Here is a 134,170-nt window from a genome sequence, read left to right as displayed (position 1 = left end):
ATTGAGAGATCAACATTCTAACGTCTTCTGTCTTTTGGTTTCAAGCTTCTCCCTCCCTGACTGATTGTTCCATCTCTGCTTTGAAGCCAATTATGGGATAATCGTTGGTGCTCAAGGTGTGTGTTTGAACTCTCCTGTGACATGTGGCTGCAATTTCTGCACTGTTGTGCGTATGCGCACATGAAGGCGAGGGGCATATAGAATGTACTGGGAGTATAGTAGAGGGGAACATGAGGGTGCATTTAGTTGTTGTGGTGGTTGCATACAAGCGAGCCCGCCTTGGGAAAGTAAAGACGGTCTGATGTGCAGATGGTGCGATGACAGCCCTGCTCCGTGTCAGCCTCAATGCAACGTGGCGACCCGCCTGGAAACGTCCAGAATCCCTTGACATTTTCATTTTTGCCACCGCATTTGTCCATTCCCAAAAGCTCATTTGTTTGATGGACTTAATATGCTATTGAAGCCAGCTGACGGCATCAGAATTGGGAGCAGGACAGTGGATGAGTGATGAGCACATCTGTCTCGCTGTTCGTAGGTTTGGGGTTCGAATCTTAGCTCGGGCCTTTTTGCTTGGAGTTTACATGTTCTCACCGTGCTTGTGTGGGTTTTCTCCAGGTACTCCGGCTTGGCTGATGGGCTTGGCTGACTTTGTGACAACACAGTGACCTTTTCTTTTTTTTTTTTTTTTTTTTGGCATACAACTGTAATAAAACTACAAATCTAACTGTGACTTATGAACTCATACCCAGTATTGCATTGTTTTCAAACCGATCCAAAAACATTAAAAAGCAATTTTTCAGTCTCCGCTGTTTGTGAAACCCCCCCACCCCCCGTCCGTAAAACCTAGTGACGCCCCCGCTTGTGTAAAAAAAGATTTGTTTGAGTATAGCATTGCTTTTCCTCCTCTCTTTTCGATCCTACTCTCAAACTCATCTTTCCCTTTGCTATCAATCACAAAAGGCATCTCTAGCTCTATGAAAGAAAACTCACACTCTTGCCGTTCTCACATTAAGAACATCCGGGAAGAAATAAATGTTTATATGAGGCACACAGAGCTGGAAAGGTCTGTGAGAGTTGTGGGGCCTGAGGAGAAAACTGGCACGAGTTCACACAACGTTCCATCCAAAACGTTTACAGCACAAATCCGTTTTATTGCACACTTCTTTCTGTCATACCAACGTGCATATGAGTCAGTCATCAAAGTCTATTTCCTCGTAAAACCACCTTTTCCATAACTATCGTCATAATAAAAATCGAATTCTTGTCACGTCTACTTGCACGATTTTCTTATCAGACTACAAATGATAACACAACCTTACGACTATGTTCCCATAGAATTGTGACTTTTCCCGTTATAGGACTTGTATTGCAATATTCCAACTGGTTTTGTCAAATTATTCTATGTATTCTCATGTGCCTTACTGACCTAAAATCGATATTTCATAACCTAATCCTACAAACGAAAACACGGTGGTAAAAGAAAATAACCCCTGTGAAGGAGAAAACCCCCCAATACCAGTGTGAATCCTTGATGTTTTTAAAATTTTGGGCTTCCATCTTGAAAGGGTCCCGACGGCTTCTTTGCCTGTCATCCCGTCACCTGATCCCTAAAAGTCAGGACGGCGGCCTCTACACGTCTGAGCTCTTTTTTTTTTTTTTTTTGGCACTCAATACAGTTGTTAAGCGCCGCCACTCCTCCTATCTCTTTCTCCTTCAACCACTGCAGGTTTTAAGCCCACTTGTTGTGAATTCTCCCGCAGGGTCTTTGGTTTTGACTGGCACGTCTGTCAAGCGTCCCACTTGGGGTTTTACGCACTGTACAGTGAACCTAACAGAGAGACCGTATAATTTGAAAACTCTTAGCCTTTGACGTCACCCACTAGGTCACGCACATCCTCACGAATACTACAGTGTGTGCAGTAATTACACTTTATAAAACAAGTTCACGCCGTCTTTTATTGTTGGGGCTGGAAAGGATGGACGAATGCGGGCGACAATTTCATTGCTGCCATTATCATCAACGGAAAGCATGCCAGGTGGTTGGTATTAAGAGAGCTGCTCCAACGCTACCCTTTCAAGCGCAAGCGTCAGTGCCACTCAGCTAATGTAAGCGAGAATAGCATATTTCATTTTAAACTCAACTCGAAAGAGGCCTTCTCTGAGTGTGTCTGGATAAATGATGCCCCGTTTCCCCCCCCCCCGCACGGACCAAAAATGAGTCTGAAAATGTTTTCTTTGCAGGTTCATAAATCTGACAGGCGCTGAGACGTGGGCTATTATTGCCAGGGCACATGCAAACTGTGTAGCAGCAGGACTGTGTTTAGGGATGACTGCTGTTATCATTTCTGTTATTGATGACTCTTTTAAATGACATTTTTCTTCCCTTTCCTCGGCGCTCCAAGTCTCTAAATGAATTCGTGCTGATAAATGGGTGGAAAAACACTGGAAATTTGAATACTGCTGAGCAATGTGTACGAAGGTGGGAGAACTGTGGCGTTATCGTTTGGTTTTTGATGAAAGGTTGCGCCAATCCGCCCACCTAAAATGTCACAGCAATCGCGAAGCAAACGCCTCTGCTTGTGTGGACGTGGAAGCACTTTTTCCCTTGCCATCGGAGCACCAGCTGCATCACAAATTGTTTACCCATGCCTTAAAGTGACACGGGTCAAATATGCACATCGTAAGGGCCGATGAAAAAAAAAAAAATATATATATATATATATATATATTTATTGCAGCCCCAGCTGCGTTTTGTCAACGTGCTATAAAATCAAGTACACTTCTTTCTTTTCTTTTCTTTTTCATCTGCATTGCACTCACTTACAATTTTGCCTGTCCCTTATGCGAGGACATTCATCTTACATCAATGGGGCTAGCAATGCCGTTTTGTCGCCTCTGGTACTATTAAAGTTGTTACGGGCAATGCTTTTTTTTTTTTTTTAACCATTTCAACTTGACTTGTATAATAGAGATCATCTTTCCCCCATTGAAATGAATGGAAAAGCTATTAAATCTATTCCAGCATTTTTGCAATGTTTTTTTCTTTTTCTTTTTTCTTTCAAATAAGGAAAATGGCACTCGACAGTATTGGACTTTATGAAAGCATAGTAATAAAATAAATCAATAGAATGTTAGGAATGAAACAGTTTGTGCATCATGATTTAATGCTTCAATTCAGTGGGTTTGTGGCGCTCCTTCTGGTGTGCTCACTTTGGGCACTGGGGGCAGTATAAATGCTGCACAGAAATACAGACAAATGAAGAAGAGCCACCTTGATTCTCAGTGACTCAATAATCTTCAATATTGCGACTTGGAACTCGCGAAAAGGAACTCTGCAGACACTAAGATCCATTTGTGTTCGTTTTCGTGAAAAAGCCGATAAATCCAAAAGTCGAATCAACATCTTCAGAAAACATTTGCAATTGGCAGAAAAAGTTCGAAAAATACTGGAGAATTTGTTTTTTCTTAGAAATAATGGACAAGAATTCGTCCTTTTGATGGATAACAACTGCCAATAATTCAAACACTCACATCAGTAAAATTAATTGATTTTCAAAAGGACATTCAGTACGCCACGTCTTTACCGTTATTGATCAAATTATATGAAAATGACTCATGTGCCCGAGAGCATTGTGATAGTCTGTCAAGATGTGTTGTCCCACCGTTTGTGTTCAAATAGCCATTGCTTAAAGGATTATAACACCGCCACTACCGATGCTAATCGTTAGCACATCAAAGGTGTTTTCTATTTTATGTTAGCATTAAACTAGCTCTACACCCTCGGCGGGGTCCTCGAGGGTGCATGGGAGTTCGCCCAACCAGTCTACATGTGTTTTGTGGACTTGGAGAAGGCGTTCGACCGTGTCCATCGGGTGGTCCTGTGGGGGGTGCTTCGGGAGTATGGGGTACCGAACCCCCTGATACGGGCTGTTTGGTCCCTGTACGACCGGAGTCAGAGTTTGGTCCGCATATCCGGCAGTAAGTCGGACTCGTTCCCCGGTGAGGGTTGGACTCCGCCAAGGCTGCCCTTTGTCACCGATTCTGTTCATAACTTTTATGGACAGAATTTCTAGGCGCAGCCGAGGCGTAGAAGGGGTCCGGTTTGGTGGCCTCAGTATTGCATCTCTGCTTTTTGCAGATGATGTGGTTCTGTTGGCTTCATCAAGCCGTGACCTCCAACTCTCACTGGAGAAGTTCGCAGCCGGCTGCGATGAGAATCAGCACCTCCAAATTTGAGACCATGGTCCTCAGTCGGAAAAGGGTGGTGTGTCCTCTCCAGGTCGGGGATGAGATCCTGTCCCAAGTGGAGAAGTTCAAGTATCTTGGGGTCTTGTTCACGAGTGAGGGAAGAATGGAACGGGAGATCGACAGGCGGATCGGTGCGGCGTCTGCAGCGATGCGGACTTTGTATCGATCCGTTGTGGTAAAGACGGAGCTAAGCCGAAAGGCGAAGCTCTCGATTTACCGGTCGATCTACGTTCCTACCCTCACCCATGGTCATGAGCTGTGGGTCGTGACCGAAAGAACGAGATCCCGGATACAAGCGTTCGAAATGAGTTTCCTCCGCAGGGTGTCCGGGCTCTCCCTCAGAGATAGGGTGAGAAGCTCGGTCATCCGGGAGGATCTCAGAGTAGAGCCGTTGCTCCTTCACATCGAGAGGAGCCAGATGAGGTGGCTGGGGCATCTGATTCGGATGCCTCCCGGACGCCTCCTCGGTGAGGTGTTCCGGGCAGGTCCCACCGGGAGGAGACCCCGGGGACGACCCAGGACACGCTGGAGAGACTACGTCTCTCGGCTGGCCTGGGAACGCCTCGGGATCCCCCCCGGAAGAACTGGATGAAGTGGCTGGGGAAAGGGAAGTCTGGGCGTCCCTGCTAAAGCTACTGCCCCCGCGACCCGACCTCGGATAAGCGGTAGAAGATGGATGGATGGATGGATTAAACTAGCGGGCCATTCTCAAGGCAACGTTGTTTGGTTGTTTTAAACACACAAAGTGTACTTCAACTGAGAGTGACATGAAACAGTTTGAAGGATCTTTTTTGAAAGTGCGTTCACTATTTGCCAAATTGCTGCTTGTTGCGAAGTGAGTTGAGTTAACTGCTCGTATATGCACTTTGCGCTCAAAGTCACACGAACGATGGCTCATATCTCGGGTCATGCGTACCTTAAGGGACCGCTGTAGTCGACTGAACGCTGGGAGAACATGAAGGCGTAGTGAGCAAAAATGCACAACCCGCTGCCGGCTAGAAAACATTTGTTTTTACCACAAAAAAGAATTACAGCATACTCTCAAAACCCCACTATTGGACAAATTATCCCCAATATGAAAACAAAATCTGTAACGCACCGAATCCGCAATAGGTGTAAGGGAACACTGTACTCCGCAATCCCCCCCACCACCCTCTTATTAAAAAAAGAAGTGCGTGGGTGGGGTGTATGTACTGCAGATATGTGTTCCTCAAGGCCTGATAATCCGTTTGTCAAGTGACCGTAAACTCGGGAGTGTGTGGTCGCTGCATGTGTGATGTGTGACATTCCTACCATACCAGACCATCACGCAGACCAGGAAGGGAGGCAGGCGGAGGGGGCTGGAATTAGAGTTTTGATGAGTTAGCTTCAGATAAACCAGGGTTGTCAAACACATTTTTGTCGCGGGCCACATTGTTATTCCGGTTTCCCTCAGAGGCCCGTTATGACTTTGAAACAATCATGTTTGATAGCCTCATCGTATTATTGCATATGCAAAACAAATTGATGGATAGTTTTGAAATCAGAAGTCAGTTTGTACAGCTATTGTTGGAAGTTACTGTAAAAAAAGGGTTTGGTAACAAACAAAAAAAGCAATATCTCAATATGATTCATTATGACTATTTAAAAAATTGCCACACATTTGTGCAAGAATCATGGAAGTTGATTGTCATGATTTGCTTTTGCGGGCCACATAAAGTGATGTGGAGGACCAGATCTGGTCCCCGGGGCCTTGAGTTTGACACCTGTGAGAGATTATTATCATCAACCAAAGGAGCTATCCAATACTTTGAACATTGGCACTTATTATATATTCCTGACCTTAAAAATTATGTCTGTCGAAAAAAAATCCTTCCTCTTGTTTTCTGAAGGTTTTCAGCGGATTTGGGCCCGCCCACATTTCGGTCGGTGCCTGTGTGAGCCTGTGATGTCAGCGACCGGAAGACGAGCACATTTCCTTCTACTAGTACTTGTTGCGGGTTGTGTCACAACCAAGTCTGGAGCTTAACTGTCACCTATATTGAAAGTTGGGAATTTTTTTTTTCTTAGACAAGTGAAAATATTTAGGTTCGATGAATTTGTGTAGGCTTGTTTCGTTAAAATCGATCGCTGTGAGGCCTCCTTGCGCGACCACTACGCATTGTTTTTTAACTTACCCGCGCTGTAAAGAAACATTTCGGGTTACGAAAAAGGGCCATTCACAGGGAAACTAGTTACTTACCGATTGCTCCAAAACAGTTCAAATGCGAGACCTCGTTACCCACAATGCAACAGCCATAATATAGTCTCTTGCTCGTCTTCCATGCTCAACTTTACAGCCTTGCCATAAAAAATAAAAAAAAACGCATGGTCCTCCTCACATTGGACTGATAACTGCCTTTTAAATCAAACCTATTAAAAAGTCCGCTCTCTCGCTTTCAGAGCACGATTTAAAACATTTTTTTATTTTTTTTATTTTACTGTCCCTTCATCGTTCTATTCCAGGTTTCAATAAAAAAAATTCCATGCCAGCTGGCATTTTCATTTTGCACGCACAGTACTGAGAGAACTCCATCCTCCCCATGAGCCTTTCCACACTTCATCAGGACGCAAGCAGGAGGCCTCAGTCAAACACATCCTCGCGGAGCCTGCATAAACAACATTAGGTCATCTTTTCGGGCAGATTTTCCGGAGGCACACGACATCCTCCGACAAGTATCTGCTAATGAGCCACCCGAAACACTAAAGAAAGGAGGCTCGTTCGCAGTGCGCGCAACACCTCCGGCGTGTCAGCGGAAATCCAGTCATTCCCTTTTGATGAGTGGCTGAGGAAACTGAACCAGTGTGTCGACAATTAACAAGTTGGGCTGCAGGGAAAGGGGGGGGGAAGAAAAAATCCTCACGCTGTCGGTGACACAGCCCATTTTTTTTTTTTAGAGCTCAGCAGAGGTGTGGTTCTACCGTGTTCACAGATTAAAAAATATTTCGGGTTGTCGAGCGCGCCGATTTTGACCCTATGATGGCGGATACATGCAGCTCAAGAGGTCCACAGCCATTTTCAGATCTCCCCGGAGATATTTGATCGGATTTGAGTCTGGACTCTGGCTGGGCCACTCAAAGTACTTTCACAGAGTTGTCCTTGAAGCCACTCCTTTGATAACTGTGTGCTTGTGATTTAAACCTTCCGGATGCAGGGTATACAGTAATCCCTCGCTATATCACAGTTCACTTTTTGCAGATTCAGTGTATCGCAGATTATTATTTATTATTTTTAATAGGTCAGTGTAGTGCTGTTGCTCACCTGCGCATCTCTGATATCGTTAGCTTTATTGACGACATGATTTTAATGTCGCAGCAATGACTCACATAAGGTCAACTGGGCTCTTATTCTGAGCAGAAAAAGAAACCTTGGAGTCATCTCAACTCATACGTTTGGTAAATTATCAGATTGCTTGAGGATACAAAGAATATGACTTGAAAGCCACTGTTTATTACACAAACCACAGTGAGTTTCATGAAATTCACAAACACCAAACTTAGCCAGACGAAGAGCTAATGCGCACACACACACACACACACACCCATAATATTAAGAGGAAGGAATGCAAGTAAAGAGCAATGTTTAGCTTGATTTTCTACAACTAGAGTGCTGTAGTTATTACAAACATCACGGTAATGAATTCTGGGTTCCCATAATGCTTTTCGCTGACTACATTGCCAAGAAGGTCAGTGTGAGGAACGGTGCCAATGTTGAAGACAGGAAATCCCCTGTTGGGCTGTTGTTCACATCATTCAAGCAAAGCACACACGCCTTTAATGGGCATTTGCTTGTGTAGATTGCGTGGATGGTGATCTTACGTGGACAAATAAAATACCTGCACCTTTCTAAAGTATCACATATTGGCATAGAATTGCCTATACTGTATGAAATTTATATCATATCATCATCAATATTTGGTCGCTACTTTGCAGATTTTATTTATTATGAGGATTTTCCGGGACAAAACCCACACGATAAACGAGGGTTTACTGTACACATTCACATTGAAACTGAAACTCGAGTCTACTAAAAAAAAAAGAAAAAAAAAAAGTGGCAAGCTTTTTTTCCGCACGGCACAATCTAATTTCCCATTTGCCATCATGATGCAAAATCATTATGTGTCCAAGTGAGCTGGAACAATGACCCCCAGAATCTAATCTGTTCATCCTTTCAGTTCATGTGTAAATCAAACAAACCAGTGGCAATGACAGCTGTGGTTTAAAGTCACAGGAGAACAATGCAAAACTATTCAACCTCTTTTTTTTTTCCGCTGTGTATTCTGCGGTGCACATTCTCAGCCTGCTGCATCATGCCGAGCAACCAGATCAGCATGTACCGTTCCAAGTGTCAGTGATCGTGTCATATGGATTAATATGGAGGCACCGCAACCTTCTCATCAAATCCCATCAGTTTAGATGTACTCCCCTCGAAATCTGTTTGTCCTTAGCTTGCTCCAACACTGCTGGCATGTCGTCATCAGTTGTAAACTCTTCAAGGGACACTTTAACCTCTTCATTTGTTCCTCATTAGTAACATCTGGATGCTTTAAAAATACAGTGAACCCAATACTATATCGGGCTCCATTATTCGTGCCCTTGCTATATCGCAGATTTAGAAGCGAGCGTTTTTTTTGTTTGTTTTTTAGGGGTCTTTACAGTATACGTGCAAGTCTGAATTCAGAGTTGGGCGCCTTCTGTGTAGTACCACGCGGTGGGAGAGCACTGAGGTCTACTGAAAGATATGGAGCATGTAATTTAGAGCAAGAAGAAGAGTCAGAGAAGGTCTCCAAAAAATCTCCAGGAATAGTTGCCGTTCCCACAAAGCAGGGAGTATTGTTGTATGCTTTGTTTGCTCTGTGCATTAGAGTCGTGAAAAAGTATTTGCCCTCGTCTCAAATTCTCTTTTTTGTTGTTGTTGTTGTTGTTGCACAGTTTCCCCACTTTAATCACCAAACAAATGTAAATATTCGACAAAGATGACCGATGTAAGAATAAAATGCAGTTTTTAAATGATTATATTTATTAACTATTCAAAGCTACCTGGCCCTGTGTGAAAAAGTAATTGTCCCCGAAACCTAATAACTGCCGCCCTCAGCAGCATTGACTGAAATCAAAACGTTTTCTGGAACTGGCAATGAGTTTTTCACATCTCCATATGGAGATATTTTGGCCCACTCTTCCTTGCAGAACTGTTTTAATTCCGCAACAATGGAGGGTTTTCGAGCATGAACAGCCTTTTCAAGGTCACGCAACAGCAATCGGATTCAAGTCTGAACTTGAACTAGGCCACTCCAAAGCCTTATTCATTTATTTATTTATATTAATTCAGAGCCATTCAGAAGTGGACGTGCTGGTGTGTTTTGGATTGTTGTCCTGCTGCAGAGCCCAAGTGCGCTGCAGCTTGAGGTCACAAATTGATGGACGGACATTTTCCGACAGGATTTTGTGCTAAAGAGCGGAATTCATGGTTCCATCAATCACGGCAAGTCGTCCAGGGCCTGATGGAACACAAACAGCCCCAGACCATCACACTAGCACCACCACGTTTGACTGTTTGTATGAAGTTGTTTTTCTGAAGTGCTGAGTTTACATTTACACCAGATGTAACGGGACACAAACCTTCCAGAAAGTTCAACTTTTGTCTTGTCAGTCCATCGAATACTCTCCCAAGTCTTGGGAATTATTGAGATGCTTTTCACCTTGAAACTCTGCCAAGTATGGAATTGTTGCCCACTCTCTTCCTTATTGAACACTGACCTTCACTGAGGCAAGGAAGGCCTGCAGTTCTTTAGATGTTGCCCTGGGTTCCTTTGTAACCTCCTGGATGAGTCGTCGCTGTGCTCTTGGGGCAATTTTTGGAGGTCGGCCACTCCTGGGAAGGTTCAACACTGTTCCATGTTTTCTCCATTTGTGGATAATGGCTCTTACGGTGGGTCACTATGGTCCGAAGGCTGTAGAAATGGCTTTGTAACCATTTCCAAACTGATCGAGTATTTTTTCTTCTCGCCGGTTCTTGTATTTCTTTGGATCGTGGGATTTTGTTGCAGCTCTTTGAGATCTTTGGGCTGACTTCATATTGCGAGACAGGTTCTAATGAAGTGATTTCTTGATTGAACAGATCTGGAGGTAATCAGGCTTGGGTGTGATGAATGAAAATGAAGTCAGATTTCCCAAAAATGTCATTAGCCATTTATTTCATGATTTAACAAGGTGGGGCATTGACACAGAGCCAAGTTGCTGTGCTTTTTCCCCCTAATAAATAAAATCACCTTTCAAAAACTGCATTTTATGTTTACTTGGGTTATCGTTGTTTGATAAGGGTTCAGGGGGCACCAGTGAGGTCATGACCCACCATGTCGCGCTGTAATTGTGATTGTCATGTTGATGGTGAGGAGCGAGAGTGGAAAATTAGCAAGTAAACATACATTTTATTCGGTGCCGAGCCATTTGTGTGTCTGGGCGTTGTGTTTGTGTACGTGTTCGTTATTCTATCCCAAGGCAAATAGAAGCTATTGTCAAAGTCACAGCTCTGGTCCGTTGTCACCATTGGGATCGCCGCGGTTTCCAAGTCGTGACAACGAGTCGGTGTGACGAAAACAGAGTGAGGACGAGGAACGGAAAAGGGAAACAGGAGAGAACCAAAGTGCGAGAAGCTGCATGTGATTAAATGCCGAGACCACAGCGGAGTACCTCAACTCCAAAACGGTGCGTGCGGATTTCGTGTTTGGCGACTTTTTCACTGAGTGGCCCTCCTCGTCTTTCCTGTGATGTTGCTTGTCCGCTATTGGAATTTACAATCCAATGGGCCTGCCCGCTAATAAAACACATGTGGACTTGTAGAGGAATGGAGAGGGATGGGAGGTTTGAAGGGGGGAGGGATGGGAGGTGAAGAACAACCTCTCTCTCTATGCGAGCACTTAGAGCACAAACACACACAAACACAGAAACACATCCATTCCTGTGTACATATACGCTTACATATACACTCATGTGGACAAGCTTAGTGCTCATTCCTCCTGCTGCTTATTATTGTATCCTACTAGTATACAATACAAATTAGATTACAGTTGTTTATGCAGAACATGGGCCAAAAATTCTCTCCTTTTTGGTTGTAATTCGCCAACGTCTCCACTAGGTAGAACATGGACACTCAAATCCAGTCCTCAAAGGTTTTGGGTCCAGGGACCCCTTACAGGGGATTCATTTTTTCCAAGGACCCCCCAGAGCCCCTTAAATTTTTCACTCTTTTTTTCATATTGCAGCCATTTGCTAAAATCATTTAAGTTCATTTTTTTTCTTTTTTTCCACATTACTGTACACACAGCACCCCATATTGACAAGAAAAAAAAACTAACTGTTGACATTTTTGCAGATTTACTAAAGAAAAACTGAAATATCACACAGCCATAAGTATTCAGACCCTTTGCTAAGTATTTAGTAGAAGCCCCCCATGAGTCTTTCTGGGAATGATGAAAGTTTTTCACACCTGGATTTGGGGATCATCTGCCATTCATCCTTGCAGTTCCTCTCCAGTTCTGTCAAGTTGGGTGGTAGACGTTGCTGGGCAGCCATTTCCAGGTCTTTCCAGCGATGCTCAAATGGGTTTTAGTCAGGGCTCTGGCTGGCCGATTCAAAAACAGTCACGGAGTTGTTCTGAAGCCACTCCTTCGGTATTTTAGCTGTGTGCTTAGGGTCATTGTCTTGTTAGAAAGTGAACCTTTGGCCCAGTCTGAGGTCCTGAGCACTCTGGAGAAGGTTTTCGTCAAGGATATCCCTGTACTTGGCCGCATTCGTCTTTCCTTGGATTGCAACCAGTCGTCCTGTCCCTGCAGCTGAAAAACACTCCCACAGCATCATGCTGCCACCACCATGCTTCACTGTTGGGACTCTATTGGACACGTGATGAGCAGTGCCTGGTTTTCTCAACACATGCCGCTTAGAATTAAGGCCAACAATTTCTATCTTGGTCTCATCAGACCAGAGAATCTTATTTCTCACCATCTTGGAGTCCTTCAGGTGTTTTTTTTTTTTTTTTTTTTTGAGCAAACTCCATGCGGGCTTTCATGTCTTGCACTGAGAAGATGCTTCCGTTGAGCTACTCTGCCATAAAGCCCCGACTGGTGGAGCGCTGCAGTGACGGTTGACTTTCTCGAACCTTCTCCCATCTCCCGACTGCATCTCTGGAGCTCAGCCACGTGGTTCTTTGGGTTCTTCTTTACCTCTCTCACCAAGGCTCTTCTCCCCCAATTGCTCAGTTTGGTCGGACGGCCAGCTCTAGGAAGGGTTCTGGTCGTCCCAAACGTCTTCCATTTAAGGATTATGGAGGCCACTGTGCTCTTAGGAACCTTAAGTGCAGCAGAAATGTTTTTGTAACCTTGGCCAGATCTGTCTCTGAGCTCTTCGGGAAGTTCCTTTGACCTGATGATTCCCATTTGCTCTGACATGCACTGTGAGCTGTAAGGTCTTCTATAGACAGGTGTGTGGTTTTCCTAATCAAGTCCAATCAGTATAATCAAACACAGCTGGACTCCACTGAAGGTGTAGAACCATTTTAAGGATGATCAGAAGAAATGGACAGCACCAGAATATATGAGTGTCACAGCAAAGGGTCTGAATATTTATGGCTGTGTGATACTTTTTTTGTTTTTTAATAAATCAGCAAAAATGTCAAGTTTTTTTCCTGTCATAATGGGGTGCTGTGTACATTAATGAGGGAAAAAAAATGAACTTAAATAATTTTAACAAATGGCTGCAATATAACAAAGAGTGAAACTTTTCAGGCTGGTCTGAAAACTTTCCGTACCCACTGTACATAAATACTTTTCTTGCAATAATGATAATAATAATAAAGTTACGTCACAATTATATCAGAGATTTTAACTGGCCCAAAGCTAAGGTCAGGACGTTTAATTGGTTTTGTAGGGTTTCTGGTCCCTATATGTGGGTTTTTTTTTTTTTTTAAATATATATCCAATGTAATTTATTGCACATTATTTTGTGGACCTCAAGCTATGGTTGGCGAAACCCCAGGGGTCTGGAGACTCTAGTTTGAGAACCATTGTTCTAATCGTGGCATCATCCATTTGTACTGGAATGCACGATGAAAAATACAAAATATGCCCGCCAGGATACATCGTGGTTGTATACCACCAATGCATTTGAAACCGCACGGGTTGTCATAAAAAGGTTCCCAGGGATCTGTTGAAGCCTAATTTGTAAAACATGACGGAAAAGGCTAGAAATGGCGCACGTGTGGTTTATTTCAGGCACAGCTGAGCGTGAGAACCCATACAAGAGCTTTGCTGTATTTTGTTGTTAAACAAATACATTACAACCAAGTATTGTGGTCTTCCACTTTACTAGGTTGTTTAAAAACAAAATACATTTTTAAACTTTTTTTTTTGTCTGTCTTTCAAATTTTCAATTTCAAATCTATATGAACAATATATTATAATTTCAATCTGTATGGGCGTCGACTGCTGTCATCTGTTATCATCATCCTCTTGGCTGATGGCGGTCACATTTTGATGAACAAAAAATTGAATCCCATAATCATGTGACAGAGCAGACAACTTCTCTATTGTTCCCGAACTGTCCCACATCATACGGTCGTACAGACGGGCAAGTGGAGCTGAGGTGGGGGGCCGAGAGTGGGGTCAAATCAAGGATAAATCTCAGTCTGGAGATGATTAGGATGCAGGCAGATAATAATGGAGTGGTCATGGGGTGGGGGTGATATAGGCGTTCCTACGTGGAGTCTATAAAATACATCCAGCCTCAATTAACGGGAATGGGAAGCACAGTAATGAGCTTCACAAGGAGTCAGACATCTTTGTTTAATGACTGTGACGAGGATGAATTTATATTCAACATGGCAGCTTTATTGTTTCCATCAGTTGAGGTTTTTTTTTTTTTCTTAAATGTACATCGCAATCCTCATTCCCTTTCAATTTACTTTACTGTCCTCAGCAAAACTCTTGGGACTCACAGGAATGCTTCTCTTTGCATTGTAAAAAGGAAACAGATATTAACTAACCCCGACCACAGATGCATACAGCCCATATATGGACGTGTTTCCTCTCAAATTCTCACAATGACTACTTTATCATGAGTGCCTGCGACCCACGCCGCGGGCCTCTTCCTCCTGTGTCACACGCTGCCGCAGTGTCAATAATATGCAGCCTACATACATAATTGATCCATTTCCATGGCGACATCGAGGAGGCAGTGACCTGATGAGCCCCAGGGTTGGGGAGATAAAGGACGACATCGCGGTGGGCGTCAACCTGGGCCTCGCTTTCATTAGAAATGACACTTGGATTAGATAAGATAGTGTTGCATGCAATACTGGGGCTGTGTTGGGAAGCGTAGGGAATTTTGTTGGTTACAATCACAAGTTAGTCGGTTGAAAATGTAAAGTGTTACTATTTCAATTGCTTTCTCAAAGTCATATAACTAATTACGTTTGGTTACATTTTGATGACTTTTCTTTAATTCTGAAAGAACGCATCAACAGAACTCTTGGATGTTTACTCTGAAAAACAGATCAGATCATTATTTTGGAATGAAGCACATACTGTTTGTTCTTTACACACATAATAAACATAAAAGAACATCATGAAATGTAAATACTATACATAATTTTTTAAAAGTGCATTTGAATAGATGTGTACAGCATGTGGAAAACCACCATACCATACCATGTTGACCTAATGGCAAATGTGCACAATTCAGACATCATTGCTGCATATGACAACCCACATAAAAGAATGTTCCATAAAAAAATTATAAAGATGGAACTGAAAACTGAAAGACTGAAAAATCTGTTTTTTTATCTGTAAAAAAATAGTGTAACTATGAGTCTACAGCTTTCCAAATCACTGACAAATGAATAAATTACACCACAAGGTGGCGGCGCTATGAGGACATATTTGGAAAAATATGTCATGTTTGAGACTACAGCAGTATGGCACATGACCAGAGAGAGCCAATCACAGGTGTTCGCTTTAGAAGGTGGAAGTTATATTGGGGGGGAAATCTAAATTTTGGCAGATAAAATTGTAATCATGGAAATTTCCAAAAACAACCGTAATATGAATTATACATTTCATCCCAGTAATATAATAGATAAAAATTACACATATTTTGGAAATAAATTTCATTATCTCATTACATGTCATTAGTTAGTCCCTAACACTGTTGTTAATACAAAATATGGTCTCCCTTTTGATGCTAAAACAGTCTTCAGGGAACTTTCTCCAAGATTTTGGAGACGGTGAGCTTGTAGGTCACTGTTGTACATAATTAGTCCAACAAGCGAGATACTTTTCCGCACCTAAGCATGTGAAATGTATACAAAAACCACAACAAACAAGCCTTTTGTTGACCACTCGGGAAACAAACGCTAGTTAATCCTCCAGAATTTAGAGCACCCACAGGCGAACATACTGTAGTTGTTGGTCTTAATATTGTATTGTATATTGTATTGTTTTGTAATTTTGCTGCGCCAGTCTTTAGCTGCAAAATGCACAAAAGCTCTCAATGTGTTGGTCGACAGTCCCACTGGGGGGGGGGGGGGGGGGTGTAGACGGTGGCGAAAGGAGGGTTCCAGCACGTCGTCTTTTACCGATGTATATTTTCAAGTGATCTGTGATGATGGAACAGTTGAGTGTTTAAAAAATAATTTAAAAAAAAATAAAAATAAAAAAAACATACTGTATATACGCTGAGCTGCTGGTAGGACTTTGCAACACAAACGCACACAAGGGCAACACACATGACATGGATGTGGATACACTCACGGGTCGCCCAAGCGAATGAGGTTAATCGAGCCAGCTTGATTGAGCTGTCTTTTCAACTGGGTTGCACTTTGCACATACATTTTAATATACAGAAAATTTGAAATCTAGCTTTTGACTGGAGCACAGATTTCGTTAAAGATACATGCATAAATCAGTGTTGTTTTTATTTTAGTCTTAGTCACATTTTAGTCATTTCAATGTGATAGTTTAGTCAACAGAAATTCAAAAAGATTTCTGTCCAATTTTAGTCCCATATTTTTTCATAATTAATAATAATAATTGAAGTTTAATATGAAAATGTATAATTAATGTAATAATTTTGACTGAATACTACCATATAAAGACACTAATAGAAACGATTAGCTTCCTATAACAATACTATGATACAAGTCAAATCTATACTACATAAATATTATTACACAGTCAAATCTAACTCCGAATTAGGGGTAGGACCTGATAAATTTACTTCTTCCTACACCTATTGAACATGTACATTATCCACACCTTTTGTTTATTATTGATTTATTTTAGTTTAGTTTTTCTTTTAATCCATTTTGTCCATAGCCTATCTTGTGTTGATTTGTTTTGTATATGTTCAATAAATATGTTCAATCCAGGTCTAAAATGCAGGCACAAATCCCGTCATGAGCTAAGCTAACGTAGCGCAGCTAACGCTAATGTTAGCGCATACAGGTAGGTATCCTGAGGTCGAAAATTCTCCCAAAAAAAAACAACTTACTTTACAAGGACGTACACTCTGGGATAATATATACAGTATAACTCTTTTGTAGTCAATATAGTCACCGGTCGCGCTCTTGAATCGCTTGCGCAACCCTGAAGTTACGAGCCAGGGCGGAGCTAAGGAATAGCTGCCCGAACATTGCCTGTCTAAAAATACAAACAACATGAGTCCTTTGTACAGCGTGCATTTTGAACGTCTGCCAGTCCACCCCCTAACATTTTCGTCTCGTCTCGTCAACGAAACCTTGCACAAACCTTGCATCTTATCGCTATTTAGTCATCAAAGACCCTTGTTTTGCTCATCACCGTCTGTTGTCGTCATGAAAAAAAACGGGGCGTCGACGAAATCATTTCGTCATCGTCGACGAAAACAACACCGGCGTACATACGCCCTCTGGGCCAGGAACTGCTACTGTGTGCCTTGGCCCGCAATCAGGTTCCATTGTGAGTCAATGGGCTGTGAATAACAGGCATGGGCGTCGTGCAGAATGATCCGCGGTAAACAAAAGACGAGAGGGTGTGAGGGACAAACTGCAGCTTCACACACTCGAAGTTCGCACAACACAGCAAAGAGGTGAAAAATGATACAATTATCTTCGGTCTACCCTGAAAATGATTTTTCGGACCGCCACTGCATATCGTCGGCTATTTCGCAATATTTACTTTCATTCATGCAGGGCTGGAGGTCATGAAACTGTCCAAGTCATACTGTATGTGTTCATGTTTTCTTCCCCCTTCTGCCTAAGCCAACAGTAGTGGTGCCAGTGATTCGATGAATAGTGTCTTTATTCAACTCCGATGGCTGTAACTTGAAAAACACGTCCCCCCCCCGGTGGTCTCATTTTAACGCGAAAGTGAATGACCGAATTATTTATGCATCGGAAAAGGAGGACGCTTTTTATGAAGTTAAAAAACGAAATTTGGAGGGAGCCCATTGACAACATTAGAAGGCCCCTAATGTGATTAGCAAAGGGCTGCTCGACGTTGGAACGGGACTTTAAAAGCTGCAGATGTACGATCGTGACGCTTCTTGGTTGCAGCCGGAGACATAATCCAACATGATGCATGGTTGCGCATTGATTGGGATGTTCTCATCCATCAAACTAACAAGCTAGCTCTTTGTTTTCGTTTCAAATTGCGCTTCTAATTGAATTTGCACACAAGCCTCCCTCTGTTTTCTTTCAAGGTTTGTTTTTCTTTCCAGGGCCAGCAGTTTATCACACAATTTTGTCATTTATGCATGAAAAGCAATGTAGAAATGTCCACCACTACAGTCTTTCTTTAGGATACATTTCACATGTATGCATGTGCCCTTGTCAATGTCTGTGTCGAGTCCGATACGAAGGTCACCTGACGTCGCAGTCACGGCTGTAGGTCGCCCTCGGGGTAGATGACCTACAAGCCCCCCCGTTAATATTGGGGTCAGTGGACGTTGACCTGGGCAGTCAGAAAGGTGACCCCCAAATCCACATAAATGCCCATCAAGTTCAAAACATAGTCCATTTAAGGGTACAATGTCTTGTCAGTGTCCTTGGCTTCTACAGTTTGGAAACCTCTGGAAAACAGCCAAACAGGAGTCCAATAATTAGCCCTAAGGAGTACATTAGTTTAGACTTAACCTTGAGGGACTGAAATGGACGCCTACAATAACCCTGACAGTGTACAGAGTCTAAAAAAATAAAAAAAAAATCCAAGATTGACTTTGAAGCCTTTTCTCTGAAGTCTAGCCAAGTCTAGAAGGCTACAGTGATTTACTACTAAAGCCTTTGGTGTCAGAAGTCAGCGAGGTGAGAAGACTGAAGGTATCATTATAGTGAGTGCGACGCCCTAAAAAAGCGGTTGTATATTCATTAAAAAAATATTTTATTTGAAATGCAGGTGACTTCGTTATGCCCGGCCAAGATATGCGCATGTGTTATGCTGGCAACATACAGTGCCGTTAAAAGGTATTTGCCCCCTTCTCAAATTCTTATATTTTTTGCATCGTTTCCCCACTTTAATATTTAAGATAATTCCCCACCCCCTTGTTAAATAGTGAATTAACTCTGGCTAATCACATTTTTGGGAAAGTTCATTTTCACTAACTACACCCAAGCATGATTACCTCCAGAACTGTTCAATCAAAAAAAAAGAATTTTAAAAAATCACTTCATAGAATATTGACAAACAAAATGAAGGCAGCCAAAAGATCTTAAAAACCTGCAACAAAGTACCATAATCCAAAGAAATTCAAGAACAAATGAGAAATAAAGTAATTGATATCTCTCAGTCTGGAAAGTGTTACAAAGCCATTTCTAAAGCTTTAGGACTCCAGTGAACCACTGTAAGAGCCATTATCCATAAATGGAGAAACCATGGAACAGTGGTGAACTTCCCAGGAGGGGCCCGGCCAACTAAAATGACCCCAAGAGCACAGTGACGACCTGAAAGGCGACAACCACTGCTGTCCCAAAATAGCAAAAGCTTAAAAACAAAACAAAACAAAACAAAAAATCTGAATGATGCCTAAGATTTTCGGGAAAATATTCTATGGAATGACGAGACGAAAGTTGAACTTTTTGGGAGGCGTGTGTCTCGTTACATCTAGCGTAAATGTAACACGGCATTTTAGAAAAAAAGAACATCATACCAACAGTCAAACATGGTGGTGATAGTGTGATGGTCTGGGGCTGCTTTGCTTTTTCAGGATCTGGACGACATGCTGTGATTGAGGGAACCATGAATTCTGCTATTTACCGGAAAATCCTGAAGGAGAATGTTCGGCCATCCGTCCGTGAACTCAAGCTGAAGCGCGCTTGGGTTCTGCAGCAGGACACAATGATCCAAAACTCACTAGAAAGTCAACTTCTGGATGGCTTAAAAAACTGCATAAAATAAGAATTTGAGAATGAGGCAATACTTTTTTGTAAGTGTGTCTGTGGGCCACATCTATCAAAGAGTATGCACGTATACCTCAGGTATGTGTGTGTCTTTTGCACCTCGTTTCTGTCTTTGGCAACAAGCGACTAGATGCACCAAGCTGCCTTGCACCCGTTTAGAAATGATGGAATAAGCCCCTTGGATATGTGGGTTCTTTCCTGGCCCACCTCAAGTTTTTGCGTAATCCTGCTAATAACTAAACAAATGGTAATGAAAAACAACCTCCCTTGCCACAATTGCAGAGATTTCAGACCTCAGAATCATTGTACCCAAGGGGATGCAAAATGACGGGTTTTTAGGTTGAGATTCAACTGCCACTAATGGATGTTATGTTAGGTCTATGCACACATAAAAATGTCCTCGGGTTTGGAAAACATTGTGGCCTGAAATCAAGCCTTTGTTTTTTTTGTTGCGACAACAAAAGTTTGTCTTTGCAGTGTTTGTTGGAGCCATTCCCGACCTTAACTCTCTCTTAACTCTTTGTATAGAAAGATGGGCACGCTGCCGCATTCGCTCTTGTTCAAAATGCGGACTTGAAGCTTACTTTTGGCACAGGAAGGTGGACATTATGGGTAATTGTTGTTTACACAAACAGACAATGCAGCTCTGGCGACCGACCACACTGTTGGTTCAGCCGGACCCATAATAAAAGACTTTTACAGAAGTGACGATACTTTGTTTTGTCCTGTTTATAGCGACATCTCTGTGCCAAACGGCCAATCGACTAAAGACGACACTAGTTCATTAACATCAAGCATCACTGTCATTCTATGGAGTCTATAACCTTATGCGTTCTATTTATGTCCTACAAGCTTATCATCTGTTGATAAATTAATCATTGCTGCTATTGCTCTGGACCAATCTGGGCTATATTTAAAAAAAAAATTCAAAATGTGCCTCAAGCTGTTCTTTTAATGTAATATAAAATCTAGGGTTTTGGGGCAAAAATATATAGGTTTTGCTTATAACAGCATTATTGTTTTTTTTTGATAAGCATCAATGTTCACTGAAGGTCGAACCGCACCAAATGACTCTCAAGTAAATGAAGCAGCATTCGTGCAGAGGAGGCTTGAATTGCATTTGGGACTAAATTAAGAAAGCATCCGCAAGGGCATCTTCTGATATCTTTGTTCCCTGGGGACTGCACTGAAGTCAGAGGAAGGTTTTATCTCGATTCCGGTATCCCCTGCTGCTCCACACAGATGGTAGTGCTCTGTCAAGCAGCATGAAAGTTTCCTTTAAAAAAAAAAAAAAATACTAATAATTATGTAAAAAAAAAAAAAAAAGAAGAACTTTGTAAAAGTGGGAGAGTTGTACCTCAGCAAAAGAACACACTTTGATTTTTAGGGGGAATGTTTGCTGTAATTTGCTCTTCAACAACACACACTCACTGGCGAGTCAGCGAGAGTTGGCTGCAGTGGCGACAGTGATGCCAAGGCAGCAGCCTGGTGAGGCCGTAATGGTGAGTCACAGCTAACAGGAACATAGTGAGATCCCATTCATCACACACGCACACATACTGTAGAAAGACTGTGTGGCGCAGACTCGTCTTCAGATCACTTTATCGCCTCAGATCGCTTTATCTCCTCTCTACTGTTGTTTTAGGAAATATTTATCAGTGTACTTCCCGCTTCATCATCTTTTCCTCGCTGTGAGGCCGCAAAACCATCAGAAGTGTCTGACTTTGGCACAAACATTTGCAGGTACACAAAGCTCAGCAGAAGACGCCACGTTGTCTCCCGAGGATCACTTTGTTTACATTCTTGAGTTGGTGGTGATGCTGCACTTGGATGCAGAATTCTATGGTGGCGCACAAATATACAAACAAGCGTTTATGCCTATAGGCATCTGGATTTGCATTAGAAGCCCCCTATTAAGGTAGGCTGGTAGCTAAGCTTACGCCCAAAAAAACGCAAAGTCATTCTACCAAGTATTTAGTGTTTCTCGTGCTGCAGCGACCAGATGGTAAACAGCATATGGGATCCCGAGGGTGCCATCCTTACGCGCAGACAGTTTGTTTGGGACGTACACAGTGGCAAAACAACATCTCCGACACACCTGAGAAACATCTAGTGGTAAAGCGTGTGTGTGTGTGTAAATGTCTGTGTGTAATTCGACACCCTGCGGCAACGGCAGCCTCTGACAGGTATAGCGTTACATCACTGACAAACTATACCATTAGCCACAGATTATCAGTTCAAACCGGTCCGATTGAAGCGTTAATCATTATTGTGTACATCATCGCAACATGGGAGACCACAATGGAAAGGCAACACGGGAAGGACAACTTGGTCAATGGGCTGACTTCAGTCCAAGACATTAAAACCGAACACATTTCATCCGTTAGACACACACGCTAGTATATAATAGATCAAAAAGTATTGAGATTAGGAGCCAACTGATTCGTCGGCCGGACGATTTAATCGGCTGATATTAGCCCTTTTAGAATCGGCAGAAATTGACAGATTATTATTATATTTTTTTTTTACACATTACAAGATAAGAGAATGATAATGACATTCAAACAAAGATTTCTTTTTTTAAATCAGCAAAAATCGGGTGCTTTTTTTTTTTTTTTTTGCCCACTCTGAAACAAATACGAAAGGACGAAGTATTGTAAAACAGTGATCTGCCTGTAGTCCATCTTTATTGTTGGAAGCGTTAAGGGAGCAAAAAAATTTACTTTATTCATGTACAGGGTGTTTCAAAAGTCTGTGTTGTTTATTGAAAATGCATATTTTCCCGAATTAATCAGCCGATTAATCGGTTATCGGAATTTTATTGTACCAATAGCAGCATGGGCCTCCAAACATCCATATCGGTCAGGCCCTATGTGGGATACACCTAAAAAAAAATCAACTATGCAACTATGGGATGCAAACCAAAAGCATGGTTGGGTCACTCGCTTTTGGGGAATCACCTGTAAACCCTACTATATTTTTTATGGACACGACATTCGCTGTGTAAAATACAGAAAACGATGCAGACCCCAGATTTCAAACCGGCTGTCTTCTTGATGTAAAACCATTGTACAGCCATATTCTTTGATATCCCTTGGTCTGCTTTTTGTCTCACAACCATGCCTCAGGACACAGACAAGCGCTGAACAATTGATGTGTCAAAGCTCGGCATCACACATCATCTTTTCATAAAATTGCCATCCTAAACCAGAAACTCCAAACCCCATACATTTTGAATACTTTGATATGATACAGGCCAGACAAATTCTTGTGGCTTGAATAAAAGGAATGACCGTATTTGCTCCCCCCCTCTCTGGTTTTCTGCACAACATGGCATACACTAAGGGCTCTTGCTTCTCACAAGAAAGCACTCCATCATCAGTGTATATATCACAACCTCCATACCGCGAGGGCCAACTCGCTGATTAAGCGCTGCATATAGGCAGCGTGTGCATACATCATCTGAAACACAACACGGTTATCAGAAGAGGGTGGTTTGTTCCATTTGAGTGTGTGTGTGTGTGTGTGTGTGTGTGTAGAACATGTGTTTTTCATTGGGCTTAATTTGCCTATCGGAGCCAGGTTCCCACCTCTGAAACCTCATGGGTTTATGTGCTAAAACATAAATGAGATAAGGACGAACAACGCGATCTTCTCACGTTACAGGACATGGTCCAATGAAGAATTCAACATCTGAGCATGTTGTTTGGAGAGTATTCTTCAATGGAGGGACACGGATGTACACGTTTTGGACCAACCACTCTTGATGTAACATCATCATCATTCTCAATGATAGCTGGGGGGGGATGCGGCATTGGCTCCCTGCGGCCAGTTGTCGGTGGGGCCGGCGAACCGCCCTGGGTCCTTCGGTGTGGGACGTGTCCAGTCCGCCGGGGTGCTCTCGGGTGGAACCCCTGGGCCTGATCCCGCCCCTCAATTGATCGGGTGGGGTCCTCAGCCTCCGCGGTGCGGGCACGGCAATTACAGGGCACTTCTATCAGTCTTTGTGCATGTAAAACGATGTCAATTCACTTGCAGGTGGGACTCTTTCACTGGGTGTGGGGCCACTCACTTATTGCGACAATTTTATTACTCCTTTATCAGCCTAAAACGTACCAATGACACCCTTTCATTGTAACTGTTTGGTCCATGTGTGTTTTCGTACTCACAGAAGTGCCTCGCGTTTGCTTTTTAGCTACACAGACACACACACACTGCAGATGGGAATGTATCATGACGCTAACAGCCCCCCCCTCCCCCCCTAAGTTCACATACACACCATGCACCCACAATGACAAGAGTGAACTCGTACTAATGGTAGCGTAAACCATGTTTAAACTCAGAAATGACAGTGTGCCGGAAAAGCGGACGTGCCGTTTATTGAATAAAATTTCGCTCGTCGTGCTTAAAAGTACGGGATGGGTAACTTTGGCTTTGCAGAGGTTTAAAGATTAGACAATGCCATATAGGAGAGGTTTAGTATTAACTTAAGAGTGAGGTAATCACTTTAAGATCCATAGGTGCAAAAAAAGGGAGCAGCCAAGGAATAACAGCTATTACACACACATACTAGTTGCTAGTTTCACGTTCTGCGGTTCAGAGATGAAGCTCTGCTCCCAAATTCCGACTGCACCAGTTTGGTCAAAGTTCGCGGAAATATGAGACGAATCTTTAAGTTACGAGACGATCTCGCACACCACCATCTTGAAGTGCTCTCGTGTTTGGGATTTCACCATCTTACAGTACAACCCTGAGGGGGAAACTCCCCTCACACACACACACACACACACACACACACACACACGCACACACAGACACACACACACTGCAGATGGGAATGTAATTGCTTTGTCCTACAATTTTTCTGAGCGTTGACATCCAAGTTAAGGGGAATAGCAACTGTGTATGTGCTGCATATCTGCAATGGCGAGAAGTAACGGAGTACAAATAATTCAATACTGTACATACAAATGCCAGATTTGCGTCATATACAAAAATCGAAAAACTTTTTCCAGCCTTAATGTGACCTATAACCTGTAAAGTTCAATTGACTTTTTTTTTTTTTTTTTCTTTAAAAGCTTTTTGAGAGGGGAAGTAAAAATAACCAAATGACAGTTTTGTTTTCTTCTTCTCAAAATGAGCATTATGCAAGTTAATTACAGAGGGAACATTTTGTTTTCCGTTGTGCAAATTTATCAAAATGAGTATTGTACTGGATAAAATTGTCAGTAAAAACATTTTTACTTTTGTACTTAACACATTCACTGCCATTGACGGCTTTAGATGTCAAATATCCATGTTAACTGGGAAGGCTGGCAGTGAATGAGTTAAGTACATTTCAGTATTTCCATTTCAGTATCTGGACTTCTACTACTACTGGAGAACAGTGTGCGATTACTTTTCCCACTTCTATGTGCATATGTATGGAAGCCTATTGCTGCCACACCAAGAAAAAAAAAAAAGTTCAGCATCACGTTATAATGTGATAAATTTCACGTGTTATGTTTGATTTCGGCATTTGGCGAAACAAAACAAAGCAATTCCTTCCGATTCAAGTCACTGGCAGAGCCCTTTGAAGGTATGCGTGCCTTTCTTTTTGAATCTTAAATCTTTTTAAACACTTGGCTTTCTTTTTCCAAGTATTATAGAAGAGCGGCGTAGTTACATAGCTCGTAACTTTGACCTTCATAGGCCTCTGCCAGTGCCCTGAACCCGAAGGAATTACTTTGTTTTGGATTGCCGAATGCGAAAGTGAAACTTAGCACGTTCTAACTGGATAACAGTTAAAACGTGAAACTTAAGGTTAAAACGTAAATTTTTATCACATTATGTGAAACTCTTTATCACGTTATAACGTTTAAATTTCACATTAAAACATGACATTTATCACATTATAACATTATAACATGATACCGAACATTTTATTTTTCTGGGGTGGCAACATTATGCGCCTGTACATATGGTACTGATGTTATGTTACTAGAAATTCTGCACATGCCAGCATTGTGCATATTAACTCTTAAGTGACATGGCCTGCAAGAGGGACCAAAATGGCACAATGGCCACCTCCAAATACTCCATCCAAACAAACCCACATTATTGACACTTGGCAAAAACTAAAGCTAATGCTCAACAACCGCCGGGCCTTATGTGGTCAACACCTCAAGGACCCAGCTCAGAGGGGCTGACAAAATGCTCAGGTATGCCAGCTATGGGGCTTTAGCTGCTGGAGGTCTGAGGTAGCTCGCCGGATGTGACGTGCGTCCTCAGCCCTCATTAGGAATGTTTGGGGCTCGTCACCAGGAGTCGCGTCCACTTGGCGAGAAAACGACACATCCACTTGACGGGATTAACGTTTAACTCGCTCTGTGTCACACACCTGACTTAAAAAACCCACGTCAGGGCGTCGGGAATCTGTGTGCGCACGCGAGAGTCCCTCCTGGGGGGGTGGGACGCCGACTGTTGATTTACCTCATTCAACGATTACCTCTCCGAGGTGGTAAGAATTCCAAAAATGAGGAACGGCCCTGCTGCAAGCCATTCACCCAGCGCTTTCCCACTCATAAAAATACCAGAATTACATGATTTAGTCGGCTAAGCTTCTCTTGTGACGTGGCGCATCTGACCCTTAAAGGTCCACTTGTCACTCCGAGTTATGCATTTCTCCGTAAAGTGACTCATGTTGAGCACGAAGGTAGAATAGAGGCGCTGCCATCCATTTGCGCAAATCTTCACTTAACGTGAAACCACTGTAGTCGACGGCAATAGTACCATTTTTAGATGTACAGACAAAGGTTCAATATTAAAAAGTGAAAGACCGTGATCCCCCGTTCATCGTGGGAGTTATGTTCCAGCCCGCCCGCGAGAAGTGAAAACCTGTGCTGTATAGACCATATAAAAATATGTATAAGCCTTAAAATACCCCCTCCCACACGCTTCAAACAGTCCGGTCGTCACATTGAAACTTATAAACACATTTGTACAACACAAAAAAAAAAAAAAAAAAAAATGTTTAACAGAAAATTCCAAGATAGTGGGACCGCGACAGGATAACCGTGATACTGTACTACACAAGTCATAGAAAATATGCAAAATATCCCCAAAAATGATCACTCTGTAGTTGTAGATTCAAATCTAATCATTCAGAGATGATCAACTTGTATGCATTACTTGCACTCACTTTTTCCCATGTATTAATTCCTTATCCACTCATGTTAGCTTTGCGGCTAAGCAACTTTCACTCAAGACTTGGGCCATCCCGTCTCTGCGACGCAATGCGTGCCGCGGACGTCTGCCACTTCACGTCACCGAATCTGTCTTGACTTGAGTGAGCTGACATATCTGATGACAGCTCAGCGATAACTGGGTGCCCACACACACACACACACACACACACCCAACCCCATTCTCCACCTTCCTTTTACGACTACTCCTCTTCTCCCTGTGGCTACCGTAGTGGTGACACGGGCAGAAAGACATGGGATTGCAGGTAAGTAGACATGACGAGTGACAGCGGGTAAGCCACGGTGGATCTTTCCACTGAAAACTTAGTTTTTCCAAATACCCGATATATTACAAAGAAATGACTATTGTTAAAAGTCTATGCTTAGTCAGAGGATGATTCCAATGGAATTCCCGTTCCCTATCCGGCCCAGTTGATGTTGTGCGGACGGCCGGACCCACATGATTCCCACAGCGTGATTGACAGTTCTCCTCGGGGCCATGTCTGGAGCCACTTACCTCATTCTCACTGAGGGGGTTAGGGAGTTTGAAGCCGGGTTACTCAGGGTCACGGATAAAGAAAGGGGCATAAATCCAAGCCCTGGGGGGTCACGGTCAGAAACAGAAACTAATGTCTTCCCAACAGTGGTGGGTTGACTCACGCCGACTGATTTCGCAGCTATCTAAATGTAAGAGTATCGGCAAATAAGTGAAAGGCTTAAACTGGGTTTTGCAGCACGTGGCTTGTGGCTATTATTCCAATTTAGCCCATCAAATTGGCATATTTGAAGTATCAACTGTCATCTATGAGTCCGCATATAAGTCAGTGGTGTTCAAACTACGGCCCAGGGGGCTATTTGCGGCCCACCGTCCACTTTCAGCGGTCCGTGTCATACACTAAAAATGACATTTGACACAGCCCGCAATGCAGACATCGCTTACTGGGGATGATCGCCAGATCTTTACCATCAGAAGAGCGGTGACACCATGATGAAAATCAGCAGAAAGAGAGAATAATAATGCAGTGGCGAAAAGCTGCCATAAGAGACCCCCCCCCCCTTTTTTTTTTTTTAAACTAAAACAGTAACATTTCATAACACTGTGTTGAATAAATATAATTCACTTTTAGAAGGTTGTGTCCAGGTCTGATTTTTGAGCATATCACATGAATGATCCTGCTTTAAAAATGGGTCATCTTACTGCAGATTGCTCGTGTTGATTCTGAATGTGGATTGGATTCAGCTGCTGTCCAGTGCAGGGGCGGATCTATTTTAGCGGGACACGGGGCAGCTGGCTACCCCAAAATCTTGAAAAATCCGAAACTATAGAATTTCAAAATGGCCCTTGCATCCTTTGATTTTTCTGTCTATGTCCTTTGCACGTGCTTTTTAATGACTACGTGACCTTTCCGGCCCTGAAAACACTATGCTACATTTATCTTTGGTTACATAACATAAAAGCTTGGAACCGTTTCATATACAGACACCAATGTCAAAACAACCCCTATTAACAGAGAATGAAAACACTGTAATATGCAGTACGGCTATCCAAACCCGTCTTTTGAATCTGCTTCATCTACGTCAGTTTAAAATTGGACATACAGTATGTAAGTAATATGACTCGAATGATGGTGTTGTTTTCAAAAAAGTTCCATTTGTCTTTTTTTGGGGGCCAAATTTATGTCAGTTTACAGTTTAAAAACGACAAAGCCTAATTCTGAGTGTACATGAATCTGCAAAGCAGCCGACGATCAAAAGTTCACACGTCCCATCCATCCTGACGAATGACGACAGCACGGGCCGACTAACCAGGCCGCAGCGTGACAGATGAGCCTGGCGTGGCTAAAAGATAAGATCGCGACCGTCGTCTCCCGCTCCGAGCTGATAGAAAAGATAAGCTTACATTGCTCGTGACATCCAAGCTGCCATCACAAAGTGCGCCAGCCCACATCAACGCGGCTTCTTTTCAAAGCAGTCCTCCGCAAAGTCAATAAAAAAAAAAAAAAAGCGATAGACAACGCGCACGGCTAAAAGCCGGGCCCGGGGAAGTGTGATGTGGTGCGCCCGCCTGTAACAGGGCCTTGTTTTCACTTGCGGAATTTACTGACCCAGGGGCCCCCCATTTTGTGCTGCCCATGCCACACTGATCCTCACTTCCTCTTTGGCCGCATGCTTAGGCCTACGGGGCTTACCTTTCATATCCCTTTCCCTCTCTGTCTGCTGTAAATAGGCTTAATGTTACAGTTTTCTGTGTGGACGCACAAAAGAGGCGCTGGGGCGCTCTATTCTGCAGTGGGCCCAGTTGGGAAATAAGAGAAATGGTGACACAAAAGATGATCGAATTACTCTTTTTATAAAGGCTCGGTATCTTTGGTGTAACATGTTGAATAGTGTCGCTACAGAACAACACCACTGCAACAAACAGATGAAGTTGACACGCTCAACAATATAGTCATAAATCACACAATGACGGACTATTTTTGCAGCGATGTGGGCGGCCCTCAGCCCTTCAGTCAAACCATGGCGGCCATGCTGAGCTGAAAAAATATCACATTTGACAAGAAATGCTGCATATTACGATAATCGTCAAGCAGTTCGTATGTTAATGTTTTAATATGATCCAGAAAAAGGAAAATATTTTTTTGGGGTACAATAAATGTATAAATAAAAGTCATTACTATTACAGTATTTCAAAGAATAATTACTGTTTTTGTATAAAATTTGACACATTTTTTTCCGATATTTTTTTCTTGTGATATTTATATTCTAACCCATTTGAAATTATGTCAAATAGATGTCACGGTTTTAATCAGGTCCAGTACAGGGGTCATTCTAACATCATTTGTTTAATAACGGTAAAGACACGTAAAAAAATGTTTTTCTTATCGAGCAATTTTTTTATTTTATTTTTTTTGCTGCAATGGTTTTATATGGGTAAATGTAAGACAAATATGACTTTCATGACTTAAGTTATGCCACAGCTTTGTAGAAAGCGCCCACTGACAGAGCATGTGCATAACAGTTGCATAATTGTGTCGCCCTTCAAACTCTGCGGATACAAGTGAATAAATGATCTTATTAAACACATTACACTCTTGTCTTTATACAATCGTAGCAACGGTAAAGACACGCAATTGTTCCGACACTTTGAAAAGGCATTTACAGCAATCGGAGAAAAATCCTACACAGTGGGACCACGATTTAATGGATTAATAGGGGGGAGGAACTGTCCGTTAAATCTGATTGTCCGTTAAATTGAAGCACTCTTAATCGTGGCCTAAAACACAAAATACAGAACAAAATTATGCTTCAGTACTTTTTTCGCTGCCTAAAGACACCCAGTAAAGTACAAAATGATTGGAAATAAATATTTTTTTAAAAAGCTTTAAAATGTTTAAAAAGTTGTAAAGTTTATCCAAACTTAGCTCGCTGCTGCATGGGAGGGGTGATTTTAAGTTCCAACTGGACACTATCTTAAGTCCGTTACATCAGAAGTCGGTTAAATCGCGGTCCGTTCAATCGAGGCTCCACTGTAAATCCCAAAATGTAATTAGCATCTTCAGAAAACATGTTGCAAATCACGAAATTTCATTCTATGGGGGTATGTCTTTCCCGTTTCTGCTCAAATTATATGAAAATGACCCAAATAGAAACTTATATCAGGACATTCTCTCAACTCAGGGTGACTTTGACAGTCACTGAGAGTTCAAGACGACCTCATCACATTTTGTTGTACTGTACTTTTAACACAAGACACTGATCCCAAGATCAGTTGCTTATTGGGCGGAATACACAAATACTGCATGCTGTCCGTCCCGAAGTCCGTTAAATCAGGTTCCGTTAAATAGTGGACAGGACTATGACTATTCTTCAAAGTATCTCAAGATCGGTTGCTTATTGGGCGGAATACACAATACTGCATGCTGTCTGTCCCAAGTGAGGAAGAGAGGGTGCATGTACTGGAAGCAGAGGAGGGGAGGACGAGGAAGAGGAGGAGGGATGGGGGTATTTGTTTAAACCAATAGACATCCAGCACTGCTAATATCGTTCCTTGACTCAGTAGGTTGGTGCCAGAGCTGCGCACACAGCTCACACGCCTGGTCATTCTCTCTCTGACTCAACTCAGAGATGACCCTGCAGAAGGCTGGCAGTTAGTTTTAGTGGCTTGTGCACAGATGCCCCGCAGTGATTTCATTCTAAGGGAATATTCGACCCAGAGCCCTCCATTCAAGCTGCTTCCTCTCGGGTGAGTTTTCACCTCTTTTTCAAACCAAAATTTTTCGGTCCATCATTAAAAACGTTTTTAATCAAGTTTGTGTTCGAGTTGTGGTGATGACAGACAAATCATTGTCATTTTTCTGACGCAACCAACCGCCTGGAAGTGACTTGATCTGCTGATTAAAGAAACATCGGATCAAATTTGAGTAATTGTGGTTGAGGGAGGGGTGGGAGAGAAACTTCAGCTGAGTGTGTGGGATTTTCAGCTTGAAAAGTGTCACGACGCACTGAGCGGGGCTGAGGGGGGTGCGAGTTTAGCTTTCCAGATGTGTGGACTCAGCTGTTGCTTGTCACTCAGGTGGTCCTGCTGCCTTTCTCTTGTCTGTCCTTTTACGAGCCCACTCTCCTTGCCTCTCGGACTGGCCATAAACGTGTCTGATAACCCGCCGCTGGTATTGTGATTAAGAGTCCTGTCATAGTGGCCTATTAAAAATTGCCAGGTTGCACTTTCTGAGAGTTTTTATCAACAGAGTGCATCAATCTCATCTGGGAAAATGAGCCCACTTGAGGTGTGCTGATAAACATCACAGCAGTCAAACGTGCTGAAGCCAGTAGCGGCCTCTAGTGGTGCTTATAGGAAAGAAGCAGCCCAGCGAGAGCGTTTATTTTGAGTTGCAAACTCCATTCGATCCGTCCATCCATTTGGGATAGAGCAGATCCTGTGCAAGGTTAACGGGGGTGGGGGGCTTATCCCAGCTGATACCTCAGGCGGGGTTTTCATTGCTGATTCAGGATCAGAGCAGTCAAGGGTGAGGATCAGGTGACGAGTGAGGTGTGTATCCCCCCTCCGTGGGGGGCCCTTCTTTGCTGAGGGGAACGCTAAGCAATGCTAAGCCTTTGTTAATGAGTATGCATCTGTGTGCGTGTGAGTGTGTGTTTCCTTGTCTGTGTGTGGCACTTGTGAGTTCCATGCGAGTGTGTCTGCGTCTCTTCCTGCACATATGTGCACAGAGATGTGTGTGTGTAAAGGGTGCTCGGATCCAGTTGGGAGTTAAGCTCCTGTTAATTGGTCAGCCATTTTTGATGCACGCGGGGGTCAGTCAAGCCAAGCGCCTATGCGTGCACAGCAGGTACTTTTGAAATGCCAGCATAGCAGTAGGTGGCGCTACAACCGTTAAATGTTGTAGGCCAGTGAGTCTCAAAGTGTGATACGAGTACCACCAGTGGTACGCGGGCTCCCCCTAGTGGTACGTGAAAGAATCACTGCCTACGTAGGATCCAGTTGCATTTAATTATTACGTTCCATACTAGCCCCCGACCGATAAATTCCGATAAACAATTAATTTGAGCGATTATTAAAAAAAAAAAATCTATTATGAATAAAATAACTTAATTCTTGGCCCTTGATGATTGATTTTCGGATGATAATCCGATTAAATTGGCCGGCCGATTCAGTCAGGCCCTATTCACTACGTTTGCATTTAATCTTTTCGAACTGCTTGCTTTTAAACATTTATTTAGGTATATATATATATATATATATATATATATATAATTTTTTTTTTAACATGTTTATGTGAAATGCATTTGGATTGAATTATTATTTAAGTACATTTTCTCGCATTTAAATGCAGTGTTAATGTTCATATTATGCATACAATAAAATTAAATATACTTTTTAGCACATAACCTCAAACATTTAGGCCTATTATTACAGTATTTTAAAGTTGGTCTTGATGTTGGTACTTGAAGAGCTAAATCCTTTTTTTTTTTAAGTGGTATTTTCGGTAAAAAGTTCGAAAACCACTGTCATAGCTAATCAGAAGCCTGAAGGTGGAGGAAAGAAAAAAAAAATAATCCAGAAAAGGCTCAAACCTTAATCTATCCTTCTGTATAAGGATTTTTGTTTGTCAGAGCAAGAAGCCATTGAATTGCAGGCTCAAAGGTCCGATTACTACACTGTGCCTTTTCAGCTGCGATAGAATGTGTCCAACACAGACACTGTTGAAACTCGTCTGCATGTTTTTTGTCAGTTATATGTCCACAATAAGTGGCCCCATCCTTCAGTGTTCTTTGTTTTGTCATATGCAACCCAGATTCCCCTTCATGGGCTGTTGTTCCAGTGCCAGAAAGGAAATCCAGCCTTAGAGATTGTTTTGGTATTGTTGGACACTGTCCTGGAAAGCAAAAAAAAAAACCTTACACTCAACAACAAAAGGAGGATTAGTATGACTGTAAAATTTAGCTTAATTTGGAATGAAGAAGCACAAATGAGAATCCGCAAATGCATATTTTACAGGAATAGTGGCTTAAATGCTCGAGTTGATGTTGTTTTACAGCACAACACAGATTATTGGGAACTACTTTTCGGGTGCCTTGCAGCTGGCTGGCTCATGATTTTGGGGATGAGGTAGTCAGATGTTTCCATGCACACAGCACAGACTGGAATTAGATCAGAAAAAATGGAGCTAATCAGAAACACAAACAAGAATGTGAGCTACATATGCGTGTCTATCTATACGTGTGCGAGAGACCTCCACATCCACACACAACACTGCCCCGCCTGTGCGCGCGTCTGTCAGTCTTGTACCTCAGACCAACATGTGCGCACACTGCCGTATTTGTGCAGCCGCACGCTGGAATTAATCGAGCACCGGGGTGCGTAAATCATTGCAAACATCAGAAAACACACACTCGCCAAGCAGCGATCCCTCTGGTTGTGTGCGCGCCAATATGCAAAGAAACACAGAACAGTTAATAATGAGAAACAGAAGCAATCAGAACTAAACAAGTCTCTTTGAAAATGGGGAAAAGCTTCATTTGAAATTTGTCAAGATCCATTGCAGGACTGACCACGACAATGTGACACTGACAGTGTGTCGTCTCAGTTTTAGCATACTGGGGGGGGTTGTCAGCACTCCATCTCTGACCATTAATATGGATCTTTTTCGCTCTAGTGGTTACACACTGAACCCGGCAGGCCGCACTGGCTGCACAAGGCCCGTATTATGGTCAGCTTGCGGCGAGTGCAAGTCAGCCAGATTTGGAATAAATGCCCTTACATGAATTGTGAGACCGCAGAGCGAAGACTCCCGGCTGGGAGTGAGAGTCGCTTTGGCACCAACTTAATTACCTGTACACACAGCTCTATTTGATGATGATTAAAGCCCTCTCTCACACACACACGCATGCTCAAAAACCTTCCCAGACACCCCAGTCTCCAGCCATGCAGACATAAAAAGGTGATGATTATTAGATGATAATAATTAGAAGGCTTGTTAGTCTAATAGTATAGATAGCGTCTCATTTAAGATGTCGTTGCAACAAGCACTTAATTAATGCCAGTTATGTGACCACCCAGAAACACAGGAAAGTAAGGACAGTAACGCGAATGATGGATTTTGGGAGTTTTAGCGGTTGCTATATCAAAATACAGTATATGCCAATTTTAATGATGTTTTCACCTCAAGCTTAAGGACCGCATGCTCAGATAAAAGTGACGATAATACTCAAACCTCACAACTCGCGCATGATGTCAGACGTGCATCGCCATGGAAGCAATAACAATCTCTGTGTTGTCAGTGAAAAGATGACATTTCACAATATTTACAGTTTGTATGTTTGGCTGTGAGCTCAGGGTGGCTGATCAAAACATGATAAATGGCAAGAGAAACAGCTTATCTTGCATTGGTTCGGTTATTGTAGGATAATATAGTCTTGTCTAAATTGGCCCCATCTGCTTGATACTCTGGTCTTCGGTTTACTTCGGGCTCCATGTATTTTCTTAGTCTTGCAGCAAGATGGCTAACTAAATAATAAAATGCAAAATCAACATGACATCTTTCCCCCTGGGTGGTCACCACTGTCTGCAGACCGACTCTCTCTTTGTCGCCTCGCATCATCCCTGGGGATTTCATCCAGAGGGGAAATGGTTTCCTCCAATCTGATGCTGCTCGGAGTCGGGAAGCGAGTGGAATCTTGGAAAAGCGAGGGCGCGGAGTCCCTTTTCTGACTGTATTTGTTCAACAGCTGCATGTATTCTGTTGTTCTTGTGTTCCATCGCTTCATGTATGATGCCGATGACACGTGAGTCATTTTCATATCATGTAATCAATAAAAAAAAAAGAATAATACATTGTAGCGTTGTTTATGACACCCAAGTTATTGATGATTTCAAAATTTTAAAAAGTGTATAACAGTAAACGCAAAAAGCTTCATAAACAATTGCACAATTTATGTGTTGCCCTTCAAATTCCGCAGATACAAGTACTTAAATGATCCTAATTACTCATTCAACCCATTACTCTTTGTCTTTATACAATCATAATAACGGTCAAGACGTGCAATAGTTCCGATACTTTCACAAATTCATTCATATCTCAGCAATAATGCCATTTATTTTGCTGTCTGCTATTATTGGGCGAATGCAAAATGGCTGCCTCATCCTGGCACAGAGCCCTCTGGTGAATTGCAACTACATAATGACGCTCTCTCCAGTGGCATTAATGGTAAAGACAGCTTTACAAAGAAGGACCGTTTGTAAAAGGATACAAAAAAAAAAAAAAAAAAAAAAAATTGAACTCTGAAGACACGAAGATGCATTTGTGTTAGTTTTCATGAAAAGGCATATCAAGCAATAGAAGAAAATTATTTTATATATATATATCACAAAAATTCATTAGCATCTTCTGAAAACAATGTTGAAAACCAAGAAACCTTCACTTCAGACACCTAACAGTAAGGACATTTTGGCATTAAAAGTTTGAAAAATATTACTTTAGAATCATTGTTTTTCTTTTTGACCTTTGGTTGGATTAAAAAAAAAAAAAATGCCAAAAATCATTCAAATACTCAAATCAGTAAAATGAGTAGATTTTCAAAAGGAAATTCAGTGGGCCATGTCTTTACCGTTATTGATCAAATTCTATCAAAATGACCCACATGGTCTGCAAGCACATTTTTTTTTGAACTGCACAATATGAATACAAGACAATCAAATATGCAAAGACGGGCTCAAGTGGATGCTTGAACGTGTTTACATTCTCTGCTTATTTTGTAGCCCCCCCCCCCACAAAAACAAAAGTAAATGCCAGGTTTGAATAATACTCTCATACACGCCCCCCTGATAGTGTAAGTAAGTAGGGTCAATGCCCTTACTTTGCAATGTTTCTTCTTCAAGAGCGGAAGCATCGTCAACCCTAGTGGTTAGCGGATGAAAAGCTCGGGGCTTTCCAAGTGCCCCCGCGATACAAACAGTAATTTGACTGTTGTCTGAGCTACAGTGCCATGAGATCCATTTGGGCCTTCCTCCTCGTCTTCGTGAAAGCGAGCTTTAAATTGCCCTTTGCATTAATGAGGTACTTAAAAGTGTCTGTTGTGTTTACACTATTGACCTCAAAAACCAGACACTAAGCTGCGAGCGAAGGCGTTCATTATCCCCGACCAGCCGACCGTGAAATCCAACATGCTCGGGCTTGTTTGTGTGTACATACAGTACATGGCTTTTGATACGTCGCACAGATTTTGGTTGATTCACAACTTTTGGAGACTAGGAAGGAGTGGAAACGTCACCCGGAATGCCCTTCAGGGTGTTTTCAGACATCTGGTTGTGGATGGACAGCTTGGAAGTCCAAATATGTCCAGTGGAGCCCCTCGGTGAACTGTCGTGCACATCATTATGGCCATCCAATGATTTGCCTGAAACCCCATAATTTGGTCCCAAAGGGTACAAATACGTTGTAGAGCCTTTAAAACCACTTCCTCTCGCTGTTGCCTCTTCCATCTGTTGCAGATTAGTCTTCAATGTGTTTAGAGAGCTGAGACCACGGCCGTGCAGGACTGATAGTAAACCCGGAGGAGGGTTTTAGTCGGAGCAATCACGTTGGTCCAAATTAACCGAGAGGCCATCTAAGGATATGGCCGGCGGGGAGACGACAGCCGGGTAGGGAATGAGGAGGGAGGAACGGCGTGAGGGTAAGACAGGCTTCGAAAATTTCCCGTGAACATCAGGCCAGCTTCGCCAAAATAGAACCAAGGAGAAGAGGGAAGCAGACGTCTTAGAAAATGGCGAATCGCACCACTTTCCCTGCGGTGCTGAGTTTATTCAAAGCCATTGTCCCATAGCCTCCATATCTTTCGCCCTCGTGGCATCCAAAACTGGCAGTAAAAGCCTACGTGCTGAGCTAAGCGGATACCTCTCAGCTGTTTTCTTATCTGCCTCTATGGCACTGTTAGCTTGGTAACCCACATAACAAAAGCGTCTGCTGTGGATCCAAAGCTGATATGGTTTCACTCACACACCTGAGAACTGCGCCAGCCCGTGCGGGGCGCACAGGACTGCAGGGCCACGGCGGGCAAACTTGGTCGAACCTGTCATTGCTCGCTCTTGTTGTGTTTGAAGTAGCGCAATGTGGCAAAGAGATGTTCCCAGTTGTGTTACTACCAACCACATAAATGTGTATCTGTGACGCTTGACTGATGTACCATCCCTTCAGAGACTTGTCATTAAGCCGTTGTGTACACACCCTCAATCCCTGGCCTACATCTCTAATACTAAATTCATTGTGTGTGTGTGTGTGTGTGTTGGGGGTTGTTAAAATGTTTAATTTAGGGGTCAATTTTCACGTGAGAATTTTCAACTCAAAACTGATACAACAGTATTTCGGCACCTGCAAACAAATAAGGCCTCATACCGCAGATTTTTGGGATAACACTGTCTGTCGCTTCTGTGTAAGTCGGGGGGAGAAAAGAGAAAAGAAAAAAAAAAAATAGTAGTACTGTTGGTGGACCAAATTATCCTCCGAAGAAAACTGCACCAAGCGTATCTACATGCTGTTTTGCATTGTGTGTGGTCCAAAGAAAATCAGTCCTCACTGGGATATCATATTTTTGGTCCAGTAGAATCCAAATAAAAACAAACGCACACACGACAGTGACCTCTGGATCTTATTAACGTCGCAATCGAATCGGTGCGGGATAAGATGTACAAGACTCGCACACAAACCAGGACTCCATTGTTTCCTGATGAGTATTACAGTTTTGTGTGTTTCTCACTTGAATTGCAGTTCCTCAATGAAGTGGTAAGCACGTGTGAAAACACACTCTGCCTTCATGTTAATTTCTTCTCAGTTCAGTGTCAATGTTTTACCTGAGAGGACCTGCAATGACCCATTTAGTGTTATGATGGGCAGCAATACTTTCATCTTTGTCTTGTCAAAACTAATCTCATTAAAATTTACTTGATCACTTAAAATCACTCATGTAAAAGGTCACTTGTTTCAAGCTAATTTCAAGTAGTAATTTGCTTGAAACAAGTAAGAATTGTCTGAAAACAAGTTAATTTTTGATAGATTATAGCTCTGTTCGCAATATTTAAAGCCAAAACTAAATCTGATTACACTTAAAATACGACTCATCACATAAAAAGTAACTTGTTTTCGGACAAAAGAAAAAGTCCACTGGCATTTCGTTCAACTTATTTCAAGTAAAAAATTAGAAACGCGTGAAAACTGACTACAAACAAGTGACTTTTGAAGTGATGAGTCTTATTTTAGGTGCAATCAGATAAGTTTTCATTAGAAATAAGACAACAATCCTTGGTAAGACGTTGATTTTTTTATTTTGTACAAGACCTTTGTTATCAATATTCCACTGTGGATAGCCAACATTTACCTGAGGGGGACGCGTTGGTTTGTGAGTACCTAAGCCTACAGGAAGACCAAGGGCTGGTGTTTAAAGACTAATAGTGAGAAGCTTCTGTGCTGTCTAAAGAAGTCCTTTCGGAAGAGAGAGCCTTTTATTTATATTAAAAAAAAAAAAAAAAAACATTCATCTGATAAGGGGGGAAAAAAAACAACTCAGATGTGGAAAAGGCTCGGCATAAGAAACTAATTCGTCATGCAACTAATTAGTTCAAGTGGAACACTGAATGGTAACTAATGCCAGTACTTCACAACCGCTTCTGAAGGTCCCTTTGTCATTTACTTGACAATTTCCTGCATTTTACGGCACTTTTACGGCTGCCTCCATCGTCCTAAAGGCGTTTAAGTAACACCCTACGGTGGTTAGCAAATCTCAGCATTGGGTTTTATGACGAGGAGCCTAAATCACCCATAGTTTACGAGTGTATCAAGGAATATTAACACTGAACTGGTAAGAACCCTGAGCAAGACCTGCGCCAAGCTGTTAGCGAGGACTACCTTTGGGGCAACCCGGGAGAAACTGAGGGGATGCGAATGCGATGGGCCGCAGCTGTGCATATGGCCTGGGGTCATACAAATCTGAAATAGGTACGGCAGATATACTTAGCTATGATAATCAGCGTCATAAATCGCAGAGCGTTTCGATTTAGACATGCCCCCTTGGTGTTTTATATGTCAAGACTCGTCAACAGTCGTCAATGCGTGTAAGGTTTTATGGACGGTGGCTCTGTTCGCAACAACAACAGTTTATCTGTAAAAATGATTTGGGTTCCTGTATTTAGGACTTTCTTGTAGGTTGTGATCATTGAATGCGGTAATATTGACGTTTAAAAACCAAGACAAGTTCCTATTTGGGTAGAAACGTCAGTCAAGTCAAAAATCTTGCATTCTCCGTCTTTGTGTTGTACGCTACTTTAGCATCAGGAATGGCCGCTATCATTTGCTTTTTGTGACGCCGCAACAAGTTGAGACTCCTCATCGCTTGTCCTTGTGATTTCTGGTTCAGAGCAAGGGGAGGGTCATTGCCTGTGATATTTACATTCTAAGGGCTCAGTTCACTGCTGTCGTCCCTCTTGGGGATGAAACAGTGGCGGTTGTTGAGTGCAAGTGAGAATGACCATTACTGATGGAAATGGAGCACTTTAGTTTTACAAAGCCTCCGTCCAGGCTCAGAACAGCCCAAATTACAATTTGGGTTTTGGAGCAACGTGTAGTCAAGCAACAGTAAATGTGTGCCGTGTGTACTACTTGTGTCAAATCCAACCTTAAATATCATCCATATAGTCGAAAGGTGGAAACGAACAAATAAAAAATGAATCCAAAGGAAACAATCGCATCCCTTTTCACAAGCATCAAGTGTTTGTACTGGCAAATGCTTGGGGTCAGAGGTAACTGCATAAACCCTCCATTAGTTAAGTTTGTGCTCACGGTCGTTGGACATGTGAATTGAAGCAGAGTATAATCCATTCAGCACATGTCTAATGACTCAGCAAAGCACTGCTAAACATGATGTCGTCGCTTTGCAATAACACTCTTCTACTCCGGGAGGGACTTCCATGATTCCAATAACAATATCCTGTAAACCAATGATCTAATAATCAGCTGCACCGTGGACAAAGCATTCAAGATTTGTTCCAATTTCCTTTATAAGAGGAAAGAGAGGAGACGACAAGGTCAATGGCCCCATTTTGGGGCCCCTAAAGAACCACAAGTCCATGCCCAGCGTGAAAGACCGATATGTACCTATTGTGTGGGACGAGGCCACTCATGCTCCATTCAGCTTTACTCCCCAACTCATTGTCTCCCTTCGATTATCGTAGCGCTTCACAGAGCACACATGGAAGTACTTGGACATTTCACCTCCAGACATATTATTGGAGCAAATTATGGGACTTTTTCCACATTTTCCCCAATTGTATGCATTTTATGAAATGAAATGCATGAAGAAATAATAGGCTACTTGGAAAAATTATAATTGGCGTATGAGACAATTTATTTTACTATACATGGGTAATTTTCATATACAGTAATTGGATCCATAATGGTGAAGACGTGTTTAAAAAAAAAAAAAAAACACTTGTTTTTAATCACGGTAAAGACAAACGTGCATAACGGTAAACACAAACAGCTTCCTAAAAATCGTGTGAGCTGCACACTTTACGTGTGTTGACCTTAAAACTCTGAGGATACAAGTGAATAACTGATTCTAAAATCTCAAACCCATTAAAAATTTGGCCATTCAAAGTTTGAAAAAAGAAAAAAAAATTACTTCCGAAGTATTTTTTTCCTTAGAAACTTAGGACCTTTTGATGGATAACAACTTCAAAGGGAATTCAGTGGTCCTTACGGTTATTGATCAAATTATATGAAAATGACCCATACACGCAAGAAATCCTGTCTTCTGGCTTATAGCGAGGTGTCCATTATGAACACTCATTTAAGTCACCGCATTTGGTTCCCAACACAAACTAAAGTTTCACACTCAGATGCTAAGTCGCACTGCCAGGAAAGTAGGCTGCATTGCCAAAACGGCATCCATAAGTGAGTTAGCAAACCGAGCCATTCCTCATTCGCGGCAGCTAACTTGGCATGTGACAAACAGCCCCGTCGTCCCCTCTGTTAAGTCACTTAGCCCGGTTGTCAGGGGCAGAGGGGCCGTCTTTGTCCCGCCGGACAATTGAGTAAACTCATTTGTCATCCCGGAGCGTTTTAAACGATTCCTGCTTTTCAGACCTTGCAATGACAGATGGTTGCGACCTTGTCCAAATAATCACCTTAGAGCTCCTGCAGCATGACAAGAAGTCACAAATGTCTACTTTTGTTAGAATTTTTAAAGCAGAACGGACCAAATTTTGACGGTGTCAATTGCTTTAGAAGTCGTGTTTATCAGCAATGGAGTGAAAATGAACGTGACTAATACGCTGGGACATTTATTCAAAAGAGGAAAATGAAAGGATAACATGATTATAATCAGCGTTGTTGCAGTGAACAGTGGCAGGCTATTTGCTGGTGAGGGGAGGAATGAGGGAGGGGCCAGCGAGCCAGACCGTCCTACACACATGCACTCACTGCACACTTGGGCTCTTGAGACACTCCAGATAGAGGCATCACTTGAACACCTCAAGGATTTCTGGGCGCCTAAATGAGGTGCTCTGCGGCTGCAAAGGGAACCCCCCCCCCCCTCCTAACTTTCTGAGACATCTGAAGGAGGGAGGAGGGCACTTCCTAACCAAGTTCAATCTGGAACTGGGTAGCGCAAAGACACGTCGGCCTTGATGCTGCAGATGTGTAGCGTGCGCGCAGTGTGGCTGTGACGGTTGTGAAAGAACGATGCTTTTCCTGGAGGTAAGGACCAAACATTAAGATGTCAATCTATGTCTCGTATCACATTATTTGTCATGCTTGTGTGCGCGAGTGGCCTCGCTCCAGCTGTGTGAAGTGCCTCGTGCACCCCGTGACACCCATTTGGCCCTAAAATAACACACTTAAGCAGTGAAGAAGTGATGACCTCGGCCTTTGAACTCCACTATTTAATGCATTCCCTCAACCATTGAGGAACATTTGCTTTTCGGCGTCAGCATTTGCCTCCAACTTTGTCTTCCTCAGCTATAAATCGAGTCATATACCTTCTGCCAATTAGGTGAATAACAGCACAACTCAACTTTATAGAGAACTTAAAAAAACACAGCTGAAACAAAGGACTGTACATGTAACATAATACTAAAATAATAATAAATATTGTTAAATAAATCTCTAAAAACATAAAACCAGTTAGTGAAGTGCCTCCTGTGTGCCTTTAGACCCAACTGTGTCATAATGACGCCTCTTGTTGCAATCAAGTATTGTTTTGAGTAAATTAGGAGTTATGTTTGAAATAACTTTTTGACCTACTCACGCCAGCATCAGCGGTGAAGGAGAAACCCCTCTAAAAGTGTCAGTCAAGCGGGGGAGGAGCGCGGAGTTAACCGTTAGCCGACTACATCTGGCCCGTGTTTACACAGGCCCCGATGTTGTGACTATTTAAATACCTTTTTTTTAAAAAAAATAAAAGTGCACCCTTACTCAGCCAACCTTCCCCGTCGCCGCCTGCCTTCAGGAGAAGGACCGGGTGGCGATTTCTGTTTGTGTTTTCCCCACAAAGACAACCATTGTGTTATTGCCAAGGCGTAATGTGCGTTGACAGTGTAGGTCGGACCCAGGAATCTGCAACGTCTTGAGGATGCGAGACGACGCAGGAGGATATAGTGTTGTGGAAATTGGTTCATTAGGTGGGTTTCGTGTCCCAGTAAACAAACTGTGTTTAAAACACAGTGAGGGTTTTAGATTCAAATGATGATCTTTCTTGATTTAAAAAAAATTAATAAATTTCCCTCCATTTAACACAGTGGTCTCTTTCAGAACTCACAAATAAAGTATGATTATCTTGAGTGTAAATGGTAAACAGGCTTAATAAAAGTATTTATCCATCCATGAATATATCAAACAGTCATTGATGGAGTGCTACAAAATAAAGCTTAAGGCATTGTGCTGCAGTCTGGTCCTAACTAGGTTACGTGAGATAGTAGTGTAGAGTGGGTGGAAAAAGAATTCTCAAGAGTGATAACATTATCTATCAGACCATAAAACCTGATAGATTAGGCACAGAAGAACAAAGCGACATTCAAATACCCCTTTGTCTAAATACAGCAGCTTTGCTTTGGCCTTTAACAGCATTTTTAATGTGCAAATTTGGTGTTTTGAGGCCCTGGGCTTTCTCTGACGGAACTGTATGCTAATGGAGAAAATGCTAATACTTGTCAGTCCTTGTTTCCTTGAAAGCCTGAAAGGTGACAGACATTTGCAATGGATGGAAGCAGTGTCTGTCGTCTATTCTGTCTCAAGTGAATTACTAATCGATGTTTTCCCATTCACAGGATCTTATCTAAAAGCTACGATAGGCTCTAGCCGTGCATACTTGGCATGAGAGTTACACCCATCTAGCGCACTATTGTTTTGCCACTAGAGGCCATCAAGATCCTAATGACCCTGATAGTGCCGCCCTCATGCATGTAAAAGATCGCACCTACGTGAGTTCTGCAATGGTACTGTGAAGCGTCTGTTTGCCCCAAAACAAGTTCTGTTCTGCATGTACAGGATAGAAGACGAGAGCCCTCTTCAAGTCTTAATGTGCTTGAAAGGCTCTGTCGAACACTCGACTCGAGCTTTTCTCAGCTTCATTTTCCCTGCTCAAGTTATGCAATAGTCAATTTCTGGTCTTATGCATATTTCAAGCGGTGCTAGCCATCCAGGCCATGGTAGCCTTACATATGGTCTTGCACAACTTGGAAAGCAACAGATGTTTACTGGCTGGCAACATCTGTTGTCCAAGCACGCCGAGTGCAGAATTAAAGGACTGGACAAAGCCTGTTCATGCATGAAAATCTCTTTGGTTTCAGAAAGAGGGCACATCACTGGAATACAACTCTTTTAGACTTAACGGAAAAGCGTTGTTGGATTTTTCCATTACACATAATCGGGAGAGCCTCTTAAGTGCTATGTTTTGATTTCTCATCAAGCATGAAAGGACTCACGTCCCTAATGGGGTGCCGACCAAAAAAACATGACAGTTCTATGCTATTTAATGCCTGCAGCGACCGCGCAAGATGAACCCGGAGCGCAATGAACGAGGGGAGCGTCCTTCGCATCGAGGCCCAGACATGGAGCCTATTCCTGGGGCGAAGAAGGGCAAGGTGTCCATGAGCTTCCAGAGGAGCTCCACCTCGGACGACGACTCTGGCTGTGCACTGGAGGAATATGCATGGGTGCCGCCAGGACTTAGGCCTGAGCAGGTAGAGCCTCAACGTTTACCAGCATCTGACTAAGTGTATGTGGCTTCTCAAGAATTTTCATCCTCCCCATTAAAATGCACAAAATAAATAAACATTTTATACCTTTAGAGGGAAATGGGTTAAGCAAACTACTCTTTCACGTCTAGAGTTTTCACAGTCGGTTGCCTGTGGCAGGATTGAGATTGACATGTTAGCTCAATGAATCAGGGAGGAAAAAAAAAAAGAAAAAAAGGCGCACACACACACACAGACACAAGTAGCCGTTCTCTATTGATTCCATATATTTACTGTTTGCATCCTCATTCATACCAAACTGTGACGGATTGTACCAAATTCTCAATTATCATCACTGTTAAGTTCATGCATTGGTTTTCGCCTGCAGGTCCAGATGTATTTCTCCTGTCTGCCGGAGGACAAGGTGCCGTACGTGAACAGCTCCGGTGAGAAACACCGGATCAGACAGCTCCTCTACCAGCTGCCCCCTCACGACAATGAGGTAACGGGGCCAACAATATTTCCATGCAATTTCCGAGGGAATTGGGCAAACAGTGTTTTTTATCATTACACTTTCAATGTTTGTTCTACGCAATCACACACTAGATTAAAAGTTTTCTCCACTGAGAGATGGTAGAAAAAAATTTTTATCAACAAAATGGCATGTCAAATATTCATTTTATTCAAAGTGGACTGAAACAACAGCAAACTAGGAGTTTCAACCACAGCCAACAGTTTGTTTTTGACTGAAAGCTTCCTTCAATTTCAACCAAAATCCGTTCACGACCACGGAGAAAGTGGTGGCCTGTTGGCAATAAAAAAAAAAAAAAAAACAACAGCTGATTAAAGCCTGGACTAACACAGAGCAATAGCCACATTCCCTCATCTATAGAACAGCTTTATGGTGCGTAAACCAGCCCTCCTTTCACATCTGCGCTGATAAGAGTTTACATTAAGAGATACGGTGGGGAACTTTATCTACCCACGCGAGGGCTGCTCTGTCTGACTAAGGTGGTCTCTGTATAAACACACAACGGATACACAATAAGTCTAGTCAACACAAACGGTGTTTGTTGGGGCGGTTTTACAATGTTTGTTGGTGATTGAGGAGGAAGAATTCCTTGCGTTTCTGTGGTTAGGGAGGGAGAAAGTGCGCCGGAACGCAGCAGCGTGTTGTTAGGATAAGTCGTGGTCTTTTATCTGGGAATTCATCACCATTTCCAAACACAGGCAACGAGTTGAGCAGGAGTTTAAAATAAACCACTTTTTCAGATTGATACGCCGCCCCAAAGTTTTCTTCTTTTTGGCAGCTCCACTGAAACTATTTTGTCTCGACTAGGTTCGTTACTGCCAGTCTCTAACAGAGGAGGAGAACAGGGAGCTTCGCATGTTCAGCGCCCAGCGGAAGAGAGAGGCGCTCGGGAGGGGAACGCCCAAGATCCTGCCCCGAGCTCTGCAACACACTCGCTGCGAAAACGTAGGTAGCCGCACAGATGCCCGTGAGCAATCACACACACATGACGAGGTCGTTTAGAGCTCGTTGAGCTATCAGACACTTTCTACTTTGACGAAAACCAACTGGTGGGTCTCACGCTATTTATATCTTAAGCTGGTCTGATTGGCTGGCGTGATGGTTTGGAATTTGCTAATAAATGCGGTCCTCATTATTTGGAGGAAGCGGGGGAAATCTTACGCTCCAGCTGAGAGGTGAAGTCAGCTCCCCAAGAGGACGTCGACCAATTTCCTGCCAACAATCTACATCTCAGCAGGACAAACTGTTAGCGCAAGTGCAGGTTTCGAAATCAACTTTTTCAAAATCAGTCACGGTATGTGGATTATAATTACACATAATTTACATGTTCTTCAAACTCGAAGGCCATACAGTAGAGTGCAGGCAAGGCTGAACATTCCTAATTTGTATCAACACCATATTGTATACATTCATACATAACCCGCTCAAATGTTTTGGCTAAGATTCATGACCAATTCCCTAAAATGGAAGGAAAATGTAACCAATGTCGCAATCTTAACAAAACTTACCCCCAAAAGTTCTTGTGGGAAAAACGTCCATGTACTTATTGTGAAATCTTGCTAACAAAAAAAATAAAAATAAAAAAAAAGATAACTGAAAACCACCGCCGGATGCAACTATAGACTATAGCATGCTTTTGCAAATGAGTTGCAAATGCACCACCCTTAAAACTTTAAGATCTCAACCAACACAACAACCCCGAAAACCATTTGTTGTGAATGTGGCAATGGTTTTCATACCACTTGAAAAGGGTCCTTAATCAAGCTCACGGAAAACTTCCTTTCAACATTCACTGGAATTGAGCAAATTAAAGCCCCGACCAGTGAGGAAACCACATCCTCTGCTTGGCTATGCTAGCTATGTTCCTTTGGGTTGAGAGCTGGTCAGCGCCCAAACATAGATGCTAACAAACACATCATATGTTGCGAACTAGCAACACATGCTGACACACACACACACACTAATCCATGGAGGAAATGCCACCCTGTCATACATTCATTTGTTCATAACTCGCATTCCCATCTATACAAAGCCATGTGTCACACAACCACGGTTGTGTACACCTATACCTATGAATGCACACATGTTCACAGACAATTTACGAGTCTCCAACTTTCCGTCATTCTCAGGGGCATACATGAGCCAAGGCCCCGTCTGTCCACTCGCAATAATAGCAAACAGCTGGGCACGCTATCCTATTGCCGTCTATTGGCGTCCCCTCGCTCTTGTGGGTTAAATAAAGACTTGTGATAGGACTTTCAGGCACACTTTAACAATCTCTGTCACGTCATACGATCTCTGGCGACTCCAGACCAAGGACGGTTAGCTCTGGTGAAGCTCACCGGTCCAACCATGTGAATACATTTATGACTCTCATAAAAAAAAAAAAACAAGGCCAACTGAAAGACAATGCTTACTTAAATTAGTGAATGTCAACTACTAGAACAGCAAATCCTGAATTAAAAGGGACAGGCATTTATTCTGAAAGATGTGAAACACAAACTGTGGTTTTGTTTTAAAAGATTAAAATGCTTTGCATCAATGTGGCATTCGTTTTAGCAGTAGTTCTGGTTTCATAGATTGGCTAACATGAGAGGCTTTTTTGGTCTTAGCACCTCTGCAGATACTTTAGATTCTCTCTAAACAGGAATGAACACGTCTATTTAAAAAAATATGACTTGTAATTTAAACATACGTATCAGTAGATTGTCAGCAGAGCCACTGCATTAACAAGATGCCTAGAATATGACTTCCATGCATCATTTCATATGTTTGGCAGTGTGGCGGTGGGATCAATGGAGGGGAGATGGCGATCTTTGCCTCGAGGGCTGGACCCAACCCCTGCTGGCATCCAGCATGCTTTGTGTGTGCTACGTGTCAAGAGGTGCTTGTGGATTTGATCTATTTCTACCAAAATGGCAAGATCCTCTGTGGAAGACACCATGCAGAGCTTATGAAACCAAGATGCTCCTCTTGCGATGAGGTACGTAGCAGCAACAGTGTTGAGTATCATCTATGTTGGGGTCAATAACACTTCAAACATTCACGTGCATTTCTCCTTAAGATTATCTTCGCAGATGAGTGCACAGAGGCGGAGGGCCATCATTGGCACATGAAGCACTTTGCCTGTTTTGAGTGCGGGACAATGTTGGGGGGGCAACGCTACATCATGAAAGACGGCCGGCCCTACTGCTGCGGATGTTTCGAGTCACTGTATGCAGAGTACTGTGAGGCCTGTGGTGAAAATATTGGTAAGTCAACCATTTGGATTCAACAACTTTTGAGTACCCAAGGTCATGTTCCTCTCCTTATTCACAATGTGTCGTCCATCCGATTGTCCTAAAGGAGTGGACCACGCTCAAATGACCTACGAAGGTGGACATTGGCATGCCACAGACGAGTGCTTCTGTTGTGCTCAGTGTAAGATGTCCTTGCTGGGCTGTCCATTCCTGCCAAAACAAGGGCGCATCTACTGTTCAAAGGCCTGCGGTCAAGGAGAGGATATCCACACCTCTGATTCTTCTGACTCAGCCTTTCAGTCTGCTCGTTCTCGTGAATCCCGGCGTAGTGTCCGCATGGGTAAGAGCAGCAGGCCCGCTGAACAGTGGAGACAGTCTCAAGTCTTAAACCCCTCCACCGTAGTCTCTGCGTGCGAGTACAAGTTTGTTGAGGGGGAAGTTGATGGGGATATTGATATCATTGGGCAGAAACTTTCACATCTAGGCCTGGATGAGGAAAGGTTCTGGAGGGATCGTGAGGAACAGGATGCTGGGGCAGAGGAGGACCCAGAGGAATGGGCCCAGCATGAAGACTATATGACTCAGCTTTTGCTCAAGTTTGGTGATAAAGGAATGTTGCACCAGATTCAGCAGCCATCCCTAAAGTCTCCCAGTACCAGCAATGACAGAAACCGTCAAAGTGTTTCTGACCCTTGGCTAAAGCCAGATACCCTTGGAATCACTGCCTCTTCACCTACCCCTACCAGTCCTACCCAGAGCCAAACTTCCAATCAATCCCGATCCAATAGCCTTAGCCCTGGACTCATGAACAAGAAGCATCTTCCGGAAATGTACTGGGCCCAATCTCAGGATGGACTGGGAGACTCAGCCTACGGAAGTCATCCAGGACCTGCCAGTGCCAGAAAGATCCAAGAGCTAGAGTTTGACCAAGATCAGGACCACTCTAGTGCAGGCAAACATACCCTATGGCCAGAGAACAGACAGTGGTACCAAGATACACTGGAATGTATTGCAGATGAGCTGAGGAAGGCGGGGCAGGGTGTCGGAGACTCCATGGACTCACTGGCACTGTCAAACATCACTGGTAAGGAGGAGGGTGTTTGTTTTTAATGTTTACTGCTTCCTGCTAAAAATGTGTAAAACATGCACTTTCTGCTTCCTTAGGTGCATCAGTTGATGGAGATTGCCGGGACAGGCCTATGTTGTACTCCCTACATACAATGCAGGAATCTTTGGTGGGAGATGACTGTGAGAAAATGAGCAACATGGGGACATTTAATTCATCTCATCTTCACCGCAGTAACAACTCTCTCAACCTTAACTCGGAGAAGGGGGAACAGGAGACGGCACAAGGCGGAGAGATTGCAACGAGGGGAGGACGTCTCTCTTCGTATCCCCATTCAGAAGCATCGTCTTCTGCATTTGTCCATGCACCAGCTCTGAGGAGGACCAAGTCACAGTCCAGGCCTCCTCAGATGGTCAAGTTCACAGAAGACACTGTGGATAATGGATATAATGATGGATTTGAGGTCAATATTAGAAAGCATCCTATGAGTGAGAGGCCACAGCGGAGGGCCTATGCCCACGATCAGGTGAGCAGGGAAAGAAGCCGTCCAAGTCACCATGGGCGCAACAGACAGCATTCCCACCACAGTAGACACCACAGGAGCCGCAAAACCCATTCGGACATTGCTCTTAACATGATACCTTTGGAAAAGGCACAGAGACCATATCGACATCACCGACAGAATCTAGCCAACCCACGCCAAAGGTCTCCAAGTCAACAACTGGCGTACTCTCAAACCCGGTCAGACTATATGATTCATGGCCCATCCCATGCAGACCCTCGGGTTGAGCATTTTATGGGTCTCTACAAAGATGAGGATGAGTGGTGTTCCACTTGCTCTTCATCATCTTCAGACTCTGAAGAGGAGGGATACTTCTTGGGCCAGCCTATCCCCCAGCCTCGACCCGCTGGGCGCTTCTATGCTGAGGACTATCCGAGGGTCATTGCCCTCTCGTCCCAAAGCCATGGCTCAAAGACTGGTCGCAGAAAGAGCCACCGCTCCAAAAACTGTATTATCTCTTAAAGCTCAGTCTGCATTAACACTAAAGACCTGCATAAGGCAACAAAGTGTTTTTTTGATGTTTTTTCTTAACACAAATGTTTTGTACAGGTGTTTAAGAGCTTTTGATATACGCAGAGTTGTAAGTAGGCTACTATCTATGGAAGGAATGAGTCTTTAATTGTTGCAATGACCAAAAAAAAAAAAAAAAAGAAAACTAAATTATAGTCAGAAATGTGTACATTCATTTGATGTTGAGTTTTTATGTGAAGCACAGGCTACAGAGTAGCCTTTTGTGCAGACAAATAAAGAACGGTTTTAGTAAAAGCATTTAATGGTTAGTTTTTTTTTCTTCAAATATTGATCTGGGTTTTACAGCTACATGTACAGTCAATAGGTAAACTACACAAAGGTGGATGATACAAGTAGACGAAGAAACTAACTAGATAATTTAATGGAAAATAGTAAAATTGTACTGTAAATACTAAGTTAAGATTTGAATACTGTACCTTTACATTGGCGGTTGAAAAATAAATGCTTTTCAAGTGTGATTAAAGTGAAAAATACTAGCTGTAAATGTAAACACACACCCTATTTTATAAGGAACCAAGAAGGTGCCGTTTCATAAACTGTTCTTGAGTTAAGTGCCATAAAACATGGTCTATTGTAACATTTACCACAATATGTAATGTCTATATTGAGCCGAAATATTCACTACGTCAGTTGTCATAACCAGTTATATGCCTAAGATTGTAAAGATGCTTGTAATAAAATATTTTTGCAAAGCTGCAGAAAATGTTGCTTTTTGTTGGGTTTTGGCCATAGTTTCTACTTGCGTTGGCTAATTTTCAGCATCAACTGCCCACTTTTCACTTGTAAATAACACAAGTTATTTTTTTTTAATTTAACGGTTTATGAGTACCGGTGTAAAGCACAATAAATAATTTAAAATGCAAAAAAAAAAATAAAAAAAAAAACCCAGCAGGTATTTTTATTTGAAAAACGTTTTTTGTGATGGTCATTGAAAAGGTTAGCGACATTAGCTTTAACATGGTGACACAGCACCAGTAGATTTCAACTTTAACTTTTCACAGAGAACACTAAATAGGTAAAAATTATTATTATTATTGTTCAAAACTAACACTGATTAACGCTTACCCTCCTTGCTGGAAAAAAAAAAAAAAAAGTCTAAATCCAGAAATCCAACATGTGTCCAGTGAGCCAGAATCCAACATTATCTGCTGTGTTCAGACGTTAATCCTAAAATGTTCCATCAGGCCAATTTGTCAGAAAGTTGAGCTGTGATTGATCCCCGTCTTTGAAACTTTATGGCTGCTCGAGGTTGTAGAAGGGGCGGTCGAGTCACAAGTGGGGGGTTCTGGCTGTCGTATTGCCTCATCCAATTCACTGATGAAGTGTTTGAGGTCCTCGAGACAACGTTCACGGATCTCCCCAAGGTTCTCCCTGAGGGGGACTTGTAGCTGCTTCTCCAGATTGGGATCTTTAGCGACCAGCATCTTCACCACCATACCGAACGTTTCACAGTCCTGGCGGTACACCTGAGAGTGGACAGGGCAAAAAAAGTCAAATGCTTTGTTTTCAGTGGCATCATCCAAGTCATTTTCATGAAGGTTTACAAATTGGGCCGATGACAAATGAAATAGGACGAAGTCTTGACTTTAGAAAAGTTGCTTTCCCCCTGCTCTGTCCTTCACCGAGGTGTGAACACAATTCGTTTTTATGGTCCTGGGCTGAAAATGTCAGTGTCAACACGTAAAAACTGGGGGACGGGGGGGGACGGGGGACGGATTAACACATCTTCAAGTTCCGTAAAGGTAGTTTAAATTGCAGATGGCAGGGAACGAAGAAATAAAAACACTTGAGGCCCATAGTTATGACCGGGACAATGACTTGGGAAGGGAGACGACAATCATGTCAAAGCTGTTCTTTACTCTTCTAATGAAGAAATGTTTTCCCGTCCTGACAAACCTGCTGCTTTTAGTTGTTGAGAATCTTGCAGGGACATCCAAAGGTGGCGTAGGTGCAACAACATCAAGGGATGCCGATTGGTCCAGAAGACAAATAGTTCCAGGAAATTGTGCTGATGTAAAATGAACGCGCTCTCCTTTGGTGATTTTGAACAGTGTAGATTCCTTATGTTACGTGAATGATCATATTCGCGAATCTCAGGATTTATCCAATCAAGTACTTGAACAAAACACTTCTGAATACAGGGAAAGCTGCCTCTGAAACAATGTGCTAAGAATATACTTCCTGTATTATTAACAACTTTCCGTTATCCAAACAGGAAGGAAAAGCAGTGCTTGACTTTGGGTGGGGTGGGCAAGTTGAAATGAAGCCGTCCGTGTCTGGGCGTCCAACTTTTCCAAACTTTTTTTCTAAAAATATGTTGATAGCGGCTCGGCGTCAAATTGGAGCAGAGATACACGTGAGCGGTCAACGTGTGCCTGCCTGCCTGCCTAGTTTGGGACAGGCAGCGAGAGGAAGAAAAAACAAATAAGTGGGGGCCTCAGTCAAGCGCTGCCACCTTTGAAGCCAAAACAAAAGAGGGTCCAAAATGTCTGTACTTCTGCCCGGTTGTCAAATATATTTAGATTCCTCATCAAATGAAATGAAACACACTTTGTGTCACAGCCTGGAATGTGAGGAGTAAAACATGATCTAGTTTATTGCCTTTCATGCCTTGTTGCTCACTATAACCAGGTAGTTTGTACCTCAGCCAAAGTCAACTCTGACAATGAGAAAGGGCTCAGGTAGAATTTCAGTGGAGCAATTTTAGCAAGCTACATAAACAGAGCAGAGCACGGCCCAGCATGACGTTGGCTTGATGATGGAAAACTCAGTTTATAAGCTGCACGACTAGTTTTAAGTTCTTGCGCTTTTACAGGAGCGACTCGATTCATGCTTGTGTATGGTCGAGATGGCTAGACCAGATTGGATGCAGAAAGCCAAACCATCATGGCACACGTAAATCGAGTGCCTGCTGTGAGTGAACTACAGATCCAAATATTTCAGAAAAAGAAAAAGAAAAATAATAAATTACTACTGCTATATAATCTTTGAATGATGGGAAAGGAACGCTTGCCAATTTTGTGGCTGCTTGGCTTGTCTACTTTTGAGCCACTTTGGAACAGAGCCATCCATCACGAGGAGGAAAAAAAATAAAAAAATAACAAATAAATAAATAAATATAACAGGTTAAAATGACAGACAGTTGGGAACTATGAATTTTTTTTTAATTATGGCGCTATTTGAACCCTTTCCAAGGCTGGAATCATCAAAGTTGGGTGGTTACTTTTTCTTTTTTCCCCCCCCACCTTTTTAGGGGGCACATGTCTGGGAAGGGGTATACTTTTTAAATGTAAAAAGGGGAGGACTACACACATACTGATAATCACTTTCACAAAATGAGCATTTTCCAATAAACTAGTGGTTAGAGGGGTACACACAGATGGGCTAGAATGAAGATGGGCTATTAAACAGGCCTGAATCTGCAGCGTCAGCAACCATGTTACAAGCGCCTGTAGGCTCTGCGATGTGAACGCGCCTTGTACGCGTCAAGGCATAGCTGCTTCGGGTTTAATGGTCCCAGTAAAGCAGCGGTAGCACTCACTGTTGCAGGAAAGGCCCTCATTAGATGAGCGAGTAGAGCTGGAACCTCCAGCCCGGGGTGGTTTTAACTCTGCTGACCTCTGTATTTATTCAATGCACAAAGCTATATCCTGGTCACCCTCTTTATGTTTATGGACTTGGGCTAAGTGTTTCAAGAAACACTGTGGGGAAGACAAAGTGTAAACCAAGTGGAGTATCATGTTATTGTTTGGCGGAATGAGCATTTGTTGCCATTATTCCATCCAGGGAGCGTTATTAGTGATTTACAAGAGTCAAAAGAAAAATCCTGGGAAATTAGTTGGGGATCATTACCTATCAACTTTAAATAAGAAGGAACCATTAGGAGTGGCTCCTGAAGGAGTTTTGAGTTTTAATTGGTGTTATTCAGAAATGCTAAAGAAGATAATCATACTAAATGCATCACATTTGTCAAAGATAGAAAACTCTCCCACTTATCATCTACAGCAGTGATTCCTAACAGTATTGTGAGAGATCATTATGAGTGCCTATCCCAATTCCATTGACATACATGCAAAATATTTGCCTTGGCTCAATACAGGCGGTGGAAAAACTGATGTGCAGGACCGAGTTCTTGAGTTAATCTTGAGATAATTTTGTATCGTATTTGATTAAATTATTTTTAAGGAGCAGGTCCCAATAATAAAATTCCTAGGAATCGTTAATTTGCGTGCCAGACGATTCTGCTCATTGATTCCACTTGCGTCGCAAATGAATGCTGATGTCACACCTAAGCGCTGTATTTTGGTTCTGAACTTTTACAACATGGCGGTACCGTAAAACATAACCCCATATCGTTATTTTGATGTGTGGGGTATTGCGTTAGCTCTGTTGCTACACTAATATAGCGTCCGAAGACAGTAGCACAACAACAGTAGCTTTTCTATTACATCATCCTTGCGCCCAAGTAAACCCAGCCGTTATTAAAATGTTACACTAATGTAACACTACACTTAACACTAATGTAACAGTTGGATTAGGGCTGAGGATATCCATCACTTTTAGAATTGATTATTTTAGCGATTATCCTGTGAATTAATTTAGTAAATGGATAAAAGGTGATGCATTATTAAACAACAATACCAATAAAAAAAATGCATGGGATGCGCAGGTATTATTTTTGTCCACTTGTGGTCACCATCCTCAAGTTCTACAGTGTAGTATCTGTGACTTTAAATGCGTGCATCTTTAAAAGGCAGGGACCTAACACGGTGAGTGACGTGGGAGTCGGCGAATGAAAGTGAAGAGTTGGCTGTTACCTGGGTCAACGTTAGCCAGTCTGCGTGTTGAGTGACAGGGCGTCAGTCAAGACCGTGAAGCTAGTGTGTGAATGTGCTTATTACGTGTTCATTGTATTACCTTTTGTTCGATAAAGCAACTGAAAGTTGAGCCTATACCTTGACCACCTGTGGTGCATTACAATACGTTCCAACTAGCAGTGGTAGGCTATACTAGATTAGCAAACGATGTTTATGTTACTTTGTGTGGGCAATCATAGATGTGCTGTTATATTTTATATTATTTAGATTTTTTTTTTATTACTTTTATAGACAAAACGAGCCCCGCGATTGGCTGGCGACCGGTTAAGCGTGTACCCCGCCTCCCGCCCGAAGATAGCTGGGATAGGCGGTAATGAAGATGGACGGATGGATAGACAAAATTAGTTTTAAATTGTGTTGTCAACGTAAAAAGGATTAGAAAACGTTGCCATTAAGTTTATATAATTTAAGGTAAAATACTATAGATTTACCTATACCAGGATTTAAAATTGTGTCCTTATCACACAACATGATGCAGAATTATCATATGACGATATATTTTGTATTATCATGTCATATGATGATATATACGATAATGACGTATATATTGACATTTATTGACACTGACAATATAGACAACAATAATGACATCAGTGATATATACCATCTGATAAGGAATCGAATCAATAAGCAGTACGGCTAATGGAATCTGAATCAATTTCTATCGTAAACACAATACAGTCAGAAAAGGTAATAAAAGGAGCACCTTTTCAATCTCCCGGGCTTTAGCTGCAATTGCCAGCCCTCGCCGCTCCTTAAAGTTGTCTGTGGTTGTCTTCTGACTCTCCTCAGTAACAAGAGCTGACAATGCTTCCTCTTTTTCTGCTTCAGGCGCATTGTTCTCCTCCTAAAAGAGAGGTAGGAATGTCATTTAACCATCCATATGGCTGCATTTAAGTTTTGAGTACAAATTACTGGGTGAGCAAACATTTCCTGACAAGCAAATTCAGAGCACCATTAAAAAAAGACAATTGCATTAGTGGTCTAAAACATAGTAAAAGACATTCATCTTGAATCCACAGGGTATGCTGGGAACTCATGTATCCATATATATGAGCTGCTATTCAAGCCAAGAGAATGAGCAAATAGGAAGACACGAGGCCAACTTGGTCACTGCACAGCTAAAGACGAGGGAGCAGAGTTATCCATTCATAGCTAAAGTGAATCAAAAAAAAAAACAAGTGAATCAGGCCATATTAATTCTCTACATGACTGGGGAAAGATATTGTCGGGTGACCCTAGTGAGGATAAGCGGTTCGGAAAATTGATGGATGGCTGGATGCTACATCACAAAGGCGCGCGCGGTCTATGATAAAAGCGAGTTTCCCCCTCAAGCCATTTTCCTGCCAGGGAAAAGTCCAGTGTGCATGCTTGGGCATTTGTCATTTCATAGCCTCCTTGTCCAGAGTGGGGAAAAAAATATTCCTGTCTGAATCATTCAATTCAACTGACTGGGCACCACCCAACATGAAAGGCATAACAATTTAATGCAAAGCTTGGTCCAAACAAGAATCTTTCAAAACTGGGGCAAACTTTGATCTGAATTTTCGGGAAATGATGTGGTTTTCAATGGTTTCGGAATGCTTTGCGCCACACATCTTTTATAAGTTCTCTAAATTACTGTGATTTGCCAGGGGAGTGGACTCACTCTAACAACCAGTCCCAATTTCATATTTTATCCACAGTGGATCTCTCTTTTGCCCTCACAAGACTGAACTGCTGTCTGACTTTACACTTTTAATAATGCTCCAAATAGATTCATACAATTACATTTAAGGTCCTGTCTAGAATCCACCCGAGCACACTGCCAAGAGTCAACCTTTTTTTTTTTCTTTGGTGTGTTCGGTCTGGAGATGGCTCCAGAAATCCTGTTTTGGGTTTGTTGACTCTCCACAGCAGGCAGCGGCCGGGGGCCATTAGTGCAGCCTTTACTGGGGGCACAGAGCAGGCCTTTCATCTTGGAAGAGGTTATGGGTTTGTGCCCCCCACAAACAATGCACGGGCCCAAGATCAAACACTACAAGTAAACGGCAGTGTTTTTCAAGGGGTGGAGTACTTGATGAAACTTTCATCTCAGGAGCTGATGGGGCGCCTTGAGCCGAACGCACTTGGCATCCATGTTCCATCCTCTAAACTTTAATGTATGTGCTCCGCTTTTAATGTGCTACCGCGAAGGGGCTACCAAACAGTCAGTTGGAGCCCTCCATGAGCGAGAGGAAGCAGTTGTTCAGTTTAAATAGTGGTCCAAGTTATGTTCCATAGGGAGGCTCTCTTAGCTTTGTGGCTAAGATCCTATGATAAAATTATGACTCTGGCTAATGCGTTTAGCCTTTTCACTTCTGGGTGGCCACACATCTGACTCTATTTAACCTGCTGCTGCAACGATGGAGTTGGCCGATATCAGCAAAACTATTATTTACAAAGCGGCTTTAGTCAATATACACAGCAGTAAAGAGCAGTAGATGTTGTAATAATGAAAACAAAAATAAAGAAACACGACTTTGACTCATGATGACACTTGAGCCCCCCTATGCAGCCATCATTACAAGTCCACGTGACTGAAGTCTGCTTACATGGCAGGTAAACAAAAGCACTGGCCGCATGGCTTTCATGGTCTGCGTGAGGGCCACTTTAGAATCCATTAACATACTTCAAGAGGGAGAAACACTTATTAGGAAGACAGAATTTAGGAAGGTCCTGATGCAGTTTGCTTTCAGTCTGTTACCCCACACACACACATTTTATCCCTATGAGCTCACCTTGGTTGAGGTTGCACTGCTTGGAGAGCCTTCTCTTGACAGACCTGGGATCTTTTCTGAGGAATAATTATAAGACAGGGCAATGATTGAGAAAGCAACAAAGGACACATGGAAAAAGAAAAGGATGAGGATTCGAGAAGCGAGAGTAAATGTCTCCGAGAAGATGGATGATGACAAAAGGTAGTTTAGTTCCAGCATCCAGAGAGTGATGAAGAACAGTTAGGAAGCTGTTTGCACTCCAAACCCGACTTTCCTGGGATGTACATCAACCGTCCCACCACTTCCCTCCATTCAAGGCTTTCTCACCAACCAACAAACTGGAAGAACATCTATCTTGTGGAGGCTTTTACTTCAGGTAGAGCCATGAGACATTTAATCTCACCTCTTTACCACACACAAGCTGGTGGCATGTTTACGAGCCCGGATGACGGTGGCTGCCGGATGCATTAGAAATGCTCTCAGTCTCTCTCAAGCTACCCCTACAGGTTACGTTTAACGATGGCGACCTCGGGATTCTTCGGAAACAAATTCTCTGCGTGTAGCCTGACCTCACTTCTCAAAAAATAGTGCTTAAGCTGTCTTTTTGTAACATACAAACATCATATGACCAGATGAAATCACCATGTTATAGCAGGTCACTCAAAGTTAACTACAGAACATAAGCACTGAATTGTGCATACCATTGTATACTTACCTTTTATAGCTTGTGGAGGACACCACGATCGGTCTGGTCTTAGTCTAACCTAACTAGCTCCAATGATGCTTCCCTAGAATTTGAATGTTCTATAATCCATTTGCTATTAAATGAGCCACTTTATAAAAATGTAAGTCAAGGAGGCCGGAATGAACTACAGATTGCCATACACCTCTTTGGAGCCAGGGGCATAACGCGGTTGGAAGGTTATACTAAGATTACACCATGCAAATGAGATACATTTGCATTTTTTTTTTTTTTTTTTTTTAACAGTCCAGTGGCATTCAAATATGTACCAACCTGCATATCGGAATCTTATAAACCTGGGAACTGTAAGAGTCCCTGTTCCTCCACTTTGTTTTATTGTTTACGTTGGCTTGACAATAACTAAAAGCAAGCTCTAATTTCTCACGAACAGTTTCTTAACTTGTACAGAGAAGTGGCGGAACAAGTTCAAGTACTTCTGTATCTCCATAAACAGTGAACGAGCGATCTATTGACCACTAAGTCACCTCTAGACGCAAAAATGAAACATTTATGACACAACCTGTTCTACAAAAAAGACCTGGGTGACAGAATCAGCATCATTGTAGTATTGTTGTATATGCATTTCTTTTGTTTCAATTAAAGAAAAATCGGTATGTCTTGCAAGGCTATTTCATGACAAAATTATCAACTTCACGTTAACCACACTGTCCTTTACAAATATTTTACACTAAGTAGGAACGCATTTACTAAAAATGATGCTGAAGTGGCAACTGTCACTCAGGTCCAAGCTTGTTTTCAAGACTTATGTACAGACCTGTAGACTCATGTCCACTGTGAGGAAAGAGCGCCCCCCGGAGGTGCTCATTTGGACCTGTCTGCCCCTCTGGACCATCCCCACCTGAAAATTCAGGGAGCCAGATTATCAGATTGATGGATTAACAGTTGAAAATTAATGTGTATATTTCCCACATATCCCATCCAATTATCTGGCTAATCATGGTTTTGCACAACCTGGCTAAAGGCCAGAGCGGTGTGTTAAAAGACGGGGAAGCGTCAGGAATCTGACATACTCTTGCCTTGCTGTGAGGGAAACGTGAGGTTTTTGGCGCGATCCGGCGAGTAGCTCCTGCTGCTCACGCTCGAACCCGAGCGGCTGTGGGGGGAACGGTCTCTGAGGGGCGGGAACGGAGGCGCCTTCCTCCGGTAGTCCTGTCTGTCGTCCCTGAGACAGTAGGAATAGTCAAGAAATGTGGTTTCAAGACATCCATCCAGCTGAATACTGTTTTCAATAAGGTACAACACTGCCATCTAGCATTCTCTGCAGCATCAGCATGCTACCAGATCTATTGAGTCAAGGCTTTCATAGTTTTCGGCATGGGTCGGCAATGAATCTAAATTTACTTAATTTCTATTTTGGCTTCTCAGAATCATAAAAACATTATAATAGAAGACCAGCGATTAACGTGCCAAACGGTGCGGTGTGTGTATGCAAGTTGATGATGTCCCTCCCCTCCCCATAATCGTCCAGCCCTAGCTTCCGCATTGCGCGTTTGCAGACCGCTTTGACTTGCACGTGGACCGCAGATGTGCATGCAGTTGCACTCATACTACATTTAGGGGTTCACGTCGGTACATGTTCCACGCATGCGCAGTGGTCCACGCACCCACGTCAATTACCACGCTGTGCAAAAGGCGTGAATAATCAAAATGCCGGCCTAGCAAAAGCAAAAAGAAACAGCTCCTCTTTGTTATAATGTTTGGGGATACTTAACCCCAACAGTTTTGAGCCATCTGGCTCTCTTTACATTCCTTTAAATTTGAATTATAAAGACGGGGATACCGGGGGATTTACTCACACAGTTTGCACTGACCAACATGCAAGATATTTACGTCACATGGACCAAGGCGCAATTAATAGCCCCTTAGTTTGTACACAGAAAGACAAACTTACAAAAAAGATGTCAAACAAAGAGACAAGCCTCATAAATACAACACATTTTTTTAATCATACCCCCGGTCCAGGTTGAGGATAGCTTGCACGAGCGTGTCGGCGCCGCTTTCTGGTAGCGATCGGGGCGCTGGGTACATGCCTTGGTTTCGCGGTGGTGGTAGCTGCACGGTTACTGAGGGCATAAGTAAAAATAACAAATATTTGTACGTAAGTAGTCTCACAATATCACTTGTACTTATGTATGCCAAGTGATGTAACTGTGCACTACGTATGAGTTCATTTGTATTGGTGCATGCGGTGGGGGGGGGGGTTTACACACTCAAATACATCTGATAAAACTACTATAAAAATATATTTTAAAAAAATAAGTCTGCCCTCTATTGCGTAAACAACATTGCTGATAATATTTAATATGCTATATATTAATCTTAAGAGGAGAGACCTCATCTTGGCTGACATATGCGATACCTTATTCATTCATTTCCGGTTTCAGGAGAGTCCTGTGTGTGGGTGTGTGTTATATTTGCTCTTTAGATTTACCCACGTATTAATTTGCTGTTCAAAGTTGGTTACTCTCCACTGTAACGTACGCAGGTCCAGCAAGACTTGAAAAACAAAAAAATTGTATTGTAGCACTAAATCATTTATTCCGGTGTTTCGTGACTACATTTAACGATAGCTAAGCGCTGGTTTAGCATGGCTTAGCGGTGGTCTTCTGTTAATTACTCCTTGTCCTCCTTTCTTGATAACGGTACTTGTCAGAACTATATCTTATTTGCTGATCGAGGCGACGATTAGTGACTTAGAGAGATGTGTTAGCCATAACTAGCTAGCTAGCTGTAGTCACGGAGCTGCCCGCATCGCAATCAGACCGACTGGAAGCTATCTTTTTTTGTTGTTTTTGTTTGTTTTTTTACACGGGTGAAAATGTGTTGACATCATCAACAAACATTATGGAAATTGTGTTTCTATTCTATTTGCGTTCAATCTTTATGTACAGCACTTTTTAATTTAGTAATTGTTGTTACTAGGCATTCCCCTGCCAACCAGAAGTTAACACGCCACCTTAAACCAAACGCAGAAGTGTTGAGAGCATAGAATCCATTATAACCGAAATGTGTAGTGAGCATTTACTTATATTCCATAGGCCGTCCTGTGTGTTGCTCATCCCTGGGTCCTCTGTAAGAATAATCATCCTAAAAGAGAGACAGGAAAGTTAATTTTCTGGCTTTTCAACGTCATATTTGCATCCAACGACTCGCGTGGTATTTATGCTTTCACCCTTCTTGAATGGGGACCAGCTCTGCGTTCTGAGGGGAAATGACCGGCATCTCCGTGGTAGCCCCGCTGATCTTCTCCGTGGTAATTACGTGGCGCCCCGCCATTTGGGAAAAAGCGAGGACCTCCTTCATATTCATAACCATCAGGCCTGCCAAAGTGTCCTCGCCTCTCCCCTCCTCGAGAGTACTGACCCTGTAAAGGATGGTGGATATTCAGAGGTTATGACTTGCAACTCTTTGAGAAAATGAAGCGTGGTTATAGAAGAAGTAATGATCGGGCAGACTCTTACTCTCCCTGGCCTGTCAGACATAAAGCGCTCTTCATACACATCTCGTATACTCCTGTCCCTCCTGTAAGTCACTGCCAAAAAAAAAAAGGCGAAAAAAAAAAACACAGCTATTATGAACAATCACACTGTATTCTAACATATTGTCAATCATCAACTCACTCTCTGATCCAGGGGCTTTCTGGATTGCTTTCTGTGTGTGTGTGTGGGGGGGGAGTCTTTCAATAAAATCTGGAGAGAATTTGAAAATGAACGTTTATACTACACGTACGGGTAGCTGAACGGCCATTAACCATTCAAAGGCATCGCATGTCTAGTTGCAGTCAAACAAAACGGTCGAAAAGCGTGCGGTACTTTCAGCAGACTTAAGGGACCTAAACGTGGCTATACCAAATTCATCGGATTCCACAACAGCACAATAGCAGTAACGCTGCATCAAAAATCACGAAAATAACAAGAAATCGTTTCAAGCGCATGAAGGTGAACTCGTACTAGCATTGCTCATTAGCTAGCGTTAGCCTGCACATACGGTGCCAAATTGTGCACCTTTTATTAAAGTTGGCTCATTGCTGCCGACCAAGAAACGAAAATACAACCATAGAACGGCTTGTCCTATGTATTGGACGACATTTAGGTTATAACAAACCACCTTTGCGTTCGGTAAAGTAGACTCACGTTAGCCTTTCCCGAATGTGCTACTGTTTGGACGGCGGGATTCTTATTGGACGGGAGAACAACGTCATCAGTCAGCGACGTTGAAACTGTGTTTCTGTTTACCTCGACGTTCCCTACAGACCCGAATGCAGAGAATTCTACATTTTAGGAAAATATAGACATATTTGAGTGTTTTCTAACCGTTAACGCTCTGTTGGTAAGTGATTTTGACACGGAGAGCTGCATTTTGTGTGTTTATATGGCTCTATTATGTTCATGTGCGTGGCTAACTAACTCCACGTTTCTAAATTGTAATTTTAAATTGTGTATTTTTCTCCAAGTGTCGTATGAATTCAACATGAGCGGAGGCTTAGCACCGAGCAAAAGCACGGTATATGTGTCCAACCTGCCATTCTCTCTCACCAATAACGACCTCCATAAGGTAATGTAGCATCTGTAAGGGTTTCCACGTTAAAGCTGTTATTTAAACTGCCTTTTTTTGTGTGTGTGTGCAAAAACATACAAATAACAAATCGCTTATAATGATTTCAGCTGTTTACCAAATATGGAAAAGTGGTTAAGTGAGTATCATTGGTCTTTTTTTTTCTTCACCTTTTAGAAATCATGTCATTTTATTTAACACATAAACCCTGTGATGGTATTGTAATGGTTTTCCATTTCTCAGGGTTACAATTGTGAAAGATAAAGACACCCACAAAAGCAAAGGAGTGGCATTTGTTCTATTTCTGGACAGAGAGTCAGCTCATAACTGTGCAAGAGCAGTGAACAACAAGCAGGTGGGTGACAACTTCTCAAACGTTTATTCGTATTATTGTTATTGCATGTGAGTTAGCGATGTGCTTGCCTTCCAGTTGTTTGGCAGAACTGTGAAAGCCAGTATTGCAATCGACAATGGACGAGCAACTGAGTTTATCAGGAGGCGCAACTACACAGACAAGAGCAGGTGTTACGAATGTGGGGTTAGTACAAATGTGATTTTCTTGTTTCTTTCCCCTTCTGTTGGTTGCTGTATGCATTTGCATTATTTAACAGCTATTTAGTATTGTGTCAAAATATAACAGGATATGGGACATATGAGCTATGCATGCCCCAAAAATATGCTGGGGGAGAGAGAACCACCAAAGAAGAAGGAAAAGAAAAAGAAGAAAAAAAATCAGCAAATAGAACATGTGTGAGTAACAACACATTTCTGAAAATAGGATGCATTTTCTCTGAATGCCTGACGCCTTTTATTTCTCTCGTAGTGAAGAAGAAGAACTGGAAAGTGAAGAAGAAGGAGAGGATCCAGCCCTCGATAGTCTTAGTCGAGCCATAGCTTTTCAGGTAATGGGCAGACAGAGAGAATTACTTTTAAAGCCAAGGTAGTAAGATGAATAAATGACTTGTTTCTTCTGTATCCTTACAGCAAGCACGTATCGACGAAGAGGAGAAGCAAAGAAAAAACGTAGTTGTGTCCCAGGATGACAGCACGCATCCTTCTACATCCGCAGACTCCAGGAAGCTACGGATCAAAAAGAGCGCATACTTTAGTGATGAGGAAGAGCTGAGTGACTAACGGGTACTTTTTTTTGTTGTTGGGTTACAGTTTTTTTTTTTAAATATCTTTGTCTTTTAAACTGGAATGCATCCGGAATATTCTGCTGTATCCATCCATTTTCTATAGCGCTTGTGCTCATTAAAATCATGGGCGAGCTAAAGCCTATGAGGTGTGTGGGGGGGGTACACCTTGGACCTGGCTGCCGCTAGTCAATCTCAGTATTTGGCAACATTGTACATACTGTAAATTGAATTTGTTGTAAATAAATATGCTTTTGTGTTCTGCTCATTTCCGTTACACATCCTTAGAGCCCTGTTATACAACGTCTACATACCCGCTTTTCAATTGGTGCTGCGACTAAAGAGTTTCCCGTGACGTCCATACTATACACTAGCGGTGGGCCACATACCCATTCTTTAATCCGGCCCAGCCAACCTTTTACATTATCAACAGTCCTGTAGTATTTGCTACAAATTAGCCATTTTTAGAATTGCGCTACCATGAACAGTATGCATTTTTTTCTGGAGTAAACCAGCCCCTTATATAGCGAGTACTAAAAATAGCCCCAAAAATTGTACTTTTTTCTTTTTTTTGCAAATCACTTAAAACACATCAACAGAAATTAATATCTGTGAAGACTTTGGTGTCAGTGGGTTCTATGGATTGGATGGGGGAGCATTTTCCATTTCGGAAAAAGGCCACACGCATAGGGGCACATAGGGTAGAAAAAAATGGGGGGCATGTGCCCCAAGTGACACCCAGGTCTCCACCGCCTCTGGTTATACACTTTTATAGCCTGTTTAAAAAGGACAAATACAGTAAAAACAAAAAAAAAATCTCTCAAAGGGTGCTTGAGCATCAGGAACACTAGGCGTCCTAGATGTGAGAATTCAGGGCAAATGACGGCGCTGTGGAGCCATCATGAGGAATGTCAGCCTCCGGAAGTAACGCCGCCCATGATTGGCCGAGGCCAGTCACGTGACTGGCTCCCCAAGCGGAGTTTCCACGACAGCTGGAAGCCGAAACGGCAACGGGCGCATCGCTTCTTCTCTCAAAAGAATCGGGACGAGAGAGAGAGAGAGAGAGAGAGAGAAACAGGCTTCTGCTCGTCTCGGCAACCCCCCACCCCACCCCCCCACCCCAGAGACACCCTGGTCTGGCATGGGCGACAAGAGGAGTCCCACAAGGTAACGACGGCGGCTAGGGCGGCCTAGGCTAGTTAAATGAAGCCGTGTGGTGGGGGCAGACAGCAGCGATCGCGCGGGGGTGGGGGCAGGGGAAAAAAAACAAAAAAGCCTTTTCTCCATGGTTTCTTCTTCCCCATTTCAGCGTGCGTGTGCTCGCGTGTGTGCGCGCGCGCGCTCGCGCGCGGCTGTTCGAACCTCATTACGGCGCCCGCGCGTTCACACGATTTCCCTTCTCTAATCCGCGAGCCAGATGTGTGTGCCATCGATAGCCGCGGCTCGGCTCCCCTTGTCTTCATGCTTGTGCGTTCCCCCTCGCTTATTCGCCTGTGTTGGTTTTTCAAGGCCGAAGCGTCAACCGAAGCCCTCCTCCGACGAGGGGTTTTGGGACTGCAGCGTGTGCACGTACAAGAACACGGCGGAGGCTTTTAAGTGCATGATGTGTGATGTCAGGAAAGGGACATCAACAAGGTAAGACGTTCATTTCTATCATATTCGCTCGCTCATGCCATTTGTGATTAGCTTTCTGGTTATTATTTACGACTCTCATTTCAAATATCACCGCAGTTCTTTTTCCCAGTGGATTATCAGTCAGTGAAAAATAGCACGTCTCGTCTTGGCCGTGAGTGATATTACTTTTCATCATCCCAACAGTTATCGGAAGGAAAATATTGGGACTTTTTCCGGCAGTGATGTCATGGCCTCGCTGGAAGATGACAGCTTCCAATCAGATTGCGCTGATGTCACCCTTCAGTGTTTCCCAACCTTTAACTGAGCCATTATTTTTTTTTTTGGACAAGTCTCACACAGAAACGTCACACACAAAAAAGTAATAAAATAAAATAAATGATACACAGGTTAATTATGTACCTTGTGCCATCTAAGGGAAGAACATTTCATTGTTCTTTCTGTCACTATACGTCGCTGGCATTGATGGATAAACATGTATTATTTGTAGTCAATATCAGCTAGAGATATTTGATTCACACTTTTTTTTCCCAGACTGACACCAATACCACTAGTACTTTCATTCATAAATTTCAATAAACACAATGATGCAAACGATAATTCACTGACCTCTCAACCAGCCGCCGTGGAGCGCCAACTACTGGCGAGGAGGACTTACTCAATGTCAGATTTTTAATTTGTTTTGCCTTAAGTATTTGTAGGTAGTATTGGCAGCCTTCAAAAGTTCCCAATACATTGAAATATGGCCGGTATTGGCCCTCACCATCCCTAATATCGACCAATTAATTGAAATTTGATAATTTCCTCCAGCACACGTCAGAGTGGTTGGGGGCTCACTGCCCTATAATAAACAGCCCTCAGTTTATACTTGAATAGTATGTGCGATGATGATATGTTATAAAGTATTAACCAGTATTTGACATGACATGACATGATGTCAAAATATAAATTTTTCTTTAAAGATATGTAGTGGACCCCCATATATTCTCAGTTCGGCACCCATGGATTTGAATTTTTATTTTTCCAATTTTTTAATTTAATTTTTAAATCTTTTTTTTAATGGAGGAACAAAAGCCTGAAAATGCTTATTGCCGTATATCCCCGCATATTTAAAAAAAATTAGGGTTAAAAAAAATATATATATATTTTTTCAATGCAATAATAATGGCGGTCCCTATTCCCTGTATCCTCTGTACACTTTTTCTATCAGTTGTCTGTTGTTTAATCAGTGCTTGTTCCGTGGTGTTGACACTGACCTTAGTGAGATGAAAGCACACACACGCACACATCCATTTTGCTGTACTCGATGATAGCGATGGAGGCAAGGTGGGGGGTGGAAGCTAACACACTCTGTGCCCCCTGTGCCGTCGCTGATGTGAGTGAAGTGATCCAGGAAATGAGTGTATTCCTGCCGGACACTCTGTAACAGGATGAATACACAACAAAGGGCTGAGCGGCAGGAAACGCAACTTTAGCACAACAACAAAAATGTGTGTGTGTGTGTGTGTGTGGGAGGGCTGACTGTGAAAAGAGGTTGTCACTGCAGCTGCTAGACAGACAGCCACAGCTTATTACTATGCAACAGCTTAATCAGCCTGCTGTCATCAGACACACTCTCATGCGCAGATGCACTCAACATGCACATTTCGCACTTGGCTGCACACGCATTCCGGTTTACATGTGTGGAGGGGACTGTAGGGTCTCCTCGACATTCTCTTGTGGACAGCGGGTGGGACAATTTGAATATTTTAATTCTTTTTTTATTTTTTTTTTTATTTTTTTTTTATACCCTCCATGTTGGTGACCACGTTTCAGAGTTGCTTTGGCTCGTTCCGGGTGCATCATTGTCGGATGTGGTCATCACGAAGCCCCAGGCCTCTTTTCCTGGGAGACTTTGTCCGCTGCCTTGTCCAGCGTGAACACACACACACACATACTTGAGTTAAAAAAAAAAAATGTACTTCTCACTGAACTTGCATTGAATCGAATTTTTATTGACATTGTTTCACATTATTCAGAAAGCTTTTTTTGTTTTCCTGTTTGTATTGCAGTTGCAAACATAGAATTGAACACTTTTCCAGTCCCAGGGCTTAACAGTCTCTGGTTCGACCAGTAAACATTACACACAGTCGCGATTTGCTGGCACAGTGCAAGAGGTTGATGAAACGTGCTTTTTCACTGGCTGCAATTCTCGGTGGCTCGATAAAGTGATTTCCTCTCGTGTGGTGGTGCTGATGGTAGCGGCTCGCCTGCTGTCCCAGCTCCATCGACTCCATCGCCCAATGGACAATGACAATGGTTACTCCAACTTCGACTTCACCACTGAATGATACCGATGCGGGACTACCTCCAGCTCCATCTATTCCTTTGTCCAATGTCGCCCCAACAATGGTGGCTCCAACCTCGGCTTAAGCACTGAATGAGCAGCCGATATGGTCCCATATTCTTCATCACTGGTGTCAATAACCTTTTCTGTGGAAACAATTCAAAGTACAAACAACATATAAATTGTAAGTATTTAAACAAAATGACTTGCCATCTGGATCTATTTCGGTTTTGATCTATGTTCTAGCCTTGAAACTTGACTAATCGTTCTTGCGTCATTAAAACTTTCCTAACCTTGGCCACCTGTTGGGGAGCCGATTCACAATGGTTAGTGACATGGGAGACTATGCACCGCAAAGCTTTGCATGGGCACAGAGAGAACACAGAAGTATTGGTTGTCTTCACTCAACAAACAACTGTACCCACATTATTTTGGGTGTCAGGAGAATTGGAACGGGACGGCCACACCTCTCCTTGATGGTAATCCTTGATAAACGCTTGCACAGATTTGTCACCAATTCTGAGAGCACCCAGTCCACATCTGTGTGGGGATCATTGGTGTTTCTGGCCAATAATGCACATAAGGGCACGGCCGCAACTCCTCTCTTGCGACACTGGTTGAAGGGAATCATCTGGCTGAGACACACCAGTTTGCCAGTTCCATCAAGGCTTTGGTCGAAGGGCTCCGAGCAAGGGATTTGTTATGCTCATCGAGCATTGTGTTGAGAAACCTGTGCGTTTTCTGAACATCTTCGGTGAATAGCATTAGTTTGGGCAAATTCCACCGAGACTCTCGGATGTTCCTCAGTGCTCGACTCCTTCCACATTTCCTAGTGGTCTTCGCTTTCAACGGATTGCTTGTTTGCTTGAACCAGGGCATGCCCAGTTTTGTTAGCTAATGTTGGAATATGGGCTCGGACTCTCCCTCTAAATCCCCATTCACTATTCATCTTGATAGTAACAAATGACTTACGAATCAGAATCGAATCTATAAAATATCTATTATTCATTACCTGGTTTTATTGGTTTTATTTGTTTTACTGTTCTACTCTACTGAACTATTTTATTTAATGCCTGTTCATATTTTATTGGATGGATCTCTGTTCTTATTGTTGCCACTTTTGTATTTCAAGCATATTTCAACATTATTAACTGCGACGCTATTTTCTGCCCGCGGGTTAAGTTGTCAGAATCAGAATCAGAATCATCTTTATTTGCCAAGTATGTCCAAAACACACAAGGAATTTGTCTCCGGTAGTTGGAGTTGTTGTCTGTAGTGTTTTAATGTTTGTAGTTCTCCCCTGCATGACAGATTGTATACAAATGCTGCAAAGTTGTTCAAATCAAATTTTCTTCAGGGCCAATATGTGGGAAGTCTACAGCCATATGAATGTATACATTGGACAGTATATGGTTCTTCCCTTTCAGGGGGCTGTTTAAATGTAACCAGTTCACACTTTTCTGCCTCCATGACCCCAGAATGATGTACAAAATTCCCCCTGTGGTGAATGTGTTCGAGCCGCTTTTTGCACTCCTGTGACTGTTTGGAAAAACTGAATGCTCAGGCGCCATAACATTGGTTTGTATGCGCACATTGTAGGCGGAGAGCCACCTTTGCATAAAGTTTGGCGCAATACAAGCAGAAATGTATCTTGCTACACGTTGTTTTTGTGCTACACGGTCATTAGAATGTCAGGCGGAAGCGTCTTTCAGCTAAAACGTCAAAATAAATCTCTCGACCATACATCCAATGAAAACCGTCTTCATCAAGACTGATAATTAACCATGTGGAAGGATGGGAGTGTGTGATGATTAGATGTGGGCGGACATAGCCCACCACACTGCGTGGGCATGTCAAAAATAGATGCTGGATTAATTTAACAATAAATTCCTAATGGGGACCTGATTTTCCATCCCCGCACTGCAAAAGGTTCCCGTGAGTGACTGGGGAAACTGATCTATGTTCCCAAGACGTGATTAACACAAATTCTCGTACACACTGACACGCACGCACGCAGTTCTGACTAGCAGAGGACAAACACATGTTCTTGTGGACACCACTGGGAACTTCAAGGAGGAGGCGGGGGAACCACTAAATCATAGCCGTACGAGTTGGCCGATGAAACGTTGTCCCGCTGGCTTGCCAACACTGCGGCAGAGATGGTCACAGAGGTGGTCGCTGCTGTTAATGAGCGTACAAAATAGACAAGCGGCTTGCTCGGCGCGATGGTAAAGGGCAAACAACATGCAGCATACAAATGCAAGATGGAGACGGCTCCCTCGCTGGTGGACAGAGCTATAAATATGAAAAACAGGGTGACAAAACTATCAGAATCGCTTCTCAGTTTGATGCAGTGCAGTTGTTTGAAGCTGAAGCTCTTGTGGACTGTGGCATTGTAGTGTAAGATGTGACTACAAAAATATCAGGACAAGGACCTTGAAACGATTTATTTTGGTTTCATTTCTTTATATCACAAAAACCTGGTATTTGAACTGGGGTGTGTAGACTTTTCATATACACTGTAGCCGTGCTTCACTGTGTAAATCTGGGCTATAATCCTTTGGGGCGTACTATCCTTTGGGTACTTTTAACAAAAATCAGGGCTCGAGCGTTCTTCATTCCTTTTAAGACATTTGATATTCGGTCCAGTTAGGGAACAAAATGCAAAACAAACCGCTTATGTTTTGTGTAACTTCATTTAAAATGAAACATCAACAGCTTAAATCTTCTCTTTTCATGAAAGTGCAACATAAATTGTCTTTGTCTGAAATGAGCAATTTCAGACAATAAACAGTGAATTATTTGGCCATAAAAACAGTAACAGCAGCATTTGTTATTGCTTTGGCTCCATGCTAAAAGGCATTTTTTACGTCACTGGAAGTTTTTGTTGTTGGTCATTTTTTTGTTTTGTTTTTTAAATTTCTAGCCGTGACATTTTCTAGCCAGATGCCGAGCTGAATTCTGTTTGTGTTTGAACGCAAGGCAGTTACACTTCTTGTCCTTGACCTAATATGTTCGTTGTGGCAACCCTAATAATCGCCCCATTCATATTGCGTGATTGACTCTGCATTTGCTAATCATCATTTTTAGGATGGGTAACTAGTTTTGGATAGAAGTGAAGTACACTTTTTGGCAAATAAAGTGGCGTGAAGGGCCGGATCTCGCCGGCGGGACTTGAGTTTGATACCCGTGTTTTACATACACCTCGTAATCAAGATATTACAGTTAAGTCAGTATGAGAGGGGACATACGCAGCCCTTTAAATGTCTACAGCAAACATATTCTATTATTTTTCTCCCCCAGCCTCTCTGATTTTTCTTCTTCTTTCTCCAACACCTACCCCCCCCCCCCCCCCCCCCCCCCAATCTCCCCTTTCTGCATTTGCTCCCTCAGTGGAGTTGAACTTAACCCAGGGCGTCCTACGCTGACAGGCGGACTGATATACAGCTTTCATCACTGCTGCATAAACAAGCAGCAACCTTCTCTGTCAGCATTTGGAAGCGTTTCATCTCTGCTGCCACAGAATTGGGTTCGACGGCAGTATACAAACTGTGAATAGACCACGATTAATCATTATTGAAGCCTAACATGGGTTAATATCAGCCCAATCTCCATGCAAATGGGGCTCCCAGAGTTCACAAAGTAACACAAGGTGTGTTTGTTAGCGCCTATCTTGCGGTCAAACAGACTTTGTACAGCAGAGCCATGTTTGTTCTGACGCTTTTCCTGATGACGATCACACCCTTCAGGTTAAAGCTTCCAGTGCCCACGCTGCATACAAATAGTGAATGTACAACGAGTGGAGTGGGGGGGGGGGGCAACGAAGCGTGCCGTAGGCACGTCACCATGGCTCAAGATTACGGCTACGTGATAAGCCTGTAATTATGGCGCTGACACTGATGCATGACATTCAGCTCTGAGCGGGAGTCAGGAGGGGAGAATGTGGCGGCGTGGCTAGCGGGCTGTCTAAAAGGTGTCATAAACCACAGGACGCGACAAGCCATCTGTCCCCCCCCCCCCCCACACACACACACACACACGCACACAATCATATACGCACAATGCTAGCATGTAGAGGCGAGGAGAGACATTAATCATCAGCTTGGATGAGCTCCCAGGAGCTAGCCTCGCTACCTGCTGATCAAAAATGCACGAGCGGGTCCTGACACACGGACGCCCACACCCGAGCAGAGAATGTGCGACAGAGCATAAAATAAGCTATTTCGCAACAATCATCACAGAGCTGGGATGAATGTTGTAGTATCAGTCATGTGGGTTGTTTGTTCATCGCACAAAGCCCTTTTTAGCACACAATGAGACCATCCATAGACTCTTAAGAGCCACTATTGCCATTGCATGCATTATATCCCACCAGAGTGTGCAGATTGGTATGGTACACCGTAGTTGGGTGTAAGTTACATATATGCAACTCAAAAGTGAGCCTTAAGTCTTCTTAACTTTGGAGTTTAAGCAAGTCACCACTAAATTTCAGGCAAGTCAAGGAATACAATCTTACTCAGTCACAACATATAGCCGTACGTTACCCACTTTACATGCAGTATCTGTCCTTGCGTTGGTTAACTGTACTGCCACATTCACAATCAAAGTTTTTAATGGCTCCAAAATCAGTTTCTGTTTTGTCTACTATTTTGTCTTCGCAATTAAACGCATAACCGACATGAAGCTTTCTCCGTTTGATCAGCTATTGTTGGCAGCCTACCTCTTTTTGCGGTAGGTCATAGTTGTTGTGTTTCTTATCTTTGAGTTAGGAACCTTACATGCTGCCCTTCTCGTTTTCACGATTGTATCAAAAACACAATACTTGAATCCAAGTATAATCATCTTCGGAGCTCGCGCTATGTTACTTGCTTTCATGAAGTCGCCTCTGCACTCTGCATCATCGCCTACTGGTGGGTGGCCAAGTTTGAGCGCACGACACAAAAAACTTTTCTTTCAAAAACAAAAGGCACAACACATTGGAATGTAGCCAATCAAGAAGTGACCTGACTGAGGAACAAGGAAGTAAGGGTAAATGCAAATGAACAAGGACTACCCGAAAAACAAAGGCTAATGACTTCAGCCATAACCTTAATTTGAGAACTCACCTCTAGCTCCCGCGATAGATTATAAAGTCCGCTTTCCCAGTTGTTGCTTCTTCTTCAATTTTGTTAGATCCCGTTTGATCACGCAAGATTTCTGTCTTGGAGGACTAGATTCTAGATCGGTGGTGCAACAGAATCTTTATGTGTGTGGTGTGCTTGTGTTGCGATTATCGCAGCGCTCCTCACACAGTATGATTAAACCTGTTAAATGTCAGATTTGTAAAATATTTATGTGTGAGGTCTATAAAAGATAAAATATCTCTTTTAGATAAAAAACAAAACAAAAAAACAATTGTTACGTGTGTACCAGGCCTTAGGTACCGTGTTAGTGGAAGAATAGCTAGCGTTGTCCTCTAGCTTGGCAGCCAACAGCAGTGTGATGGACGATTCAAGTACAGGTTCGACAATCAGGCGAAGGTCCTGCGAGGTTGACGCCGCAGGAGACTGTGTTAAACCGAATTGGTGGAAGTTAATAGCTAATCAGCTGGCAACGGCTAGCTAGTGTCACAACCCATAGTATTTTCTGGCTGTCAATCTGTATTGTTTGTGTATGTTAATACGTGTGTCCTGGTGCCCGGCTGGGACGTTCCGACTGCTTCTCCCTAATGGGTGGCCCTCGAGCCCGATTCGACCCAACAATCGGTGGCAAGGACGGCGGTCCGATGGACGATTGGATCCAAGGAACCCGGGCCGTCCACCAGTTGCACTTGTTAATCAACTGCAGCTGAGTTGAATATTCAAATTGTTTGTGTTGCTCGTGTTGCCCTAGCAGTTGCCTGAGCGGGGGTCCGTGCGGATGTACCTTAATATTCCATAGCTAATTGCATGCTTTTTCCTCTTCAGGGTGCATACTAATCAAGACTACATCCGCTGGTGGTGGCCAAGTAGTCCAAGTAGTTTTGCTTCAACTTCTTCGAGACATTGTGTCGTGAATCATCAACAATCAGTTACACACAATGAACACAATTTCTCACAATCAATAAAATGATTGCATAGATTATACCCAAGCGAGCCAAAGCATATCACAGTTCAAGAGCCTTCCAGTGGGCTATCAACAATCGCAATATGGTACCTTAAGTGTGCACATACTGTTTGTTGTCAATGGCCGAAATGAGTAAAAGAGTGCTGTTATACTTTCATTAACTGGAATTGTGGAGTTCCCCCTACTTCCACCCTTTTGGGAAGACTTTGTACAAACTTTGGTGTTTGTCTGTGGTAATTTTTTTGTCCAGCCAGATGTTGGAAGTGTGCAAAGTCAGCGGGTGTGTCGGTGAGGAGGGGAGCTCGAGGAGTGTGATAGTGCTAAACACTCAGTGGCGTGCATGCGTGTGTGCATGCGAGTAGTATGTGTTTATGACATATTTGGGCAGGGGTTAACCAGAGTTTCCCTGTCAGGAAAGTGAGTGTAAGGGATCAGTTGTAACTTTGATGTCTGCAGGATGGGAGAAGTTGAAGGTGGATTTAAAGGTGTGAATGATCGTTGCTGGGGAGAATTTTACTGATTAGACTAGTTACGAACCACCGAACATGCATATACAGTCGTTTAAAATGTTCATCGTACAATTGATTTTTTTCCCACATTCATAAATCAATAGACTCATTGCACACATGATTCCAAGGCCTAAGTGCAACGATAATAACCGTTCGATATGGTGAACAGACGCGCCTCTGTTTTGACGCGCTGTGCTAATATTAGATTGGCTGTATCCTCTTTCACTTCGAGGTTATTGAACTGGCAAAATTGGCGAGATTCTGTTTCATCGTAAAACTCAATATATTTAGGCGAGTAGAAGGCACAATATATCTGGTTGTCATATTTCAGTCTGGTGAAGCATCTTTGAATTCAATCAAATAGAAGCTTTTGTTGCCTTTTCAGGAGTTCAGATATTTTGAGTTCTGCGAGCCTGCGCCGTTTAGCCCAAGGGCAAGAAAGACAACGGGTGTTTTGTGAGCACTCGTCGGTTATGGCGGGCCCACAAAACAAGCTTTGTTACTTCAGGAGGAGGATCAGGTTTGTCAAGAAGAGCGGCAAATTGCTCCAACCACAATTGCGCGAGGATTTTAGGAGGCGTGGGAGGGGTGTGGGGGGGCTTTTATTTAAAAGGTGTCAGCGGTTCCGCAGCACGGCGCTGACAAGACGGATATATTAGAAGATAGTTGCGTATCCTCTCCATCACGGTTATGTAGGCCAGAAGAGCCATTTGCATTGCACTCCAGTACTACCACACATTCTCTAATGGTAAAGACACAGCAAACAAAATGACGGGGAGAGCTTTTTAAAGCCGAGCACCAAATTGGGTCACCATTGAATCATTAAACAACATTCATGCCCACAGAACTAATAGCACTGACATGCACAAGTCACATTTCTGACATCCATTGCTTTCAGTCGGCAGTGCTTTTTAAAGAGTTCACACAAAGCTTAATGCAGTCAATTTACATCTTGGTCTTGTTGTCATATCAAGCTACCATCGAGTGAACAATATAAAAAATTAATGAGCACCGTGCTTGTCAGTGCATCCCATCATGCCCTTGTGCGTCACCCACGCGCGCCGTCTGTGCATGTGCGCAGCCATCTGCCCTAAGGTACCTCAGAGCGTCATGTATTTGGTGTTCATTTTTAAAACACGTGGACTGCAGGTATATGCAGTGTTGCTTTTTTTATGCCAGTTCATGGGTGTTTGTGTACACACAAGCGGGCACAAGATACGTGTCGGGCACTCTCAACAGATGGCCTTTTCAGAACACTTGCCTCTTGGCTTGGGCTCTTGCCAGCCTTCAAAACACACATGCACACACACTCCATGAAAGCAATACAGTTTCAGCCTTTGTACATGCACCAACAACTGCCATGGATCAGGTGATTGGAGAGGAATCTTTGACAGACAGCATTAAATTCAATTATATGTATAATTAAATATCACCCAACCCAATTAAACATAAAATTCTGTTTTTAAATGGTGATTTTATTTAAACCTAACCTGCCTGACAAAATTCAGTCAGGCAAAAGATCTCAAAAAGCTGCAACAAAATGCCACGGACCAAAGAAATTCAAGAACAGATAAGAAATAAAGTAGACATCTATCACGCTGTAAAGGATTACAAAGCCACTTCTAAAACTTTAGGTACCTTCCCAGAAGTAGCCGCCCAACAGCAATTTACCCCAGAGCACAGTGACGACTCATTCAGGAGTTCACAAAGGAGGCCAGGGCAACATCTAAAGAAGTACGAGCCCCCCCCTTGCCTCAGTTAAGGTCAGTGTTCATGACTGAACAATAAGGAAGAAACTGGGCAAAAATGGCATCCGTGGCAGAGCTCCACGGCGAAAACCACTGCTGACCTGTAAGAATATGATAACAACAACAAAAAACATCCGTAGTGACTTTTGGGAGACTATTCTATGGACTGACGAGACAAAAGTTGAACGTTTTAGAAGGTCGGTGTCTCGTTACATCTTCCGTAAATGTAACACAGCATTTCAGAAAAAGAACATCACACTAACTGTCAAACGTGGTGTTAGGGTGGTCTTGGGCTGCTTTCTACTTCAGGACCTGGACGACTTGCTGTGATTGATGGAACCATGATTTTTTTGCTCTTTACCAGAAAATCCAGCAGTAGAATGTTCGGCCATCAGTTTGTGACCTCAAGCTGAAGTGTACTTGGGTTCTGCAGCAGGACAATGATCCAAAACACACCAGCAAGTCAACTTCTGAATGGCTTAAAAAAAAAAAAAAATTAAGGTTTTAGAAAGGCCTTCTTAGGTCCGGACTTCTTAGGTCCGGAGATCTTAAAAAGGCTGTTAATGCTGAAAACCCTCCAGTGTTGCTGCTTGAAAAAAAAATAAAAATCTGCAAGAGTGGGCCAAAATATCTCCACCGAGGTGTGAAAGACTCATTGCCAGTTATAGAAAATGCTTGATTTCAGTTATTGCTGTTGAGGATGGCCCAACCAGTTATTAAGTTTAGCGGGCAATTACTTTTAACCCCCCTCCCCCCCTAGTAAATAAAATCACCATTTAAAAACTACATGTTATGTTTGTCTGGTAATTTACATTTGTATGATGATTTTCAACAAAGGGGGGGGGGGGGGGGAAACTGCAATAAAATAAAAAACAAAAACCGGGCAAATACTTTTTTACTGTGCTATAATGAACTATTGTCCATTCATCCATGCTATCGCACTGAAAAAGCCACGTCTGGTGCAACTATGCTTTCAACATATTTTTAGAGCCGGACCATTTGATACATTTCTTGCATTTGATTGTGCTTAATGTAGTGTCCAGTTAATGTATAAATGCTGTGTAAGCTCGGAGTATGTACTGCGATGGCATTGTATAATGGGTTTTGAACGGCTGAAATCTTTATTCTGCATGCACCAAGTGTCACCAAGTGACACTTTGAGGCACACTTTAGGTGCAACCCCCTAACCAACCCTGGCAGCCATTATTGGCTCTTGATTACGCCGGCGCGCTAGCACAATGTGCTCACTATGATTTTACCTCTCATTAATCTGCCACACGTCTCTTTTCCTCCCAACCCACCCCTGTCGTCCTTTCAAACCCCGACCCACCAGGAAGCCACGCCCAGTCTCCCAGCTTGTCTCGCAGCAGCAGGCCACTCAGCAGTTCGTGTTACCCTCGCAGCCCAAGAAGGAGAAGAAGGAGCGCGTCGAGCGAGAGAAGAGCGACAAAGAGCCGGCGCTCAAAAAGAACAGTCACAAGAAGATGAGGTGAGCGGGTTAGCACCAGGTGAAGGGGTGCATGGAGTTGTTGGAGTAATACTTCTTTAATTTTTATGTTATTCAGGCCCAGGTTAAAAAACATTGACCGTAGCAGCGCCCAGCACCTGGAAGTGACGGTGGGCGACCTGACAGTCATCATCACGGACTTTAAGGAGAAGGCCAGGCCCTCGTCCACCTCGGCGTCGTCCTCCAGCGCCGCGTCATCCGCCGACCACCACAGCCAGAACGGCTCCAGCTCGGAAACCACAGAGAAGGGGCTCTCGCGCTCATCCTCGCCTCGGGGAGAGGGCAGCTCAGTTAACGGGGAGTCCCACTGAGCTCGCCCCTCTCCTTCCATCCCACTCCTTCCTGGTTGATTTCCTTTCATGGAGATTTCCTTTTCAGCGGGAACTAGGACCCTTTTTCAGATCCAAGTTGAATCAGTCACCACGACTCTCATTTAGGAAGCATTACACATGACACTAGCCATGAACGGGAAGCTGCATTTTCACTTTTGACAATTTTGTGCACTTGAGAGAATCCCACGCATTATGCTAAGCTTCCTCACTGACAGCTCTGATCTTATAACAGCCTCTTTTTTTCCCAGGACTGTGATTACATGCTCAGACAAGCTTTGGACAGTGTGAAGTGCTCCGGGGATGCACCTTGTTATTTTTTGGGGGGCTTACAGTGACCATCTATTACAGCCTGCGACCTCAAACTCACTACTCCCAAACTTCTACTTCTTATCAACTTCTGGTGTCGAATCTAGGAAGATGTTTTTGGACACATCCAATAAAGACTGGGGAATATTGTTCAATAGGGTTATGCTTGTTTGTTTGCATTTTTTTATTTGTTTTATTATTAAAGCCAACATTTAGGGAAGGTTTAGTATATTGTTATGGGTAATACCAGTGTTTTTTTGTTTTGTTTTGTTATTTTTATTGTGTGCCAGTAGTGGAGACTTGAAGACAATTGGAGCAGTTGGGTTTTGTTGGACTTAAACTGCATTATTAGGAATGAATTGCAATGGTTTTCAGTTGCGTTATCTCAATGGGTTCAAACACAAGCCAGCTTGGAAGTAACTCAGGATTGACACCCACAGAATTAAATACACATTTCTGCACATCCCTAATATTCTTCATTGTAATTTTGCTATCTGGCACATGTTAAATCAGGTTTAAGATATGGTAAAACAGAATACACACTGGTTGAGAAAGTGTCAACAAGGAACATTTTGGCTTGCCTACTTAGACGTTTTTTTTTTGTTTTTTTTTCCCTTCGGAGTAAAATCACAGCCGCTGCACAAATGGCAACTCCTGCGTGACAAGCCAAGATGTCGTGGATCCTGTTCTGTGGTCCTCTTTGTAGATAAGGCGCCGTGCAACACATGTGGAGACTTCTGGACATTTATTTGCAGGGCAAGCGATGGCTCACAGTGGGACTGGGATGATTTTCAAAAACTCTTTATACTCCTATCGTTTTCATGTAGTCAATTGGGGGAGCTTTAGATGTACTAAACTCCCAGCTGAGCAATGAATAGTTATTGTAATTACACAATTACTTATACAAACCTTTAGATTCACACAGATTAATGGATATTTACAACATATTGTACTACCATGTTTTAATGTGGCTGTATTATCCATCATATCAGTGTTATTTCTATGTTTTAAAAAAAAATATTTTAAGCAAGAGATTCAGAGAACTGTCACAGCATGATGAAATATGTTATAATTATGGGACAAGCTATGTTAGTATTGTTTAGAGGTAAGGTTCACAACATTAGCTGGGACTATGTGCGTGGGCCAGTGAGAACTGCTTAGAAATGTGTTACTTGGTCGTGGCAACGACGGAATGACTTTCTTGTTTTTTTTGTTTTATTCATTGACGCATTTCCTTTTGCTTTGCTCAAGTTGTTATGAAGTGTGTGCTTATTACATGTCTATATTAGAGAGTAACAAAATGCAAACCAAAAATATTTATGCATTTTTTCCCCCCTTTTTATTTCTTCTATTGAACCGCCTTCAGTACATGTCAAACAAAGACAGCACATGGCTACAGATGATATATATTTTTTTCCACCCTTTAGCACCACCTGGTGAATCATTCAGTAACTCCTGCTTAACATATAATAATTAACTTAACCCTCCCTATAAATACGGTACTAGTAAGTAGTTATGAATGCCACCTATTGATTAGCAGCCATTTTTTAAACTTCCTAATTTCCCCTGATGTCAATAAAGAACCTAATTTGCCCAACACTTCATTACCATGCATTTGAACATGAGGGGTTCTTGGGGTAGCTGCCACCCCAGTCAAAACACACCCGTAGTCTTGAATGGTTCTTTTTAGAGGTGAAATCAATTGAAAGCGGACTGAGGGGGAGGAATCAGGTTTATTTGGGGGTCCCACCCTTCCCCCATTCCGGGTCTCGACCTTCTAAATATGTAGGGGACCTCCATAAAGCGAGGACAACGACCAGACCCGGAAACTCGCTTACCCTAAAAAATAAAAGTATAACAACTGTGTCATAAGTATTTGCATTCTATATATTTTCTAGTATAGTGTAATATTCAGAGCATACATATTGTACTGTATAAAATACTGTAGAGCGTTAATTTTCTAACTGCAGTGGAGTATTATACACTTATTCTCTTAAATGTAACCGGAAATACCTACATTGCTTCGCTTCTCAAATATTGGTGTTGTTATGTGTCATGGCTTAAGCCCCGAGTTCCGTCCCCCAAGTCCATAATGCGGGGTTACATTCGTGCACTGTTGATGTGCACGGTGTTTGCCGCGTTATCGGGATTGTACGTTTATAGTACACTATTTGAAGCGAATATGTCGGCCGGGGGAAACGGAGCGAAGAGGGTTTACGGCCCCCCGAGAGTGCTCGGACCCAGGCACGGGGACCCAGATAAAGCGGGGCCACAAAGCTCACACCGGCACAACAGGTAAGGAGAATTACACACGTTGTCTTCACTCTTTATTCGTTTGGACGGTTAACAACTTGTGGCTAAAGATGTAAGTTTGGCAAAGTGTGATGGAATGAAGGGCTCGCTAGCTTAACGTATCACGGCTTGGGTCAGAAACGGGATTCACGCGAGACCTGGGCATGGGACTTGGGAGATGATGCGTTCAGGTACGTTGCAGAAAGTTTGACAGACTATAGAGTTATGTTCTTAGGGGCATGCTTGTGGAGCAAAGCAGCCCATCTTAAAAAATGTGATCGCCCTTGTGTGTCGATCGAAAGATGAAGACCAAATTGAGCATAGATAAGCTGATTTCAGTGAGTGTGCGTTGCGTTTTGTGTTGTTGTTTTATATGTGATAATGAAATTTAGAAAATGGTGATTTTGTAGGCACAGTAAGTGTCTTTAAAAAAAGTTTTTAAAAAATACACTTTTGTTTCGATGACAATTTGTTTTGTACCCTGTAGCGATGGCAATCATCAACTCCTCCATTCACGGCAATGCTAATCAAATTTATTTATTTTTTATTTCTGTATTTAATTTTTATTGCTCGTTTCGCAAACCAGAATCAGTATCTTTACATTGTTTACCATTCAATTTTCAAACCATATAGAAAAGGAGAATTCCAAGTGTTACGTGGAATTAATACCTCAAGCGGTTTAGTCGTGAGAAAAATGAGTTCGAGGTGAACTTTCTTCGCGAATTACGTAAAAAATGGCTTTGCTCTCGTGCATTCTGTGTTCAGAGGGCTGTCACTGTCGAATATTTTTAGAATCGAATATTCGATCGAACGGTTATGGTGGCCGACGGGCAAACAAAAAAAACCTCCGAAAAACAAATGCAACAAAGGAAAAATGCTGCAATCACAGAAAGGAAGGTAAAGGAATGCTTCATGATCTTTATGATGATGGAATAATGCCACTCAGGTACATCATGCGTCAGCGAGGCCGGCTGGAGGTAGACGGCCGGCGCAGACCTCAGCCCTCCATGCACTTGGCTGTGGTGGCCTGTGGCGAGAGGCTGGAGGAGACGGTCACCATGTTAAAGTCGGCGGTGCTATTTAGCATCAAGGGCCTCCAGCTGCACATCTTTGCTGAAGACCAGCTGCACACCAGTTTCATGGAAGCAGTGAGTAATAGTCAAACAGATCAAAAACCAAGGGATTTCGATTTGATGACTCACACTTGTTTTCTTTTTTTTTTTTGCATGCTGTGATTATTGATTAACCCTTCGTTTCCTGTGTTCTAGTTGGAATCCTGGCCCGCTTTTATCCGCTCCAGGTTCAACTACACAGTCTACCCCATCCGCTTCCCCAGTGACAATGCAGCAGAGTGGAAAAAACTCTTCAAACCTTGTGCCTCCCAGAGACTCTTTCTACCTGTGAGTATCAAACACTCTGCTACTTTGAGGGAATGCTTTATGTGTTGGATATTCTTGTTTTTGTGCACAGCTTATCCTAAAGGACGTTGAATCTTTAGTCTATGTGGATTCCGACATCCTCTTCCTCCAGCCTGTAGATCGGCTGTGGGATTTTCTGTCTCTGTTCGATTCCGCGCAGCTTGCCGCCATGGCCCCCGAGCACGAAGAACCCCGCATTGCTTGGTACAGCCGCTTCGCCCGGCACCCTTTTTATGGCAGAACAGGCATCAACTCGGGGGTCATGCTCATGAACCTCACAAGGATGAGGAATATGTTCTTTAAGGTGAGGGGACAGTTTGCTCGTTGTTGTAATACAACTAATGAACACAAGATGTCCCTCATCTACTGCATTTGCTTAAACATTAAATCATGCCTCTTGTTACACCCCAAATCCTCTTTCTTGACATTACAACTACAATTTTGTGCTGACAGAATGATATGACGTCTGTGGGGCTCAGATGGGAGGAGCTGCTGATGCCACTCCTTCAAAAATATAAACTGAACATAACCTGGGGAGACCAGGATCTTCTAAATATCATTTTCCACTACAACCCTGGTGAGTTGCGAGTCCTGTTTATACATACGAGTGATAGTAGTTGCACATGGTGGTACTTTGCCCAAGTGTCCACGAAATAGCACTACAACTATATTGTGCTTTCAGCCACATGTTTAAAAAACCCAAACATTTACTGTAATTTCTCGTGTATAATGTGCACCCATGTATAATACGCACCCCCAAAGTTGACCTCAAAATTCTGGAAAACCCTTTTACCTATGTATAGTGCATTTTTCCAATGCATGATTTTGCTTATACCCATATGATCAAAACATGAAGTATTATCTGTATTTTGTTGAGGTTTTTTATCGAATTATTCTGAAGTTAAGCACTTTATTTGAACATGTAATCCTTTTTTTAAAAACTTATTTGCTCTTATTTTGAAATTCACAGCCATACTTCTATTTAGTAAATGAGAACACACACAGTTGTGCTCATGTGTTTGATCTTTTTCAAGATGGCGCCTACCAGTGTGGCCGCCTCGGTAACGCGCTCTCTAGTATTGTCTTCGTTTTTGTGTTTTTCGTCCGTCTTTGGAGACCTTACACGACTCACTTACACAAGGGGAGACCTGCTAACCATCAAGGAGGCTACTCCGGACTTTCTGTCACCAACTTTCGAAAATCCGCTCAGTTTTTTCCCCGAGTTACTCACCGGAGCGGCGTCCGCGGTTTTCGGCGCATGGATGCGGAAGCGGCGCCACAGAGGAAAACGAGCCGGAATTCAGGTGAAACTCCGCAAGAGAGGACACAGATTGGCCTTCCCGTCGATCCACCTCGCGAATGTACGCTCCCTACCCAACAAAATGGACGAGCTTCATCTTCTGTTAAAGACCAGTAAAGACTTCGGACGTTCCGCGGCCATGTGCTTCACGGAGACCTGGCTTTGCGACGCTGTACCCGATGGCGCCGTCACGCTTCCCGGCTTCAACATTCATCGAGCGGACCGCGACATGGAATCATCGGGAAAAACGAAGGGCGGCGGGATATGCCTCCATATAAACGAAAAATGGTGTACGGACGTCACGGTGCTCAGCACACACTGCAGCCCGCATTTGGAGTCGCTGTTTCTGAACTGTAAACCATTTTACGCGCCACGTGAGTTTGCATCGTTTATACTGGCTGGAGTCTATATCACACCGCAAGCTAACACGAGCGCCGCATTGCTAACGCTCGCCGAACAAGTCAACGAAATTGAAAAAAAACACCCTGACTCACCCCTCATTATTCTCGGGGACTTTAACAAAGCTAAACTCAACCACGAACTCCCTAAATACAAGCAGCACATCGACTGTCCTACCAGGGAAAATAATACTTTAGACCACTGCTACACTACGGTAAAAAACGCATACCGTGCTATACCTCGTGCAGCCCTGGGCTCGTCTGATCACTGCTTAATTCACTTAATACCGACGTACAAGCAAGAACTTAAATGTGCGAAGCCTACAGTGAAAACAGTCAAAAAGTGGACCAATGAAGCAAAGATGGAACTTCAAAGCTGTTTAGACTGCACAGACTGGAGTGTCTTTGAAAATTCAGCTGGCAGCCTGGATGAATATACGGACACTGTCACATCCTATATCAGTTTCTGTGAAGAGGTTTGTGTACCAACAAAATCATTTCGGACATTCAACAACAACAAGCCGTGGTTCACTGCTAAACTTAAGCAGCTTCGCCAAGCTAAGGAAGATGCATATCAGAGCGGGGACAGGGCCCTGTATAATCGAGCTAGAAACCAGCTTACTAAAGAAATTAACATTGCAAAGAGGATCTATGCAGCAAAGTTGGAAAAACAGTTTAGCGCGAACGACTCGAAATCAGTCTGGCGTGCATTCTTTTTGCACAATTGTTTTTTGTCAATGTCTTTATGTCCCCAAAGTGTTCTGTAAATTGACTGTTTGTTGTACTAGAGCGGCTCCAACTACCGGAGACAAATTCCTTGTGTGTTTTGGACATACTTGGCAAATAAAGATGATTCTGATTCTGATTCTGATTCTGATTACCCAGGCAAAATTTGTAAGATGGGTAGAATTCTTCAAAGAAAAGATGAAGGACTAGGCGAAACATATTAAATTTTATTTTAATGGGATTCAAATTAAACTGTCAAGCATTTCAGAAAAGCATTATCATTAAACAAAACGTAACCATAAAGAAATTAATGATGGTTGTTGTTCATTCATCAGTCATATTAAAAAGCAACAACCATATTTTACAAATTCTGGCAAGTTATGTGAATTTATGAGCATAACTGTACAGATATGCAGTCATACGTACCCCCCTGTCATATTGGAATTAAAGTGTAGGCGACACCTTTTTTTATAACCACTAGGCGGCAGTAGCACTTTGGAATGAAAGTGTCCAGCTTTTTCATAACCACCAGATGGCGGCATACATTTATAAAATGTGAAAGTTTTTTCCTTTTGCCCCTATACCTGTGTATAATGTGCACTATTGACATTTGATGATTTTTTTTTTTGGGGGGGGGCGGGAAATGCACATTATACACGAAATTACGTTACAAACTTTTGGCTGACTGTAAAGATTTTTGTGCTTGTCCAGAGTTGCTGCTGGAGTTTCCGTGCCAGTGGAATTACCGTCCGGATCACTGCATTTACGGCAGCAACTGCGCCTCCGCCGAGGACAACGGCATCTACATCCTGCACGGGAACAGAGGCGTGTACCACGACCACAAGCAGCCCGCCTTCAAATCGGTCTACGAGGCCATAAGAAAGGTGACTTTGTGTACGAGTTTTGTGCTTTCACAATTTGTTGTCCTTCAGCTAAACAATTGGGATTGGAAGCATTTATTTGTCAGATTACAGCAAATTAGGGGTGTGATCAGAAAGCTAATTTCCCTCCCGCGAGGACTTTTATGGGCTGTTTCCTATTACTGTAATAATATTGACGACGGGGCTGGCATTTACTTAATGAAGCCATCAGCGCAAATCTCATCCCATTTCTATTAACCATCGCATACATCAGGGGAATGGTGGATCCCGAGCCAATCCCCGTGCAAAAATCACCTCAGTTGTATGGTAGGCAGTCATTTGATTTCACGGTTCTTCTTGAACATATCACTACAGTGGGTTGAGCAGCTGCTAGGACAAACTGAAATGATACTAATGAGAGCATAGAGACAACACTTTGGACATTGGAACATACTGCCATCTTAACATCATCTCGCAAAAAGCCTGTGAGCAGTGATTGCACGAAACGTGTTGAGGTTTCAAAGCGTGTATGGAGAATCCAGGTAATGATTTAGGAAGCGAGAAGTCGGTCCCAACTAAGAACAGTTTATATGAGTGAGTGGTTTGTGCTCGTCTGTAGACTTGAAACATATAGAAAAAAAAATTGGTGTGAATTTTGATTAAAAAGTGATGTCGTGTTATGTCTAAATATGTATTTTAAAGACCGCTTCTAATTTAGTTTAACGTATTTCTCATTTATAACAACGTATACCATATCTACACAAGTAGCAGCTTGTTAAAACAATACATTTTAATGCTTTATATAAATGCACTGAATCAGGGGTGTCCAAACTTTTTTCTGAAACAGAATTATCGTTATTCAACATTATGAGGAGAAATGTTTACTAATATTTCAGTTGTAAATAGTTTATTTGCATCTTTGCATATCTAGAAAAGGTGTATATGAAACCAATTTCGTATTAGTAGTAGTTAGGGGTGTCACAAACCACCACTTTTTCGACATTCACAATTTTCATGCAGCCCCCCCCTCCCCGCAACTCTTTAAAAAAAAAATATATATATATATATAAAATAGTGTTGCGGACCATATGAATTGTCATTTTTATCATATGTCGCGGGCTCCTAAAAAATGAACGGTGGGCCACAAATGACCCCCGGGTCACAGTTTGGACACCCCTCCATTAAATTAACATACAGTGGCATGGCCCATAACAACCGTTTCACTTTCTCACATGGGTCCTTCCCAAAAACGAATTGCTCACCCCTGGATTAAATGAATGAACCACACAGGACCTAATTAGGGTGTTTTTATTTCCTTCATCGTATCCCATCCGGACACTGTCGCAAGACGGCAAAAAAGCCGTTACAGATAGTTCAAACGGCAATTGAGGTTTAGGCCAGCAGGAGGGGGGTTGGGGGGGGGGGGGGTGTGGCGGCGGCTTGTGTGTACATGAAGCCTCAAGAAATGAAACGTTTTGGAAGCAATCAGTATGAAAGCTTCAAGGCTTCATATAGGCATCACTGCCCTTGTGCTTCTCACAGGGGCCCTTATATACTGACACGAGCACCAGTTTTTAAATAAAAACAAACCAACCGAAAAATATGTTCTATACCATTCACCTGATTGGGGAGACACCCATTTTAGTCATTTGCCACCATTTGCCGTACAATGTGCAATCTTATTTAATCATCATGTGATGTGTGAAAGCCTTAGATCACCGTTTACGATGTTTTGTTTTTAATCATAATAAACATAATTTTTACATTTTAAAGGCGTCAAGGCACACCTAATTAGCTTTTTAACATGTCTGACCTGCCAGATTAAGGAAGTATTACTGTGATGATTCAGATTTTTAACAATTTTGTTTTCGAAATGAAATAGTCACATGATTGTTATGATTATATACACATGTAAAGCGAGGACTGCCACACAAAGAAAATGGAATACGATAACAACGGCACTCCACCCTGTCTGTCTGGGTCTCGAACTTTCATTAAACTTTACAGCAGCCAGTGCGATAATGTGGACTCGGGAGCGGGCATGCCGGCAAGCCCCCCCATCGTCGTCGCACCAAAATCAATAACAGAAACTGTAAACGGGACTTTATGACAAGCGAGCGTCTTACACACGTGTGCTCATAAAAAAACTATATATAAAAAAAGAGAGGAAAGCTGCTTCTCTTTGTGACCCCGGTGTCAGGAAGAGCGAGCAAATGAGACGGTGTTAAAAAAAAAAAAAGGGTGGTAATTCCTCTTTGATTTCCTCTGAGCATCGTAAAAGCTCCCTCATTATGTTGAACTTTCTCTAGTCGTTCCCGGTTATCGCTGGACGGCGAGCCTGAGGCATGAAAGCGAGAGAGTGGGAATCTCACCGCACAGGCCTCTCGGATTAACTTTTTAATTTATCCATTCGATAGATACCAGCCACTCCAAAGCCGCCTGAAGCTCCATTTAACATTGCTTTTTTTGTGTTGTGGGAGGGGGGAGCCGTGCGTTCCGAGGTCACTTATAGGTTTGAGTAAGTTGTTCCACAGCAAGCTCATTTAAGGAATGTGTTTATGGATCTTGATTTGTGCATGCTGCAAAAGTAAACTGTTCCCACAAACTTGGAATTGTCCGAAGAATGTCAACACAGTGTTTACTACTACAGGCCTTCTATAAGGTTTTGACTTCAGGGAACCCCTTATAGGTGTGGCATTTTTCCAAGGTCCCCCGCATAATCCTAACGGCAATTCAACAAAACTGTCGTGCACACCCCTAAATGCCATAGGATTTTTTTTTCAACAACTTTAAAGAGAAATTTAAAACAAATGGTAATTGGATAAAAAAATTTATCAGCGCCTGACTGATTAATTGGTTTATTGGATTATTCGCCCTTTTCAAATCGACCAAATTTGAAAGAATGTTTTTGGGCCGATTTTATTATTATTATTATTATTATTTTATTTTATTTTTTTTACAAATTAACACATTACAACATCAGACAACAATAATGACACCCAAACAAATGTTGAAAAAAACAAATCTGCAAAAATTAGCTGAAATATATTTTTTTAATTAAATACATAGTAACACATTACAACATAAGACAAATATAATGACCTTCACACAAACAGTTTTTGGACAATTCCAGCATTTATATATTATATACTTATTAAATTGATCTGGCAACGAATCGCTTTTCAGAATTTTATTCTGCCAAATATCGGCATTGGCCTCAAAGAAAATCTATATCGCTCGGGCCCTATGCATCGTCCCTAGCCGATGTGCACTGCAAACAGAGAGGAGCTAGTAGAGAAAAGGACAGTCACTGTTACCAGCGTAGCAATTTGCCCACTATATTAAGTGTACACCTTTTGTTTTTTATATGACACAACAATAATTTATCACGACACCAGTTTGAGAACCACTGGTCTAGGACGCTATACTGACGATCCATTTGATCGTAGTACTCGTTCGGCGCCGACCCGGTGGCGTCCCTGCTGGCCCCGCTGGAGAAGCAGCTGTTGAAGACCACTCACACCTACTGCGGGAAATCCCACGCGCTATTCACCAAGGCGCTGGGGCACGGCCTGGCCCGCATCGACAGGAAAGCGGCGCACGTGTGGTGACACGGCCGTAAGCTGCATTAGATATACCTCTGCAAAGCGCACCCTCATGAGCACATTTTATCGTTTTTTTTGTTTTTGTTTTTTTTTTAAACTCGAACTTCTCTTCTATTATTACAGTCTCCCAAGTTTTTTATTGACTAACTGCAAAAACCTGAGAAGAGAGAGCCCTTCACCTTTCCATATTGGAGAATTTATCAAACTGTATCAGAGAATGAAACGTGTATACTTTTTGTTAAAGTGTATTTTTTTATGATGCCACTCGACTCGTGTGCTTTTATATCATGTTTGTGTGTTTTTTTTTTTTTGAAACTGTGAATTTACTATAACGTTACTATTTTTTCTGGGTTTGTGCTGCAAAACTCCTCAAACCAAAGTACATTTTTATTACAATGTCATTGAACGTATAAGGGCTGAAATACTGATCTTATACAAAACAGCCATGGTGTTGTGGATTTTCTTGCGTTATTTGCGTCATTTATTGGCTCCGTTGAAGGGTAGTTAGACATTAAACAGCATTTATGGAAACAAAGAATGCTTGAAGTTGCCCCCTTGTCCAAAAATTGATAAATGATGTAATCGGGGAGAAAACATGAAAAAAAACTACAAATTTCAAGCATTGAGTGTCAAGTGAAACCCATTGTACCCAATGCACAGTATATGATTAAATCCCGTAAATGAGCAATTAAAGAAATCTGGTTTTCAATGGTGTCAGTGAGCCAGAAGTAACAAATAAACATGTTTCAATACTAGCAGCGTCTTCCTTGACAAGTCTAACCACAAACAACAGTTTGACTTTCCCGACGACCACCTAATGGAGACAGATGCCGTGCTTCTCCAACAGATCGATGCACTTGTCGATAATCTAAAAGCAGCCCACCGGAGGTGCTCCACCGTGTGTGCCTGAGCTCAGAGGTGCTCATAAAGTGTAAATGATGGACCAATAACCGAGGACTATAGCTGCGATACTGTTCAGTATTGACTAGGGGGGAATGACTTTATGTTTTCCCCATTAGGCGGCCGATACAGGCGTCTGGGTATGGCTCCCCGGGCACATTGATACATTGCATCAGAATTAGGTGTCATTCATCACTATGTATCTATATGAGAGCTTATCAATTACCTTTATTGACCCGTGCTTGGATGCAACATATAGCAGACTATAGTCACCCCGCAGGGAGACGGAGACAATGGCTTGACTTGAGCAACACATTGTAAAATTCCATATTATCCACCCTCGCTTCCTTTTTGTCAAACTGTGTTTTATATCGTAGTAAAAACCCATATTGGAATATTTATTTATTTATTTATTTATTTTAATCCAGCATATTGAGCAGCCAGAGTGGAAGATTACAAAAACAAAAAAGGAGAGAAAAACAAGCGAGACAGTGAAGTATCTCAAGGAGAGCTGGACCATTTTCCCATATTGTGACAGTAAAAAAATAAACTAAAAAAATAATACGTTGAAAAGACTTGATGGGATGAGGGCATTTCAGAAGGATGGTGACAGGCCTGATCGAGTGTGTTTGTGATTGGGGGGAGAGGGGGGGGGGAACACGGTCTGCCACAGCCAATACAGCAATTAGGGCGTCTTTTGTGCGCTTTCTTTTGGATGTTGCACTCAAATGATGGTTGCATCAAAAGAAAACAACCTGTAGATGTCCAACACTCAAGTTCAAGTTCAGTGGGTCTTTTTTACATCAGTGTATAAAGAACTAAAGACTGAATTATAATACAATAGTTGTAAACAAACAAAAAAAGTCTAGTCTAAAATGTTATATAGTAGTGGGAAGAAATGTATATGTTAAGCAAAACACCTCAGTCAGTATTTTTGCTTCATATTATTTATTGAATTTACTTTAGGACGGCATCACAAAATTTGCAAAATCCAATTCAGTTTGCATCTCGGTATTTGAGAAATAATTATTATATGTTTCATTTATTCTTGATCCACTGATTGGCTTGGACAAATGACACGTTTCTAATTACTTATATTAAGGTTAAAGGTTGGTACCTTAGGGTTCTATATAGGTGTATATATAGGTTCTGTAGGTTTCTTTCATGACACCCTTTGTCGACGCACTTTTAGATTTGATTACAAAACAGCCGTTAAGGGTAAACCTCAAACTGTGAGGAAGGCATATGCTTATTTATTTATTTATTTTTTATACCAGAAAATATAATTTACTGGGGTTTTATATGCTCTGTTTGAACGACACTGTCGGAACACAGGCGATATCGCCAGCTCTTGTGTGCTATTGTTTTGCACATTTGAGCTTGCACATGCGTGTGCTCAGCGCAGCAGGCGGGCATTTACATGTTGTAATAGAGTCTATATATCACGACTGTCTGTGTCATGTTGCAACCCCCCCCCCCCCCCCCATTCAAACGTTTGCACGTTTGATGTCCGGTGAGATTGAATGTGGCAACTTTGCTCGGCTCGGTCACATCAACACGGCACAGATTGCTTTATTTACTTCACAGCTTGTAAGCGCTGCCCGCTTCTCAGACTGAAAATACCACACGGAGCCAAGACAGAGGATTTCTGGGCACTCTTTTTTATTTTTATTTTTTTCCTCTTTCGGGGTTGTTTTTGTCAAGCAATACTACTTTCGGGAGCCAGCTCGAAGAAATCTTTATTTTTCTGCCAAATGTGGACGTCAGTGTTATATTTGCAATCAACGAGAAGGACAAACTGCTGCCTCTGCAAAAGATATGCTCATATTTGATTGACACTGAAGGGAACAATCTAGTTTTCTGCCATTCAAACATTCTTATCCTCCATTTTCCATCCAGTGTGAGTTTGTTTAGAAATGGTAGCCTTGGGGGGGGGGGGATTCAAGCTCTTCCGCTCTGGAACAGACCGATTTTAAGAGCCAAAATAAGGTTGCCGCATACAAAAGACATCCAAGGATAATGACAAGAGGCTGCAAAATAGGACAGAAGTCCCTCAGAAAGTTGTTCTAATACATTTTTCTTCCAGGCACATTTGCATTGGGAATGATGACCACGTTAAAAAAATGGCTTAAACCAAAGTCGAAGCTGTTTGAGATGTTTTTGTATGTGCGTGCTGCTGCTTTGTGTCCAAAATCTGGTCTCTTTAAACATACACACGCGCACACAAATTCCCCCTGCGAGCTTTTCAATTAGGTAATTACAATGGCAGTGAATAGAGCCTGCGTGGACACTGGCGTTCTATTGTAGAAGCACCTGTCCCCCTGTAGACAGCAATTACCTGCCTGGCTGGAGGGGAGTTACAGGCAATTGTCTCAATGTGTGTGGGGAGGCTATATTGTGTATGTTGGCCCAGTTTTTGTTTCATCTGCAGATGAACACATTCACTGCCATTGACGGCTTTAGAAGTCAAATGTCCATATTAACTGGGAAGGCTGGCAGTGAGTGAGTTAAGTGAATCTAAGTCGCTTGTTTTCAGTGGAGAAGAAACTGTTCACTGAATTAACCAGATCGTGTGCACAGCTGCTTGAGTTCACACAATCTTATCAGAAAAGCTGCATGAAACATTGTGTTTATGATGTACATGCATTTTTTTAGACAACCACAACGTAGCCCTGAATTGTCTCATGAGTTCCATTAAAAAAAGAACATCTATAATCACATCAAATATTTAAAATAATAATAATAAAAACTGTCAAAAGGCTTTTTTTTTGGGGGGGGGGGGTGTTTTTATAAAAGATAAATTTGGAGATATGCTTTTATTGAAGAGCAATCAAACGCATTTCACTTTAAGTCAAGCAAATCAATGTTCGATGGACACAGTTATTGGACTGAGTTTTCCCTCGCCCAGACGCAAGAGTTTAAACTCCCAAACAAAATGGACGAATGGATGGATAAACTAGTGTTTCCCAACCTTTATTGATGCATGCCACACATTTTACATTCGCCAAAAACTTCACGGGACATAAAACCAAACAAAAATATCACAAAATGCAATGTAGATGCAGTGAACCTCCGAGGATATAGGGACCAAACCTTAAGAAATGCGTGAATTTGCGCGTATTTGACCCCCACTCAAAAAGGTTTGTAATTGCCTATAGATGCCACTAAATAGTGGCAAATCAATTTATTTATTTATTTATTTTTTCTTCATTTATCAGGCCATTGCCTTGGCTGATCCTCCTCACTTCAAAATGGTACTTTGGCACCAAGATTCCACAAGATGGCACCAAAGCAATATTTTTATATTCGACATGACTTTGTCCTGACCACTAAAACAGCGAATATGTGAGCTTTTCAGCAAAGAACGGAGGCACGGTTACTCCCCAAAAATCTGTGACCAAGCAAATTTGTGAATGCTTAGCTGCATTTATACATGGGGCATTGGATACTGAAATAATGATGCGCAAATGACAAATCTTGGCCTGTTTAGTTCAACACAAAGCCGTTATTTAGTTGTATGAATGACAACAGGTGGAAACACAGGCTAAATGTACCTTCTGCCATCGACGGCGTTGCATTGGTTTGCCTATCACTGTGTTCTTGGCATAGATAGATGAACAAACAGACATTACTTGTAGTAATTAATTTTCTAACCAATTAAGGGAAATTGCTTGTAAATCACCGGAGTAAACATTGCACTGTTTATCCTGCATTTTAAGTAAAAGCCCCCACCCCTCTGCAAATTACCGCCTGGCTGTTTGCGGGCGTCTTATCTCGACCAGAGGCTCCCTCAGGTGTCAATTTATGCCCTGGCTCTATTTTATTGATCTGCTCGGACGTGCATGCATGTAAGGCTCCGGAAATCCGTTAAGACAAGATGAAATGCTGACTACAAATTGGCAAAAGCAAGTACGCGTGCACGTGTGTGTGTCTGTGTATTTCACACATGTACTGCAATTGTTCAAGCCCTAAAGGTTGAAAAACACCCGCTATATGTTCCCATGACGATAGGGAGCTACTGTGTTAATTAAAACCTTTAAGTTGTTGTTATGCCAAGTGATGGATGGGTTAAAGTGTTAAGGCTTCCTACATCTTAATTATCTCTATTAAAAAAAAAAAAAAAGCAGGCATACATGAAGATGATTTGTCTATCATTTTAGACATGACGTCAGTGATTAAATGCATAGGCTAACAGTTAAGCATCTTGGTGGCTTTCCAAGTCAGCGTAATCAAATGCATTTAGAGAGCTTATCGGTCCTGTTTATCAAGCCCTGATGTTCCGGGGAGAGGATATGAAGCTGATGGCTTTTTTTTTTTGGTTTGTTTTTTTTTGTTTTGTTTAAGCGATCAATCATCGATAGAGTCAGGAGCGGGGCGACTAACGAGGTCTCCTAACGAGGGAACACGGTGAAAGCATATAATTGGGGCGGGGGGGAGAACTCATGATTATCTAGCCTCAAAAGATGGATCTGGTACTGTCTGGGGAGAAGAGTGGCGGTCGTGAGGTGAAGGCGAAAGCGAGAAAAGTTGAGATGAAAACACTTTGGGAGGCAGTGAAGCGGATAAACAAAAAATAATAATAATACATTTGTGACTCGACTCTGACCAACATTTATTCAGGCCTGTACGGCCTATCGTTGGCACATCGTTTGTACTCCCACTATATCACAGATTTTGAAGCAATTATTTTTTGGGCATGGGTTTTTATGGTAGAATTAAGAGTTGCGTGCCTTCAGCGTACGAAGCAAGCAGTGGGGCAGAAAGAAAACAGTGGAGTATGCAGAAGATTCATCGGGAACTCTTGCAACTCTTGGATATTTCTCACATGATAGAAACAGTCATTCCATTTTTACTGGCAAACATTATATTTGTCTGGATTATAGTTTAGTAACTTTAGCTGGCTAATATGGAAAAACAGGGAAGTCAGTGCCATTTTGACATTAAAATACACTAACAAAAATCAAGGGTTCAGTTTTAACACGGAGCAGCTTTAGAATTAGTTCAATAAATCCAATTTCTAGGTTACATTCATTAGGGGGTTAATGACCTGAAATGTTAAATGAATTAAACATCCATGAATCCATTTTATCACTGATATAGACTGTTCAATTACCCAGAGGAGAGTCGGTTCTGCTTGCTCAAAATGATTGCCGCTGTTTTTTTTTTGTTTTTTTTTAAACATGCACCAATAAAAGCAAAACATTTTGACTGTGTCGTGTTTGCAAACCGATGTGATCGATTCGGCATGGCCGTGAATCACTTTCCACGCTACGCGAGCGCCGTATTTCATCCGTCAGGGCGGCTACTGTTAATGTTATACTGGCCAATGCTGATGAAAGCTGTACATTTTTTTAGTGCTGCTGATTGGAAGCTCTCGGTAATTGTCTCGCCGCGCGGCTGGTATCTTTCATGCCGTCTCGTCATGTTTTTTTTTTTAATGTTTTTTTTTTGGACACGTTTTCAATATCTAATTAGACAAAATGGCACTTGAGCATGCAACGATTTAGACGGACGGAAGTGATCCTGTAAAGTTCTGTCTCATCTAAAACATTACATACAGGTATGGTGCATTTTCTTAGTTATCACGAAGAATTTAAACGCTTTGGGAAGACACGTTGATATGATACATGATACATTGGCATAAAAGTCCAGCCAACACTAACTAGCTAGCTAGCGCCGAGTTGACAAAAGTATGCGACATGTAGCATGATTTCTTTTTTCTCAGTGTGAGCACAATGTAAGTTAATAAAAGAGAGATCATATTTTGTATGCAGGTTTTGTTTTTTGTTGTGAGAAATTGTCAGAACACATGGAAACTAGGTTATTGTAACAGAGTAGAAATGCAATTTTCCTTTTAACTTAAGTAGATTTCAGAGTCTGTATACTTTTTTTTTTTTACTTAAGCAGTTGAATCAGTACTTCTACTTTTACCAGTTTATTTATTTATTTTTGCACTTCTACTTATGTACAGAGTGTGAGTGCATTAGCAGTCTAATACAGATTTTCCTGATTATTTAGATGACTGTCACGGTATTTACATGTTTTGTTTTTATAATGCATGTAATATAACTACAACAGAGTAAAAAGTACATACTGGATTATCGGGCACGCTCCAGTAATTCTGCGACGTGCTTGTCTGTGCCTCGTCACCGTTAGTGGGGTGTCCAAAGAAGCGAGACATTCCCAGTCACCATCCATGTTTGCATGTGGTTGCGCCCCAACAAGACACATCGCTCCGAAGACAGTGGGCGCACGTACTGTATAGATTGTTTGGATTTACAGCCCTGTCGAGGAATAATTATATCTCCTAATTGCATGAAGTCGGCGCTCCCGCGGGAGCAACCCGGCTCCAAAACAAAGAAAGATTAATAAGGGAAAGATATGACAGAGCCTCGGAGGAGGATGGGTCGGTTGCGTGGGCTGGAAGAAGGCCGGGTTTGAAGATGTGGGCAAGCAAAGCTTAATCACTTTATCTGATTGCTATCTGGAGCCGTGAATCGCAGTTTGCGAGCGTTTTGTCAGTTTTGCAGCGTCCATTTCCGTGATTAGTCTTGTCCTCCAATATCCTGTGCTCATATTTGGAAATGATCACATTGTGATTTAACCCAGTGTTTCCCATGATTATTATTGAGCCAATTTAGGCACATCTTTTACATTGGACAAATCTCACGGCGCACAATCAGTCAAAAATGGCGCAAAAAGTACCGTGTGTACGCACACAATGGTGCCTTGAGATACGAGTGATCCACCTTGAGTTTTCCGAGAAATGAGCTGTCAATCTGTCGATTTTTGAGCATTGACTCGTGGGTGGCAGGTGACTCACCTCACGACACAACAACCGGCAGTTTGGCAGATAACATTAGTAAATATTCTTCAAAAGGAGCCTTTCAAGTTGTTTGTCGCCACTCGGCTGAATGTTACTGTCAAACTTAACATAAAACACGAGAATTACACATGTATTTAAAACCACTACATAGCCTCTGCTAGCCTAATGCTAACATACATTGGGAAACACCCTAGACAAAACAATTAGCAACTGTGTTGGCAATGGATATCTAAACGCAAACGGCGCAGCAACACATGTCGACAGATAATATAACAATGCTCACAGGCATATGTTCTTTATTTACCGCGGAGAACAACTAATATTATGGCTGTACTGTACTCCAGTCCGGTATATCTGTATGTCTGGCTTATACTGCCCCCAGGTGGCCACCAGAAGGAGCAGCACAATGCAATGTGCATTGAAGGAAAGAGTGTGTGATATATTTAAATATGTATATCTGAATCCATTTTGTAGGAAATGAATGATTTCTTGTGTTGGCTGTCACTGTAGTCTGCACTGTATGTTCATGCCTTTGTCTATCCTTAATTATGGACAAATATGAGACAATGGATAGTCCTTTCTCTCTGCTCACAAAGAAGAAGGCACATCCTCTTCAAAACGTGGTTCCCTCCTCTCTGTCTGTGCTATTAACAAACCCCAACGGTCGTCCTGGTTACCTGCTGATAAGCCGCTAGTGTAATTTAGTTAGCTTATCGCCGAGTAGAGCGAGGAAGTGGGCAAATGAGGCACTTTGATGCTCGATTTGCTTGATTACGCTGCTGTGGGAAAAGTGCAGTTTTTACAAGTTGAAACTGCACATTTTCCGCGTTGTGCAGGAATGCAGCGGGCCGTTCTCCACGGAGCCTCGTAAGCATCACCTGGGGTAATTGTGGAGGATGCTAATCTGTGATTCAGTTTGATAGCATCTACATGAAATATTCACGCGCGTCTCCGCGCACTAAGCTGCCAGCAGCCCTCTTTGTGGCATCACCACGCGTATGATTTTGGCAAGAGGCTCACTGTGAGAGCGTGTGTGTGTGTGTGTGTGTGTGTGTGTGTGTGTGAGACATGGGGGAATCAGATGAGTATGATTCTTGACAGTTGTTCGCCGCCGTGTGACGCCACTCATCACCTGAAGCGCAGACGCCGATGTCCTTCACGACCATCTGCCTGTCGTTCACATTTAATTGATTTGCCCTTGTATGGACGTGTCTTAGCGGAGTGGGTGGGGATGGGCGTTGATGTTTTGCACGGAGCCTGTGGAATGTATATGAAAAAAAAATGCCGGACGTTACGTGACATTCACATTTTGCATTCACTCAGTAGAAAACAGCAAAATATATATATATATTTATATATTTTTGAAATATTGATGAATTTGCGAAAGTGTCGTAACGATTGCATGTCTTTATCGTGCTTAGGATTTCAGAACAAACAAAGTTACAAATAAACAATAAAAGAATCAGGGGCTCAAGTCTCAGGCTGTGTTGAACGCCAAGAAATAAAAAATGGGTTGACATGTCGCAGTTAAAAGGCAAACGGCAGCATTTTGAACCATCTGGAGATGTTGGAGGGAGGACTGGCTGACTCCAAAGTGCATTACTCTCATTCACCTAGCTATAGCTATTTATGTCTCTCTTTCTATCCAAATGTTCTGCCTGTCACTATACATTACTGCCATAGATAGATAAACAAAGATGCATTATTTAAAGTAATTAAAACTGGATGGTCGGGAATTACTAACTAATATACAGTATTCGTCGGGCAGACTTGAGTGAATGAATGACGTAAAGTATTATTTATAGGTCATAAAAGTAACATTAGCCTCAAATTGCAGCATTAACCCCCTCTATGGCTGCTGTAGAATTCCGCCCCGCAATTAGCACGATAGCTCGACATCATGTTGTCGTCTCTTCTCTTCTGAGAGGAGAGAGCCCAAACTAGCCGCCCGTAATTGCTCGGTGAATCTATTCCCTGCTGCTAGTGCTGAACAATGCGAGGAGCTAATGTATTGGTGTCAGAGAAGGTTAAACTGTTGCGCTGTCATTACAATGTAATTAAGCTTTTGAAGTGGGGGGGGGGGGGGTAATAAACCCAAATATGAGCTGGGTGCTACATCTGAGGTCGTTGGAGACAAGGGAGACTGTTGCGCAACATTCTCTTGGAAATAAAATAAAAAATTGTCCCTTGGCTCGTCGAATTATTTGATTGTACCTGCGATCACTTCCATGCTCAACTAATAACCTCAGCCGAGGGGGGGGGGGATATTTTTTCCCCCCCTGAACGTTGAAGTCATTTGCATTTAAATTGAAAACACACACTCAACAAACACAGCAATATTAACCAAACACATACAGTTACAACATACTGTACTGTTAAACTAATTCATCTCAGGTGTACCTAATATTGTGAATTCGCGAATAGCGAATTTCTACGAATGGTTGACACAAAAAAAAATTATTATAACTGCCTGTATAAATTGTTTGAAACTTACCACAAACTTTGATAGAATTTTAAACCCTTACAAACATCTTTAAACATTGTACCCTTTAAAATACAGTAAACAGCTTACAGCTATGCACGCACATACACAATGTACTGTACGTGAACGTGAAGAGACACCACGATAGAATAAATATCATACACACTGTAGACAGTATTTTGCCATGAAAATAAAATGTAGTGCGGATTTACTGTAATAACTTTGTGTATGTGTGCACGTTTGAGGTGATCCCGTGTTAATAGCCATGTGACTTTCCGACACCCCCCCCCCCGTGGCATTTACCCATCCGTAATAAAGGCAATGCGAGCAATTGCAGCATTCCTTCTATCTCGCATGAAACTTATTGCTTGTTAGCGCGCGTCTCGACACCCTGAGGAGAACATGGCGGTTAAGTATAAGGAGCTTCCGTCGAGTGAAGAGATAGATTACGTGATAGTGAGAATCCCTGCAGGGAGGTTTCATGTAAGCGGAGAGGGGATCGGGCATACAGTACAGGTGTTTTCAACATTATTATATATATATATATATATATATATATATATATCACTCCCCAAGTTAACTTGAATAGAGCCGTATCTGTGTTTTTGTGTCATCACTATATTAAAAATCCCAAACGGTGGTGATAGTTGCACTCGGAGCCTCCATTGTGTGCCCAAATATAGAATTTATTTATTTAGAAAATGTCCAAATGTATCTATGAGTCAGTAATGCAATTGTGCAATTGTGCATGATAAGAAACTTAATTGATCCTCGCAATTTTAGCCAAATTACTGAACTAACTCAGTGATACAAAAAAAGTCGTGTTTTTTTTTTTATTTTTTTTTTTATCAAGCCCAAACACTTCCAAAATATAACAAAATATCAATAGAAAATGATAAACAATATTAAAGTACATTGTATATTTTTCTGCAAATTTTCTTTTTTTGTTCCATACAAAAGCAACCTTATTAGCTCAATTATAGGACAAAAGGCCTAGGCATTATTTTTTAATCAAGCTCAAACACTTAAAATATCTTAAAAAACATAGAATTTTACAAATATTACGATTACGAATCAAATACATTAATATTCGAATGTAAGTTGCATTATAAAAAAATACATTCAAAAGAATTCTGCGCATTTTTAATCCATGCAGTAGCAGCCAAATTGGTCAAGTAACTCCATCAGTCAACAAAATCTGCAAGTTTTATTTGTTTTTATCAAGTCCAAATTCATCCAAAGTGTTAAAAAAATAAATCGAAATATATTGAAACATTAAATGTTTTTCTTAATATGTATTAAAATAGTATTTGAAATATTAAGAAACTCCATCACGGACGGAAAAACAGGAAAGTGAGCAACGATGTAATCGGATTGCACCGATATCGTCCCCTGCTCACAGCCTCTCTGGACATTTTTGCATGCGATATCATGAATGCTGTGATGTATTAGCCATTGTTGTTGTCGTCATAAAATTCACAGCAGCCACTTGCGGAATCGCACATGTATGCTGTAGCTACTGCAAATATATCCGAGTAGTGCTAAATTCTTTACGCGCAAGGTCTGTCGACAAACTTTCTTAATTGATCAGCGCTCAAAGAACCCCAACTAAGAGTGACCATTCGTCTTCATTGACTGGCTGCTCAGTGTGATACGCTTAATTAGTGCCATCCAATCAATGAGCGGAAAAATTCTGGGTTGGTTGCTACATTTGCTTTGAAGCAGTCTCCATTGATTTCATTTCCTTGTACATGCTTGGGTGACTCTCATTGATTGCACTCTCAAAAACAAAAGTCATCTCATGAAACCTGACTGTAGCACTTGAAATGGCGCATTATTATGTTTGTAAAGACAGAATATATGTACAGCTTTCGTACTGTATTGGAACCTATTAGATACTTAATGCCCTAACCCGAATTCTGAACCCTAACCTCTAACCCCGCAAGGAAAAATTTAATATACATGTGGTTTTACGTTACCGAATATTGCAGTTAAAGGTCATGTGTGCCCGTATTTTAACGCGAGCTACATCACTTACTACAAGTGGAGCCTCGATTTTTACATTTCCTTGTGTTTACAGCTTTGCGATTACAGCAGAACCTGGACGTCCCATCTGTTGCCTGACAACAAAAACCTGCTTTCAGTCTATAAAGATAATCTCAAGGAGTCTCTTATTATTATTTTTTTCCCTGGAAATCCTCTTTCCATTAAAATCAATTTGCTTTCATCAGGCCTAGATGATACTTGGTAAAGGGGGCCTCGCCCCCCCCCCCCCCTTCCTGAACTGACGTGATGACAACGCTTCAGCTTTACCGGGGAATGGTCAATATTCTTCCCTAATAGGATCAAAGATGCAGAATATAATGCGCCTTATACTTCGGCTAAGAGCTTTGGTCAATTCTCTTAACATGCAACAGACATTAAAAAAAAAAACAATCGAAATAATCTCGAGTAGGAGCCAGAACTATATTCAGGCTAGCAAATGCACTACATACTTATTCTTAGAAAGGGACAAGCTGAAACCAACGACTAATGGAGTGCAACCATTAATGGGAAAAAATAGGATTGCAAATACCAACATGTCAGTATATTTAATTTACGCTTATAAATGAATGTATATGAACATTGAAAAATCTATTCAATATTTTTGCAGAACAGTAATGGAGAAATTGTACCAAAGTTTAAATATATTACATTCACACTCCATCCACATGCATACCCTACTAAAAACAACGAGATTCCTTGATATCCAAAGATGTATGTAAGAAAATCGATCCTTTTCTAATAAAATCAAAATCTCGTGTATGTACTAATTACAGGGCAGACATTTTGTACTAAATGCTACTAAATCACATTATAACAATGTATTGAAAAGGATTTGAAAAGTACAGTCCTTTTTTTTTGGTTGTTAGTACTAATAACTGTGATTAAGAGATACCCAGCACAACATGCAGATAAAATGCTGATCGACATGATTTTATGTATATATATATATATATATATATATATATTAAACTACAATAACTGTACAACTATTGTATTTGCACAACAGATATTTACCATTTCCATCTCCTAGTTAATAATGCATGGTGCCCTTTTATCTCAGTACTATTTCAGTCATGACTGCCACTTTTGGATTCGTCCTCGCGACTGAGTATTTTGAAGAGCGCCGTATTGATACAAATGATCGTCACCATCACAATTGCTACTACTATTGTCACCTTCAAAATTACTGAACAACTCCACAAGCGGGACAATATTTCAACTGAGTCCATTAAAAGCTGCCTCCCTTAATGCATTCCATTGTGTTTTGTAGTGACACACAACTGCGCAACAATTTTCATGTTTAATGGAACTGTTTTCACCTCCACCATTAAATCACTTCGTTTTCCTGTGGCAGCAGCAAGGACGCATAAATAAAGTCGTTAAGGGTGAGATGGGGTGAGGGGCTGCCTGTCAAAATATGTCATTTTGTACCTTGGAGTGGAGTGAGTTTGTTCTTTACTCGTCTGTTTGTTTGCACCTCCGTTAAGTGTCTTTGGGTGTCGAGAAAAGCGCTATATAAGTTTGATTTGATGAGATGGTCATTTTTTGCCAGGGTAAATTGCGCAGCAAGATCACAAACACGAACACCGTTGTCACGTTTAGCAATTATTTTCTTCTTTTTGTCCACAGTGATACGTTGAGGCTTCCTAATAACACTATTGCTCGCAAATGTTCACTTTCTTTAGAACCGTACTGAGCTAATTTAAAACAAAACAACGATACCTGCAATGTGTAATGCACGGAAGCGGTGTTTTTCACATGGCTTGAGAAAAACCAAAAACAGCGTTCCGCGGCCATGTTTGAGATGTCGAAATGTTGGCCAAATCCAAGCAAATAGTTGTGGTTTCAAAACTCCATACAGTCTTGCATTCAATTGGTAACGCCTGAGCAAAGTGAGCGGGTCGCCACTTGGGGTTCCAAAGCTCAAGGGCACCACAGTGGTGGTGCGTACCATTTTGCATTGCTCATTGAGCGTGTTACCCAAAGGGGCTGCAATTCAAAATGGCGCCAAACCAACCTTTAGGTTACACTCGACCCGATTAGATGAAACAGTATACATAATGAAATACATGCATCTTTTATTCATAACCTATTTGCATCTCGACTATATATTGATAGAAATTACTGGCTGCACGCTTACACAACGCTGCATACACGTTTGTTTGATACATCCCATTACAGATACACACCCAGATATCCGTATAAACATCTAATTGCATTACACTTAGTCGCACCGACACAACAAACGCCCAACATATCAACACCGGAACCTTCGGTAACTACTTACTTACTTAATCCCTCAGATTAGATAAGAACATCAATCCTGTTTCAAATTGACACGATATATTAGTAATTATCAATGGGTTAGGGTCAGGGTAAGGGTTAGGGTAAAATACACCCACCCGAACCCTAAGCTCGCTCATTTTAATTCTGATATCCTTTGATATAGATCAAACTTGGTAGGGGTTCTTGGTGAGAAGCATGACCGTCATCTTGGGAAGTTTGATGAAGATCAATCGAGAGCAGTGCATGCAGCCCTCTGAAACACCCAAACAGATTGGGGCTGCTGTTGACTACTGTGATGACCTTGGATTGCGGTCCGTTGAAACAAATTCTCGTGAAATGTAGTTATTTTCACGCGTGTCGCCTCCAAGTGACCACATCAGACTCGAGATAGCTTGTTGCACTAGGTTCCTGCCAGGTGATATGCATCTTCATTAGAAGATGGATGCTTTTACTATACAGGTCCACCTCTTTCTTTCACTCTTCAACTTACCTGTGGCGCAAGTAAAGAGTGGTGTGCCACCGGGCTCCTTACTTTGAATTTTTTTTTTTTTTTTGAAAATCAAATTGTTTTTGATTCCCAATATTCTTGTGGCTCTCATTTTTCTCCACCACACACCTAAGCGTTACGACCTGTAGACATTCACCTCCAATACCCCAACCCTAATCTCAAGTACCGTGCTCATCTTAAATGAAGTACCATTTAAACACGTTAGGGGTTTTGCTTAGATGCATGACGATCATCCCTGGAGGTTTGAGACCAAGAACCAAGGGCTGCGTCTGTAGTGCACAGACACGCGCACGCACACACAAAAAAAACAGATTGCAGCTAGTAGTGATGACTGTGATGCACTTGTATAGTTAACGCTCATAGGGAGGTACACAAAATATACAAACACACAAAGTCTCAGAAACTCTAGAGTTGCCAGAATGCTCGCTCGCGCGCTTCAAAGGCGTCGTTAGATTAAAAGATTTTTCAACAGCAGCGCCACCCTACCAACTCGGCTGCTAGAATATGAATGAGACACATACAGTAGATACGAATATAGTTATACTGTATTTCCCACTTCTATTGGATAGTATGTGTCAAAAAATATGAATAGACCTGTACTAATCTCGCTGAGATTAATCAGGCAAAATATGGACTTGATTGCAAGGAGTTGTCCCTCTGTCCTTGGATGATCACACACATGGAGACAGGTTGGGGGGCGGGGGGGGGGGGGGGGGGGGCAGTGGAGGCGGAGGGGTGGTTGGGTGAAAGAGTGCACCTGATTTAATGTGATGCACAAAGGCACCACTCTGATGTGTCTCATTAATTCTTCAGCTCAGTGGGCTGTGGACGGACGCGGCGGATTGACGGGGGATGAGGAGAATTCCCCGGCATCTTCCTAACATTTTGAAATGAAAGCATAGTTTAGTGAAGATGCCTCCAAGCGCTATATGGACACCCCGCCCCCGCCCCCGCCCCCACCCCTTTGTATAAGCTCAACGCAGTCAGTCTTCCCACTGCAAATGCATGAATCGTGCAAACTGCAGTGACATGATTATGCCTTGTCAAGCCCGGCAACATCATAAAAAATTTTTTTTTTGATTTCCTGCAAGCAATAATATGGAGATCAGGAACCGTTAAGGCTGTGCAGGGGAGGTAATAACCAAGGTGTCGCTATTCGTGGAGTTCCCGTTTTATGCTCCCATGTGTTCAATTAGCAATCATCATGCGTTCTAATCACCCCTCAAATAGGCTCGATTATGCTTTCCAGTGCAACTGATTGCACTGCATTGATCAGCTCGCTGTCTTGGATAAAAGGTGCAAACTGGACAACTCTGAGATGCGCTTCTTTTAGCCCCAGTAACAATAATGTTTGACATGAAAAAAATGGCGATAGAATACCAGAAAATGTTAGTATCATTCGTAGTAGCTTTGACATACAGTATAGCATTGTTGTGATGTATTCAACAATTGCTTAAAATCTGAAATCTCTTGAAACCAGTCCTTAAAAATCGATTTAAAATGTTTTTTTTTCCCCCATCACAAATGTCATGCAATACCAATAAATGAGTCAAAGCCATATTTTTTTGAGTAAGGCTACAAATGAGACATTTATTGACAACTTTAAATGTTTCCAAAGGTAGCCATGTAATCATAATAATTAAGAATAATACTTTACAATAAATACAAATAATAGTAACCAATATAAATATGAGTGTTGAACTTTTTAAATAAATCCCACAAATTAATTTTTAAAGGCCTGCTCAAAACGTCCTCAGGTCTTGGTAGCAATAGATTGATTCTCGAGGTAAACCCTAAAATTAAAAGTTTCCAGGAGTTTGAGATGACACGGATATTCTTTTTTGTTTTTCTATTTGGAGTGGAATTTCCTGGAAAGGCTGTTCAGTTTCCCATTTCCCCCCCACCTTTCTCTGGTATACAATCATTTCTGACCTCCAGAGTTTTGGTAAATCATTTACAGTACAACAACCTATTTACATTCAGTGTAAAAAAAAAAAAAAAAAAAAAAAAGGCCATAAAAAAGTTTTGTAGCGAGGTTACAAATTGTGAAAAATATCCCATTTCCCCCCAGTATTAAAAAATGTTGCCTTGAATGAGGCAATTAGCTTCAGATGGAGTCACAATAACATACTGTATATGGTATGATAATGAGACTTTCTCTTCATATTACCAAAAGCAGATAAACAGTCAAATGGCTGAGGTTGCAAAAGTGTGTTCAAGTGAAGGAATGCTACATGTCCTCAGCAACAATTGTCTTATATTTCACAAACAACATGTTACAAAAAAAAAAAAAAAAGTGCACTGTAAACAATTCCTACACAGTCGTAACAGACAAGAAGGCGTTATGGACTTTGGAGTCCTCGGGGACTCGCGCCCCGTGGCTCATCAGCTCCTGGATGGTCATCCAATTGTCAAGAATCTTTTTGTTTCGCTTCTTCATCATCTTCTTGTGACTGAGCTCCAGGATGTTTATCTCCTTGTGGCCCTCGGCCCCGCCAGCCAGACCCTCCTTCAGACACTCGAAGCGGCATTTCTGCATGAACTCCCTCCTCTTCCTCTGCTCCCTCGCTCGCGCCAGATGCTGCTTCCTCTCCTCTTTGCTCCAGTAGCGACCCATCTTCATCTCGCTCATGGCATCGTCGTCCGTGGTCATTCCCCCGCTGCGCTCCTCTCTGATCCTGAGCGCTCGCTCCCGCAGGATGCGGTCGCGAGCGGGCCTCCGGGCCACATAGCGAGTGCCGTCTGCCCTCACTTTAACCTTCCACTCCAGACGCGGTTCCCCAGAGCGACCATTCCGGTTCAGTGGATCCCGGCAGACACTGAGGAGACTCAGCTGGCTCTGGGAATACTCCAAGGAAGAGTGCTGTTGTAGCAGCTGCATGTAGCTCTGTAACACAAACTACGGTTAGTGCAGAAATTATGCTTTTTGTTTGCAACTTCCTGTCTAGACTCAGTGGTGGGAGGTAACGAACTTTTGTTACCGTACTTATCACTGCCATTAACGGCTATATCAGTCAAATATCCATGTTAACTGGGAGGGCTGCCAGTGAATGAGTTGTGGATTTTTCAGTTATTTGTACTTCACTAGAGTATTTGTATGACAACTTTTTACTTTGACTTTGTACTACTTGCTTTGTCAAAATAGGTTTGTTACTTTTTCTAGTTCTGCGGAAGAAAACATGACGTAAAACTTCAATAGAGAGGTAAAGTGAACCGCGTTTGAGAGTTTGACTGATTGATGAATATCTTGGGAACTTATAACTCGGGACAGCAGTGCCATGGAGGAACATTGTGCCAAGTTATCAAAACGGGTGTCGTACAGTATATACAGTAATTGACAGTAAAAATCAGCTAAAGTATACTTCAAAGTCTTTGCTTCTCCTAAGTAAGTTGCTGTGATTTTGCCAGTGACACATATTTGGGCATTGTCATTCATAAGGGTTTACTCAATTGGCATGTTGTCATCATACCAACCTGAAGTTGCCGGGATCCGAGCGAGCCGTGGTAAGGGCTGGTTTGGTATGAGGCAAACGGTGGTTTTCTTTTTAGATCTTTGGTTTTCCCCTTTCTCTCGCAGCGCTCATCGTCCGCAGGAAGTGCCGGGTCGGACTCGGATCGAGAGGGGTTACTCTGGTCCGGGCTGCTGGAGAAAACAGCGCAAGGATCTGCTTGGACACCTTGGTCCGGTGAGCCCTGAGACTTGGGAATGGGGCTGGAGAGCTTTGACGAGGCCATTTGAAGGTTCTTCTGGTTGGCGATGCTAATGCGTCTCTGCAGGGAGTGCTCGGGTGATCGCTCCCTACCCAGCGGAGTGGACCGTGCACTCTCCGCTGTGTTATAGGCACTGGAGCTGTCTTTCTCTCGGGTCTTATCACTTTGAGGGTGTTCATGGATGTCCGCCAGCCTCCCGTGGCTCTTGAGCCTCCGACCTGGTGAGGAAGCTGGAGGCGTCAATGCATCTGCCTCCTGGGCCTGTCGAAGCTGATGGGCCTGCATAATGTTCTGACACTCCAGCTCAATGCTCCGCAGTTCTTCATTTAACATCCTCAGCTCTTGCTCCATCCCTTCACCTTCCTCAGCTTCCTCAGCGCTATCTCCATCCCCTCCTCCTTGCTCTGTGAGGCTGCACTCAATACTGTGTCGAATGGAATATACCCCACACTCCACGCCCTTGCGTATTTGACACTTGACTTCCAGAAGTTGCTGGAAGTGATTCTCCAAACCCAAGATTCCACCTCCACCATTGCTCGCTACCTCTTCACAACCTTGGCCTTTAGTTACTGTCCTTTGCCTCTGGGCGTCCTGTGACAGCACAGCAACTCGCCTGCTTTGTGGATTCTGGGTTCGCCATTGTTCCCTCAAGCACTGAGCTGGACTCCTCCTGTAGAGTCTGGCCAATAACGGTGGGTGCTCGGGACTGTCTGTACTGCACCCGAACCCGCTGTCTTTGTCTTGGCTGTTAGATGAATAGGTCGGTGTGTCGGTTGTCCTTTCCTCCTGAGGCTGCGAATAAAGAATTCAAAAGTGTGCAGATTGCATGGTAAGCTTCTAGATTTCCCTCCTTTCTTACCTCATCTTCCATGAGGTTATGATCCTTCTGCCCCTCCACCAGCATCTCCATCTTCAGTTCCTTTACCAGCTCCTGTTGCTCATCATCTAGCCATACATCATCCTCCAGCTAAAAAGCAAACCAAACATATTTTCAAAAACAAGAAACCTTGACATGTTATCAAGAATCCCATGGTGGCTACCTGTGTCTCCGGCCTTGTCACCAGCAGGATGATGCTCTTTGCATTTTCTCCTGACAGCAAGGAAACCGCCTTCTCTCTATCCTGCACCGCATGGCCATTTATCTGCACACATAAACAACACGTCTGTAAAATGATGTTTTGCATGCTTGTCTACCAACCCCAGACACTTTGTAACCCTCGCATCTCTACGATCTGTTGCCCCTCCAGCTATTACCGTCTCTATCGCTAAGCATGTCCCAGGTGGAGGAAGCACACCATCTAAACGCTCCGGAGTCTTTACTCGCCAACACAATTAACTCTTCTTTGACAGGTGGTGTTCATCTTTTCTCCTCTAGAGTAATGGGGCTGCCATAAGGAGATAATGGGGCCGCAAGGACAGCGGACAGTGCAGCCCATGATCTTTCACAGCAAACAGAAACACTACATTGAGAGAATTAATAGCTGAAATGTGAGTGGAGGTTTTATGGTTGTCTTTTTGCTGGTCTGTTGTTTGTTTGTACACCATAAGGACAGTAGTGTTGGCTCACGTAGTCTTTACACCACTAGGTTGAACGGTAAATTCAGCTTCTACTCTTCAGGTGTGACTTCCTACAAGATTTTGAAATGTTGTATTTATTGCACATTGTTTCATTTGTCGCAGAATGTGCAAACATCTGGTGTTTGTGGGAAGAACGGTGCATAAAATGGACGTACGCATCTGTTTCTGCAACTTCATGTGCGCATAATGGTGTACCTTGTTGGTGTTTCCATTTAATGAGAATCCAAACAAGACTGAGATAAAGAGCAATGCCGAGATGATTTAGTTCCTTCTGGAGCTGTGACAAAAGACCTTTATTTCCCTATATGTGGTGCTCCCTGGGCCTGAGGACACCAAACTCTAAAATGTCTTGCATCTATGTCAAACGTACTTTTCCACCAAATAAAGACGAACTTACTTGTAGAATACGATCTCCATTTCTAATGCGCCCGTCTCTTGCGGCTAAGCTGTTTGGCTCCACCTGCACAAAACAACGCATTTAATTTCAGCCAAGCAATGATACCGCAATGAAACCAGCCAATAATTTAAACAAAGAATATCTTGAGACAGTAAACAAAGGGGAACAATGGATGACGGCCAGGATGACGGACAGAAATCTGTACTTGAATATATATATATATATATATATATATATATATATATATATATATATATATATATATATATATTATACACATTATACACGAGTACAACGTAAACAGGTCGGTACCTTGCTGACATAAATAGCGATGTCCTCCTCTTCGTCGGTCCTGTAGCACAAGGTTAGGCCAAGCTTCTCTTGAGTGTTCTGCTTGCATAACTCCACTTCCTGTTGGAGAAACCAATAACTTTCAATTTTACAGCCATTAAAACAATTTGATTCCTTTTCAACACGTCGTAACGTCTCGTTTTCAGACAAAAACTTATTAGCATTTTAATACACTATGTCATAAAGTAATGTGTAATCGATGAGGCCGCTATGGCTAGCCTTTTTGCGCTTGTGGGAAAACAAGAGTGTGAATCGGAGCCCTCACGCTAAGACTAATACAGTTTTATTACCTGTCGTGTGCTAGCTTGCTCGCTTGCTTGCTTTCCAACTACAATATTTTAATGCCAGATACAATTCCAATCCTGAGTTTTTGCTGAGAATTTGTGCTCATTGCTCTGCACGTTTTTTTTTAAGCTTTCATACTATAATGCAAAGAGGATTTGTGCTTTGCACGTATTTCATATCAAGGATTAATAAAGCTGTGATTGAGTGCAATACAAAACATGAAATCCATATTTGGAAATATGTGTAGTAATTCAGTAAATGGGCTGATTTAATGTTCATATTTTCCTGTTCATACTGTAGTTCAGTATGTTAATTATTTTATTGATGAATAAAAACACGGCGCGGCACGGTGGACGACTGGTTAGAGCGTCAGCCTCACAGTTCTGAGGACCCGGGTTCAATCCCCGGCCCCGACTGTGTGGAGTTTGCATGTTCTCCCCGTGCCTGCGTGGGTTTTCTCCGGGCACTCTGGTTTCCTCCCACACCCCCAAAACATGCATAAATTGGAGACTCTAAATTGCCCGTAGGTGTGACTGTGAGTCCGAATGGTTGTCTGTTTGTATGTGCCCTGCGATTGGCTGGCAACCAGTTCAGCAACACACCGCCTCCTGCCCGATGACAGCTGGGATAGGCTCCAGCACGCCCGCGACCCTAGTGAGGAGAAGCGGCTCAGAAAATGGATGGATAAAAACACGGCGGACGACTGGTTAGCACTTCTGCCTCACAGTTCTGAGGACCGGGGTTCAAATCCCGTCCCCGCCTGTGTGGAGTTTGCATGTTCTCCCCGTGCCTGCGTGGGTTTTCTCCGGGCACTCCGGTTTCCTTCCACATCCCCAAAACATGCATTAATTGAAGACTCTAAAATTTCCCGTAGGTTTGAATGTGAGTGCGAATGGTTGTTTGTTTCTATGTGCCCTGCGATTGCCTGCCGACCAGTTCAGGGTGTACCCCGCCCCTCGCCCGAAGATAGCTGGGATAGGCTCCAGCATGCCTGCGACCCTAGTGAGGATAAGCAGAACGGAAGATGAATGAATGAATAAAAGCACATATTTACATTAAAATTCAGTAGAGGTAAATTGGACAGATTATGAATTTGCATTTTTACACCCCCATGTTTACGTAGAGTTATTATGAAAACCATACTGTATATTCTGTAATTACTGACTCTAATATCACGTGTTGAAGTTTTGGTGGGCTTCGGAGGATTTTCACATTTCAAACTGGGATGTGGCCCAAGTTTTCTGGGGTAGTGTTTGATTCAAAACATGTCAGAAAACAGACAAAAAGGTTGATCAGTTTTCCGAAATCGAAGCTAATATCCATAAATGTCTTAATTATCGAGCTACTTATGCTTTACCTCAAACACAGTTTCCTTGTCCACTATGGAGAGGATGATCATTTACTCATAAATGTTGATGTATTCCTGAACAATTTGTCCACTTCTAAAATGATGGCTATGGACCTGAACTCAACTGTACCTTAACAATGCTTGTTATGTGAACCAACAAGATGGGGTTTAGGTTAGTAATCCTATAAGGTAAATAACATACGTAAGTGGGTGGAGGGGCCAGCCAAGATTGGCAGCGGAAGTAATTAATTTCTATGGCAATGAACCCTGTGTGCAAAACTGACCTTCAAAGGCTGCGCTATGGAAGCCGTTTATGCTAATGTGATAACTCTCAAACCTCACCGCTTTTGCAGATGCTTGAGTTCTACATTGCATGACAGCCAAATTCAGGAGCAGGATCACGCACCACTAAAGTGTGATATCATCGAGCTGGGAAAGAGATTGGTTAAGAGGCTCAAGAAGACATGGTTAGGTCTAATTTGTATCGAGATAGCCGTGACGTCGAAACTCCTCTCTTGGCTTCTCAGTATGGCAGTAACATTAGTCGTTCTTAAAGAATAGAGCTTAAAGAATATATATACCTGTGAGTATTGTTATATTCACATATACGTGACTGTAAGGGTAACAACACCCCACATAGATACTATTCATTAGCCAGTGTGCCTTATGAGTTTGCTATTGTAAGGTAGCGAAGACTATTAGGTTGTTTTAAATACACAATGTGTTGTATGTATAGTTTGACAGTAACCTTCATCTGAGAGTGGCAATGAACATCTTCAAGTATTTTTTGTTTGCAAGAATATTTGCTAATTATAGCTACCAAACTGCCGCTTGCTGTCACCACTGTAGGTCTAGCCCATGTAAAGCACCCCATCGAGCTAATTATTAGACTGAAATCTACTTTTTACAAGTCTTTTTCAGGGGTACCATCCTATTGACAAGCCATTGATCTCTTAACTCACTCACTGCTAGCCTTCCTAGTTAACATGGATATTTGACTTCTAAAGCCGTCAATGGCAGTGAATGTGTTCAAAAAGAACCATGATCTAAATTTTGTGTTTATCTATTTTTCTCCCTCCTTTTCAAACAGTAGTGTTCATTTGTGAGTATTATGACACCATGTTGCTGATCTGTCAATCAGCAGCAACTCCAGGGACCAACCTTTCTCATTCATCCAGTCAGAAAGCCCTCCATGTTTCAGTTAGATACACATGGATGGATGGAGCTAAGTGAGGATTGCTGCGATGTGCTACCTGGCTGCCAAGCTGACCTTGTTGTGATTGTGTGAACCCTCTCATCCATATCACTCAGCAAGGTAGGACTCAGCTGGCAGCGAGGGAGCCCTAATGACCCACAATGCAATTCACTGAACCAGGAAGTGCCCATTAAACCAGCCAGGGCCGACAGTGCCTCGTCACTGTCACAGACAATCGCCCACAGGTCCTGTTTTGGACCGCCGCAATGCATTTGTTACATCGCGCGCACACACATACACACACACAGCCCTACGTGTGTTCTGGTGTGCTCATTAAAGTAATGGTTTGCATCGTGCGAACCAGCCAACCAAGCAAGTGTAATCACTTTTGGCCAATCTGGTGTAGCATTGGTTTGGTCCTAAAATGACACTCTAATGCTGGCCAAACTTTAAAAAAGATACATTCTTTTAAATTTGACAATATTATAACAAGCCTGCCAAATCTTAAATCAAATTATTTTAAAAGAAAAAAAATCAAGATAAATATAAATGCCAGCTCTCGGACGCTGTGTCCGCTGAATGCGCTGGAAACGAAATACACTCATCACTTAGTCAAGCACAACAAAAACAGACACAAGCACGGGGAGAACACACCAACTTCACACAGGAAGGCTGGAGCCGGGTTTCGAACCCTGATCCTCAGAACTGTGAGGCAGACGACCTAACCACTAACAGTTCACGCTCCCGTACGTTTTTTTCTTTTCTTTCTATCGTTCCTAAATCAATTCATAAAGTGCAATCGTACCTCATAAACATACTCTTCAGTCCGCTCCACTTCGGCCGGCATATTGGACAGGTACTCGGGACATTCATAGAACTCATGTTCCATAGTTTGGATAGAATGGCAGCTGGAAAGAAAAGAGCAGCAGCGAATGAAACGAAAGTGACTGCTCCATCAGCCCATACACTTGCAACTGCCTGTTAAAACAAATAGTAAATAATAATAAAACAAATAGTAGCACACACCTGTCAGACAAAAGGAAGGGACAGACGTCAGGCACGGGCGGCGTCGCCGGTCGGAGCTTGGCCAGCGCCATGATGTGCTCGAAAGTGATGTCGGTTTGCGTGCACACGTCGGCCACGCACGCCTCCCGCGACGGACCGCCTTGATGCTGCGCGACGGGTCGGATGACCTGGACAACGATGGGGTCTCGCCGTATGCCCTCCACCGCGGCCTCATCTTGCTCCCCCTTGGAGAAGTTACGCCTGTTCACCTGTGGGTGGAAGACCGTTTCGTTTGCTATTATTGGGCTTGTAACGTTACATTTAGACCTAGGTACCGAAGTCAAATCATTGTAAAATATTAGGACCCCAAGGGTTGCGGATGTGAATGTTTTAACCATATTCCTGTCCACACTCCATCTGAAATTACACCTTGCTCCCTAATTGCGCACAGTGAGCCTATTAGATAAATCAGAATAATAAAACAGGTTCCAGCAGCAGGGATATACTTTCCCACCCCCTTTAAGATCTGAAAAGGGTGCGGCACGGGAGAATGTAGTGAGGGGTGAACGTGCTCGTCTAAGGCGTCAAAGTGACTGACACCTGTCAACCAACCTGAATGCAAATGAATTAACTCCTTGCACTGACACATCATTTAAGCCACTTACTACATGCCCTAATGACAAGTATGCGGTGCAGTTCATTTTCAATCTGTCACGAGGTGATATTTGCACATTGTGAATTTTCAAGATTAAAACCCGCCTGCAGCGCACAACTATCGACTTGACTGTGTTACCGCACTTCTCAAAATTGATAAAAACGCAATAAACTACAAACTCCGAATGTTTGAAAAAGTTACGATCAGATCCAGATGGGGGCGCGGGCATAATGGTTCAGAACGTGCATGTTTTAGTGTTTACATCACATATGCTGAATTGCCCAATTAAACCACAAATGAGGACATAAAATGATTGGAGGAGCTTAAATGCTACCGCAAACATACGCTCATTTGTCATCTATTCTGACAGTGCTATAAAAATGTCTGTATATTTTTTATGACAATCATAAGACAGTACTTATTACATACACACAATGAAAAAGAGCAACGTAGGTGAAATGGACTTCACTACTGACTGCAAGTCAAAACCTGCAATAAACAGAAAAAGAGTGACAGTTGGTTTAAAATACTGCATTCTCTATCTATTTTCTAGGGTGACATAGATAGCAAACAGCCATTGTAGGCCACAGGCTATTAACGCAACTGTTTGAGATCTTCTAATTATACACATCGTCAACCCACGAGTGCTTCCGAGCACACCGCTGGTGCACAAACGGCGTGGCGTCTCTTGAAATTGGGGGTTAAAAGTAGCACAGTGAAGGTCAGCCCGAGGCCTGCAATATGCTCAAGAGTCAGCCCCTTTCGAATGTGTCACTGGCTTTTTTTTTTTTTTTTATCTTTTACCACTTTTTTTTTTTTTTTTTTTAAATCCAAGCGAGAGGGCTGCAGATAAGAGATGGCGTTTTATTTGTGTTTGCCGTGCGCCGATAAGAGCATGATGGAAACCTGGGAATGTGTCAGATAGGGTGTCATTGTGAGCAACAACGACAACAAAAAAGACATTCCCCATACACGACATCATCGCGCGAAGGGCTTGTAACAATGTGCTCACTGCATTAACTGCACCGATCATGCCGGTGTCATTGAATAATGGGAACAACGGGACAATAAGCTTCTGGCTATTCAATGTCGACCTTGGCCCAAAATCCCCTTCCTTCAGATTCGTGATTGTAGTGAATTTCAATCCAATACAAGTGAGATTGTTATTCCATTCGAATTGGCGTATTGTGACAGGAGACGGAAGCGCAGGTGGCGGCGCGCGCCCACAATCTGCCGCAATCTCGCCTGAGATGAGCGGAGCCATCATAAATGTCTCATTTCAATAATAACAGTGCAAGGAGGACTTTGAGTGACGGGCTCCCGGTGAATCGCATTGACCCTTGCCTTGTGATACCTTCATGCCATTGATGGAAGTAGACATTGTGGTGGAGGGAATGCACATCGGGAAGTACTTGGGCCATTACAACCCTCAAAACAATTAAAAAAAATAAAATAAAATGACATGCAGTGAAAAAACGAAAATAATAATTCAAATTTTAAGGGTTCTTGGATTCCGTTGATTCAACGTGACAAGACATGTAACGGGAGACAATTAGCCAAAAATGCAAATCAAATGGCGAGTCGGCGGTAAAGATGGCCGCTCGCGGACGTCAATGGCGGGTTCAAGGAGACGAGGTGCTCAACTGGAGAGTTTAGTCGTCGCATGTGTGGGTGGGTGGGTGGGGGGGTATGCTCAAGTGGCAATGAGTGTCCTTCACCGTTTTGCAGACGCGGGATTGTGCACAGAAACGGCCAATTAGGTGTGCATCAAGACTGCACACCGACATGAAACGGATTAAGCAAAGCAACGTAGGGTAAGCCTTCTCCTCTGAAGACAAATTCAAAATAAATACATATTCTTTTGATTTTGGTTTCTTCCTCAACAGCGGCAGATTTGTGGGCTTGGCGTTACTGTCCTTCAACTGGTCGCGTTGCGTACAAGTCCCTCTACATTCCGAGTGTAAAGGACGCTTTTATATACAAAGGACCGTTCAAAGATGGCAAAAAAAAAAAAAAAAAAAAAAACGTCGAACAGCAAAACAACATAAAGTAACGAGCCGTCAACGGTCGTTGCGAAGAAAAAAAAACAATCCCTGTTGTCTGTACTGCAGCCCGCGTACTTCTTGCATTCAACATTGGTTCCCAGCATGCATTGCGCCATGAAATGCTTCAGCAGACAAGGAACCATTTGTGGTAACTTAATGGATGGAAGAAGTCGAATAAATCAACGATGGCCATCAAATATACTGATATTATAGTGATAAATCATCAAAACAGACAGCGAAGCCACGAAAATAACCTCAACATGCTAGTCAATAGCTTGTTTGTTAGCAAGATGTGCTTTTATTCCCTTCAAATCAGGGGCTATATCATGGCTGTCAAACTGGTGGCCCAGGGGCCAGATCGGGCCCGCAACATCATTTTATGTGGCCCGACTTCCTGTTTCTTGTTTCTTTATTGGCTTCTGATTTTAAAACTAGTTCTCCGACAATTTGCTGTGTGTATGTCATTATATGAGACAATATTTTATATGGCTTCACAGTCGTCGGGTCTCCGAGGGAAGCCATAACTGTCCCGCGACAAAAATTAGTTTGACACCCCCTGGTCTATATGGTGGGGAATGCAATCGATATTGCAACAAGCTTCTTTTCATGAAGCTTCGATTGTACCTCTTCTATTCTTTGGAGTCTCCAACTAGGACCGCTCAAGTGTTATATTGGCACTGCGCAAGCGCACACAGTGGCAAATCAAATGCCAAATGTTAATAAGCTCGGCGACAAGGTCGGCGTGGCTTGACAGATTGCGCCCGCAAGAGTTTCATTAGCCTCAACATCCTGCAATGCACATAACAATTAGCGAGCATCGAGCCGCGCATGCACGACATTTTTCCACCGCGTTAATTAGCCTGCTTTTTTTTTTTTTCCAGAAAAGGAGAGGGGGCTCAGACTGAATTGGATTTACTGTAAATGTGGATTGTCTCTTGTCTGCCTTTAAAACGACACCGGACAATAGAGAATTCGGCTGCTGGGGGTCACAGGTCGCACCCCTATCGTTCATCCGGAGTTCACGAGGAGGTTATGTGTTACGCTTCTATAACATGAGTTCCCCGCCCATCTATGCCATTTGTCACCTCCAAATGGTTGGCCGTGTTCTATCTGGCCGCAAATTGTCATTTTAAAAGAATTAAGGAAATGTGGTTGCGTCTTGGTGGTATTTGAGCATCCTTTTAAGTCAGTGCCTCTCTTTGTTTGTATTCATCAACAATAAAAAGTCGTCCCCAAAAGACAAAAGCGCTTTTACAGTATAAATGAGCCCTCATTTTCTTCAATTTACAACCAAAATAAGCCACCGAAAAGAAGGGGTTTTGATTGTCTTCTAATGAATTTATTCATTTCCGATTTTGGCTGAAGGCAAAAAAAAAAAAAAAGTGTTTTCATAAAACATTTTCCTGGAGAGCCAGAAAAATCAAAGATTCATGCGGTAGCTCTTTGCATAACATTAAATGTTTTTTTTTTTCCTCCTTCAAAAAAAGACTTGTGTGAACTCAATATTTTTCCACCACTCGCTATCGTCAAACTTTTTGTTATGGAACATCTAGCTTATTAGCATTATTCATAACATGAATAATGCCCCTTTGGTGCAGAAGAACAACTAAAAACTACTTCTTTAGGGGGAGGATAAATGCTGCTTTAAAAATCTGCATTTTGTGTCCTGTCGACCAATCACGTGTAGCTACCAATGTGGTTGACACCAAAACAGCGGGGATCCTCAAATTAATGGGTCATTTTCATAGAATTTGATCAATAACGGTAAAGACATACCCCGCTGAATTCTCTTTCACTCATCGATTTGAATGATTGGCAGTTGCTCTACATCGAAAAGTCATAATGGTTTATAAAATATTCCCAAATAATATTTTTCAAACTTTTCACGCCAAAATGTCTTTACCGTTATGTGTCCCAAATGAGGTTGCATGATTCGGAACATGTTTTCTGAAGATGCTAATTACATTTTTTGGGATAAATCGGCTTTTTCTTTGCCATTTCCACGAAAACTAATGCAAATGCATTTTAGTGTCTTCGGAATTCCTTTTGTTGTTGTTGTTGTTGTTGTTTTACACGCGGCGGCCCTTTATCACTCAAGCTGTCTTTACCGTTGATGCCACTGTAGATAGCCACGTTATGTTGGTGCAATACACCAAAGGGATATGTCATCAACAGAGACATTTCCACACCTCCACACAACATGGACCATCAACCTCTCCACCCCAAGGGCACGAATGTGTTATAGTTACATGTAATCGTAGCCCCAGACTATGCAGATGGCTTTGTGCTATTCTATCCGTAACTGGACTCGACGGCAGCGTCTGAGTAGGCCTAATTGGCTTGCGAACTCAGCTTAGTTAAGTGGAAATTCAACACCAGCGTGCTGCGGTAACCTCATCCAACCCCCCTCGAACCACCTGCGTCCTTGCTGCTGCTTTCCAAAATGGACAGGACGTGTTGTGAAGAGACGTAAAAGAGTGCAGAAAAGTTCCGCTTTGGAGTTCTTGATAGTGTCGTGCAGGGTGTTTGGATTTTATAGGGTTGAAAAGCGCTTGAATTCCAAAACAAAAAATGTAAAAAAAAACAAAAACAAAAAAAAAAAAAAGGAAAAATGGCAGTACAATTCTATATGAATCATGGGATTTTTGTAAAAAAAAAAAAAAAAAACTACAATAATCGAATAAAATGTTAAATGCAGATATTTTAAAGCAAAATTATTTCAGCTATTTGTTTCAATGTCTGTGTTTGTAATGTTCTAATGTGTAAAAAAAAAAAAAAAAAAAAAAAAAAAAGAAATCATTAAAAAAGCATCAAAAACATTTGCTGATTTGAAAAGGGGCCCGAGTTTTAAAAACCTGAAAACAGCTCAAATAAATCCCGATGTCATTCCCAGTGGTCAAATTACTCCACATGGGGAAATAAAATCTGCTCAAAACCAGAACAAACCTGTCCGAATTTTAGTTTTTTGTGCTACATAGGTGACGTAAATACGATTTTCTTTTTCCCCCTGCACATGCCTGGACTTTTCCAATAACACACACCGTGTGGCTACAAGCTCCAGATGGTTGACTTTTAAGAACCTTCCAACTTGACATGACAAAAGCCTGCAGATGTGACCATAAGGTGTGTTATTGGGTTATTGTACTTGGCTTCCAGTCACATCAATGTCACACACCGAAACCTTATTGAATTAGTCTCTCTATCTTCTTTGCTTGCGTATGTCGCTCCATATAGGTCAGGGGGGAAAAAGGGGGGAAAAAAATCCTCCTTTAAGGGGGTGGAGTTACGCTTAAGTGTATTAATAAGTGCTGTAGGAAAGACAGGCAAAAGCAGTGGGATGGAACAAAGTTGAAACAGTGCGTGGCGACTGATAAGGAACGAGAGAATGCTTTTTTTTTTTTTTTTTTTTAGGAAGAATGGAAGCTTTCCTCCCTCCTTCTTTATCCCTCTCCCTCGCCTCCTATCCTATCATCTTGGCCAGGCTAATTGGCCAAAGCTGATAACAAGTGATAAGTCTTCTCATCACGCGTAAAGACCAGCGGTGACGTTTTTAACACAGTCGTAAAAATAAAAGACAGAATGTCCAATAAACGCGGATGCGTGTTTGTGATCTTTATTGTACGTGTGTAAATATGCATATAGCTACCTCTTAAATGTGTGTGTGCGCCTTTTGGCTTTGTCTGCAGGGGAGTAAGGAGACACAGGCTTTCATTCCGGGCTTATCAGAGCTAGCAAGGGGAGGGGGTGAGGGGTGGTTATTGGCTGGTTGTTTTTTTTTTTTTTTTTTGCTTTTTTGACCCTTCCCAAATAAGTAAATGAAATGAAAGTGTATGACATCAAAAAAAAAAGCTCGGAACGTAATAGATTTTTCTTTTCTGACAGGCAATCCCAAAGCCGAGTGTGTTTGCATGGGAGACAAAGAGTGCGACTTGTCAAGTGCAATTATGCTCACAGGTGAAAAGGTCCGCTTGCTGACCCGCGCAGGCAGGCGGCGTCACTTCGTTACCCTCCCGAAATAAAATATAGCGTGAGATCAAATTGAAAAGGTCGCCTTATTCAAGGTTCGCCAAATGCAAACAGCAACGAGGACAAAGTGGACACACACAAACGCGTGCTACAAGACAAACGATTCAACCCAACCTGATCTGGATGATGTCATGGCTCAGGTCTGAGGAGGCCATATGGAGCGGCCGGCTGTGCGTGGACCGGACCGGACCGGAGAAGGGGTCTCCGTCTAAGCTCCCCACGGTGCTGCCTAACAGCCTGGACATGTGGCTAAGCATCTGTCCCACAGTCGCAGTCCACAATAGACCCACAACAACAACATGAGGTAGTTATCCTATCCTATCCTTATTCTGTTTTCCTACCATTGACACCATCAGCTCTATGTACAGAAAAGGGACAAAGGGCAGCACAATCCACCGAGCATCCAAACATTGTCAGCGTGGTATAAGAGAAGCAAGGTGTGCACCTCTACAGACTATTAAATAACCAAGAAAAACACTGCAAATTGCTATATTTGTTGACAAATTGACATTATGGAAAAGGGAGGCAGGTCCCCACCAGAGCCAGCAGATGGTGCTATGGTGAAAAAAAACTTTTTTTGTTTGTTTTGTTTTTTGGGGTCAATCCACGATATAGAGTATGTTAGTCATGATTCAATTGCAAAAAGCAATTGTCCACGCTGCCTCTGTCTTCTATGCGAGGCAGCAGCAGGGTACTCTGTCTTTCGTCGCCAAGGTGACCGTGACTGGCAGGGCATAAATGTACAAAATCTGCCAAACATGCCTAGGAAAAAATATATTGGATCAATTTTGTTCATCTCCATGCAAATTTAAAAATAAAAGCGAAGTGACCAACTTGTAATCCGACAATCTCCTGACAATATTATTTTCCACTCAAATCACCACCATCCGAGCCGCTATGTATCCGTGGAAACACAAACTGTACCAAACAAATGCTCAGTGGGAGAACAACAGCGAGTGAGGAGGAGGGGAAGACTTGAGAAATGCGGAATGATGAAAGGGAAAAGCGATGAGGGGATTGCCGAGAAGTCTCTCACTCCCTCAACAGCCTCGGGTTTGAGGACAAAGTTACGCCGTGACACACTTCTTGCTCACGCAAACTGAACTCTCGTCTCTCTTTCCCCTCTTTCTCGCCGCTAATGAGAACTGTGCCTCCGAATGGCTTTCAAAGACATGCTGCACAGGAGGATACAACATCTCCTTGTAGTTTACTGCCAAACCAGGAGATTGTGGAGAAAATCCAAAATTTGGACTTTGCAAAACACACTCCAAACCAGCAGGGGTCTCCAAACAACAAAGGCTAATTTGATGGGAAAAAGCTACAAACTTACAGTTTCTCAGACATGGTCTGGGATTTAATAGGGTTTCATACACAAAGCAGTAATTAGTTCAAAACGATTATTTTTTTAAAAATTGTACAATAAAGTTACACGATGAAAATGCTGAGTGGCTAATAACTCTGGGAAACCAGTACAACCGGTGAAAAATTCCCTGTCTAAATATACGAAATATATCCTGTGTAGTGCAGTGTAGCCACATGTAGTGGCTTGTGACCAAGAAAGTGAATGTCAAGCGCTTGATTTTTGGATGACTCCCCCCCCCCCCCCCCCCCCCCAAAATCCTTATTCTAGCACCCAGTTTTGTTCCAATGACTTTAAAACTCACAATCCCTCAGCAGGTTAACAAACTATGCAAAATGATTATATTTAAATGCGGCCTCCCAGGGTCTCCTCGAACTGACAGCTACTCTTACACCAATCATTACTTTGCGGCTCATTATTCTCATTGTTTTAGCTTAGTTTGACACGAGCCCGCTTTCCATGAACTATCACGCTCACGCTCGTTACGTCGTATCCAATTCTGCTGCTGCTCGGTATCAGAGCACGACGTTAAATGATGAATGAATGGCCCGCTTCTACTGTACTCGCCGACAAAGCGCGTGTTTGCCTGCACGCTCAGCACCTAACCATATGGCCAGGATTGGCGAGATTCACACTTTACCGGCACTTCCTGTCTAATCGACACATCCGAACCTTGTGAAATGGAATTTTCTGCCCATGCTGACAACGTGTTTGAAGAAACGCAGCCAGGAAAAGAAAAGATCTCTCATCTTTCTGAGGATCAGATTAAAACATGCCCCAAAGGTCAAAACTGCAGCAGGAATGTCAGTAAAAAGCAGAAGTTCAGTAACTACTGTACTGTATGAGATGCATTCTTCAAGTGGTAGCGGGCAGTTCTTTTGGAAGTTTCTTAAACCACCACGAGCCGTAGCTTAATTATGTCGTATCATTAAAAAAAAAAAAAAGTCTCGGATATGATTGTGACGCTTTTGAAATTCACTTGACCTTTTATCCCTGTTAAATGTTGGCTAGCTTGAAAAACAAATAGCAGTAGTGGTAGTTATGTTTAATTGGCGATTACGAGGTGGTCCTTGGGGGGGAAAAAAAAAAAGAAAATCCCCTGTGAGATCCCTTTAAGTGAAAGAACCCCCCCTTTTTTTTTTTTTTTTTTTTTTTTTTTTTTTTTGGAAGTGTATGACGGCTTCCTGCCTGGAGGACGCAAAGATGAACTAGTGGAGAAATAACGAGCGGCACTCTCAGAGTTTTTCTTCCGTCTTATTATTATTATTATTTCCTTGCTCTTTCTCACTGCGAAAACCTACAAATCTTACCAAGGATATTTGTCTTATTTTATTTTTATTTTTTTTTTCAGTAAAAACTAATCTGATGACTTCATATAAGACTCATCACGTGAGAAAGTCACTTGTTTTTAGAATTTGGACTTGTTTCAAGCTAATTTGTACTTGAAACAAGTCAAATAAAATGCCGGTGGAGTCCTATTTTTTTCCTTAGGTCTGGCTTTTTTTCAAGTAAAAATGATCTTGAAACAAGTCCATCCATCCATTTTCTGTACCGCTTATCCTCACGAGTCAAAATGTCCAAAACGAGTTACTTTTTAGTTAGTGAGTCGATTTTTAAGTGTAATCAGATTACTTTTGAGCCGAAATAGGAGAACTATTCAGTGTTCGGTGTGTTCCGTCATCTCCTTCATCGTGATCGCGGCTCACCTGCGCAATCTCGTACAGCAGCTTGTAGTGCTCCTCCCGCTTCTGCAAGGTGCACAAATTGCAGCCCATCGTGGTTGCCAGGGAGACGGCGCGCCGTCCGTCGGAGTGAGACGCTCGCTGGCGCGCCTGAGCTCCCCCGCGGGGCTGAAACGCGCTCGTGCTCCTCGGCTCCCTTCTCGCATCCCTCAGAGGATCCCCACTCTGCGCAAACACACACGAATCACTTCACTGTCTTTCGTGGCTGTGTTGTGTGTGTTTGCGAGGACGAGTCAAAGCACCTGGCTTCTTTTTCTCCTCCTCCTCCTCCTCCTCCTACTTCTCCTCCATCTCGGCCGCTTCTTTCAGCGTGTGAGCTCGCACTCGTGTGCACACACATTTTGGCTCAGGCGGTGAGGCGGACACACCTCCTCCGGTGGCAGGCTGCCTCCACGCCACGGTGCGGGTGGGCTTCCCGCTCATTGGCTGGGAGAAGAGCAGAGGGGCGGGAGTGCAGAATGCGAGCATCAGTGGGCGTGCAGGTGGGATCCTCTTTGTTAAGCCTAACAAGTGTCCGATACTGTTTAATCTAGTTGTGCTGCGCACCAGCACAACTGGAAATCAATCTCGTTCCCATTCAATCAGATGCCCTCTCGCCATAGATTTGCAGTCACCGGACTGATGCCGCCTCGATACTTTTGACAAGGGCACCGGCCTGGGCCGACACGCAGGAAGGAACGCAGACTTCATATTGATTGGCGTCAAATTAGCTCGCAGCCAAACTGGCCCCACTAAACTGAAATGGGTGGGAGAGGGAGTGAAAAAAAAAAGCAATATTCACGCCATTCCCGCAATGTGTGGTTTCTATTTTTTTAAATCTGGATTAAATATAAATGATCTTCTGGCGATTCCATGATATCTGTAAAGGCTACCAGGTTAGTGCCTGTTAAGATGTTACTGAAAGCGTGACCAAAGCGTGACCAAAGATAAGAAGAATGCAACGGTGTGCGAAAAGCTTTAAATAATTGAGTCTTAACAGACTGAGCGCAGCATCTAAGCCGCATAACAGTAGAATCACTGATGAAGAAGCACCACCGTACCTACTTTTTCCAGTTTGTTGTTTTATATGCAAGGCAGACAAATTTTTTTTTTTTTCATATATTTACTGTGATTATGAATTCTACTCCTATTTCTCATGACGGCCATTACTACTGAAATAGCCAAGGTCAATGAATCTCAAAGTGGGGTGTGAGTATGTGGGCCCCCTCTAGTGGTAGGTGAAAGAATCACTGAATTAAATGTTCAAACTGTGCATATAATGTTACAGTGACTTTTTTTCAAACTTTTTTTTTTTTTTTTTTTAACCCAATCCAGTATGGTTGTTAGGTACAGTTCAGTCGCATTTAACTGAAGTACAATACATTTACATTTTTTTTTTCTTTTCGTTTTTTGCACCTTCATGTGCAATGACATGACATTATATATGAATCATCATCTAAGTACAGTATTTTAATTTTCTTGGACTGTGTTTCAATGCGGTTTGTAATGTTCAGGAGTTAGCAAAGAAATATTTCATACACTTTATCGCGAAAGGGGAAAGCGAAAGCTCACTTTAAAATGGCCAATAAGAGTCACATTGATTTAGCTTTCCAATGAAATCGTGACCAATAGCTCTCACGGCCAAGAAGACGACGAGGAGAGCGCACATGCGTCATCCTGCTTATCGCCAGTCATGCGGGTACAAGGACCACAGTGGGGCGGTCAAGGGCGTCGGAGCGCGATAACACTTAACCCTCCTCGCCGCTCACTTTCGCATGAGGTCAGCACCGTTGCCTCCTGACGTCCGTACGGTGACTCGTCGGCGGTGACATCACCAGCCGGTGAATTTCCCTCTCCTTCTTTTTCCGTTCATTATCTTCGTCCCAAACCCGATCGAAAACTAGAGCACATCCACTCTGGCTAATTCTCACAGGAGGGGTCATAAAATGGTACAGCTATGACATTTCATCAGAAGGTGATATCATCGTCATGCTCATTTTATGACCTCCGCCATCCCTTTTTATTGTTCATGTTGCCCTCTTTCAATCATCTCTCCTTCAATTTTATCATCCACTGTTGTGCCCCTATCACACACACACACACACACACACACACACGCACACATGCACATCTGCCTCAGACTTGTAAAACTTGAAACGAATAAAAGCGTTCAAGGTCTGCATTGGGAATCATCCAGTTCAAACCGTCTCCCTGACTTGGTCATTTGCAACTCAGTCAAAGGTTAACCGAAAATAGCTCGCCGCAGGCCCGACGTGTTGCGCTTCAAAGGGAGCCCACGGCACCGAATTTCCATGACACGTGTGCGATTGATGGAAAATTGGCCTCTATGCCGTTTTAGATACAATATTTTATTTTTCTGGGTTATGGTAAAAAGGAAAATGCAGTCAAGCGGACAGATTCGACTGGAAATATTGACTGCGTCCTTTTTTTTTTTGTTCAGTTCTCATTCTCTAAATGCTTGATTAATAAGACAAAACCTTGGGATAATTCAATTCATTCTTGACTACAGACAGCCGCATGTCTCAAAGCAAATGGCGTGAGAAGAGCCCGAGGGTGCCTCCCTCACGGCTCTCGCTATCCGTAAGCCATACATTATTTACCACTGCGAGCCGTTCATCTGGCTAAAAACACAATGAGACTGTACTCACCAAACAAAGCGAGAGGCAGAGGGGAATTACTGTAAAGTATCCTTTTCCCATTGTTTTTCTTTCCTCTCTCGTAATTACATTTTCACTATTAGTTATGGACCAACGCTGAGATGTGATTCTCACAATGACTCGATGTCCCCTATTTTTGGTGTCATTCAAGAGAAATGACTGTAAAAAGGTATCCCGTGATCAAATTAAAGACACAAAAGACGGGTAAGACAATACAAGGAGATAGCATTGAGCGAGGTTGCATTCGGCTGAACACGTTTTTTTTGGGTCCAAAAATGTGGCAGTTGTGCAAAAATCATTCATTGGTGAATGCAGAGAGACTGCCACCCTTTGTGTTTCAAGACAAAAATGTGCATTATCGCATCACTCAAAATCACTGCCGCTTGTTTGATTGGCTGAGCAAAACTGCAGAAAATGTCCACGTTTCAGAAGCGGTGCCACCTGACACCCTTTTGGGTCTGCCTCAGTTCCGCTTCATGATGCAATGCTGTAGTTTTTAAGTACCGCGCTGACGCCTGACCAACGTGGAATCTGTTGAGGTGGCGAACTGATGGCCATACTGGCATCCGAGGAGATCACCCCTCGAATAGCCTGGACGCACACAAAAAATGTAAATAAAGTATCTCCTTCTACTACTTTCTCACTTTCAAGACTTCACTTTTAGAGCCGAGAACATGCAAGGAAAAAGTTCAACCAGTTGCGTAATCAGTCATATGTAAGTAAACATTTTTATTATTGACATTAGTGGTGGATGGCCGACAGAAACAGAGAACTGTGATTCAATTTCTTCCACGAAAAGGTGGCAAAATGTGTATGGGAAAGCTGCAATAGGCTACAGCACAGTCAAAAAGTGGGTGTCCAGGATCAAAGGCGAAGAACTTAGCACTACTCCCGGGATTAAGATGGTCTGCTTGTCACGGATGTCACTCAAAGCAGTGTCCTGTTCTTTGCCTTTGGTCCTGGACACCCACTTTTCTTAAAAGTGGGTGCAACCTTTTGAAAATGTACCTTTAGAAGTACAATATGCTCGTATCCTCAAAGATATTACACTGACAACAATGGATACCAGATGGTTCCAAGTAGTGAGCATCGTTCTTCACTTTCTTGACCACTAGCGCCCCAAAAGACCAGCCAGTTCTCTGTAATCAATTTCTTCTTTTTGTGCTCCAACCACCTCGAGGTGGCAACTTTGAACACACTCCGCTGGAGTTGGCTTCGCTTCTAATTACAGTGCCTGGATGTGCATGGCGACACACTCCAGCGTGAACACAAATGCTCTCGCTTGATGTGTCACGAGGCTCCTGGCACGACGCTATTGTGTTAACCCAGTGGCGCGACTCCAATAAAAACCGCCACGGAAAGTCGTCCCGCTGCTGCACTAACGGCACAAGCGGGCCTCTTAAACATCCGACCACATCTGTGCCAGTATTGAACCGCACATCCCTGGTCTGAAAGAAAGTGCCACAGTAGGCCTCGGGAAGGTAAATAAATGGAGAGCAGATGAAGAGACTGTTTGGAAGTTGTTTTTAGGGGTGCCATTGCTTATAGTTGTGGCGATACCCTCAGCTGAACCACGTTTGTACCCTCGAGACTTGACTTTTACTGCACAAACACATCCAAGCTGACTCCATTTGAATTTAATGTCCACCTAAGCTAATTTGGAGACCGAGGCGCTCACATTGGGCTTCTCCTGGGGAGTGTCGAGGTACGGTCAGGGTTGCGGTGCACGTGTGAAGAAGCCCGCATAGTCAGGACATTGGGAAACTATTGTGGGGACACACACACACACACACACACACACACGCACACACACACACACACCATCATCCGGTGCTTCAGATGAGCTCAAGAAGGCCGAGCCAGCTGTTCCGCCATTGTCCAGGTGCTTAATTGGATTACAGGGGGGGCACAAGGCCAACACACACTTTGACACAAAGTGTTAACCTCCAATTTAAAACGCAGATGGACTCATCCCTCTCTGGTTTCATGGACATTAGTCAGAAAAGACTTTCAAACCAATCCAATCAATCCTTAAAAATTATACAATTTGACACGTGGGATTTCTTTCATTTTCCATGCAAGTTTTCTTCCCAGTTGTGAATTAATGTGGCCTTAATCTTACACCCTACAGTCTGCGATGAAGAAGGGCACATAAAAAAAACAAAACAAGAACTGGCGCTGAGGTCAGAGGGTGCGAGATTAGTCATATGCCGCTGAGTTTCGAGCAATGTCGTCTCACTTCCTGGTTCCAGCTGCCCGGGGTTTGTCTTCCCACCTAATCCCGACTAGATGCAAGACATGTTCCCGCATGGGAGGAAAGGACAAGCGCATTGTGGCATGTGTATTATAACATGCTTCTATCCGAGAAGGGGAAATAAGGAAAAGATTTGAAAAGATGAAAAGAAAAGATGTCCTCACAAGACAGGGGTCAAAAAGCAGACATTTTGTAGAAATCCCTCATTTTCACAATAATAAAAACACTTGACGGTTTTGCACGAACAATAAGGTGAGAGTGCAAGTAAGTGAGGAACCATTGATTGCTGGCCCTTTGCGACCTGCGCTCATTACACGTAATACAATACACGTTTTGTTCAACCTGCAGCAATGTGGCTCATCTTGACAGCCACAGAAGTAAAATCGGTCATTTTGGGAGAGAGGGGGGGTGGGGGGGGGGTTTCAACAATTGGCAATTAACTCCCTAAGAGTTAACTGTGTTCATACAATCAGTTTTTCATAACTGCTGCAATGAGTGCCTCCTGTTCCGCTTAATACTGACGACGCCTGCAGATATTTTGTGAGCGTTTCGCCTTTTCTGTCCTCACAGATGAGTTACGCATTCGTGTGATTGATTGCTTGATTGGGCGGGCGAGGCTACAGACCTCCTGCCGGACCCAATATGTACTCGTAGTGGCTCATAAAAACATTTACTATTCCCCCTGATGACTATGCAAAAAAAAAAAAAGAGAGAGAGAAGGTAGCTGAATGTGCAATGTTGAACATTTTAAAGCACAGGTGTCAAACTCAAGGCCCAGGGGCCGGGGCCAGCCCACTGGATCACTGTATGTGGCCCACTAAAGGAAATATCGTCTGTCATGTTTCTTGCTAAATGTCAGAAAATTCCTTCTTGATATAAATTGAGCAATAATTGTACAGTACTGTACAGTTAAATATTTGCATGCCACAATTTTTCATTACTTTTGACTTCAAATTCAATATGTTGTAATATAATGTAATGATTGTGTATTTGTAATAATTAGGGCCCGACTGATATTAGCCCTTTCCATAGCAGATTTGTTTTATTAACACATTAGCATGTTGCAAAATAAGACTGAGATAGTGACATTAAAAAAAACAACAACACTACTACTATAAATAAAGAATAAAACAAAAACATCTACAATGCGCAAAACGATAGGATAAAATGACAGCACAACAACAACAACAACAACAACTCCACCTTGCGAATGTCTTAATCCAGATCAAAACCCGAGATGTCCACGTTATTCTTAATCCAGAACTAAACATTTATTATTCATGCAAAAAAAGAAAAAAAAATGCCAATAACTTCACTCTTTATGTTGCTTTTATACTGCATACATAAAAGAGATAAAGTCATGAGTTAATGGGGTTTGTACTTGAAAAGTCCTCTCTGTTGTATAGTTGAAAAAATACTAAAGGACCAAGTATTGTACAAATCTTCTGTCTGTAATTAATATCATTGTCGTTGTATGAAGGGCCCAAATGTATAATATATATTATTTCAATTAATCAGGTGACTAACTGGTTATCTGATTTTTTTTTCTGCCAGAAAAAAAAAAAACATTAGCGTAGCAAGCCAAATTGCATTTATTTTGCCGACCAGGGCCGAGCATCTGTTTGTCTTGTCTTTATGGATTACTGAGTGATGTTATATGGTTGGCGCCGGCCTCCGCACGCATGATTTGGTGCATGATGACCCGGCAGGTCAAAAGGATCAGCTGGTGTGCATCTTTACGGTGCTAATGAGGAGGAGCGGATAGGAGACACATACACAAACTTAAAATTAGATCGCTGAGGGCCAAAATGTCATTTCTTCTTCAGCAAAATCCCTTTTTAGCAGCCCCTCACTGGTTTACCATCCAATATTGAGCCTTTTTTTTTTTTTTTTTCATAAAGCCAATTTGTTTCTTTTTTTTTTTTAAAGGTACAAATGCTTGGCACAAATCAAGTCACACAAGCATTTTTAAACCACTTAAATGCTTGTTAAGGAGACATGAGCCTGTCAGATAGGATTGGACTTGTCATCCACAGCCCCTGTGCTGTTGCTTTTAATCAAATCACTCTTAGAAGGTGGAATTCTTTTTTTTGCAGGGTGTGGGGGGGGTTGGCAGGAGACATACGTTGTCATGGCAACCCTGCAATCTGACTGAACTGATGACAGAGGGGCTCTAAGAGGAGATCTGTCAGTGAAATACGCCGGCGACATGCTCTAATGATGTGTGCAGCATCACGTGCACGCGCACACCGGACACTTCATTAGGTACACCTCTGCGCCCCTGAAAACTGCAATGTACACAATTTCTTCAGAAAGAAAGAAGCATTGAGCTGCGTGCAGCATGTCTCGCTCTGAGTGAGACAAATGGTCCGAGCGCTGTCAGAATCCACACACAGTACAGATGGCCTGTCTCTTGACTATTTACTTGCTCCTGCGCTTCCATTATTGAGCTCTCGAGCGTGCATGTGCGCAATCAGCAAACACGCACCAAAATAATCCATGGCACTGTTGCGCAAATTTTGCGTGGCGCTGCGGATTACGAATGTGGAATGTTGACATTTATACAGCTCGAAATGCAAGAATTGCAATCAGTGAAGCGCAAACATCCCTCAAGGTGGCACAAATCACCGTTTGGATAAGGACCAAATGGCACGCCGCAAAAGACTGCATGTATTTTATCCACAATGGACTGATTGCAAAAAATCTGCCAATTATTGGCGGCTCACTTATTTCAGTTTCAGTGCCTCGTAGATTTTTTTTTGATGACCGGTACAGTATACTGGAGTTACTTACCTGCACATCTTTGGTTTCCGTTAGCATTGCTGGCTACTCGACTATAACATGGCAGCAATATGTCACATTAGGACAAACAGCCTCTTTTACTTTGCAGCAAAAGAAACATTACCGAGCATTTTCAACTTACACATTTGATGAGTTCCCAAGTTGCTTAGTAATGCAGTGAACAGGACCGGCATGACAATAGTTAACACACACAAGCCACAGTGAGAGTTTCATGAAAAAAAAAACCATTTTAAATTCATAAATACTAACCTAGCCTGATGTATAGTATATCTAATGCACACACTCATAACAATATGGAACTGGTTGGGGAAAACAAATATAGAACAGATGCAAGTAAAGAGCAACGTTTAGCTTGATTTTCTACGACTTGTAGTTAAAAACAGCACTGCGAGGAATTCTGGGCAGCATTCGCAAGCATCACGATTCTTTGCGCTGTCTATAACGCCGAGACTGTCACTGTGAAGCACATTGCCTAACAGCCTTTCGCACATCCACATGGGTTGACTTTCATGTCACTCAAGCAGAGCACACCTGCCTTTTAAAGGTGTGTGCTTGTGTTGTGTGGCTGGCGACCTCAAAGTGGAAAAATAAATAACTGCACCTCTCTAAAGTATCATATGTTGACATTAAATTGTAATTTGTGAATTTTTCTCAATATGCAGTCAATAATTTGGTCACCGCTTTGCGTATTTCATCTATAACCGCCACGATAAATGAGGGAAACTGTACACGCAATATAATGGATCACATGGTGGCGTGGGACAATGCATTTTGATTTATAGTGACGCTATAAACGCGCCAGTCCACCAGGTGTACAATCAGCCACAGTGACCTTGCAACACCATTACTCACGTGTCACTTTCTTTATCCAGTCAGAATTGGAATGAAATACAATCAATTGTAGCATTGTTGAGAAGTAAAATAAACAGTACAATGCTGCTCATACATAAACATCCACAGCTATTCGTTCCTTCAATAATAAATAATGGTCCGGTCCAATTATACCTTGCGGCAGTACCTAATATGGATTTATGTTACTGGTTAGAAGCCTTTGTTGCCTTTCAATTAGTGTCAAAGGTCATATAGCTCGCGTTGCAGGGTCAAATGATGCATGAGGTCACCTCAACCTGCATATAATACACAGGACAACACATTAGGTACACCTGCACCATCTAATGAGATTCCAAACAGAAATTCGAACTTGACTAAGCTCATTTTTTTGTTTGTAGTTTGCAGCGTGTCAGAGGACTTGAATTATACTGAAAAATAAACAGTGTGCTGTATTATTGATCATGATTTTGCTCATCAAAATTACAGCTTTTACTGGGCAAATGAAAATGGTAGGACATTTATGATGTTGCATACATTTGAGTGTGAGATGGTGAACGCCTCCTTGCCAGCAAGTACAACCGCACGCGTGCACATTTACGGGGTTGAAATGTTTTGGGGGAAATTTTCACTGGGTTGCTAACAGCCACATGTAGGTCGATAACACTATTAGGGCTGCGTAGGTTTGAAGGTAACCTTGTTTCAGAGTCATGCAGCTTGATGGAGATACGTGTTGTGTGTTCGGCTTCATCCTGGAGGGGATGACTTGTTGACACTCTGGTTCTGCTAGCCATTACCCCTCACCACCTGAGAAAAATAGGTTTCTTATTGCAGGTCGCCAATTGCCGGGTGTCTTGCTTGCTCGGTTTGATTGGCCCCGAGGTGGAGATAATTGCAAGTTTTTGTCTGAGGAAGTGGTGCTCATGGGTCGGGGACTTGCCAGACAGACTGAGTACAATTAATCAGTATGGGATTGCAGTTCAACCGGATGTTTTCTTTTCAATAAAGATGCAAATATGAGCTGAGGCACAGCTTTCACTAAACGCTAAAACATGATCACCTATAAAAACAATATACGTTAAGTCTTTATGTATAAGGGTCATTTTCATGTAATTGGATCAATAATGGGAATGACATGCCCCACTGAATTTCCTTTTGAAAATCAAATACTTTTACGGAGGAGTATTTGAATTAT

The 134,170-nt window shown here is 42.5% G+C and overlaps 6 protein-coding genes and 1 long non-coding RNA gene across 12 annotated transcripts; 4 read left to right on the top strand and 3 right to left on the bottom strand.

Moving 5' to 3' along the window:
- Positions 1-30,982: 30,982 nt before the first annotated feature.
- On the top strand, positions 30,983-50,701 carry prickle1b (prickle homolog 1b). 3 transcript variants are annotated; one of them, XM_061667345.1, is made up of 8 exons: positions 30,983-31,153; positions 44,456-44,653; positions 45,036-45,149; positions 45,987-46,124; positions 47,959-48,162; positions 48,244-48,430; positions 48,525-49,502; positions 49,583-50,701. In XM_061667345.1, exons 2-8 carry the CDS (start codon positions 44,468-44,470, stop codon positions 50,506-50,508), a joined length of 2,733 nt encoding a protein of 910 aa, XP_061523329.1. In that variant the 5' UTR covers positions 30,983-31,153; positions 44,456-44,467; the 3' UTR covers positions 50,509-50,701. The 3 variants fall into 3 exon arrangements, with proteins under 3 accessions (XP_061523329.1, XP_061523328.1, XP_061523330.1); XM_061667344.1 differs by lacking the exon at positions 30,983-31,153 and adding an exon at positions 41,919-42,170; XM_061667346.1 differs by lacking the exons at positions 30,983-31,153; positions 44,456-44,653; positions 45,036-45,149; positions 45,987-46,124 and adding an exon at positions 46,131-46,473.
- A 104-nt stretch (positions 50,702-50,805) lies between these two features.
- Positions 50,806-63,135, bottom strand: pphln1 (periphilin 1). Its single transcript, XM_061667348.1, is given in 12 exon segments — positions 50,806-52,043; positions 56,161-56,301; positions 58,214-58,269; positions 59,710-59,793; positions 59,966-60,117; positions 60,907-61,012; positions 61,014-61,018; positions 61,981-62,042; positions 62,128-62,319; positions 62,417-62,487; positions 62,576-62,644; positions 63,089-63,135. Coding segments are annotated over 11 exon segments (1,143 nt in total). The 5' UTR covers positions 62,577-62,644; positions 63,089-63,135; the 3' UTR covers positions 50,806-51,770.
- Positions 63,136-63,139: 4 nt separating this feature from the next.
- zcrb1 (zinc finger CCHC-type and RNA binding motif 1) lies at positions 63,140-64,913 on the top strand. The gene is made up of 8 exons (XM_061667347.1): positions 63,140-63,284; positions 63,409-63,509; positions 63,620-63,648; positions 63,753-63,864; positions 63,940-64,047; positions 64,150-64,259; positions 64,333-64,411; positions 64,494-64,913. Exons 2-8 carry the CDS (start codon positions 63,426-63,428, stop codon positions 64,641-64,643), a joined length of 672 nt encoding a protein of 223 aa, XP_061523331.1. The 5' UTR covers positions 63,140-63,284; positions 63,409-63,425; the 3' UTR covers positions 64,644-64,913.
- Positions 64,914-65,620: 707 nt separating this feature from the next.
- Positions 65,621-80,688, top strand: yaf2 (YY1 associated factor 2). Its single transcript, XM_061667385.1, has 4 exons — positions 65,621-65,812; positions 66,155-66,280; positions 78,278-78,433; positions 78,510-80,688. Exons 1-4 carry the CDS (start codon positions 65,787-65,789, stop codon positions 78,760-78,762), a joined length of 561 nt encoding a protein of 186 aa, XP_061523369.1. The 5' UTR covers positions 65,621-65,786; the 3' UTR covers positions 78,763-80,688.
- Positions 68,251-73,558, bottom strand: LOC133397013 (uncharacterized). The gene is made up of 2 exons (XR_009767522.1): positions 73,324-73,558; positions 68,251-68,749 (listed from the first exon to the last, which is right to left on the bottom strand). It is a non-coding gene; the product is annotated as an uncharacterized LOC133397013 (long non-coding RNA).
- A 95-nt stretch (positions 80,689-80,783) lies between the features above and the next one.
- gxylt1b (glucoside xylosyltransferase 1b) lies at positions 80,784-89,742 on the top strand. 4 transcript variants are annotated; one of them, XM_061667382.1, is made up of 7 exons: positions 80,784-81,384; positions 82,328-82,529; positions 82,650-82,781; positions 82,852-83,103; positions 83,253-83,376; positions 85,935-86,107; positions 89,533-89,742. In XM_061667382.1, the coding sequence occupies exons 1-7, from the start codon at positions 81,182-81,184 to the stop codon at positions 89,692-89,694; spliced, it is 1,248 nt and encodes a 415-aa protein (XP_061523366.1). In that variant the 5' UTR covers positions 80,784-81,181; the 3' UTR covers positions 89,695-89,742. The 4 variants fall into 4 exon arrangements, with proteins under 4 accessions (XP_061523366.1, XP_061523367.1, XP_061523365.1 ...); XM_061667383.1 differs by lacking the exon at positions 89,533-89,742 and having other exon boundaries at positions 82,960-83,103; positions 85,935-87,475; XM_061667381.1 differs by lacking the exon at positions 89,533-89,742 and having other exon boundaries at positions 85,935-87,475.
- A 17,308-nt stretch (positions 89,743-107,050) lies between these two features.
- On the bottom strand, positions 107,051-124,467 carry pdzrn4 (PDZ domain containing ring finger 4). The gene is made up of 9 exons (XM_061667846.1): positions 124,399-124,467; positions 114,628-114,875; positions 114,407-114,509; positions 110,735-110,833; positions 110,423-110,485; positions 109,488-109,589; positions 109,307-109,414; positions 108,211-109,239; positions 107,051-107,623 (listed from the first exon to the last, which is right to left on the bottom strand). The coding sequence occupies exons 1-9, from the start codon at positions 124,465-124,467 to the stop codon at positions 107,051-107,053; spliced, it is 2,394 nt and encodes a 797-aa protein (XP_061523830.1).
- Positions 124,468-134,170: the final 9,703 nt, after the last annotated feature.

Source organism: Phycodurus eques, chromosome 22, assembly GCF_024500275.1.
Source record: "Phycodurus eques isolate BA_2022a chromosome 22, UOR_Pequ_1.1, whole genome shotgun sequence".
Classification (NCBI taxonomy): domain Eukaryota; kingdom Metazoa; phylum Chordata; class Actinopteri; order Syngnathiformes; family Syngnathidae; genus Phycodurus; species Phycodurus eques.
Note: the sequence above shows the minus strand (reverse complement) of the source record. Positions and strands in the feature narration are given on the sequence as shown.

What these genes read in the sequence shown, in the direction of transcription:
- prickle1b (XM_061667344.1), top strand. An exon ending in CAGGACTTAGGCCTGAGCAG is followed by an intron (nt 44,654 to 45,035) that starts GTAGAGCCTCAA and finishes TTTCGCCTGCAG; the next exon opens with GTCCAGATGTATTTCTCCTG. An exon ending in AACACACTCGCTGCGAAAAC is followed by an intron (nt 46,125 to 47,958) that starts GTAGGTAGCCGC and finishes TATGTTTGGCAG; the next exon opens with TGTGGCGGTGGGATCAATGG.
- zcrb1 (XM_061667347.1), top strand. Translation starts at nt 63,426, where the DNA reads ATGAGCGGAGGCTTAGCACCGAGCAAAAGCACGGTATATGTGTCCAAC. An exon ending in GCAGGTGTTACGAATGTGGG is followed by an intron (nt 64,048 to 64,149) that starts GTTAGTACAAAT and finishes AAAATATAACAG; the next exon opens with GATATGGGACATATGAGCTA. An exon ending in GTCGAGCCATAGCTTTTCAG is followed by an intron (nt 64,412 to 64,493) that starts GTAATGGGCAGA and finishes GTATCCTTACAG; the next exon opens with CAAGCACGTATCGACGAAGA.
- yaf2 (XM_061667385.1), top strand. Translation starts at nt 65,787, where the DNA reads ATGGGCGACAAGAGGAGTCCCACAAG. An exon ending in AGGAAAGGGACATCAACAAG is followed by an intron (nt 66,281 to 78,277) that starts GTAAGACGTTCA and finishes CCGACCCACCAG; the next exon opens with GAAGCCACGCCCAGTCTCCC. An exon ending in AACAGTCACAAGAAGATGAG is followed by an intron (nt 78,434 to 78,509) that starts GTGAGCGGGTTA and finishes TATGTTATTCAG; the next exon opens with GCCCAGGTTAAAAAACATTG.
- gxylt1b (XM_061667381.1), top strand. Translation starts at nt 81,182, where the DNA reads ATGCGGGGTTACATTCGTGCACTGTTGATGTGCACGGTGTTTGCCGCG. An exon ending in CCCAGAGACTCTTTCTACCT is followed by an intron (nt 82,782 to 82,851) that starts GTGAGTATCAAA and finishes TTTTGTGCACAG; the next exon opens with CTTATCCTAAAGGACGTTGA. An exon ending in TGAGGAATATGTTCTTTAAG is followed by an intron (nt 83,104 to 83,252) that starts GTGAGGGGACAG and finishes TTGTGCTGACAG; the next exon opens with AATGATATGACGTCTGTGGG.
- pdzrn4 (XM_061667846.1), bottom strand. Translation starts at nt 124,467, where the DNA reads ATGGGCTGCAATTTGTGCACCTTGCAGAAGCGGGAGGAGCACTACAAG. An exon ending in TCGCTATTTATGTCAGCAAG is followed by an intron (nt 110,486 to 110,734) that starts GTACCGACCTGT and finishes TGTTTTGTGCAG; the next exon opens with GTGGAGCCAAACAGCTTAGC. An exon ending in ATGGAGATCGTATTCTACAA is followed by an intron (nt 109,590 to 110,422) that starts GTAAGTTCGTCT and finishes TTATGTGTGCAG; the next exon opens with ATAAATGGCCATGCGGTGCA.